General features: G+C 33.9%; 6 protein-coding genes, 1 long non-coding RNA gene, 2 other non-coding genes and 1 pseudogene across 11 annotated transcripts; 6 read left to right on the top strand and 4 right to left on the bottom strand.

Annotated features, from left to right (window-relative positions):
* Positions 1-966: 966 nt before the first annotated feature.
* Positions 967-16,569, top strand: LOC134238017 (lactadherin-like). 2 transcript variants are annotated; one of them, XM_062720146.1, is made up of 11 exons: positions 968-1,521; positions 6,007-6,212; positions 9,191-9,313; positions 9,719-9,857; positions 9,997-10,137; positions 11,163-11,335; positions 12,266-12,349; positions 13,495-13,639; positions 13,751-13,801; positions 13,919-14,176; positions 14,366-16,569. In XM_062720146.1, exons 1-11 carry the CDS (start codon positions 1,434-1,436, stop codon positions 14,635-14,637), a joined length of 1,680 nt encoding a protein of 559 aa, XP_062576130.1. In that variant the 5' UTR covers positions 968-1,433; the 3' UTR covers positions 14,638-16,569. The 2 variants fall into 2 exon arrangements, with proteins under 2 accessions (XP_062576131.1, XP_062576130.1); XM_062720147.1 differs by lacking the exon at positions 12,266-12,349 and having other exon boundaries at positions 967-1,521.
* A 27,525-nt stretch (positions 16,570-44,094) lies between these two features.
* On the top strand, positions 44,095-49,207 carry LOC134238015 (serine/threonine-protein phosphatase 6 regulatory ankyrin repeat subunit A-like; annotated as a pseudogene).
* An 8,069-nt stretch (positions 49,208-57,276) lies between these two features.
* Positions 57,277-61,703, top strand: LOC134238016 (ankyrin-3-like). Its single transcript, XM_062720144.1, has 9 exons — positions 57,277-57,389; positions 57,852-57,964; positions 58,095-58,296; positions 58,670-58,834; positions 59,258-59,439; positions 59,635-59,707; positions 59,858-60,022; positions 60,248-60,389; positions 60,818-61,703. The coding sequence occupies exons 1-9, from the start codon at positions 57,341-57,343 to the stop codon at positions 60,990-60,992; spliced, it is 1,266 nt and encodes a 421-aa protein (XP_062576128.1). The 5' UTR covers positions 57,277-57,340; the 3' UTR covers positions 60,993-61,703.
* Positions 61,704-63,536: 1,833 nt separating this feature from the next.
* LOC134238038 (short-chain collagen C4-like) lies at positions 63,537-64,837 on the top strand. The gene is made up of 3 exons (XM_062720173.1): positions 63,537-63,714; positions 63,892-63,966; positions 64,278-64,837. Exons 1-3 carry the CDS (start codon positions 63,537-63,539, stop codon positions 64,745-64,747), a joined length of 723 nt encoding a protein of 240 aa, XP_062576157.1. The 3' UTR covers positions 64,748-64,837.
* Positions 64,838-66,328: 1,491 nt separating this feature from the next.
* Positions 66,329-66,402, bottom strand: Trnat-agu (transfer RNA threonine (anticodon AGU)). The gene has a single exon. It is a non-coding gene; the product is annotated as a tRNA-Thr (tRNA).
* Positions 66,403-67,542: 1,140 nt separating this feature from the next.
* Positions 67,543-84,674, bottom strand: LOC134238014 (sodium- and chloride-dependent betaine transporter-like). 2 transcript variants are annotated; one of them, XM_062720142.1, is made up of 14 exons: positions 84,524-84,674; positions 74,815-75,027; positions 73,201-73,332; positions 72,595-72,907; positions 72,308-72,440; positions 71,634-71,768; positions 70,229-70,332; positions 69,854-69,978; positions 69,511-69,623; positions 69,077-69,205; positions 68,683-68,782; positions 68,461-68,561; positions 68,170-68,340; positions 67,543-67,842 (listed from the first exon to the last, which is right to left on the bottom strand). In XM_062720142.1, exons 2-14 carry the CDS (start codon positions 74,981-74,983, stop codon positions 67,696-67,698), a joined length of 1,872 nt encoding a protein of 623 aa, XP_062576126.1. In that variant the 5' UTR covers positions 74,984-75,027; positions 84,524-84,674; the 3' UTR covers positions 67,543-67,695. The 2 variants fall into 2 exon arrangements, with proteins under 2 accessions (XP_062576126.1, XP_062576127.1); XM_062720143.1 differs by lacking the exon at positions 84,524-84,674 and adding an exon at positions 75,361-75,425.
* A 3,536-nt stretch (positions 84,675-88,210) lies between these two features.
* On the top strand, positions 88,211-108,626 carry LOC134238020 (uncharacterized). Its single transcript, XM_062720150.1, is given in 14 exon segments — positions 88,211-88,737; positions 89,390-89,479; positions 90,514-90,597; positions 92,183-92,277; positions 92,689-97,006; positions 97,009-97,247; positions 97,534-97,655; positions 98,007-98,231; positions 98,614-98,660; positions 99,288-99,341; positions 99,919-100,016; positions 103,191-104,552; positions 105,004-105,111; positions 105,493-108,626. Coding segments are annotated over 14 exon segments (7,128 nt in total). The 5' UTR covers positions 88,211-88,694; the 3' UTR covers positions 105,736-108,626.
* Positions 108,627-109,616: 990 nt separating this feature from the next.
* Positions 109,617-110,763, bottom strand: LOC134238037 (uncharacterized). The gene is made up of 3 exons (XR_009985919.1): positions 110,467-110,763; positions 110,080-110,151; positions 109,617-109,721 (listed from the first exon to the last, which is right to left on the bottom strand). It is a non-coding gene; the product is annotated as an uncharacterized LOC134238037 (long non-coding RNA).
* Positions 110,764-121,933: 11,170 nt separating this feature from the next.
* On the top strand, positions 121,934-143,107 carry LOC134238012 (protein DDB_G0287365-like). The gene is made up of 24 exons (XM_062720141.1): positions 121,934-122,125; positions 126,125-126,353; positions 126,594-126,760; positions 127,091-127,277; positions 128,127-128,285; positions 129,568-129,792; positions 130,182-130,292; positions 130,556-130,689; positions 130,805-130,877; positions 130,985-131,124; positions 131,353-131,510; positions 131,739-131,814; positions 132,202-132,336; positions 133,999-134,128; positions 134,696-134,759; positions 134,904-134,939; positions 135,127-135,231; positions 135,921-136,098; positions 136,388-136,606; positions 136,834-137,027; positions 138,104-138,265; positions 139,431-139,602; positions 141,075-141,131; positions 142,985-143,107. Exons 1-24 carry the CDS (start codon positions 122,021-122,023, stop codon positions 143,021-143,023), a joined length of 3,255 nt encoding a protein of 1,084 aa, XP_062576125.1. The 5' UTR covers positions 121,934-122,020; the 3' UTR covers positions 143,024-143,107.
* Positions 141,982-142,054, bottom strand: Trnav-cac (transfer RNA valine (anticodon CAC)). Its single transcript has one exon. It is a non-coding gene; the product is annotated as a tRNA-Val (tRNA).
* Positions 143,108-144,179: the final 1,072 nt, after the last annotated feature.

Genomic DNA, 144,179 nt, shown 5'->3' with positions numbered 1-144,179 from the left:
TTTGCCTAATCATAGAGTGCTTATATGTACTTTACTTTAAAATCAATAAATTTATATATTCGTCTATAGAGAAAGAAACTAAAATAGAAAGAGCACGTGCTTATAGACGCAGATAAATAGAATTCATAATCTGCTTTTTAAATCTTTTCTTTGCAAGTACTTGTGTAATACTGTTCCACGTTGTATATACGTAGCATCTATAAGACTTAAAGACAAACAAACTTGAAAGTGTAATATTCATTTTTGGAAGCTAAAAAGACATTCATTTTTCATTTTGTAAACGATAAAAATAGAAATGACAGAAACTCAAACTAAAATTTCACCAGTAAAAATGTAATTCATATATATGTAACTTGTTCAGCTTTAATTCCTAACTGCTTGAAATTCGATGAGATTTATTTTTTATTATAATTGTTTATACATGGACGTTTAAATGAATCATTAAGTTAAACGTAAAACTTTTTCTTAATTACAAATAATATAGGTAAATGTACACATGGCATAAGATTAATTCGAGGTAGGTAAATGACACTCAAATTTCGGAAAGCTGGCCAAGAATAATTTTTTAACATGGCACGTAATTTATAGTAAAGTTTAATTTTTAATTAACGTTAATCACCTAACGATTAAAATTTAAGACTGTATTTAACAATGTAGTTTTATTTAGATATGAGAAAGCACTTCATACACTCCTAGGATAATTTATGAAAGTGATGATTTTTTTTTCAGCAATTTTTGTTCTCATGTGTTACAAATCACGCAGACAGTGGATTCCACATTCAATTTTACCTTTAAATCAGGAGACTTTTAAAATCCCGCCCCTTCTATTTGTTAAAAAAATAAGGTTGAAAAGAGGAGATAAGTAATTCAAACTATTTCAAACACGAAGTTTTTACTATAATAGCTATCTTCACAAACTCTCGGGGTGTCTCGCGAGATGTGAAGAGGGTTTTCCGTATAGTTCAAAATCAGCATTGCATAATCAAACAGCCGTGACGCTGCGTCTTTTCATAGAGCTCTAGTTTACCTGAGAGCGATCTTGCGCATAGTCGTGTTTTTCGAAAGAGTCACCTGTGATATTTTTACTCGACGTATACATAATTTATCTATCTTTGTGACAGAAAGTACACCGTTGACATACTACTGAAACTTGGAATAATACTTAAAAAATATTATTGAATTAAAAAAACAAAACAAATGTGAAATATTGGTGGTACTTTATGAATTTCAATGTTTTTCACCGGAAAACAATATCAAGAGGAAAGAGAAGTTTGCGACATAACATAACATAGAAGGATATATATCTATATTCATTCTTTCAGGAATTGTTAATGTGAGTCTGTATATTAATTCTAGATTGGGATGTGATAACCATACAGCTGGATATAGATTTATATTTTCAAAAAAAAAGGAGAAATCCGAATTTCTTTTTGATGTCGGTGAAAACTTTCGAACAGATGGCTGCAGCACGACTGACAACTCTTGCCTTGTTTTGTATCTTTGGATTTAGTTATGGAAATGGTAAGTATAGCGTAAAGGGGAATTTTTAAAAAGCTCAAGCTGAAAAGTAAATTATAATTTCTGGTAAAAGGTGAAATCTTAAATTGATATAGAATTCTTTTTCATACAAAATGCACATGGTGAGCATGATTGCTATTGTTTGAAGAATGGTATAGAAACAAACATCTGAATCGCAACATAACTGTTAATTAGTTTCAAACAGTTGTGGCATCTGACACTTTCAGTCTTCCTTTGTTTTTTAATTTTCTTGCATTTAAATCTGAAAAGTCTTGTGTTGCTACTGTGCATTTTTATGACACCCGAATTCAGATACGTTATGTTTTAGATATTAATGAATGCTTTTGATCATGAAAAGAAGTCGTAGGCGGTGATAAAACTCTTATCCTTGAGATAATTTCTGTAAATAAGGGAAAAGTCTTTTTTTAATATTTAAGGATTTGAATAAATAAAACAAAATTTGATTTTAGCACATATTTTTCAACATGAAATGGACTTATAAGGTATTAATATTAAAGATTTATTGAGTTTAATTTTTTAAACTGCCGCTGTACGGATACCTTCAAGACTTGGTGGTTTTAAGGTGATGAATGTAGATACTTACGTTTGATAAAATGACATTTTTTGTTGTTTGAAAGGAAGGAAAATGAATAAACCCAGGGGAAATATCAACTTCAAATGGATCTCCTTAAGTGAACTTTGCATAACTACACTACAATATCAGCTGAATTGGCTAATTAGAAAGTCAAATAGAAAAAAGAACTTGATAGTGTAAAAGGCATTGAATTTTATCTTAAAACGCAAAGAGCCACAACCCGCTAGACAAAAAACATCCGCACTGATCTACATATAGGTTTTTCTAAAATATATTAAGGTCAAGAGCTGACTCACGTCAATTATTGTTTATGTTTTTTATCCAATAAGTGTAGGCCGTTTTGTTAAGTTCAACAGCCAGACTTCTTCTTGCAGTACTCTTCTGAATATTCATCAGTTTTACAGAGCTGCTAAGAAAACACTTGATGAATGATATGTTAACTTCTTAGACATGCGAAAAGTGATTTCCAGTTGCCAAAATGAGTAATATCTGTATGTCTAATAATTGACTATTCGTATTGTTCAGTATTACCCATTGCAAAGCAAAATTTTATCCTAGCGAGGTTGTGGAAAAGTTTAAAAGTATGTCAAAGCACGTGTGTATATCTTGCCATAAAAAACAAGTACTCCAGACGTTAAGTTCAAATATGAAATAAAAAAAGCACATAAATAAAATCTAAGCAACTCTGAACTGTCACTTCCTAGGTGTAAATCACCAGTGTTATTGTTTTAGAGGATGAATTCATTGGTGATAACCTTATAACAAAAAAGGAACACAAAAAATGGAGGTAAAAAACGGCAAGGAAACGGTTTTTGTAAAACAGAAACTATAATGATGAAAAACACCAGAGCAATGTGGCACACAAGGTGATATTGTGAGGTAAAGATCCTACAATTCACCTGTTTGGGTTACCTGCGGAATGCGTTAAAGGGCCGGCGTGCGGACGACATGGAACGGCATTTTTCTCGTCACCTGTGGAGAAAATTTCTTCAATTTCCCCCAATTCTGATATAATGCTCTCCAATACGTTTACATTTGCGAGGGAAAAGGTGAAAATGATTTCTCTGTTGAACTTTAAAAAAGCGATAATTGAATTTCAACTGATTACGTGCATAACCATTTATTATCCCTCGTTCTGCGTTCATCTGCATTAGATATTGTACAAATTGATAAAGAATCGTAAAAAATGCCTTCCTGGGTCACATCTTCAATATTGCCCCTCTCCACCCCATCAGATGAAAGTTATTGACCCCCTTTTTAGTTCTATTTGGCTGCCTTCTTTTTTCAATGCGCATCTGGGTTGATTTTCATTTAACTACCAAAAAAATGTTTAAAAATTAATAACGTGACAAGTGAGCGTTACTAATTTTTCTGCTCTGTTTAGGCGATTAAAAACGGAGCATTGTTCGTTTTGAACACAACCCCCAATTTCTGCAGAGGGAAGATGATGAATTGTGCGTGTTGAAACAGAGTTCCAGAGTATTAAGTAGTTGACGGGAAAATTTGGCATCATCTCTGCTATGAAGTGCTCGCGTCTCAGAATTAACTGTTAGTCCCCTCACTTTTGATCTTTGTTATACAGTCGCACCTGCTGTTACGGCCACCCTTAATCAGCGGCCACTCCCCATGAGCGGCCAGTTTCAATCCCGCCCGATCATTTTTTCACTATATTTTAACTCAATTAAGCGGCCACCTGTCTAACGCGGCCAGTGGCCAGTGTTTTTAGGTCCCGTGCGCTCAACATGCCTGTTTTCAGCGGCCATTTTGTCTGTTTTGTCACATGACTTCCGTCTGACACGTGACCTCGTATCCTCATACGAAGCCAAACATGAGCAGCTGATAATGAGTTAATGACCAATAATTGCAGGTGTAATTTGAATTCTGTCAGGATTTAATGATTTAATTAATATGATTAAATGATTTATTCGTTAACAAATGATTTTTGGTGTTCTTAATATACGAAAGTAAGTTGTTGAATATTTTCATGAAATAATTTCAATAGGCTATATTAATTACAATTTTGCCTGAGGTTATCAAGTATCAGTCTCCCGTTTTAACCTTTTATGTTATATAAATAAATATGTATCTAGAAAAATAAAGAAAGCTTTACACAGCATCAGGGAAATTTTCCTGTGATGTACATTCTATGGCCGTATAATTAAATTGCCAACAAACACAGTCACACACAAAAAAACAATAACAGATTTCTTTCAAAAATTCATCTCTGTAAGAAAAGGGATTTCTGTGACTTAAAACTTCATAAGTTTTTTAATGTGTTGAAATTGGAATTGGATACGTGTGAAAATAGATATACAACTGTGGTTGCAATTTTTTATTCATTGGTTTGAAACGTGGAATAAGTGGCCACCTGTCTTATGTGGCCAATTTGTCATTCTCCCATGAGTGGCCTCTTAAAACAGGTTTGACTGTATATCTAAACACATCAGGAAATTACGTTTCTCATATTCTCTTCTTTCTAATTATACAAGATTTACTTCTGGTTTTGAAATTAATTTCGTCTACATCTAATTTGTACAATATTTTTGTCTATATGGAAATATCAAAATTCATTTACTTGTTATTTTTTCAGAGGAAGGATAAATAGAAGTAGAGAGTAAACCTCCCAAAACTAATTATTTTGCAGTTCAGCACTTCCTTCCCTTAGTTTATGAGCTGGTGGGCTTTTTAAGGCTTAGTTTGTGTTCTTGCCAAAGTTCTAATTAACTGTTACGATAAAGCCAATTGAAAGCTTTGTCGCTTAAACAAGAAAAGGAAACAAATGTCTTTAGCATTATATTTCGAGAAAAAGGGTTTCCTTAATTTTTCCTTCTGTATAGCATTAATAACAATTAGAATTACTCCATCGAAGACATTGTTGTACAAAGATGTCATTGCCTTGGCTTAAAGACCTAAAAATTTATTACCGTTGTTGCGTCAGGCACTTTTTAACGACATTTTAACATGTATTGAGAACTATTTAGCATTTAATAAAATTGCGTTAATGGATCCTTTTAGCGATTATAAAGCTTGGAATGAGTAAACTCCCGCAACCATTGTATTGGATATTTCAATTAGAAGGCGTTTTTTCGTTATGCAACCGTTAATAAAATTCTATTCTTGGGCAAAAGTTAATGACACACAATTGTCCAATGATACCCTGTTTTTATGACTGCTTCGCGGTTTGTCCAAATGCTGAATACTTCAATTTTCCTATTTCTTTTGAAAAAGGCGCTATTTTCGGGGGGTAATATTTGTGCCTAAAAGTGCTGATTTTTAGGGCGATGTCTCAATGTTTGTTGACACGAACGTTTTACACACATTTACAACAAAACACATGTAATAGCCAAGTGTCAAGCCTCTAATGGATGAAATAGAACATTTTTTTGCGAAGCGTTCTTGTGACACTGACAATATTGGCATCATTAATTCGTACTCATAAATCTCCTCAATAGATAACCGAGATTTATGCCTAATTGATTCAATATAAACTATGAGTTATAATATTATTCTTTTTTATGGAGAACAAAATAAGTAGGCGCTACATTTACATCACGGTAAATGAAATAATAAATCGCCAATATTGCGATTAGAGGGATATTCTGCACATATATTACTGCTTCAAATCTTTGAGCTACCAAGGAAAACAGCAGTTTGAAACTGCATGAACAAATATCATCCACAAAGTTCATAATAATAGGGCACTTTAGACAGAATTTCTGTCCGCAATACATAATTCATAATTCCCCTGCTGTTCAAAATTACACAAAATATCAATATAAATGGTTATTTTATTACCGAATTTTATCTTTCAATGTGTTTCTTTTTTTAATTTCAGACATATATATTCGATGAATTCTTTTTCGTTTTTTCTAATTAATTCTTATATTTTTTAGTTTGTGTGACGAATGGCCCGCTGGGAATGATCACGGGGTCTATCCAGGACTGGCAAATCACTGCTTCCTCGACGTATCCTTTGGAATGGGATAAAAAGTGTGCAGAAAAATACGCTCGAGTTTACCTTCCCAATAAATATGGCTGGTGCGCCAAATACAAGTCGTCTTCCGAATGGCTGAAAGTCGATCTTGGAGTAGCAGCTAGGGTGAGATTCCTTAATTAACAAAAGTTTAATGAGCTAAAAATTGAATAAATTAAACCATGATGTGCATTATTTTACATTGCTTTTGGCAATGTTTTCAAATTTTCAGTTTAACGCCCACATTATAAGCACAAAAATGTGACATACATTATGAACAGATGTAAACTAAACTGCAAAAAGATATGGTCGAAGTATTTTTGTTTCCGAATTTCGTCAGCCCCCCAAAATAAGATTTATTAATTGTTGTTCATGTGCTTTGTGAAGGAAAATATTTTTAATTAACCAAAAATTATTTTTTGTGAATTTCATTAAAAAAAAATTCTTTCTATTAAATAATTGTAAACAAATTAACGTAGTCGTTTAATGCAAAAATTCAGTATCTTCGTTAGGATCTGTCAGCAAATTACGGAACATGCATTAATTATAGCAGAGCGTGATATATCTGTCTACCGAGGTGCATGTGCCGCTTTAATACCATTTAGACCACTTAAATATTTATTTGCCATCTCTATACACATTATAGAAACTTATTTACGCATAAGTTTTTAATTAATCTTTTTTGCAACGACACAAACTGCCAAAACCCTCTTGAACCCAAATATTTCCTTTTTATTCTCACCCAAAAATTCTTTTCAAAGGAAGATTTTTTTTTGGTATTTACCATGAATTATTTTCTTTGTATAGCGCGAATTTCTGTCCTTAAAGCTAGCGCGAAGTATCACTGGTATGACATTGCACATCTGTTATTATAATATCGTCTCAAAAACGTAGGAGACCGTGAAATTCTGGGCATAAGGATGCCTCGTTAGAACTTGTCTAATTGTTAGAGCGAAACGTCATGGATGAATTAAGTTTCAGTTTTGAAAAGAGAAGAGGATTTTATTTTATCTGAAAAAACATATTTTGCATTCATTTCTTCAGCACCAATTCTACTGCATTCTTAAACCACTTTAATCCGAATTTTGGAAAAAGTGACTTTCCCTTTAATCGTTTTAACTAAACTATGTTTTTTAAGATTAAGTTAATAGCAAATAAGACGGCGTACAAATACGTGACAGATTAGGTTGCATTTGTGCAAAGTTTACCTAGCCGAAAGTCAAGAAAAACGAACACGCCCTGGTAATTAAAATACTCTTGACACCGAGCATTTTGATAATAATACAGTGAAAAGAGATATAGGGGTCAAATTGACCGATAGCCGGGACTATAGATGCACTTTGATGTTACAAGTCGATGAAGTTTATGAGATTTGTTCTTTGTTAGCATTTGATTAGAAGTCCGATTATCATTGCCTCTCTAATCTTGTCCAGTGTATTTGCTCTTGGATTTTCATAACATCCTACCAATTGTCCAGATAGCTAACGATAACAATGGTCGATAAAGTTAATCTCCCTGTTGCAGACCTAGAAATGTCTCAAAATAACTCAGTTGTAACGAACTCGTTTTAAGCATCGTAACACGTGTGATGTCCCCAGCCGTATTTGGCGTTTTATCTTGGGTACATCTTGTTTGTTTCACCTTGGCTACTACAGGGTGTGGGTACTTCCACTTATTCCGACTCTTTCCCCAAAAGCCCACCGGTGTTGACACTGATAATTGAATTATCATCCCGTATCAGCTGCCCGGTGTATGTAACTTTTGTTGACATTTTCAATAACAGAGATATGGTTCTTCAGTACTAGGCCGTACTGTAACACATTGTTTTAATAAGTTGTTTGGGAAAGTATGGCATTCTCTTTTCTTATTTTGAAGTCAGCTACGCTTGAAAACTTATTGTAGGTGGTATAGTCTCAAAACTGACCAATAAATCTTAGTTTCGTATTTGTCGTGTCTAATTGATTTAAAATATCTTTCATCATAAAGAGATTTGGGGACTTTTCTGATATGCATAATGTTAAGGTGGAAATAAGCCAGGTTAAAATTCGTCAGCGGCACTTTTGGTGATAACGATGTTCAATTCCAAAACCCACAAAGATCTCTGAGGAAACAAGGGAGATAATCAACAATTATCTGAAGTAAACACTTTGACTATTGCCCAATCATAAGTAATGGTGGCATTAATTTTCCCCCACCTGATATATAATCAATAGACTCACATGTAAGCATACTTTCATATTGCAATTATCACAACTTACTATCGTATACCCAGGGCGTAATCACCAGGCGGTGGTATGGCACCAGGCGTAAGAATATATCATGACAGGTGATCAAAACATTAGCTGTCTTAAAATATTTGAAGAAATATGACAGAATTGCGATGCACATTTGAATAAAGACTACACTTCACTTGTTAAAGAATTTATAACTTAAAGACATACTACATATGAATAAAATTCCTTCGCGACTAGTTGACTCTTTTGTAGAAAAGCAACACCTAAGTTTTTCTGGTGTTAAACTCGCTCATTATATCACAATTTAAAGATAAGTAAAATTGTAATAAAACTAAGATTTACATATGTACATGTAGTATACTTCAAGACATAATGGCGCCATGCAAAGAGCTTTATTAAGCCCAGATTTATTTTAAATTGGCACTTTACTATTTCCTAAAACCATACAATTTTTTCTGTCTACTGCAGTTAATACACTCGTTTGCCCGATTTTGACGGGCGTGTCCTCGTGTCACATCCGCGCTAACTCTCTCTACCTGATACACTTTGTGACCGTGATGCAGAGCTATAAATCGTGGCATCACATTTTAATCAGCTCGAACATTTAATCTAGTCAGGAATTGATTTTCAATGTCATGCTAACCTTGTGTACTTTGGAATGTCAAATACTGAGTACAACCTAATATAACGCAAAATACAAAAATCAAGTTATATTCAGCACAATAGAAAAATCAAACTCATACAAAGAAAGATCTTCTTAATATATCTACTCCCCAATTAAATGTTGTTCTAAATAACTGTTTAATTTACGATATCTTCAGATTCCATTGAATGTACAGTGCACTAACATTGACTATTTTTCGTCCGTAGGTAACTGGTGTGATGACGCAAGGAAGGGGTGACGGTAAAGAATGGGTGACGTCATTTAAGGTTTCCTACAGTATGGACGATTATAACGAGCTTTACGTCACGGATCAATACGGCAATCACAGGGTAAGCAAAACTGGAAGATTCCTCTAGTATCTGAAATGGAATAGTGATTTTCAAATAAAAAAAGCATGCCGGGAGATTTGTATACTTGAAATGTGATGAATTGGTTTCACGCTCAGATACAAATGAAAGTCGGAAAAGAACATGATTTTCAATGTTTAACCCGCAAGCGTCTGGACATGGGAGTATGATCAATGATATCTGGCAATTTCTACGTTCACAAACAAAAGGACGAATTAAAAGTCCACAAGTACCTCATTCAAGTCAGTTTATTCTAGCCATTTATTTTTTATTTATGACACTTTGTCCCTGTAGGCCTCTACCACATTATAGAGAAAATTAATTGAGTTGGAGCATTTGAGACGGAGTTTAATTCACCCTTTTTAATAGATGTCATTTTTGCTGTAGGTATTTGAAGGCAATACAGATGCGTACTCCGTGAAACACACCTATCTAGACCGACCAATCATCGCTCGCTACATCAAGTTCCACACAGTCCACTGGCACAGACATCCGAGCATGCGTGTCGAAATTTTAGGATGTCAATGTAAGAATCATCTCTTTGTCACGTTCACAAAATTTGGTTTTGTTTTGAAATACCTTAAAATATACAATTTACACACGAAACATATTTGTTTTGAAATACCTAAAATATGAAATTTACACACGAAATATATCTCATACAGTATGCAAAGAAAGCATTGGTCTGCCACCTTATGGTCGAATAACAACTTCAACCAATGGGAAGAACAAGAGGAAAGATTCCTGCCAGCCCGAAGATGGAAACATTCTAAGCAAGAAGGGATGGTGTGCCAAGAGGAACAATGGTGCTTATAAGTTTTCATGATAAATAATAATCTTTCTTACTGTCAGTTAAAATTGAAATTTAATAGCTTTCAAAAATCCGAATTTTCTTCTTTGCAGTTTGGTATCTTTATAGATCTTTTATATGAAAAAAATATATATCTGTGCATAGATATTATTATGTACATGTCTTTTTCGACCTCCATTGATAAAATGACAGAAACCTATCGATGGGAAGCCCCGACATCATTCTTAGATTTAAAAGGACCACTCGGTCAGAAATCAGAGGTTTTTTGATCCGTCTTCGATACATTTGTGACGGGGAGATTGTATTAGTGACTCGCCAGCCCTCGAATGTCGATTTTCTATTGTGTAAGGTGAAATGATCCTTCTCAGATCGGCTGATAGCCCTTAGAATGTCTGATGCTTAGTGAAGGATAAAATCATATTCCATGCAAGGTGGTGGTCCGACACGAGACGCATTAAAATACGAATGTCCCTCAAAAGAGGTCCTGTATTTTCTAGCACCCAGGGACTGATTTTTATGATAAATGTACCTCGTCGTTGACATGTATTATCATTGCTTTGTTCAGCGCTAATATATTTTAGCTTCTTTAAACATTTTTGAATATTTTGTCACCGAGAATATTTGTTTTCCGTGAGTCTGAAAAAGAAATATGTAGGAATCTGGGGGTAATATAATCTGGCATTTGAATGGAAGCCCAGTCTTAGTTTTACCAGTGTAACTGCTAGTTGAATATGGAATGTAATACCTTAATGTTATGGAAAGGTTTAGAAGTTCATTAAACTGGCTAAAGAAACCCAGCGGTCTGAATGGCAAGACCTTCACGTGAACTTTCAACAATGTGAATAAAAATACTTCCCCGACCCAAATATGTGGCCTTGTATTAGAACATTAAAAAATTAAAAATCAATTTCATTTCTCTTGATCAAAATATCACAGTAAACATGGTGAACATTAAATTAAAAAAAATTAAAATTAAAAAAAAAATCTTTATTTCATCCTAATGGTTTTTTTTTTCTGCAGTTAATCAGTGGTTACAAATTGACGTGGGACCACCAACTTTAATCACCGGTGTTCTAACCAAGGGGCGAGGTGACAGCAAAAAGAAACACTGGGTGACCAGATTTAAGATCTCCTACAGTAACGATACCCAGAGGTGGTATCAGTACAAGGATGCTCACAGCGTTGACCCCAGGGTAAGCCCACCCATCCTTTTTTCTCATCCGTGATTAGTGGTTTTGAAGTTAAATTAAAGTTTGGTGCTTCTTTAATGCCAAGAGTCATCATATCATTTCAATTTTGCTTTTCATAACTACTATGGTTTTCAAAAATATAACCTATGTAAAGTATAGAAAATATAAAAAGATCAAATCTTGATTAAATAAAAATAAAAGGAAGGGATACTGGAGCGAAAGGAATGAAATTAATTAACCATACCTATAACATATTTAAAGAATTCAATGCTTTCATGAAGTGGAATTCCATGCAATTAGTGAAAAGGAAAAGAAAAACTAGTTGACACACGCTTCTGATTTAAGTTTTGGATTTGTTTATTATTTTTTTGTTTATCACAGCTTTTGTAAATATATTACAACCTTTTGGTGTAAATATATGTCCTCCATTGCATACATGTACACCCTGGCCTTTGTGGAAAACTAATTTCCTAAATGTGTATGTTTTTATTTTAATGAAAACCCCTCTGGCTTTCAGAAATTCATACAGAATAGATCTGTGTGAAATTAACACGGAGTAACATCTCCTTTGTAAACTGCTTTGCTTCATTATCCAAATACAGTAAAGCGGAAGTGAGCAATGCGACATGCGCGTAACAAACTCAAAAGCAACTTCAGTCTATTTTCTTGAGAATATTAACTGCGACTTCTTCTTTCAATGGGTTTGTAAAAGAGGGAAACTGTTTTAGTTTCAGTTTAACACCTTTTAGATCTATACACACCGTGAAACTAAAATTGTAAAAAAAAAAATTAAAAATAATTAAAAAAAAAGAAATTAAATTAAATTATTTCAAAGATTCATTAGGATGAATTTCCGGTGTGTTTAGATTGTCTCTGTCTTTATTTTTGGTTGTATTATTTACTCATCATATCCTGACAACCTCTTTGTTGTAGCCTCAGAATCCATGGTTATGGAACCCACTGTTCAATAGAACCGTTGCGCAATTAATACCTGACATTTATACAGACGACGGCCTGGTAAGAACTAACCGAAAGGTGGCGTTGTTTCTTGTCTTCCTGTTTTAACTGTCCTAGCGAGCAACCAAGTCTAATCTAATAATCACTTTGTGCGAATTGCGACACAGAGCAAAATGCTGTGAATGGTTCTCTGCTCTTGATTGCGAGGCATATATTTTGCTAGGTCTTTCAGCGGCTGCGCAAAAATCGAGTGCAGAGAACCCAATTGCGGATTATTAGGTTAGCTCATTAATGGTTGTGACTTAGATTGCTAGATCTTCTTTGCATATAGCTGATTGTGCTAGCAAAATTGTTAGAAACGATCAAAGTTATCATTCAGCATGACTAAGTAAAGGGCTGGCATGAAATGGTCAAAGTTTATGCAACATGCGTTGTAAGAGCAACTTTGTCGGTTCTGCATTAGCGAAGTTCGCTGGCTAGCTAGCTTTTTGCAATTGCTACAGTATACATGGATATAGTGATTCCTCAATGCAAGTTTGTTTTCTAATAAGTTACTGCATGTAATGTTAATAAAGAACACCCGAAACTGCTGCATTTCATCATATTTGGACATTTAAAAATAATCTTGTGTTTGAGGAATCACGCATCATATTTTTCAATATAATTTGGGTAGAAGTGTGAATAATGTTTTATGTGTTTCAGCATGCGCATGCGCACACCATGCACTTGCACAATGAAATTTATTTGCAGGTTTTGTTTTTATTACTAACTTGCAACTTCACATGTAATAATTTTTTAAATCAATTTGATTTAACAGAAAGAAAATGCATTAACTATATCTAACATGTCCAATGATTAACCGCCAATATATAAAAAGAATGCTTTCATATATATTTAAGCAAAGAGAAATATATGATCTGCATGCAATTTTTATGCATAATTTCTTTTAACAATCTGATCTTTTTTTAAAACAATAATTTAATATTAGCAAGGTAAGCAGGTCTTACTATAATATTGCGCACTCTATATACTGTACAGCCTTGCATGGATATGGTTTTATTACAGTATGGTACAAATGGAAGTAGCTTGCACTGCAAAACACCAAATGATTGGATATACGAAACATCTTCTATATCTATGTTTTTTTTAGTTGTTCAGTATAATTATTTTGCAAGCATTTCATTGCTATCTTCTTGTGCTTGTAGCTTTTCGGTGGTAATAGTGACAAAGAAACTGCCCGAGTTCATTACATTAACTCGCCCTTTGTGGCGAGGTTCGTTCGATTCCATCCCTTGGAGTGGAACGGCAAAATCAGCATGCGGGCTGGTCTCCTAGGCTGTCCACATACAGGTGCAAATTTCACAGATCTTACATACTGCTGTTGTTAATAAAAATGTAAATTTCAGTACAAATATTTCCTGTTTTGCATATTTTACTTACCCGCTTTTTGATCTTATTCAGCTGGAAATTGCGGCGAGTCATTCATGCGAGTCAACGATGATACTCCTTGTGGTAAGTCAAAATGGAATAAAAACATTTTTGGAGGGCTTTAAAAAATTTACCACAAACTTTAATGATTTCAATCGTATATTATTTAGAAATCCTAACTTTTTTATTTATCAAATATAGTTGAAAACTTGGCTTACAAGAAAGAAGCCTGGATTAACGGCAAAAATCCTAAGAAAAGACATATTACACAGAAGATAGTAAGGGGTCATCCGGACCGAGCAGTAGACGGTAAAATCGACTTTGACCTCCATTCCTGTACCATTCTGGACAATCTATACGGAGACACACCGGTTTGGACCGTGGACCTAGGCTCTAAAACCTCAGTGTCCGGTGTAATAATATACACTTGGCAAGGGTCAGGGGACAAGAAGGTCAAAGGTCAGTGTAATTTTTTGAAATGAATTTTCAGAAAGTTGGATACGAGTAATAATTGACTTGTCTGTTTTTTCCAATATTAATAAGAATTCTTATCTGTAAACGTTTACACAAGTTCAGAATTTTTCCACAAAATGCTTTCTGAAATAAGTTTTATCAGTATTTTAAAAGAATATTTCTACCATTTTGCAGAGGGTTCAGCAATGAAGGATTATTTGAACAATCTGGACAGATTGGTGATATACGTAGACAATAAGTCAAAAGCAGTTGACGCCTCAAGTGTTTCTGGAAATATGTGTGGTTATGTTTCCAAAATAAATGGTGCTTTACATTCACAAAAAATCCATGTACAATGTGTGAGACCTCAGAGAGGCCGCTATGTTCTGGTGGAAGCGTGGGGAAGCCACAATAGTTGGAGCAGACTATTTAGCGCTGTTTTGTGTGAAGTTCTTGTGTATGCGTGATATTTATGTTTATCATCTTTTTACTGTTACATATTTATCACATTCCTCATATCTGATGTATAAGAGGAAACAAAACAAAACGGGTAAAAGTGCCAGGCAGTGTTAATCTTTTCGCCGCATTTTCGTATTTCGTGCATATTACGTATGAATATTGTGTGATGTCATCAAACGCTGCCAAGGATTCTTTATTCACATCCCACGTCGGATTATGATATTCTATAAATAGATATCTAGATCGACAAATTATTGACCAGAATAGTTTGCTGTGATGTGTTTTCAAATTGAAGACGACGACTTCAATAATTTGTCGTGAAATCCGTATTTAGTATTGTGTAAAACCCAGGAACGCTACACAAGACAATAATATGTCATGCAGACATACACTGAAGAGAAACTGAAAGATAGGACTTTCATAAATCACGTGGTACAATCACGTGACGCCAGAAAACGCAATGTGATATACGTTTTCTGTATAGGACTTCGTTCGAGAATGGCCAGTCATGACGTATTAGGTGTACGCAAAAATCGGACTGGACTTGGAACTCCGATTATCTTACTACCCTATGTATGTGTTGTGTTTGTGTTTTGTTGTCCCATACACATAAAGTACATGGGGCCTAAATATTGTTAAACATGTCATATATCTACATAATTAATAAACAGTTAATGGAATCAAAGCATGAATCTATGGAGACAAGAGTGTAATAATTAAATTATAACTTTGTAATGATTATACGATTTATAATTTGTTAACAGTATAGGAAAAAGTCTGTGTGAAGTACATGTAAAGTATTTATCATTTATCAAATTTTTAATTTCATAGAGCATTATTTCATTGAAGATGTTAGTATTTACTCTCCATGATTTGAAATTATGTGAAACTTGATAATCATCCGTATCAAAGACTCTACCACAATATAATGTAATAAATATGTACGGTGTTTCATAATAGAACTGAAAATGGGGAGTCCGAGATATTATGTTTTCAATGTATGTTCAGGGTATTGTTCGGCATAATATCCACCAAAGAAATACACAGAATATAGAGAAAACATCCTATTTTAGAAAGTGTTAACACAATAAACTCAAAATTTTCATTTTTAGATTACGAAACAGTGGCTACTTGACTTAAGTTGAAATAGGTGTGTAGTGCTGTGCTGTTTTAAAAGGATAAAGGATTACTTCAATCCTTAATTAAAACTTCTTTTTCAAACGCTTCCAACTAGACTCAGTTCCCACCGTTTCGTATCAGTACAGCAGGCGTTGGGTTGTCGCCCTTTCGATCACTCTTCTGTATAAGGAGACTCAAAATTTCGTAGCAGAAAAGTTGGATAGAGTTCAATATTGCATTCTGCCTACTAACATGCAGCATTTAGGGCGAGAATACAACTATTATATATAAAATCTACTGCCAACAGACATTTCTGACGATATATTGTATATTTTTATATGATATTAGTAACTATATTTGTTAATATAAACTAATATTTGATTGAATGTTGAGTGAATGTTTATACCTGAACAGAAAAACTTTATTCAATCTATTTACATGTATATTAATATTTTGGGATGTGATCATTAACTTGTAAAAAGGATACCAAATTAATTGTACTTCTAATGTATTTAATTCGTTTACAGGTACTGAACTGTAGTAAGATTCAATGTTACTGAAAACACTGTATTATTTGTAGGATTTGGAGATCGCAATCTCTATTACATTACAGGAACATTGCATTTGCCTTTATGTACTTAATACTAGTATTCTGTTGGAAAACTTGTGTAATTTTTTTCCCTTAAAGCTGTCCTTTTGAAAGTTTTCGACATCGTTGACCGATGCAAAATCAGACATATGTTACATTTCTGGCAAAAAAAGTCTTCATAATGTTATTATTTTTTTGTTATCTAAAATAAAATGTTAATAAACCATAAAAACAATGCTAATAGTGTTTTTTTTCTTTCTCTCTGATGCCCGAGTTTTTCTGACAAGCAACTCACGTTCTTGTCAAGTACTGTTAAATCTTAAATTTGTACCACTCCTGTGAAAAAAAATCAGTTAACTGTGTCAGACATTTCAAAACATGTCATAAAATAACGCATTTTGTTATGAGAATACAATGGTTCGCTGCGTCCGTATGTCGAGGCGTGGTACATCCTTGTTATTATAAAGTGCACACTGCACACTGCTCCTCTGTATAATATACACTTAAATATGTTTTTTATTGTCGGAAGATAAGCTGTTTATCCTATCAAACGTATGAAGAATTCGCCCCTGGTGCAGCCTTGTGCTTATATAATGTGCTGCAATGAGTTTAAACAATCTAAATCTTATTGGAAACACATTTCGATTTCTCTTCAAGTAAAACAGGGGGGTCTTGGCAGGCAGCGTGTAAACACTTGACGCGAAAACGTCGTACTTCTGTACATTCTGCTCTTATATTGTCTGTTTTCTATTGAATAACAATTAGTTATCACCGAAAAACGCGTGTTTAGCAGATTTAATACGAGGAGTTTTGAAGGTTAGGTATAAAATCTGAGTAAATATATATAGCGAAAACTAAACTTCAATGCTGCAGATCTCTGATGGTGGAACTCAATGACATTACATTAATTTGTATGTGCAAACATTTACACTTTAATCCCGCCGGTATAAAAGTACAGTTACTGCAGCATTAATTGGGTTCGAATGTTTTGGCACTGAAGAGAACAATTCTAAATGATTCCAGTGCGAAAGTTCATTGCACGAACCGTTGAGTACAACTGCAAATAAGGAAAAAGAAGGAACATCAGACTATATTTTGGTTGGCAGTATAATTAACTCCTCTTTCATCTTGTGGCTAGGCTGAAAAGTGCGCTTACATCTGAGTACTTCAAAATTAAAGTATTCACTTGTATAGCAGATAATGAACTGATTTGTGTATCTCCACTTTCAGAGTGTAGAGTATATTCTTAACTGTCGAACAATTGATACTTATTACATGTATATACATGGATGTAGGTTTTTTTGCGTATTAAAATATTTTGTTCCAATTCAGAATTAAGATACTGGCAATTTAAAACAGATGCACATTGTGCAACGACATTTACCAGATTACTACATAAGGGTGGGACAATCTTGTTCATAAAATAATTTTTGACCTTACACCGTTAGAAACAAAACGCTTGCGACCTTTCAAGTGCTATATGATATTTTACTAGGTCACAGACTGACTTCAGACTTCATGACCCATTATCTGCTGATTACACGGGATAAAGAAAATGGGCCTTGCCACAAAACATAATTTATTTTCTCTGATATTAACTGGTTTGAACCTTAGAAGGGCGAGGAAGGAAATGAAAATCAGAATCTCGTAAGGCGCGAGATTGATACGAGGTGACAGTCGATCGTCTTGCTGGCTTGTCAGTTGGGTTATTATAGATCTGTTTTTTAAGTTATCCAGTAACGACTCCTGTCTTTAATATTAAAAACACGTAGCATGTATCACAAATGGACCTATATCTTCACAGAGGCGCCTGTAAGAAGCATTTAATTTCAATTTTGGAAAGGGGGCATAACGAAAGATTTTGAATTAACACTGAAGACTCTTCTTTAAAAGAAGATTTTCTGTCATTGTATGAAATGATACAAGACGTTTGGCTCAGGTGAGCTAAGTATCAAGAACTTGTTGACTTGTTAGATAAAATTAACGCTTTTAGTGAAATTCCAGGCGAAATATTTCATTGTCAGTCACTGTAGCCCAGTGTTTCGTGATCGACAGGTCTGGGTTCGATTCTCGTTCGCCCCGTCTTGTAAACTAAGGTAGTGTCCCTTTACCAAGTGCCGAGCACTAAGACTGAAAGTCACGGGTGTTGCGTTTGACACCATAAAGAGCAAAGTCGCAAGGTTGCACGATTAAGAACTGCATCTGCATAATGACCTTGAGTGTCGCAAAAATGTCTAAATTTGAAGCCCTTCACCGGTATATATGGTTACGTCTCTATAAGAGTGACAAAGAACTTTATTCGGTAATAACCAATATTTGCCCCCCAAATCAAACTTTGATGGAGATATATTTAATTAAGTTCTTAAACAGGGGAGTATATGCTGACTTCAAAGCACTGAATATTGTCACAAGTAATGACGCCATATGTACGTAATGACGTCACAAACATGACGTAAATTTCATTTTTTTATGAATTTTACAGAAAATTGTACATATTTCGTATATTTTGAGTAAAAGTCACCGAGCGCATGTGTGTTCAGGATCAATATTTTGATATAATGTGTAGAATGATAATATCAATGAAATATGTCAATATTGTTCCTGAACAAACTTGCGCTCTATAAATTTTGAAGCTAAAATTGTTGAAATTTTATCCATTTTGTCCTCTTTCTGAAAAAGGATATAAAATCGGACTAGTTTGTGACGTCATAAAAACAAAAATTGTGAATACACTGCTTTGACACTATAATATTTTCTGTTAATTTATATTTCTCATACAATTTATTGAATTCAGCACATTTCAGAAAGTTTTCAAAATTTGACTTTTGTGGGGGCAAATATATGCAATATACCGCATATAGTTCTTTTCGAATGGGATGTAAAACAACATTCAATCAATCAAACATCCCCAGGCAAGCCATTGCCAAAGCTGCAATGTATGGCAGCTTTGCAAAACTGCAGGAACTAGTATAGACCGCTAATGGCGGGAAATTTTGGGGGAGATGATATGTATGTGTTGAGGAATCTTAAGTGACACCCAGCATTTCGTGTCAGACACCACTCGACACAACTTCTGAAAAATCGCGTATCGAATGTCGAAACACCAAATACTTTCCATCTCACGTTACTAAGGATGATAATTCACTTAGCTATATTTTACTGGCAAATTAAAATGACGAAGATATTCATCGATCGCATTACACTCCATTCTAAAGCATAATTATGTAAATGAAATTCTGATATATTAAATATCTTATGCGAAGAGATAACGTCGGTGAGTTCTCCATAAAAATATGTACGCTAAGTTTTTGCAATGTTTTCACAAAGAGGTTCTCAATGAGGACAATACGGGGTGGGGACCGCGAGCAATGGATTTCAAGGTACCGCAAACCCGTATAAGGTTATGTGATCCTGGAACTCATTTTTACTGATAAAAAATAACATGGGAAACCATTTTCAAAATTAAAGCTTTTACAACATCTAAATGCTTGTAGATGTACTTGAAGAGGTGAAGCAGACATGTAGGTGATAAATTTGACAATATTCACCACATGTTTAGTAAGCCTGATAAGCTTTTATAAATATTAATATTAAAAAAAAATTAATATTCAGTAAATTATTTAGGTCTTACCGAAACACATTTTCGAGCAGGTTAATATAATATCAGAACTCTTCATTCTTGGTTTATCTAGTAATTTCTGCTCATAATAAAACGAATTTAAGGCAATTTTCACGTTAAGTTCGTAGCAAATATCAAATTCGTACAATGTTTATAAAAACAGAACTTACAACAATATTTTCTTGGTTTGAGAAAGATTACAAAAATTTTTGTTTATACATACTTTTTTTGTATATGTAACCACAAGGTAAATGAAACAATAAAATGGTGTGGGGTGGGGATTGGTCGGGATGGCAAGGAGGATGGGGTTCTTTCCGAGTTATAAATAATTGCAGTCCTGTGCGGTTACAAGATTTCATGATTTCATATTCAGGTTGTAAGCAGGCCTATATGTATGTTATTGGAGAACGCAATGTGCAAACTTCATGCATTAATGTAAATATGGAAAGCAGGTAAATTAGAAGCAAGTGCATGTATAAGCATTTCTGTAAAAGTTGCAATCTACATTACATGTACTTTAGTTGTGATATTAAATTGTAAGAAAATTACAACTCGACAATAACGATGACTGTATGATTTCAGTAAATTGCAACAGACGGTTTCACGATGTAATACGATGTGTATTGCTCAAGGTGATATATATTTGCTAGCTTCTCACGAGTTACGCTTGAATTTCATAATCCATCATTAGCATAAATGATATATACACAGAAAAATTTGTTACCAGAATGTTAACTTTTCCGCACTGGTTTTGAAATATTGCTAAACAGCAGTTGTACATCATATGTACAAAATGTAGGTAGGTGAAAAACTTAATTAATATAAATAATGAACTAAATGAAGCCATTCCCTTCTTTTCTAATAACATGTACTTTAAATGTTTGGGATGTGTTTAATTTACAGTCAAATGACAGATTGCAGATATGGAAAAGTCGCTCAATATTTAATGCTTTAAATGCGAATTTTTATTTTCCAAACACAGCTTGCAGGAAGCTTAGTTTAAAAGATAGTTTTGTTAATTAAATGAGTTGTAAAAAAAAAAAATAAATAAAGAAATAAATAAAGAAAAGAAAAAATGGAAAAAATCAATTTAAGTCATCAGACATTTTTGAGGGGACACGGTTTTAAATAAGCTTATTTTAGTTTTCTGATGTATAGTTCCTGTACAGTATACAATAGGGAAACTATGTAGGGAACAAAATTGTTCATTAACTTTCTTCTAAAGTTAAATATATACCGGTGTACTTACATAATTATAGGGCACCCCACCCCCAACCCTCAACCCCAGGGGAAACTAACACGGATGAGTAAGCTTAAAATTTGTGGAAGTTTTTAAAGATCTACTATTAAGTCCACTTGTAAACTGAACTACCAAAATAACTAAGAAATATAATTCGTGAATTTTATTTTGCCTTCAATAACATGCAATTAGTTCTTCATTTTCAGAGCGTTACTTTTTATAGAATACATGCATAAAATCAAATTAATCACGGTCCGAGCTAATCAAATTGCTTAATCTTCGTATCATGTTCTTCTATTTCCGCGTGTGATCAAACTAAGGCCAGGTTATTAATAATAGAAAAAATGCAAAGAATTAAGACCAAAAAAGGTGCCAATTAATAATTATGGAGCCACAACGATGATCAGACAATCTGATTCAGTCAGACGCTTGATCGCTGTTATTTCCTAAATCGATAAATATAGAGATATTGGATCTGGGTCGGTACCGGGTATGACTTATTAAATCCACATTTATGACGACTTATTTGTTCTTGTTTATAAAGCATTGGTCCGTAATAACAGAAAAATAAGGATAAATTTGGAAAAGATTTCTATCGGATAGTGATAACAAAGTTTCGGCAATAAACAACAGGAATAGGAAATATAAGGAATACAAAAAGATTTTTAAAAATTACTCATATTGAATGATCTGAACATCCGATACATTTAAAAAAAAACATAATAAACAATTTAAGACAAAAAGAAACTAGATAAAAAATGTATGCCCCACCCTGAAGTTAAACTTCGAGTTCACGGTTTTGGTATGTTGTATTTGCACCATTTACTAGTAAAGGGTTTAATCTGAATTTTTTACTTATTTATTTATTGATTTTTTTGCTTATGAAAAAAAAAATAAATAAATCGATAGTGAAACTTATTTAAAATCATGTCATTTATCAGTAGCTCTTGTAATTGTACATGTAAGTGATTTGTTGCTGATGTCCTGAGGTACCGGAAGTTGTAATCATAACTCCTTACATGTAGCGATGTCTATGGTATATACAATTTGTCTAAATTGTGAATTGGTAGTAGGAATTGCTTAGTTGTACTTTGCAGAAATATACAGCATGTACTAATGTTATACAGAAATGACTGAAGAATAGGTTGAATTCAATCATATTTCGTCATTGAAAAAACGCACAAGCGTTTCTAGTATATCAAAGTAGGGGCCAGATTGGTAAAGAGCGTGAAAACTAAATTTATTTATTTATTTATTTGAATGAAGTTAGTACATAGACCGACAAAAAAGACGTCACAAATATAGCGCGCGGATTCGATTCAAATATGTTGGGTGTGTTCCTTCAGCTGTCGAGAATAAATTTTTTGTCATAAATTATTTAGAAATTAAATGCCACAATTCGTAGCAGGGTCATGCATTTTTAATGTCATCTATGATAAAAACCTTTTTTTCATATTATCATCTTATAAATATCATTTATTAATTAAAGAACATTGAACGCTGCAATCTACGCGGGAACGACAATCAATGCAAACTTTGATGAAGGTGGAATTCGCTTGACCAAACACGGATGTTTGGACATTTATAACCAATCATTTTTTTGAAAGTTTTCATCAAATGATTCTGATTTGCATAATATTCATTAAAGATGCAGAGCACTAAGACAGGGATTGATTTATTAATTAGAAATGTTAATTAGTATTATTTAATGATACTGTCCATAAAATTAAGTAAACATAAAGATTTTCGTAAAGAGAGCCACAGCGGAATTCTAATAGAACTTATAGTCAAAACAAAATACCATCAGGGCTGCTAAATGCTTTCAGAAGATTTTTAAAAGTGGTTTAGATGATATATGGTTTTTTTCCCGAATTGATACGAATTTTCAGTTTTGATATTTCCGGAAACTGTCATATTAGAAATTCAGTTTCATGTTATTATATATGTTAAACAAATCACCCCAATGAAAAAAGTCACAAAGGGCCACGAACTCTTTCAGATCAAAGAATACCATGCCTATATATCTTACAGAATGGGTCAGCCTAGACGATAAATTACACCAAAATATAAGAAAACAACTCTTTAAAAGCAGACTTAAAAAGTGTTTAAAAACAGAATAAATAATATCTACATATACATGTATATACTTTATTTACACCTTATCTAGAATTGAAGGTGCTCATATTAACTAAGCACATACATTGTATTTTGCTCCGAAAACTATTATTATGGTCTGAAGGAGACTAATTAAAATACTTCAGTCGAAGAGCACACACATGAACATTGAAAATAATACCATATATAGTTTTGTACCAACAAATCTATATTTGTAATAAGAAATAAAATGCAGATATAACAGTTTATACTTATCCTATCTCTCTAGTTACTAAAGCAACAACACTAAAGATGCAAAACGTTGGTCAGACCAAGGACCTATAAGTTAGTATACAGGACCCTGGTCAGACAGCACACGAACCTACAAACACCATGTACTGAAATTTGCGTAGACTGGCTTTGCCTGTCTGATATGCTCAATATGATAGAGACAGGCAATTTGCCTTGTCTGTAACTCGAGATATGCTCAAATATAATTTTAAGAACTTACTTAAAACTGAAATTGGTTTATCTATAAATAAAACACACGGACAGACACACAGACAGTCTATTCAACATACTTATAAAGACAAATACACGGACAGATAAAGAGAAAAAATACATTTTGATAAAGAAAACACACAGACATGTAGACAGGGATAATAATAATTTGATTATGATTTCTGGCCTAAAGATAAAATAAAAGTTTGGGAAAGAAAGTCTGCTAGAAAACTACGTTAAACGTAAGTGCAAATACAAGTCATATAGGGACCTTGTGCTTTTGGTACGAAGGACGAAGCTACACAAACTATAAAGCGAATATAATTTCGGAAATGGCAGCAACTATTCATTAACCACCACAGGTAGAGTGTGTCCTTCTCACAAGGTCATATCACCGAGGTCCTATTTGATGATTATTTTAAATTTTTCGTGGATATTTTACGTATCAAATTTTAAAGACACGTATACGTCATGCATATTTTTTTTCAATTTCTTCAAAAAAATTTAAAACAAGAAGTTTTATCAGGAATTAAACATCTAACAAGCTTCTTTTAAGTAAAAATAAATTTTATATAATTCCAGCAAAAATGAATTAAATTTTTGTTGTGATTTATCTATTTTTTTTTAATTTATCTTATTTGATGTATTTTGATTTATTTGATGTGGTCTTCTTCAAAAGACACAGATTCAAGAAATCAAGAAATAACACAATCTCTCTATTTTTTTTATTTTTATTTTTATTTATTTATTTATTTTTTTTTTGTAACAAGCGTTGATCATATCAATTATAAAGAATCGTTTGGTGTCAGGACACGTCAATGTAAATTATAACCTCAATATATCAGGGGTGGGTTTATATTAAATGTATATTATATGATGAACACTCCGTCCTCTATCAAGATCGAGATAATACAAAACCACAGGGGACCAGGTCCCACTTAGACGGAAAATTTCTATTCGGACAATAGCTTTCTGCTAAGTTGACCGCCGCTCGCGGACAGATTTTGAAATATATTAATCATGTGGGTTATTTTCGGGTAAATCTTAAACAAATTTCGCTATCTGATATCATTAGGTGGTTGGCAGGTTTTGGTTTGATTGAGTGGACGTCTGATGTATCCAATTCAAATAACTTAATGTCACACACGGCCATTTCTTTTTAATTTCTTTTGTGAAAAAAAAACACATTTATTACTTAAATGTAGTAATTTGAAATTATAAATTAATGCCTGGAAAATTATAGCAAAAATTATCCCTGTAAATTGTAAAGTCATATTACGTTTTTATTTAAAAAAAAACGATAACAATTAATGATTGATTTCAAATTATTATTAAAGTGCCCAAAACAATTCTAAAACTGAAAGCGTTTATTTGGCAAACTATTTACGCTTAGATGGAAGTAATATATTTATTTAATTTATTGATGCATAAATTTATACATTTTTTCCCCTATATGGCAGATAATTTCGTTCTGTATCAACTTTTTAAATACATGTCATTTTTGAAATGTTCAAAATACAAATATATAATTATAAAAGACTCTTTTCTGAACTTGTCCATTTTGTAACACATTCTATTCATGGGTGATTTATCCCCCAAACAAGGTTGGGATACAGACATTGATATACGGAATTCTCGGGATCGGATTTCAATGTCTGTAAGTTGTCAACAGCCCAGAGGAAAAATATTTTCACCATTGAACCCGAGCGTATTTAGATGAGCTTAAAAATAATATTTGTTCTGCGGTTAAGTACACAGTCTAAACGAGACCTATTATAGGAGGTCAGATTATAAAACCTTTTCAGTGCACTCCTATCATAATATTCATACAAAACAAAAAGTGAAATCACGTTTTATTGTACTGTTTTGAAAAAGGATCCTCCGACAGTAATGTGATCTATTTTGTCCGCGGTTTAATGCATTAAGGAAGCATCCAAATGTTACATTTATAATTAAATACATGCTTTATGTCCGCTGGCCTATAACTCTTTCTTCTTAGATAGAATTCGAATGTAATCCGAAACTAAAATGAGTTCATATAATTATGACCAGGGACCATTTTTAGCTATATTTTGCAGGTTTAGAAACGGTGTAGGTGGCAAATTGTATTTTTAGAGAAATTTCTAATGAAACCCTATAAATCAATTGATTTTACAGCTTTCATAAACTCGAATGAATCTCCTAAAATTACAAGAACAGGACAATTCATAATTATTTGTAGCTTTATCTTTACAAATTTTATTAAGTGACTATTATGTTCCAAAGTTAGATTGACCGATGAAGGAGATGGGGACCGCGTTGCCTCCCCTGGGTAATTATGAAAGTATTGCTAGATAAGTCTTACTATGCATTTTACCCTGAGCTCAAATTCTTACAGAAATTCTAAAAAACTGTCGATTCATACACCCCGTGGTCAGTAAACCACTTTAACTAAAAAGAAGACAAAACAAATGACCATAAAACGCTCAGATTTCATTCAAAACTTTTGACAATGGTGGGTCGTGCTTTAATTCTAATGCTCTTATGAGACCAGTTATCACAGTTTCTGACCGATGTTTAGTAGACGCGGATATGACAGTTAATTTTCTTCTTCATAAAATTTTCCTTAAGATAGCTTCAGAATAGATATATAAAGTTGTTAGTTCTTCTTTTATTGACATCACCTTTCCAAAAATATCTTCATTATTCATTAAAGATGGCGTCAGAAATAAAACTATTTTCCCTTTCTTTTCACACATTACTAAACAAATATGTTGATCATTGGCCAGTTAGGTATCGTTTCATATACATATGTAGTAGCATTTTGTTACTTAGACAATTTTACATTTATTCATAGCTTGGAGACATTTATTCGGTTTGTATGCTACATTACTCATGAAATAAAGCTCCTAATGAACGCAGAGGCTACTCACCTATGGGAATGACTACATATGATAAATACTGAGGGTGTCTGAAATTTTTTGAATCACCTGTCTAAGCAAATATAATACGACTTCCAATCCTTTGTCCCTTATAGTGACCAGGTACTGCTATGCAAGGTGAGGTGGTGGCATGTAATGCCTTTATCCCCATTACGTGTCAAAAATGACCGTCCTACACGGAACCAAGCAACTCTAGGCAAAACAAATCAATCATTGATCAAGCGGTTCCCAAGATTTTTAAAGTGTGAATTGCGCTCGAATTGGCCATCTTTTATTGTACTTACAAGATGCTAGAAATAAATGAATTCTACTTTTTCCTAATCTATGCACTTCCGCCACACTTGTACTAACACTTAATAAAGCAGTTATATTATGTGCAAAAATATCGTTCCATGAAGACTATTGTTCTTAAATGCGCACACGAAAGGAGGAAATGAAATAATAGTCATTAAGAACCCCTAATTTCTCCATCTAACGCGAGTACACAGGTGAAAGGAAACAATCCCTGTCTTTTATAAGAACACGTAAATGTGGTACCTCTTTTCTTTGTTCCACACAAATAGAAAAAGTAAAATGACACTTCAATTAATGATTTTGAAGGATGTATTGGCAAAAGAGTCATGTAAAACATATTTTGTACTTGCTTTCACACAATAAGAAGCTGGAGATCACATGGCAAATGAGATCTGTAGTCTTCTACAAAGTGGGCGAAAAAAAGAGTTCTAGTAACCTAAGTCTTTAGAGCGTTTGGCCCCGGTTTTATCCTTTAGTGACCTACATGTGTTTTCCTGTTGGTCTCTTGTCAGGTTGGTCTCTTCTGCGTTTTAAAATAAACCAATGAAGAGAATCTTCGAAATGAGTGTTATTAGTTAATGCTGTATATTTTGAAAGCTTGATCCTTTTAAAGTTTCGTTTTATTAATGAGTTGAATGTGTTATTTAATTCCCTCATTTTTCTGATACCTATATCTTGGTTCATTAAGTGATATTACAATTAATTTTTATTTCCGTGATTTTTTCAAAGTTGCATTTTTCTTCACAAGGAAATGATTGTTCCGTGTTTTGCACGATTGAAATCCATGTTAATTGAAAATTTAAGACTTTTACTTTACATGTATGGTTTTTACTTTGTCTCCTGTAAAAATAGGTACCGATGTTGAACATGATAATTTAAGTGGATAATTTCTTTCCCTCTTTCTCGTTAAAATATTTGCATAATAACTACAAAACAAAAGAATTAAAATGTTTAAGTCTGCATAATTGTTTAAGAAGCAAATGTATACGTGTAACATTTGTTTGGGTGTAGTGAGTGCCATCTGTTCGTAAAAAAGATGGCTGCCAACTCTACATTTTTACATTTAAAAATCTCAAGAAAACTACTTTTTTCTACACCTTTAGTTAAATTAAAATACGCTGTTCAAGATTTGCCAGGTAGAGACTTCAATTACTTTGTTTAATATCGTTCACGCACATTCTCAAATTATAATATGCATGTAATCTATGAACACCGCTTCTTTCGCTGTTTCTATTTGATGCTAGTACAATTTGGACTAATGCACCTCCTCGTGTTTACTTTCCATTTCGATAAAAGGTATACATGTCTTGCGTTTATTTTAAGTTCCCTGATGTCTCTTGCATACTGGGACTCTTCCAATAGCCGATGAGACCATGTTCTTGTTATTTAGAAATGGGAGATCCGTATAACTGCGATACGGGACCTCGTTTTACAGGGTCTCAACTAGTCTCCGTATGTCCTGCAGTGGAATTTGAACCTGCATTTATTGACAAAATTGTATATAGTGATTTTCAGGCAGTTACAGCCTTAAGATGACTTATCACACCTTGGGTTGGACTCTGGATAAGTTTATAATGTTGACTAGACTTTTGAAACCGCAAAGTAGTCTGCATTAAGAAAATTAAGAGCATATACCTCCCAGTTTACGGATTATGGAAAAAATGCAATGCAACCGACACAAGAAAAGTATTTGCCCTATAAGCTGGGATTATGATACGCACAAAAGATATGCAAAGTAAACTACGGCAAACACAACTTCTCTTACAAACAGGTATGCCATAGCCTATAGAAAAAAAGACATGTATATTCAGGATGATAGAAAAATAGACTACCTCTTGCTGTGCATGAAAAATAATCATAAATAGAAAAATACCTGTCCAATACACAGTTATACATTTTCTGTAAAAGGGGATTAGGATCCACTGTGTACAAATAAAAAAAATAACACCTGTAATCTAATCTGTGTTTATAAAGGATACAGGGGAAGATAGAAGCAAGCTTAATGGGGATTTTCTTTTAAGTTATGCATATTCAAGAATTTCCTTATTTTTTGTTACCCTGGTTTAATATACAAAGGATAACAAGCATATTTTGTACGTCAGGCGGATGAAGTTATCACTTCCAATTGGTGCAGAGTCCATTTGTTCATCTTGCCAGATATATAGATATTGCTCTCATCCAACGAACGATCACTCTGAGATGGAACTATATTATAAGGTCACAAACAGGCTTGAGCAAAGTGTTTAGACTTCTTGTTTGTTTGGGTTTTTTTTTTTTTGGTGGGTGGCTCTTTCTTCACGCGTTTTGCACCTTTTATCAAAAGAGTTGTAGCATTAAATCTCTGTCACTAAATAGTGTACATGTATATGGTGTGCAATTTCCAGGAATTTCATAATTAACACAAAACTGCATTTCTGCCGATTTCTTCACACATTCATTTACAATTGTGAAGATTCCCTTTAAATATTATGCAGGCAGCATGTAGTTTGATCCCTTTATTTGTGATATTTGTATGTTTAAGTCTGTAGGGATTTAGGTTTTTATTTTACATTCATCAAGAACACTTCAGTACTACTTTCACGCGGTGATAACCATTTTTCAGAAGATTGGAACTGCGACAAAAATGCTAAACATTTCTCAATAGTTTAGATTGAATTCATTGATAAATTTTGTACAAGTTTTAAATGTGATGAAAAAAGCACCAAAGTTCCCAGATCGTCGTTAATTATAGGGTACCCAGTGTTAAAGTTCAGAGATAAAAATTTCGTTCCTTCCATTTATGAACTACTACTACTGAAAATTACACTGTTGTAATACATAGACTGTGACAAAATGCATCAATTAAACAGCGCTTCAATACACAAAAAATCCCTGAAATATAGACCAAACTGAAGGATAAATAATCATAAATACATTTAAAGAAACACGGTAATTTATCTTTCTGGAGACAGAAAAAACAAGAGCTTGAAGGAGCCGCTTCTGTTTTCCGTTTTACTTTTAAAGTTATGATTTATAATTGCTGAGTCACTCTGACATAGCTGCATGTACATTTTTTCTCTGTTTCCAGTTCAGAATCTGGGTCCATTGAGAAAAAGTGAAATAGGATCTATTAAACGAGTATACATAACCGATGTATTATTATATGTGTTTCCACGCATTGTAAAAACAGGATTAAAATTCAAACAGCGGAGCTGAACAAAGAGATGCTTTTATTATCGTAGTACAATGATTTACTGAAGCTTTGAAATTAAATCACTTACATTCTTTTTTTATAAATTCTATTTATCGTTAACCCGATAACATATTTACATGATATATTTCACAACTGAAATCCAAAAATAACTTTTAATTGAAATTTTGTGGCATATGCATCCATTGAATGATCGGTTGGTTTTTCAAGCTTCTACATGTAAACTGGGACTAATTATTTGTTAAACTCATTAATTATTAGATAATGATTCTAGTGATCTGCTTTATCATCATGACACGAACTTCTATGAGCCACATGCAGCATCCTTTGGGGGAGCCATTTAAAAGAGATAAATTCTCATATTTAAGCCATTTACACCTGTGACCGAATAAATATATAGCAGTAAATCAAGTTATTTATTTACTCAAATAGATTTAAATCTTTAAGGCATATTTTAACCAACAATGTTATATAATACATTGATTAATAGAATTTAAATAAGCATTTATATGTTAAATGATTTTTTACAGAAATAAAAGTGCATTTTTGGCAGTGAATTTAATTTAAGAGTATCGTGATGCATTGTTTCAGTGGGAAAAAATCACAACAAAAACATTTTTTAAATAAATCAAGAAATATTTCAGTCGAATATACTGATAAATTTAAAATATCTTTTAGATATTCAATTGATGTGAACACCGAACACCAATTTTAAAGCTGACAGGCAATCTGAAAAAAAAACAATGGTCTTTTACTTAAGAATTCACAAGTGGTTCCTTCATACATTTAGAGCATTTGACCTTTTGGCATAATTTTGGAGTTTGGAAAAAAACCTCCCTTGTTTCCTAATTTCTTTGATCCCATGAGAAATTCTACTGCTTCAATCATATTGCTAAAATATTCAAATAACAAGAATTGGCTTTGAGTGAATTCCACAATGTTTGGCTTTTAGATTACATTAGGTTACATAATACACGGTATGTAAGGTGGATCTCGAGGGGCTTTTTAAGTGAACTCTTATTACAATGGCATGATTTTCAGAAAAACCGAAAATTGACTTTTAAAACAGCACTCTGTTCGACTTGAAAGCAAAGTTATTGCGTACAAGAGCTTTGTAGAAGAATACAAGCTATGTGCGAAGTCTGCAGTTTGAATTTTGAATACTCTTCATCCAACACTAGGAATGAATAGGTTTATTATTTTCGTAGTCGGGAATATTTTGATAAGCTGTGTTTGAACGAAATGTTTCACCTTTTTGCTCTCATTAGCGACCCGTCCATAAAAAAGACGTCTTTGATTGCATAAGTTACATCCTTTGATCCAATATTAAGACATCACTGCACTATGATGTCATGTTCTCTTATCAAAAGACTTTGCTTACAATTAAATGAGAGTGTATCATGCTTATTGCCAATAAATTTTATTTAATATGGTCCCTTTTATCTAATTGAATTGTTATTACATGTTTTTGCATGCATACTTTCGTCCATTTTTTGCGGAAATTATATGCTTTTTGTTAAGCATGGATGTTCTTCATGGATTTTTGCTAATGTCATTATATACAAATCATCCTTTAAACGTAAAATTCTAATTAAAGGTTGGATTATAAATGATTAGTCATTTTGACACTTCTATACGTATTTTTGGTCCCTTGGCTTACTACAACTTGATTTAATAACTAAGCGTAAGGAGCCAGTTGCGTATGAACAAACGCACCGGGTGTAGATGAGACCTGTTTTACTATCTGATTCTTTGCCGATAACCTCATCAACTTCCGAGCATGTCATCCAATTTACTACATAGTCCAAAGACATGTCACGCAATATCTTACAATACCCGGACCCGCCCCTCCGGATTCTTTGTTTTGAAACCAATATTATCAAAGTGACGCATCTCATTATAGACATAGCGTTGTTTTAAAGATCTTAATGTGCTGCATATAGAGATTTTTCTGAAGGCTTAAGATAAACGAAGAATCCCTTTTTCAGAGTGTACATAGAGTAAAAATATCTAAAACAAAACCTGCATTTAAGAGTAACTTTCAATACCAGCATATTAAATGACAATGGTCATTAAACGTAAAACACCAACCATTGAAGGGTTGTTCTTGTTAAAATATAATTCTATTTCTTTTTAAGCTGGGTTCTAATCGTTATAGTCTTTTTAATTAATATCATTTTTGTTTTTGTTTTAAAATTTGACAGCAACTTTTCTTCATTCTTCTACTTTGTTCAAAGACATATCAAGCTAGCACGAATGCTCTTATATTTTGTCTCCATATTAGAGGATATATCCTTTTTTGTTTCCTTAGAAAAGTTACTTCTGAGGCACATCTGTGAGATGACAAGTCATTTACAATCTTTGCAAAGAAACATTTACATATCCTTTTTAAATTGTTTCCTTATAATGTACATTAATGCTTCATTTGACGTTGACTACGGTAGCTGTCAAGCGCCGGATTGACAAGATGAAGTCAGATTGCGACGCCATGGTGGCCATTTTGTACCTTGGTGCTCTTTGCCATATCAGTCCTGACTTGGTGTCAAATTCCTATAACTTCGTGTGAAATTCATAAAAAAAAATGACCTACATTAAGGGAAAAAATTAACTTGGTAAAAAAAATTATTCGCGGTTGCGTTGATAGTGATAATGCCACATTGTATGGTGTTCTGAATTAAAATTCCTCACATATTAATTGTTGCGAAACGAATTCATTAATATGTTGCCCAATTTCAATTTTTTTTATTTGGGAAATTTTAGATAATAGGAGAAATAAGACATTTTGTAAAATCTACATGTACCCTGCCTTAAGAAGTAGGTAACATTCATAATATGTAGAATGCATCCTTTCCTTTCTACATTTTGTACGTATGGACGTATTTTAGCCAGGATTTACATGTACATGTAATTAAAATTTTCCTTAATTGGTTCAAATATTGGCACAATAATTGCATATATATAAAATCATATTTCAAAAGATGGAAGTCATTTTGGCCTTGCGGTTTCTTTATTTTTGTGAAATTAGTATCTGCACAGCCACTGAATGCAATGACATAAAAGTATATAATAATTTTTCAAACATTTCTGATTTTACACTGAATCGTTACAAAGTGTGTTATAAAAGTGCTTGGTCCAAGGTCACATTTTTTTAAATCGTGCAATGTCATTAATGCCTGTTGAGTTTTTCTCCAGTTGAAGCACCTAAAGGGAACCGTGACTTGTTACTTTCAAAGAAACTGTGTTCCTTCCACTTTAAAATGAAATGCTATTAAATTACGATGTATTTTTTTAATTATACTTCTCACATGTGCATTTTCTAAAAATTGCTTTAATTATTATATTTTTGTAAATTAAGTAATTTATTTTTATTTATTCATTGAATTTAAACATAAATCAGCCAAAGTATTTCATTAATTCTTCGTATCTTCTTGAAAATTGTTCAGCTCTCCCTTGATTTTTTATGGAATTTAAAAAAATTTAAAACAGATACATGTACATGTGTATGAGGCATCGTTTTGGTATTTATTGCTATTTAGTGATAATGGAAAAAAAATTGTGTGTGTGTGTGTGTGGGGGGGGGGGGGGGGGGGTGATATCATTGCCTATTCGTTTTGAATAGGTGATATGATTGCTGATGACAATTAAGTAAAACGCATTCTCACCTTAACTTTGATTTTTGAGAAAAAAAAAGACAACACATCATTTATTTATTTTGAAGTTAATTAAGGAGAACATTACGGGTTTGAACATTCAACAGGGAATGCTTACTCCTGCATGGCATATGATCCCATTCTGATGTTTTACAGGTCCATATGTTTGCACTCTTTCCAGTTTGTTCCATTGGATCTTTGAGTCTAGTTATCTCCATATTCTTTTTTAAGTTAATTTATGCTTCTGCACTATCAACTTACTGTGAACTGGCATAGTTTTTAACTCTTCAGGCGACGTCATCGGAGAAGCTGTACATAGCACTTGAGCTGCCGTCTTCGGGGAAACCGCCAGATTTCTGAGATAACTGTTATCTCTGTTCTCAATGACCACCGGAAGACAATTCGAAATAAAAGTAGCAGAAATAGAGAAAAGAAGTTTTTATTTGTTGCACATTAGTGAGAGAGTCCTTGAGAGCTATTTGTAGCATATGCTGAATTTCTAAATGTTAGACTGTAATGAGACAGCATGATTTTATCCGGTGTCTGTCGCGACCCATAGTGTGTCATTACAGATGTCACTAGAGCTCAGACAAAACTTGATGGCTCTCAAGTTTAAATTATTTCTTGTTTTTATTAAGAGTTTCGAGTACATCTCACTTTAATTCTATTTAGCACTTTTCATATTTCAGAGTCATTAGAAACTTTTTTAACACAGTTATTTTATCGATGTCATAGATCGTTTATAGACTACAAAGTTACAACCATTTAAGCCCTTGGTTGTCCTCAAGGTGACATCTTATTTCATCCTTTATTTTTATCTCCTTTGTATATAAGAGTGACACAGCAGAGCAGGGGGTTCCTTAAAGTACATGTCCCAAGTATTTGATATCGGACTTTCAAAGACTAATCAGAAATTTGTAAACAATTAGCGGAATTTTTGAAATGCTGAAAACATACGATATACCCTTGTATTTTCCGTCAACAATTCTCTACAAAATGGGTATCGTTTACTGGTATTTTTTTTAATTGAGCGCAACGTTAGAAACAACAGGTCTTAAATTACTTCAAATCGAGTAAAACCGTTTGATCTTTCACCGGAAGGAGTTATCCATTAATCACGTGTCCATGCGATAACCATCAACTGTTTTGGGGGTAAATACAAATATCATTAGTCACGTGAACAAATGGCAAAATATTCTTTGAATTTGTAAAATTGAAATTAAAGAGAACAGGCGTCTTTTGATGAAATTTTAAAGAAAGAGTCTCATTAACGTGTGTGGTTAAGAGAAATTTAATCTTTTAACTTAATTTAATAAACATATAATACTCGCAAAAATGAAGTAAAGTCATAGAGTTCATAGCAGAAAATAATTGATGTGTTTTTTTGTAATGTTCTTGTATTTGCCTTGAAATATTAGATCATTACAAGTTCTCAATTTCAGGAGGATGTTTGTCCTTAAAAATCGAAATGCCTGGACATATCAGAAACGACGTAAATTAAGGAATCGCATTAGCGAAAACGCTTCTTTAGTTAATTTTGGGTATATGTAAAGGGTACCAATAAAAAGCTTTCATTACGAACTTGATATAAATATCAAATATAAGTCAAAGTGGTGTTTTAAAATCATGAAATATGATACAAATTTTATTTCGTATTCAGGGTATTTTTGAAGGAATCAAGTTTTTATGACTCTCCTTTTCCCTCTAATATGGAAATTTGCAGAACTTGAACTAAGGAAACTGACCTCCTACCGCTACAGAATACGACAGCGAGTCTCTCTAATATGGGCCTTCGTCCTTCAATTGGATCTCGAGTTCATCTCCCAGAACAATCAAAACTTGACAAGATAGGATTAGAGAAATATTTAATATCTATTTAATTTTTGTCATCTGTCTCTTGGAGTGATCTATTGGAGACAATACGATCCCAGTAGATCGACAAGGGGGGTGACACGTGGGGAGGGTTCACACATGGGGGCCAACTCAACATTTCAAGGGGCAAATTTATCATCTGATTAGAAATAGTGACTTGGGAATATTAATTCATGCTAAGCGTTCTTAGTCTTTTTAAATATTGATTGATTGGGCATTGTTTTAACTTAACTGGCTGTCCTATAATCCAAAGTTTGCACCAATATATCAAGTATGTGTGGAATTTCTGGACTTTGACGTAATTTCAAACTGGTCCTAACTCATACCACAGATCAGCTGTTTTCCTAAGTTTTTAATCTTGATATTTCATCCATCTTCAAATAGTGCAAAATTGAGAACGCTTAATTAAAAAGTTAATTTTTATCATATTGACTTGAAAGTTTATGTGAATATCCTCTCTTGAGACGGATTCATTGTTTGATATTTGTTCTTTTACTCTTTGATATCATTTTACTGACGCAATTCATAGGCTATTGTTAAAAGGCTGCTGTTTCAATTTTAAGAAAACGACACCAGTTTTTCAATTTGTCGAGTTCGTCAGTCTTTAATGATTATTTCTGTGGATCAGCTTTCTTTTGGCAATTCATTCACTTATATATTTCTGTTTTTATTATTATATCCTTTGAAAGGAATATATGTTCAATGTCATGTAATTATTCGCAATGAAGAATTCAAAATATTAAATCGTAAAAAAAAATGCATATTAAAAGAATATCATTACACGTTTCTCTATAAAGAGAAAACATTTTCCAAGGGAATTATTTTTCATTTTCATTTTTTTTTTTAAATAAGTTTCCATAGAGTGTTTACTTGTCAAAATATATATACAAAAATGCTTCGAGCAAATTATTTAAACACAGCATGTAGTCTGTAGAACAAGAATCACAAATATACAATCAAGCATAAATCTTTAGAGGCACTCGTAGATAGTACATGGTACATATGTATATATAGATTTCCATTTTTAGAGCCTGCAGAAAAATTGATTTACCCATTTCTTCGACTCTTATCTTCTACTTTCTTTTTTAGCAGAAATAACACTGAGATTGATGTTCATAAGATGGATTTAAGAGACTTATGAAAATCACATTCCGACACTTTGTCAACTGTATATAATCATTTATGCAGATTTATTCTATAATATGGTTGAGAAACTGACCCTTTCCAAATAAACTTTTGTTGACTTCTTTTGGTTCTTTATGTCGTTCGTTGACTTCCTGGCCGAAAAAAAGATATGAATCAACAATATGATATGTAACCATCATACCTCGCCATCAAAGGTCACTGAGTAAAATCTTCAGCTTAAGTGTGAAATCAATTAAGTTTCTGACTGAAACAAATTAGGAATTCTTTAAATTAAGCTTCTATTATCCCTTTCAAGTTTACTGTCTTTGAGTTATACGACTTTGATAGCTCATTGATTCCCATTTTATGCAATGTGTAGGTTAAAATAGCACTCAAAGGTTTACAAAATATGCATATGGACCTTGTTTATTTCTGTTGTTTTGTAGACACCTGACTTTTGTGAGATTATTTCTTCTTAAAATGGCAAAGGTGAAACCCAGAAAAATGAAACATGGCGGATGAATAACCTCCGGTTTCTGACATCTTGTCAAATTTGATTGGTTTATAACCCAGCCTCCCACTAGAGGGGGCTATAGGGCATCCAAACATCGGGCACGTAATCCTGGGTGGTCATCACATGGGCGTGATAGGTGTCGCCACAGTCAGTTGATAATGGCGCTGGGCTAGGTTAGGTTATCGCGGTGTCGTACTAAAGCATCGTTTTTCCAGACATGCTGGGATCCTGAATCCATAAAGCTAATTCATAAAGCTATATTGTTACTTGGATGAGAAGATACAGTAGCAAGAACACGACATTAAGGTCAAACATCACTTACTTGTGTTACGAAGAAATGATACCAGGTTTAACACATGAAAGCTGTTCCTCTGAGTAAGACTTTTTTGAAATATGATGAAAATATAGGGCTCTGCTCCATATATTGAAGCTTTGGTCAGAAGACATTAGAATTCAAAAGTCTTGTGATGAAAAAATAGTGTCCTTAAATTGTTTGAAAGAAGATTTGATAAAATTTTAATACAATGTCATATCATATTGAACGAATATACTGTACTTTATATAACGATTTAATTTTTTACCCACATGATCGAGTAAAACAAGCTTATAAGTGCAATGCTCTTGAATTGTAAGAACAATCAAGTAGAATCACTGTGACATATTATGATACCTGGCTATTTGTCCGAAAGGAAAATTCAAAGTTCAACACCCACCAAAATGAATGTTTTATCTACGATCTTGGGAATGTATGTGCTTCTTGTTTAAAGCAACATATACACAACAAAGTAATGCAATTTCTATTTTTTTGTAATTCAAACTTCTCATGTAAGTGTGCGTATAAGGTATGCATGATAAACAACACTCGAGGCCTAAAGTTATTTAGTAAATGATATGCAAATAAAATTACAATATATTTTCCCTTTGATGTTTTTTTTCTGTTTTTGAAAAGAGACTAAGTGCTTCAAAAGTTCATTTGTGGAAACTCCCTTGAAAATGTATGCAGAAACTGTCAAAATCTGAAGGTCTTTTTTCAAATTTTAATGTAAGCAAGCATAACAATGTTTATCAAGCATAATTTGAGATCATGGCTATGAACGTCATGCATTATATAATCGTCAGACATTTTGTTTCGCAGCTCATAACTTTATAAGCTGTTGGCATACTAAAACCAGCATGTTTGCAATGAGAGTAACCGGCATAGAATTTGCTCGCACCTTTCTTGCGTTTTCAAACATTCTTGTTGATATAAATGAACAATATGTGCATACTTGAATAAAGATTAAGAGTTAAAGAGAAGGGAAAATCGAGAATGGTGGCTTTTCTTACCTGTATACCCTCCCCCTTCCTTCCCACAAGATGACCAACCTCAAAAAATGATAACTTGAAATGAAATACATTTTATACAGTGTATATACATGTAGTACCATGCATTAAAATAGATGGGGCAAATTCATCTTTCCTTGTAAGCAATTTTCAATTAGCACTCAGTATTTGAATACACCGTAATATATAATGTTCTCATTGTTAATTGGCTAAGATTCATTGACTGTATGTTGTTTTAAGTCCAATTCAAGAATTTTTCACGCGTACAGTGTACTATAGAAGACTGTGCTTCAAAGTTAGATCTTTTTCTGGTCGCTCAGGGCAAACGCCTACCGAGAAACAGGACCCGCAACTTTCACTTCAAAGTGCCTAGCGCTTGGCGAAGGAACAGTTGATCCCTACTTTTTATCGACTTAGGATCAGTCCCGGCCTGGATTTGAACCCGCGACCTCCCGATCCCGGATCAAGCAAAGATTGATAGAAAATGATACCATTATTGTGCATTATAACAAAAATAAACATCGATTTGAAGACTCTTTTTTTATATAAATAATATCAATCAAAACCTAGTCAGGCAGAGAAGAGATAGATAGTGAGTGGATTGTAAGATCAACTACCTGTAGACTAGCATCACGGGGTAGACCAGTGCATTAGTCTTTAAAAGTTCTATTGTTGATGAATTGCCGTGATAGATAAACCCTTGACCCTGAACAATCGAGTTTAATGTGCAAAATGTCAACCTTTAAACTTCCGAAGATATCTGTACAGATACATATATACGGTACGGAAATTTTTAACACTGACAACACAAATGAATTATCTATTTGTGAGGAAGCATCCCAAGAATTCTAAAAATGATTTGAGCATAATAGAAACAAAAAACAAACCGTGTTGATATTGTTTCTGCTCCGACGATGCTTCTGAGAGACAAGAAATACAGAGACTGTAGCAAGAATTCCACACAAAGCAAGCATGTTGCACTAAGTGGAAGGCAATTCATCAGCCATGAAAAATACATATATATGTCGGTTTTAATGAGTTATTTTGTTTTCGTTTTTAATGTACAGATTTTTGAGAATTTTAATGAATCTAGTGTGCATAGTCGTACATGTACATCTCAAAGTCGCAAAATTGTGCGCACTTATAGTCTGGAATCTTAAATGATGTTTTATAGGTTACGTTAAAATGGGGCAATATTTTCCAATAAATTATCTGAAAATCGATAAATCAATATTTAAAACATTAATTATTGGAGTTTATTTAGGAAAATTTACGATTTAGATTAAGAATTCATAATCATAATATTCGATGACTCGGCGATTGTGAAAGTGACAGGTTATACCTTAATCAAATTGGCGACTGAATGATTAAAAACTAAAAACTAAAAACACTAATTATATAAACTAACTAATACTTATTTGTAACATCGTGTCAGAATTTCGATCATTTTATATTGGAAGAATAAAGGTCAATTCCTGCAAATTGACCTCTGTTACGAAGCACATAAATAAGGCGAACTGAATGAAAAGAATGTTTTATGTCTTTTCAATTTTGTCACAATAAATATTGTTTGATAATTTTAAAAATGTTTCACAATACTGGTTTATATCTATAAAAGTCGACTGTCAATCAAATGTGCTCATAAATTTAACCATCGACAGACATTGATTTGTTTTTAAGTCAATTTTGTCTGAATATTAACTCCATTAGTTAAGGAGGTCGAGATCAAACGCATATTTTTGGATTTTTCGCATAAATTTGACGAAAAAAAATGTGATAAACTTTTAAAGTACACCAGAATGGTAAAGTGTAAAATACATAAAATGGTTTTCCATTATTAATCCATCTTATCAATTCTGTTGGCAATTTTAATGTGCCTTATGAATTCAGAATTTTTTTACGAAAAATTATACTTTTTTGTAGAAACCGAGACCTTTCCCGGGGTTGTCAGCAGATCGTTCGCAGAATTTCCTATATATGCCATGCTTATGATGCTTGAACCATTCATGGAATTAACTATCTATTCAAACATGAGTATGCTGAAAACTTGCACTCGAGCCATGACGTTCAACCACTATCATATTTCGAGAGTAGTGTAGAGGTTCAAGAGCAAATAACTGCAAAATACGGCATTTGTTTGATTGAAATGCGAAATCTCAGTATATAATCTAAGTTTTATAGATATATTGATTGGTTGATGAATTGTATGTTGTCTAACGTCCCTTTCGAGAATTTTTCACTCATATGGAGACGCCACCACTTGCCGGTGGAGAGCTGCAAATTGTGTCCCTAACTCGGTACTTACGGTCATTGAGCAGTGAGGGATCATTTTCGTGCCAGCATCTACTGCGACACGGGACTTCTTTTATGGTCTCATCCGAAGGACCGGTCTCCACGTCCCACAGTGGGATTCGAACCCGCGACGTAAGGATCAATTCGGATTAAAGCGATATAAAAAGTCAAGCTGAAATTTGCAGAAGTACTACTTAGAATCATTATCATTTGCCCGTAGGTCTGTTTGTTATCCCCTCGCAATAAATTCAAAGTTTGTGAGGATATAGTGAAGCGCTTGTGGGTCAGGGTGAGTGAGTACGTTGACTTGACCCCGGGAAAAGTACGTGCATGCGTAACAGAAGTTATGCAAAAAATATTTTATACAGTTATATGGAGAGGGGGATGGTGCCGGTGTGCTTTTTTGTGAAGGGTTAAGGTGGGGTTGCTCTGATTAAGCTCTGCTCTTGCTGCATTTTACTTTTTTAATTCTCATCTCTTTATATACTCGCGCATAGCTGCAATTATTTGGTCTTAGAAAACTTAGAAATAAAAAGTATTCTGTTGCAAAGAGAAATTCTGAGCATTGGTATTTTTATAAACTCAGATACACTTTGAATTGTCTTGAATTAGCTGAAATTGCACGCACGACGACATACTCTTACGTGAATTTGTAATGCGGATAAAGAATATGTCAAGGCTACGGTCTCAAGTAACGTTAAGTGTTTTAAAACACATTCTGCCTTCGAAATTATCGTCAAATTGAAGTGCAAACGACCACACACTAAACAAACGAGCATATTTATTCACAGAAAATAAAATAAAAACTGACTTTGATAAAAATCTGCTATCTGCATTTCTCGTCTGAAGTGCGGGCGCATTACATGTATCGCTTACACAGAATGGCAGAGAATTGGATAGAAAAGCTGTCTTATCAGAAATCGTAATGACACGCCGGGATTATCCAAGATTAAGAAAAATCAACTCCAAGCATGCCAAGAACTTGGAAATCTATTTATGTACTTGGGGAATTAAATAAGTACAATTAAAAGCCTTTGTCATATATAGAAGTTAGCGTATATAGTATTCGGTGGTATATCAATTTACATTTAATTGACTTTTGATCTCCATTTTAACTTTTACAATAGACTGAATTTCATGTTACGCCTTCAAAACCAGCGTTTGAAATCAATTAAATTCTTTTGAATATACCTGATACTTTCATCAGAGGATAAGCCTGAAATTGGATGAGTTTGTTTTTAGAAAATAATAGGGATATTAGATAATAACTTAATAAGGATTCTGTGGGTTTCAATTTCCGTGGATGATCCTAAGCCATCTAGTGTAATCTATACAACTGTGAAATAGTTACCCTTTACTTCTCACGAATTCTGATTTTTATTTTGTATATTTTGAAATAAGACATACTCTATATTACCCAACACTGCTTTGGTGCTAGAACCGAAGACCTGCAGATTGAACCAGCTCTGCTATTAGAATCTACATGACCACTTGATCTATCGGTATCTGACTCAAATAGTGGCAAAGCGAGATAGCGACAACTGAGAGACATATTCCATTTTTTCACTCCTAGTTCTTTGTTTTATTTCAGTTTCATGTGGCAGCCTAGTTCTAGAATGGAACATGTTCAATTTTTTAATCCCTAGTTCTTTGTTTTATCTCAGTTTCATGTGCCAGCCTAGATCTAGAATGGAAGAATCGGCAGGTTTCAAACTTAGAGCGAAACGTTGATGCTGCCATTTGAAGTAGACTCACTCTAGAAGTGCCCTATAGATCTTTTTCAAACATGCTAGGTTTACAAATTAAAATACAAAGCCTGCATGTAGATTCTATTACGAAAAGGTAATTTGAAAATGTTTGCTCTGATATATTTTTTGACTAGGTATCTGATATATTGAGGTTATCCCCGTTTTTGTCACCAATTGTTCATCGTTTTCAGATTAGAAAAAGGTTAAGTTCCAAAAAGTTCCACTTACGACAGCCAACTGCCATAATGTATTGCTATTGCAAACGGTTTATAGAAGGTATTATCAAAAGCATTATGAAGTCCGAATTGAGGAGTTCCATTTTTCCTTTCCAAGGTATGTCATTTTTTCTGGACAAGAAAATATTGAATTCGTCATTTAACCTGAATGCCGTTGTATATGTTGTAAGCAGTGGCCTTTGAGACTCGTTTATGAAATTCCATGTCTAATTTTGTATGCAGAAGACAGGGGAAGGGGTGTTTCGTTTGGAAACTAATATGTTTTTTTCAGACAAGCAATTAGAAGCTGTTTTGTTATACAGGGTTAATCCTGAAACCATAATAATATGACGGTAAACTATAAAGGTATCTCGAAGTTGGAGGGTTACAATGTAGGGCGAGGATGAGGCTGAACAAATAGTATATTCTATGGAGGGTCCTAAGTAACAATACAAGATTATTCCTTTTAAATTACTCTAGATAGGAGAAATTCTTTTGAGTCCAGTTTGGTTTTCATTTTATATAGTGCACGAAATTAGATAGCTAAAATAAAACAAACCATTTGAACATGTATTGTTGTTCTTATTCTAATCAAGTTTTCAATAAAGATAACTAAACAATTAAATTAACAAGGTATATCTGGAGGAAAAAGTACTTCTGCTATGCCTATCCGATGAAAAAATGAAGGCTGTCGTGTATGTCATGTCGACGTTGCAAAATTCAATTTTCCCCATTTGTATTTTTTTTGTCCAATACATGTAATATTGAATATTTCTCAATTAGTATTGTATTTATTCTAATTGTTTATTTGTAGTATATTATAATTCTGTTTGTGTTGCCATGCATTTTCCCATTTGTCTACCACCCCCTCGCCCTTCCAATTTCTCATATAATGGCAATGAAAAGAAAGATAACTCTAATTTTTTCATGGAAATTGGAAAAGCATACGACTGTCACTCGCTCACGCTTTTTTTTTTTTTTGTAAGTATGATCTTTTTAGACAGGAAAAAAATACAAACTAATCAAAGTAATTTATTTAAATGATCGGCTAAGTGAGAATATTATATTTTCAAAATGATTCACCAGTAGACAATAATATCCGGAATTACATTTTCTACTCGTTGCGTTTTTTTCATCTATAATTTTTTTTACGACTTGCCGAAAATGAAACTGCTTGGATGTAAACAACTAAGGTTGTAAAGCTTCAAATCCTCAAAATATATCATAGATGGACGGGACAAGTGAAAGCAGGTTGTCTTTACGCAGTGCTAAGTCAGGTGATTTGGATTCTACATTATTTACTATTTTCTTTGTCTTTAAAATATGTGAAATCTGCGTGATCGTGCACCTGTAGGTGTACTGCATAACAACCACATAAACAGGTCCAGTCCAAAGACTATTTCTACCTACGTAGCTATTAATAGCTACCTAGGTATTTAAAGCTACCAAAAGTAGCTATTTTTACCTACTTTATATAATTTCTGCATTTTGCGACCAAAAGACCAAACGGCGCAACATGGTGAATACCATATTTTTTGATACGGTCACACTAATGATGAATACGACAAAATTTTGGCGAAAAAATGATTACTTCCTGAATCGGCAATTTTACATTAGTTTCTATGCAAAATTGATGAAATACGAAGTTTTCATTTTTTGGCCAAATTTTTGTCATATTCATCATCAGTGTGACTGTATCAAGAAATTGTGTGCTCACCATGTTGCACCGTTCATGCATTTGGCCACAAAATGCAAGTAAAGCAGAAAGTAGGTAAAAATAGCTACTTTGGGTAGCTTTAAATACCTAGGTAGCTATTAATACCTACATAGGTAAAAATAGTCTTTGGACTGGACCTGATAAAATAGTAAAATTTCACGAAAATCGAAATCATATATAACAGATATTTAGTCTAGGTAATCACAGTAGAATATTTGTTTCAAGTCAGTATGACTATATTTTGTTTATTTTCTGTTGGTTTATTCAACTAGGGCATAGGCAAAGATAGACTTTATAGTCTACCCTGTATAGACTTCAACAGATACTTTATTAGGGAGAAATTGAATAAGACAAAAATGATGACTACATACTCTTAACAAAAGCAAAGCACGTGTAAATCACTGCCTTACAATCTTTATAGTTATGAAAGTCTTATTTGCAATTGATTTTATTTTATATTAAATAGGTAAAGAAAATGAAGAGTTGCCATCAGAAAAAGATGTGGATTCGTTTGGTAAAACCCCTCTGCACATTGCCTGCACATATGGCCAGATCTCCATGGTAGAAAAGTTATTAAAGGTACTAAAGTGATATTTTTGCAATATTTAATTGTGATTAATTTCTTAGTAGTACTTAATTTCAAATATTATAGTGTCTAATTCACAAACTGTCTTTGTAATAATTGTAAAAAAAAATCATGTAGTCCATGAAAGCTCTCCCAGGTGGTTGATGCACTCAATTGTTACTTCATAAATGGGTGTTCCTTTGCTCTTTTTGCCACTGACTTGATTATCATGTTTATGCATTTCTGCTGAGAACAGGATAACTGATATGATTCATCCTGTTGACTGTACCAACTTCAAGGTCTAATTGTCATGATGTTGTGAAAGACTCTACTGTAAACCTCAGCTTGAGATGGTCAAAGTAGTCTTTTAAAATTGTCTTTGTCATCTCTGTTACATGGTGTCTTTTAAGTGTCAACTCAACATCTGAAATGTTTCCAGTTTTTCTTCTTTGGCAATAAGAAAAACCTAATGCTCTGTACCATCATCTCCAAATTGTCTTCTTCTCTCCAAGCAACTATCATTAGTCCCGAAGATGTGTCAACCTGTGACAGTTCTTGTGAACTTTTTTTAAGGCACTCCATTTGGTCTCAATGCTGATCCTGTTCTGCCTTTGTTGTTTACAAAAGTTTAGTTGTGATCTTCAGAGAGTTAATTCAACTCTTCTTGTTGAATAAGCTGCTCCACCCCCCTTAGTTCTTTTCCCTATATGGATCACAGTGCATTTCCAAATATTTCTTGAATTCATTTTTGTAACACATGGGGGCTGTTGTCAATTAGGGGTTTTGTCTTGCACTTCATGACTTCCTCCTCCATATTTCACCAGATTGTCCCCCCCCTGTTGTGGGTGGTGTGTTAAGTACTGATCTGACTTGCGTCCTATCTCCCCCATTTGGATGTTTGGATGCCCTGTTGATTCTTACGTACTTTTTCACAACTGAATCAATACAAAATCAATGAGACATATATTGTTCTGAACCCCTTTGTATATGTAATATTTATTAATCTAGAAGAACTTTTGTAGCAAAATCACAGCCCAATATCCAAAACAAAGACAGGGCGTACACCCCTCCATGAGGTTTGTGTAGGAGGACACAAGGAATGCCTCCGCCTGTTGCTACAGAATACCCCGGAGGTCAATATAAGGGACAGGGATGGTCAGACCCCCGCCCACGTGGCCGCCTTCAATGGGGAGCTGGGCTGCATCAAAATACTCCAGGATAAAGGTATCTGTAGTATTTTGTAGATAATAGTTATCTCTAACAAATTCATGATATTCCAATGCTTAGGTGTGACTCAGAAATGAAACAGAATTATTATAGACATTGAAGAAAAGAAAAAAGTATTAACATTCAATGTTGTGTACGTAGGTGTTCAATTTTTTTGAAATTATACAGTTTGATAAAAGTTGCAAAAAAATGTTAAAAATTGATAACTTGCGAATTCAAGTCCTCTTACACCAGCTGAATGCAATGTAAAATATCTGTTACTCAGGTGCAATGGGAAAATTTTAAGTAGATTGAGGACGTTACTATTTGTTTGGAAAACTTCCATTTCTGCATTTAAATGTGCATCTTATTATAGTGATATAATTTTAGGAGCAAATCTAATAGCTGAGGACCACAGAGGTAGACAGGTGGCCCATTTTGCAGCCATGAGGAACCACAAAAAGATCCTACAGTTTCTGTTTGACCAGGGAATAGACTTGGACTGTCGCTGTGAGATGGGGAAAACACCTGTACATTACGCTGCACAATATGGAGGTAAGTTTGAATCACTGATCATGAAAGAAAAAAAAATATGATAGACTTTCAGGATTTCACTGCATTTGCCATGAATTATTCAAAGTGAAGAAAAGCTGATTTATACAGATAACTATGTAGGTATTATTCTTAAGGGAAAAAGTTTATGGTTTTACATTGGATATAATAAGAGTACCGGGGGTAATGATAACTGTATTGATACTTTGATTTTCTCTATATTACCCTCTCTACTTGTACAGCCCTGGAGTCTGTGATTCTGTTGGTACAGAGGGACTGTGATACTGTATCACACTGACTGACAACAATGGCTACCTGGCCTCACACCACGCCGCCAGGCACGACAAACTGGATTGTTTACGCTTCCTGGTCAAGCAGGGCTCCAACATAGAGGCCACTCAGGCTGATGGAAAATCTCCATCCCATGTGGTAGGTCAAGGTCATGTACTGACATTGTCACTATGGCTTCTGATTAGTACATTGTGTAATTGAGTATGAGGGAAGCAAGAGGATGATCTTTACAACAGCTAAATATCTTAATTATCTTTCTTTTAGAAGTCATTTGAACATGATGATTATATTGCTCAACATTCTAAAAATAATTTTTTTCAGGCAGCACTCCATGGAGCCATCAATGTGTTGCACTGGCTCTTTGAGAAAGGAGCAGATCCAAACAAACAAGATTGTGAGATTTCTTGATTTTACTTGTTTATTTTTTATCAATACTAAGAATATTTTTATAAAATACATGTAGTCTATTGATCGTGTCTTAAAGACTTTTGGACATTGAATTACTAGTTCTTGGAAGGGTAAATGACAGATGCGAGTTTCAGATGACTATGATAAAAGTGTAATTCTTTAATTGTTGACTATTTTCAGATTTTGGGAACACCCCTGGACATTACGCCTCTGAGGGAGGATTTCCTGAATGTCTCAGTTGTTATCTCTATCATGAAGGGGACATTGAAAATCAGAACATTAAGGGGGATACTCCACTAGACTCAGCCAAAAGGGCGGGCCATCCAATACTGATGCAGAAAGCATGTAGGTGATCAAACTTCTTAAGAACTAAAAAGAATTTGTTTTTTTTATGCTTAATATTGATTTGCAACAAGTTAATATTATGCATATCTTATGATTTTGTATAATAACATTTACATTTAAAAATAGAGTGTCACCACAAATTATTATAACTTTAATTTTGCTTCTTTAAGTTTTTTATGTTGAAAAAATATCCATGACCATGAACTTCTTTAATTTTTCTATTAATTTTTGCCTGTAGTAAACAATGAGGTGCCCTGTAAAACATGTTTCCAAAAACACAAGAAAGCGGAATGGGAGCGACTACATCCACCCGCTAATGTAGAGAGACAGATCACCACAGCTAAATCTGTAGCCTACAAAAATCCACTGCCTAAAACTGAGTATGTACTGACTCTATTATGTCTCCTACAAAAATCCACTGCCTAAAACTGAGTATGTACTGACTCTATTATGTCTCCTACAAAAATCCACTGCCTAAAACTGAATATGTACTGACTCTATTATGTCTCCTACAAAAATCCACTGCCTAAAACCAAGTATGTACTGACTCTATTATGTCTCCTACAAAAATCCACTGCCTAAAACCGAGTACAATGTATGTACTGAATCTATTATAGAAACTATAAATCTGTAGCCTACAAAAACCCATTGCCTAAAACTGAGTATGTAATAATTCTTATAGAAATTTATTAAAATATAGGCCTAAAAACGCATTCAACAAATAGCATTTTCCAGCACTAGTATTAAATACATACAATTCTTATAACTTTCCGATTAAATTCAAATATTTTTTAACTTCACAGGAAAGTACCAACACAGCTGGAAATTAATATGATGAAGAGAGAAAAGAGATTAGAGAAACTAATGCCAAAACCCACAGGCCCCAAGCGAAATGTCTCAGCTCAGTATTACGGACATTATCTTGATCCCAACGAAGTCTTTAAATTCAAGGCCTCAGAGGAAGCCATCAGATTCTGACCAGAAACAATTCAATAATTAACACTGATTTGTTTTGAGAAGTGTATATAATAGCATTTTTAGGTCACCAAAGTGACTCGTGTGACTTTATTGCTATCTGTTGCTGTTGCCATCTGTTGCTCTTTGTTGTCTGTAAAATTTTGAACATGTTTAGCTTCTTGCCAAAAATGATTAAACCGATTTTGAAGCATCTCTGGCTGAGGGGGAACTAGTAATCGCAAAATCCATGGTCCCAGTCTTTTAGAACATGTCAGAGACAGATTGAAAGCATACAGATTTTATATACTTCTTGACATCTACAGACTTTTTTGTTGTTAATCTGTAGCAAAAACAATGAAGTTCATGACCCCTAAATTCAAGGAAATTGGACAAGAAATAGCTACATGTACATGTTAGTTGTCCATATCTGGAAAGTACTCGACAAGGGGGGTGACACGTGGGGAGGGTTCACACATGGGGGCCAACTCAACATTTCAAGGGGCAAATTTATCATCTGATTAGAAATAGTGACTTGGGAATATTAATTCATGCTAAGCGTTCTTAGTCTTTTTAAATATTGATTGATTGGGCATTGTTTTAACTTAACTGGCTGTCCTATAATCCAAAGTTTGCACCAATATATCAAGTATGTGTGGAATTTCTGGACTTTGACGTAATTTCAAACTGGTCCTAACTCATACCACAGATCAGCTGTTTTCCTAAGTTTTTAATCTTGATATTTCATCCATCTTCAAATAGTGCAAAATTGAGAACGCTTAATTAAAAAGTTAATTTTTATCATATTGAATTGAAAGTTTATGTGAGTATCCTCTCTTGAGACGGATTCATTGTTTGATATTTGTTCTTTTACTCTTTGATATCATTTTACTGACGCAATTCATGGGCTATTGTTAAACGGCTGCTGTTTCAATTTTAAGAAAATGACACCAGTTTTTCAATTTGTCGAGTTCGTCAGTCTTTAATGATTATTACTGTGGATCAGCTTTCTTTTGGCAATTCATTCACTTATATATTTCTGTTTTTATTATTATATCCTTTGAAAGGAATATATGTTCAATGTCATGTAATTATTCGCATTGAAGAATTCAAAATATTAAATCGTAAAAAAAAAAATGCATATTAAAAGAATATCATTGTACGTTTCTTTATAAAGAGTAAACATTTTCCAAGGGAATTATTTTTCATCTTCATTTTTTTTTTTAAATAAGTTTCCATAGAGTGTTTACTTGTCAAAATATATATACAAAAATGCTTCGAGCAAATTATTTAAACACAACATGTAGTTTGTATAACAAGAATCACAAATATACAATCAAGCATAAATCTTTAGAGGCACTCGTAGATAGTACATGGTACATATATATATATAGATTTCCATTTTTAGAGCCTGCAGAATAATTGATTTACCCATTTCTTCGACTCTTATCTTCTACTTTCTTTTTTAGCAGAAATAACATTGAGATTGATGTTCATAAGATGGATTTAAGAGACTTATGAAAAACACATTCCGACACTTTGTCAACTGTATAATCATTTATGCAGATTTATTCTATAATATGGTTGAGAAACTGACCCTTTCCAAATAAACTTTTGTTGACTTCTTTTGGTTCTTCATGTCGTTCGTTGACTTCCTGGCCGAAAAAAGATATGAATCAACAATATGATATGTAACCATCATACCTCGCCATCAAAGGTCACTGAGTAAAATCTTCAGCTTAAGCGTGAAATCAATTAAGTTTCTGACACTGAAACAAATTAGGAATTCTTTAAATTAAGCTTTCTATTATCCCTTTCAAGTTTACTGTCTTTGAGTTATACGACTTTGATAGCTCATTGATTCCCATTTTATGCAATGTGTAGGTTAAAATAGCACTCAAAGGTTTACAAAATATGCATATGGACCTTGTTTATTTCTGTTGTTTTGTAGACACCTTGACTTTTGTGAGATTATTTCTTCTTAAAATGGCAAAGGTGAAACCCAGAAAAATGAAACATGGCGGATGAATAACCTCCGGTTTCTGACACCTTGTCAAATTTGATTGGTTTATAACCCAGCCTCCCACTAGAGGGGGCTATAGGGCATCCAAACATCGGGCACGTAATCCTGGGTGGTCATCACATGGGCGTGATAGGTGTCGCCACAGTCAGTTGATAATGGCGCTGGGCTAGGTTAGGTTATCGCGGTGTCGTACTAAAGCATCGTTTTTCCAGACATGCTGGGATCCTGAATCCATAAAGCTAATTCATAAAGCTATATTGTTACTTGGATGAGAAGATACAGTAGCAAGAACACGACATTAAGGTCAAACATCACTTACTTGTGTTACGAAGAAATGATACCAGGTTTAACACATGAAAGCTGTTCCTCTGAGTAAGACTTTTTTGAAATATGATGAAAATATAGGGCTCTGCTCCATATATTGAAGCTTTGGTCAGAAGACATTAGAATTCAAAAGTCTTGTGATGAAAAAATAGTGTCCTTAAATTGTTTGAAAGAAGATTTGATAAAATGTTTTATACAATGTCATATCATACTGTACTTTATATAACGATTTAATTTTTTACCCACATGATCGAGTAAAACAAGCTTGTAAGTGCAATGCTCTTGAATTGTAAGAACAATCAAGTAGAATCACTGTGACATATTTTGATACCCGGTTTTTTGTCCGAAAGGAAAATTCAAAGTTCAACACCCACCAAAATGAATGTTTTATCTACTATCTTGGGAATGTATGTGCTTCTTGTTTAAAGCAACATATACACAACAAAGTAATGCAATTTCTTTTTTTTTTTGTAATTCAAACTTCTCATGTAAGTGTGCGTATAAGGTATGCATAATAAACAACACTCGAGGCCTAAAGTTATTTAGTAAATGATATGCAAATAAAATTACAATATATTTTCCCTTTGATGTTTTTTTTCTGTTTTCGAAAAGAGACTAAGTGCTTCAAAAGTTCGTTTGTGGAAACTCCCTTGAAAATGTATGCAGAAACTGTCAAAATCTGAAGGTCTTTTTTTTCAAATTTTAATGTAAGCAAGCATAACAATGTTTATCAAACATAATTTGAGATCATGGCTATGAACGTCATGCATTATATAATCGTCAGACATTTTGTTTCGCAGCTCATAACTTTATAAGCTGTTGGCATACTAAAATCAGCATGTTTGCAATGAGAGTAACCGGCGTAGAATTTGCTCGCACCTTTCTTGCGTTTTCAAACATTCTTGTTGATATAAATGAACAATATGTGCATACTTGAATAAAGATTAAGAGTTAAAGTTAAAGAGAAGGGAAAATCGAGAATGGTGGCTTTTCTTACCTGTATACCCTCCCCCTTCCTTCCCACAAGATGACCAACCTCAAAAAATGATAATTTGAAATAAAATACATTTTATACAGAGTACATAGTACCATGCATTAAAATAGATGGGGGCAAATTCATCTTTCCTTTTAAGCAATTTCAATTAGCACTCGGTATTTGAATACACCGTAATATATAATGTTCTCATTGTTAATTGGCTAAGATTCATTGACTGTATGTTGTTTTACGTCCAATTCAAGAATTTTTCACGCGTACAGAGACGCCATCATGTACAGTGTACTATAGAAGATTGTGCTTCAAAGTTAGATCTTTTTCTGGTCGCTCAGGGCAAACGCCTACCGAGAAACAGGACCCGCAACTTTCACTTCAAAGTTGCTCCCTACTTTTTATTGCCTTAGGATCAGTCCCGGCCTGGATTTGAACCCGCGACCTCCCGATCCCGGATCAAGCAAAGATTGATAGAAAATGATACCATTATTGTGCATTATAGCAAAAATAAACATCGAATTGAAGACTCTTTTTTTATATAAATAATATCAATCAAAACCTATTCAGGCAGAGAAGAGATAGATGGTGAGTGGATTGTAATATCAACTACCTGTAGACTAGCATCACGGGGTAGACCAATGCATTAGTCTTTAAAAGTTCTATTGTTGATGAATTGCCGTGATAGATAAACCCTTGACCCTGAACAATCGAGTCAAATGTGTAAAATGTCAACCTTTAAACTTCCGAAGATATCTGTACAGATACATGTATACGGTACGGAAATTTTTAACACTGACAACACAAATGAATTATCTATTTGTGAGGAAGCATCCCAACAATTCTAAAAATGATTTGAGCATAATAGAAACAAAAAACAAACCGTGTTGATATTGTTTCTGCTCCGACGATGCTTTTGAGAGACAAGAAATACAGAGACTGTAGCAAGAATTCCACACAAAGCGAGCATGTTGCACTAAGTGGAAGGCAATTCATCAGGCATGAAAAATACATATATATGTCGGTTTTAAGGAGTTATTTTGTTTTCGTTTTTAATGTACAGATTTTTGAGAATTTTAATGAATCTAGTGCATAGTCGTACATGTATATCTCAAAGTCGCAAAATTGTGTGCACTTATGTCTGGAATCTTCAATGATGTTTTATAGGTTACGTTAAAATGGGGCAATATTTTCCAATAAATTATCTGAAAATCGATAAATCAATATTTAAAACATTAATTATTGGAGTTTATTTAGGAAAATTTATGATTTAGATTAAGAATTCATATCATGATATTCGATGACTCGGCGATTGTGAAAATGACAGGTCTACGTACCTTGATCAAATTGGCGACCGAATGCTTAAAAACTAAAAACACTAATAATATAAACTAACAAATACTAATTTGTAATATCGTGTCAGACTTTCGATCATTCTATATCAGAAGAATAAAGGCCAATTCCTGCAAATTGACCTCTGTTACGAAGCACATAAATAAGGCGAACTGAATGCAAAGAATGTTTTTTGTCTTATCAGTTTTGTCACAAAAATATTGTTTGATAATTTTAAATATGTTTCACAATACTGGTTTATATCTATAAAAGTCGACTGTCAATCAAATGTTCTCATAAATTTAACCATCGACAGACATTGATTTGTTTCTAAGTCAATTTTGTCTGAATATTGACTCTATTAGTCAAGGAGGTCGAGATCAAACGCATATTTTTGGATTTTTTGCATAAATTGGGGGGGGAAATGTAACAAACTTTTAGAGTACATTAGCATGGTAAAGTGTAAAATACATCAAGTGGTTTTCCATTATTAATCCATCTTATCAATTCAAATGGCAATTTTAATGGCTTTACGAATTCAGATTTTTTCACGAAAAATTATATTTTTGTGGAAACCGAGAAGACCTTTCCTCGGGTTGCCAGCAGATCATTCGCAGAATTTCCTTAAAATGTCCTGCTTATAACCATTGAACCCTTCTAGGAATTTATCTATTCAAACATGGGTATGCTGAAAACTTGCACTAGAGTCATGACGTTCAATCAATATCATATTTTGAAAGTAGTGTAAAGAGTCAAGGGCAAATAACTTCAAAATTGTGCATTTGTTTTAGTGAAGTGCGAAAACCTAATATATAATCTAATTTTTATAGATATATTGATTGATCGATTGTACATGTATGTTGTTTAACGTCCCTCTAGGATTTATCCCTCATATGGAGACGCCACTAGTTTCTGGTAGAGAAACTGTAAATTGTGTCCTAACTCGACACTTACGGTCTTTGAGCAGTGAGGGATCCTTTTCGTGCCAGCATCACCAGCATCGCTGCAACACAGGGCTTCTTTTATAATATGGTATCTTCTGAAAGACAGGTTTCCTCGCCCCACAGTAGGATTCGAACCCGCGACGTAAGGACCAAGTCGGATTAAAGCGATATATAAAAGTCAAGCTGAGATATGCAGAAGCACTACTTAGAATAATTATCATTTGCCTTTAGGTCTGTTCGTTATCTTCTCGCAATAAATTCAAAGTTTGTGAGGATATAATAGCGACGCGCTTTTGGGTGTGGGTGAATGAGTACGCTAACTTGATTCCGGGAAGGGTACGTGCGTGCGTAACAGTAGTTATGCAAAAAATATTTTGTACAGTTACATGAGAAAGGGGGGGGGGGGGGTCGAAGTGCTATTTTTTGAGGGATTAAGGTAGGGGTTGCTCTGATTACGCTCTGCTCTTGCTGTATTTTATTTTTTTAATTCTCATGTCTTTATATGCTCGCACATAGCTGCAACCATTCGATCTTAGAGAACTTGGAAATGAAAAGTATTCTGTTGCAAAGAGAGATTCTTAGGATGCATTGGTATTTTTATAAACTCAGATACACTTTGAGTTGTCTTGAATTAGCTGAAATTGCACGCACGACGACAGACTCTTACGTGAATTTGTAATGCGGATAAAGAATATGTCAAGGCTACGGTCTCAAGTAACGTTAAGTGTTTTAAAACACATTCTGCCTTCGAAATTATCGTCAAATTGAAGTGCAAACGACCACACACTAAACAAACGAGCATATTTATTCACAGAAAAGAAAATAAAAACTGACTTTGATAAAAATCTGCTATCTGCATTTCTCGTCTGAAGTGAGGGCGCATTACATGTATCGCTTACACGGAATGGCAGAGAATTGGATAGAAAAGCTGTCTTATCAGAAATCGTAATGACACGCCGGGATTATCCAAGATTAAGAAAAATCAACTCCAAGCAAGCCAAGAACTTGGAAATCTATTTATGTACTTGGGGAATTAAATAAGTACAATTAAAAGCCTTTGTCATATACAGACGTTAGCGTATATAGTATTCGGTGGTATATCAATTTACATTTAATTGACTTTTGATCTCCATTTTAACTTTTACAATAGACTGAATTTCATGTTACGCCTTCAAAACCAGCGTTTGAAATCAATTAACTTCTTTTAAATATACCTGATACCTTCATCAGAGGATAAGTCTGAAATCGGATGAGTTTGTTTTTAGAAAATAATAGGGATGTTAGATAATAACTTAATAAGGATTCTAAAGGTTTCAATTTCCGTGGATGATCCTAACCCAACAATTGTAATCTATACAACTGTGAAATAGTTTCCATTTACTTCTCACGAATTCTGATTTTTATTTTGTATGTTTTGAAATAAGACATACTCTATATTATCCAACATGCTTTGGTGCTAGAACCGAAGACCTGCAATTTGAACTAGGTCTGCTATAAGAATCCACAAGACCTCTTGATCTATCGGTATCTTGACTCAAATAGTGACAAAGCGAGAAAGCGACAACTCGAGAGATACATTCCATTTTTTCACCCCTAGTTCTTCGTTTTATTTCAGTTTCATATGCCAGTCTAGTTCTAGAATGGAACATGTTCAATTTTTAACCCCTAATTCTTTGTTTTATCTCAGTTTCATGTGCCAGCCACAGGTACTTGGGGTATGGACCCCCCTTTCTATTTTTTTTTTTTAATCTGGGTTTGAGTCACCTTTTTCCTATTTTTTCTATTCTAATATGCACTATATGTTATCAATAAAGTAGCTGTAACTCTTTTATCGCTATAAGCTGTTTTTAAATATGTCGTTTTCGACTGATACATAATAAGAGAGGCGAGGATGGGGCTGAACCAATGGTAAATTCTGTGTAGGGTCCTAATTAACAATATAAAATTATTCCTTTTAAAATACTCTAGGAGAAATTCTTTGGATTCCAATTTTGTTTTCATCGACGGGAAATACCAATATATATGCAGTGTAGTGTACGAAATTAAAAAGCTAAAATAAAACAAAGCATTTGCACATGAATTGTTTTTCGTATTTAAATAAAGTTTCAATAAAAATAACTAAACAAATAAATAAACAAAATTAATTCGCGAGGAAAGATACTTAAACTGCTATGCCTATCCATAGACCTAAAACGAACCCTTCGTTTTAGGTCTATGGCCTATCCGATGAAAAATGAAGATTGTATAGTGTAGATTTGGCATGTCGGTGTTGTATGTGTGTTTTTTGTTCATTAATATTGTATATTTCTCAATTTGTATTGTATTTATTCTAATTTCTCATTTGTAGTATATTATAATTCTGTTTGTGTTACCATGCATTTTTCTATTAGTCTAGCCCCCCCCCACCCTTTTCCATGGCAGTGAAAAGAAAGATAACTCTAATCATATGTCTATGCTCTAATCTTTTCATGGTAAACCATGCGACTCGCTCGCGTTTTTTTTTTTAAAGTATGGTCTTTTGAGACAGGCAAAATATGAAATAATCAAAGTGATTTATATTTAAATGATCAACTAGCAGGGCTAAGAGAGAACATAATATTTTTCAAATTCATTGAAAAGGAGGCAACATTATCCGGAATTACTTCTTCTACTGGATGCGTTTTTTCCACTACAATAATTTCACGACTTGCCGAAAATGAAACTGCTTGGATGTAAACAACTAAGTTTGTAAAGCTTCAAATCGTCAAAATATATCATAGATGGACGGGACAAGTGAAAGCAGGTTGTCGTTACGCAGTGCTAAGTCAGGTGGTTTGGACTATACATTATTTACTATTTTCTCTTTCTTTAGAATATGTGAAATCTGCGTGATCGTGCACCTGTAGGTGTACTGCATAACAACCAGACAACCACAATGAAATAGTAAAATTTCACGAAAATCGTAATCATATATAACAGATATTTCATGTAATAATTTAAGTCTAGGTAATCACAGTAGAATATTTGTTTCAAGTCAGTATGACTATATTTTGTTGATTTTTTATTGGTTTATTTATGTTTGGTAGGATAGCTAGGGCATATAGGCAAAAATAGACTTTATAGTCTACACTGTATAGACTTCAACAGATATTTTATTAGGGAGAAATTGAATAAGACAAAAATGATGACTGCACACTCTTAACAAAAGCAAAGCACATGTAAATCACTACCTTACAATCTTTATAGGTATGAAAGTCTTACCTGCAATTGATTTTATTTTATACGAAATAGGTAAAGAAAATGAAGAGTTGCCATCAGAAAAAGATGTGGACTCATTTGGAAAAACTCCTCTGCACATTGCCTGTACATATGGCCAGATCTCCATGGTAGAGAAATTATTAAAGGTACTAAAGAGTTATTATTGTAATATTTAATTGTGTTTAGTTTTATACAAATATTTTTAATTTTAAATATTATAGTGTCTAATTGAACATCTTTAAAATTAAATTTATCTAGTGGCATACTTTTTTATAGCGAAATCACAGCCCAATATCTAAGACAAAGACAGGGCGCACACCCCTACATGAGGTGTGTGTAGGGGGACACAAGGAATGCCTGCGACTGCTGCTACAGAATACCCCGGAGGTCAATATAAGAGACAGGGACGGTCAGACCCCCGCCCACGTGGCCGCCTTCAATGGGGAGCTGGGCTGCATCAAAATACTCCAGGATAAAGGTATCTGTAGTATTTTGTAAATAACCGTTGTCTCCTACAAACATCATGATATTTCAATGCTTAGGTGTGACTCAGAAATGAAACAGATTGATTATAAACCTTGAAGAAAAGTAAAAAGTATTAACAATATTGTGTCTGTAGGTGTTCATTTTTTTTTTTTTTTTTTGAAAGAGATGTTAAAATTGATAACTTGCTAATTCAAGTCCTTTTACACCAGCTGAATGTACTTTAAAATATCCGTTAGACTGTTACTGAGGTGATAAAGGGAAAAAATTAAGTAGACTGAAGACGTTACCATTTGTCTGGAATAACTTCCATTTCACAGGACTCAGTTATACATTTGTATCTGCATCTAATTATTATGTCATTTTAGGAGCAAATCTAATAGCTGAGGACCACAGAGGTAGACAGGTGGCCCATTTTGCAGCCATGAGAAACCATAAAAAGATTCTACAGTTTCTGTTTGACCAGGGAATAGACTTGGACTGTCGCTGTGAGATGGGGAAAACACCTGTACATTACGCTGCACAATATGGAGGTAAGTTTGAATCTCTGATCATGAAAGAAAAAAAAATATGATAGACTTTCAAGATTTTCCTGCATTTGCCATAGATTATTCAAAGTGAAGAAAAGCTGATTTACAGATACTCTTGATGTACTTTTTTCCACGGGGTCATAATTCCGCGGAATCTCAATTTCTGTTTAATCCATGGGTAGAAAATTACACGTATTTCTTAGACTGTCATTATTTGCCGAACATTTATATTAAGTACGCTTGGACAAATTTCTGCGGAAAATTTGTGACCGCATACATAGCGTAAATTAATACCAGGTAGAAAAAAGTACTTCTACAGTAACTATATAGTTATTATTCTTAAGGTTTTATACTGGATATAATAAGAGTAATGTTAACTGTATTGATACTTTGATTTTCTCTATATTACCCTCTCTACTTGTACAGCCCTGGAGTCTGTGATCCTGCTGGTACAGAGGGACTGTGACATCACACTGACTGACAATAATGGCTACCTGGCCTCCCATCACGCCGCCAGGCATGACAAACTGGATTGTTTACGCTTCCTGGTCAAGCAGGGCTCCAACATAGAGGCCACTCAGGCTGATGGAAAATCCCCATCACATGTGGTAGGTCAAGGTCGTGTATTGACATTGACCCCATCTAAGTCAACCAATCAGATACATTGTATAAAAGAATATCAAGGAAGTAAGAGGATTGTATTTAAAACAACTACTTATTCTTAATTATCTTTCTTTAAAAGCAAAAGCCAGTTGTACATGATACTTATTGCTCAACAATTTTTCTAAATATAATTTTTGCAGGCTGCACTCCATGGAGCCATCAATGTGTTACACTGGCTGTTTGAAAAAGGAGCAGATCCCAACAAACAAGATTGTGAGTATTCTTTGATTTATTTGCTTATTTTTATCAATGTTGAGAATATTTATATGAAACAATCAATTCTTCTTTAGATATTGAATTATTTGGAAAGTGAACAACAAATATAAGGTTCCAAAAAAATGATTTTTGTAACTTTTTTTTCAGATTTTGGGAACACCCCTGGACATTATGCCTCTGAGGGAGGATTTCCAGAATGTCTCAGTTGTTATCTCTATCATGAAGGGGACATTGAAAATCAGAACATTAAGGGGGATACTCCACTAGACTCAGCCAAAAGGGCGGGCCATCCAATACTGATGCAGAAAGCATGTAAGTGGTCAAACTTTAAGAGAATTTTTTTGAAATAATGCTTAACCCTGATTTGCAACAAGCTTTTATTATTCATTTCTTATAGTTTGTATAATAACATTTGCATAAAGAAAATAAAGGGTCATCACTAATTATTATAACCTTTATTTTGCTTCTTTGACTTTATGATGAAAAAATATCATAACCATAGACTTCTTGAATTTTTCTGTTGATTTTTGACTGTAGTGAACAATGAGGTACCCTGTAAAACATGTTTCCAAAAACACAAGAAAGCGGAGTGGGAGCGACTACATCCACCAGCTAATGTAGAGAGACAGATCACCACGGCTAAATCTGTAGCCTACAAAAATCCTCTGCCTAAAACTGAGTATGTATTGAATTTATTATAGAAACTATAAATCTGTAGCCTACAAAAATCCACTGCCTAAAACTGAGTACGTACTGACTCTGACATGTAGCCTAGAAAAATCCACTACCTAAAACTGAGTATGTATTGCCTCTATTATATAAGCTAAAAGTCTGTAGCCTACAAAAATCCACTGCCTAAAACAAAGTATGTACTGACTCTATCATGTAGCCTACAAAAATCCACTGCCTAAACGTAAGTATGTATTAATTGACTCTATTATGTCACCTACAAAAATGCTGCCTAAAACTAACTCTATTATAGAAACTTGTTAAAATATGGAATTAAAAATGCACACAAAAAAGATTCTTCACCTCCCTATTATATATATACTATTCTTATAACTTTTCCATTAAATTTAATTAAATATATATTTTTTTAATTCACAGGAAAGTTCCAACACAGCTGGAAATAAATATGATGAAGAGAGAAAAGAGATTAGAGAAACTAATGCCAAAACCCACAGGCCCCAAGCGAAATGTCTCGGCTCAGTATTATGGACATTATCTCGATCCCAACGAAGTCTTTAAATTCAAGGCCTCTGAGGAAGCCATCAGATTCTAACCAGAAACAATTCAATAATTTTTGTACAGATTTGCTTTGTGAAGTGCATGTAAGAGACCAGCATTTTCAAGTCACCAAAGTGACTTGTGTGACTTTATTGCTTTCTGTTTCTGTTGCCATCTGTTGCTGTATGTTGTCTGTAAAATTTTGAAAATGTTTAGGTTCTTCTCAAAAATGGCTCAACTGATTTTGGCTGAGGGAGAACTATAATTGCAAAATCCATATGTTCCTAGTCTTTTAGAACATGTGAGAGACAGATTGAAGGCATAAAAATTTCATATACTACTTGACATCTACAGACTTTTTTGTTGTTAATCTGTAGCAAACATAATGAAGTTCTTGGCCCCTGAGTTCAAGGAATGGGAATTAAGATAGTGCTACATGTTAGTTGTCCATCTCTGGAAAATATCTTTGAAAAGTTCGGTCATATATGAAAAAAAAACATTATACAGTTCAACTTTATAATTTTTCTGTGATATTAAGCAGGGGAACTGTTTGCTTGATGGAAGTACTAGTAAGTTATGCCCTTTGTCAAATTTTGAAATGTGCGCCAGGAAAGCTCAGGCCCTGTGTTTCTCTAAGCTTATCATATATTTAAAATGTATTACCATATTATAAGTGGAAATTTTAGCGAGACGCAAATTTAGCAATTTGTCCTTAAAAATTGGTATATTCTATTTTTAGCGCGATGTAATTTTAGAGATTTAAATTAAAAAGTTCACTAAAGAAGCTTTTACAAATAAAGTGAAATTTATTTTTAGCCATATTCAATTTTAGCGATTTCATCACCCTAATAATGGCTAATGGCTAATAATACCAAAATTAAATCCTCGCTAAAAATTCTGCTTATACGGTAGATCTGTACCAAAATCTTGTTTTCTCCTGAACAAACTGTGTAAATTGTGAAAATGAAAGTAAGGCCCCTCCAAATTTATGCCACACAAGTCAAGAATAATTCATATTTGGGTCAAGTTGGTCATAAGCTAGACAATATGACACTCATGTGACATTCAAGGTCTATATAGGCATATTGTTATGAGAATAATGGCATATTTATTTCATATACATGTACATTTGTATATATATTTGTCTGTGATTTTACTGAAGACTTCTCAAAAACCTATATTACCGTATTTACTGTCAGTAAATTTTACAGCCTTCTATATGTATTGAAAGTTTTCTGTGATATAAATGTTTGTAATAAAATTTCTATTGGGATTTCTGTGATTTGAAATTTTATTGGTTGTCACGAGTCTTGGGTTATATTAAATATAGCGCCTTTATATTAAAGATGAATATGAGGCGGAAGTGCTTAGAATTTAAATTACCAATCATTTTATGCCTGAATTATCATAAAATGCTTTCATATTATTTACAAATTTAAAATCAATGTCAATGCCAGATTGGATCGCTATATTCTTCTATGTTTATTTTAATCACCGAATTTGACAAACTTATTTTCAAGATTTTGTCATGTTTAATACTGAAAGTGAAGCTCACACACATTTTAAATTTTAGAAATGGCAGATATTAGTACTTGTAGTAGTACTTCTGCTTTGTTCATAATTGTACCATGAAATTTCATCATTTATAAAATGCCATATTGGATAAGGCCATCTTTAAAATAATGTTTGCTTCCCTTCTCCCGACTCAGATTAAAATTATTAGGCCCGTCTATGAAAATCTTTGTACCAGAAAATGTTAACATATTTGATGACGGGATAAGAGGAATAAAATGAAAAAAAAATTGTGTTCTGGAAGGTAAGAAAAGTTTAGAGTCTGACCAATTTATCCATGTAGTCGGCCGGGAGAGGGCAACGAAACAATTTTTAAAAGATGTCCTTATCAATGTATGTAAACGTTTTAGGATTTTTTGGTTAAAAAAATTTCCATATGTAAATTGTTAATTCATGTACAACGAATACTAGTAGTAATCAATCTCTCATATTCGATATACAAAACGAATCGTAAATGGGGTAAAAACATATACACCCTGGAAGTAACAGGGGTGGAAATTGGTGCCTAGGAGCAAAAAGGATTCCTTGCTTATATATATTTACATCCGCTGAATATTTTCTCCTTTATTTCTTAAGAAAACCCATTGCGTTAATCACTGCATGAACTACAGTCGGCATGTCGCCTGTACAGATTTCTTATTCAGTGACTCTTCCATCAATGAAACATATAAAGACTTTTGCATCATTAATACAATAATTAATCTTTTTAATCCTACTTTAAATGATTATTTAAACAGATAAAATTAAAACAATAAAATGTCTTTCTTTGTTTGTTATTACTGGAATTAACGGTCGCAGCTATTGCAAAAAAAATTTACATAACCCGCGTAAAAGTATTTTTTCTGCAACAGCTGCTTCCGTTAATTCCAGTAATAACAAACAAAGAAAGCATTTTATTGTTTAAGTAAACTCTAATTATGAAAGATATGTTATCAGCGGTACTCGTAATGTAACACTTCATAACACAATAACATTGAGACATATTACCTAGCAATAAGCAGAGGGAATCTTATCTCTGGTTTGAAAAATGACCTTTCCTGTGTGGGTTTTATTTCTGAGTATTCCTTGTCTGTGCTCAAAATCAGAGGACAAACGTTTGTTAGTAAATGATCAAACTGTGTTACAAGAAACGGTTCAGAAATTACAAACGGAATTACAGCAGTTAAAGTCGGAGGTGACTCAGCTGAAACAACAAGGGGCATCTGGTTAGTATATTCGAAATCAATTCTTAATCAAATATTTTCAGTACATGTACAGTATAATCATGAAACGCTTTGCATCAGAACGATATATATTGGAAAACGTCATTGAAAAAACGAGCCCAGATGCTAGAAAAATTAGGAATGTCATATCTTGTAAATTGTTTAAATATATTTGTGTAGTGTCCACTCCTTTGTCATCTTACACGCGATGGGGACGACATAGCTGTCCAGCGGGCTCTACGCTGATTTATCGAGGTAAGGATGCAATAGAACTATAATACACGTAGCTTGGGGATGCTCACTCCTCCTAGGCACCTGATCCCATCACTGGAATTTCCAGGGGCCCATATTTCATTCCTTTTTGCAGATTTATAGTGCTTATAGATTTTTTTTATCTATCACTGTCCCTTTTCATCCATTTGTTAGAATCTGGGCATTCATTTCCAATTTCTGAGAACTTTGATGTATAAAAGTTATGTTATTCATTTTTTTTTTGCTATTTTGATATCAATGATTTGATGATAATCGTTTTCAAAAAATACAGCAACCAATGCTTATTATTATAGGTTTTGCCGGTGGCCATCCATACAATGAGACAGGATCTGGTGTAAACTTTCTCTGCCTGCCGGATGATCCGTTGTGGGGCATACATCATGACTCAGTGAATTCTTACTCTGGCTGGATAATGGGGGTAGAATATGAAGGAGGGTACTTTTTTAACACCGATACACACGACTCGGATGTACCCTGTGCCGTCTGCCTGACCCCCCACTCTACCTCCCTCGTGATCCCCGCCAGGAACGTTTGCTACGATGACTGGCATCTGGAGTATTCCGGGTATCTGATGTCTAATGCTCACCGCCATCCAGGAGAATCGGAATATATCTGTGTTGATGCACATCCAGATGTTATTCCAAATAGTTCCAGCAACACCAATGGGGCTGTCCTATACATGGTAGAAACCGTCTGTCGATCCCTGCCTTGTCCCCCTTATGTGGCTGGTAGAGAATTGACTTGTGCTGTTTGTAGTAAATAAAAAAAATGTTGTTTTTACAAACATGACAAAACCTGTCAATCAGAAAAAAAACAACATAATTACCAGATGCTGTGTTTCACCAAAATGAATTGGAGCCTCGCTTTTTTTTTATTTGGCATATGCTCATTAGGTCAATTTGATACAAAAAAATCAGATGAAAATTATCTTTCGTATTAGGTTTCCTCTGCGACTCTCCATCCCTCTGTCTGTCTATCAGTCTGTTCCGATGGGTTTTCCGGATCAGGGTAGTACAATTCTCAGTCAAGCTTGGACTTCCAGTAAGGCGTGGTATTCTCGACGTTACCTTATTTGCGTCTGAAATTTACACAACCTTTCATTCACAGTTGAAATATACATTCCGGCGAATGTCATAAAGTGTATAAATGATCCAATGATAGTGTTTCGTATGACAAACAGGTGGACCTTAAGTCGTCTCATCATTTTTCAACAACAAATTAAAGTTGCTATTGTTATTAACTTCTTAACCAATGAGAATCTATTCGACGTTTGAGAGACGTATTGTCGAGAGTCACGCCCCTCTGAATATCCAAGGTTAACTGAGAATTGGAGAATTGTACTAATTCTATCTAGTTCCCTGGAACTAAAAATTCGGACAGAGATATATGGAAAACAAACAAGGCGGCTACAGAAATACATGTATGTTAATGCGATCCAATGCCTTAAACATGGTATCAGTTAATTTACAATTATATTTCCATTTCAATAAAGTTTGTTTTCTCTTTGATAACTCTTTGAAAGTTACTTGAATTGATTTTTTGATATTACCATTTCGATTTGTTTTCTCTCTGATAAGTTTATAACTCTTTGAAAGTGAATTCATTTGACTTCTTGATCATTTTTCTGGCATGTAAACAGAAGTTAATTATGTAACGTCGAGAATGCCACGCCTTACTGAAAGTCTAAACTAAACTGGAAATTGTCCTAAACATAGTTTTTCTAGTCTTTCTGAATTATCTCCCTTTTCAACGGTTTGAATAGACCTTAATTCCCTTGAATTCTTATTACCCAGGGACGCTTTATGCCATTGAGTTTAGTTGTAATTGACCAAGTACTGGACAGAGAGGCGAAATGTGATAAGTTCACAGAAAAGAATACTTAGACAACAACATATGATCAGAAAAGCTGAACCTTGATTCGGCTCAGGTAAGCTAATCAAAAATAAATTTATATCAGAAAGAAAAGGACACTTATGATTTTTTTCTTTTGAGGGAGTCGACATTTGTAAGTTGACAAGGGTAAAATAACAGATATTCACACCCCTTTGTAAAAAAGAAGCACAAGATTTGAATATTACGAAGTGATGCTGCTTATGCATTTTTTGAAACTTACACTTAAAAATACTTCATTGAAGTAAAAGGAATTAAAAAAAAAAAATAGTGTTAATTTCAATTTTATTCAATTATTGATGATTTATTTTTATCGTTTTCTTTTTTTTGGGGGGGGGTTAAATTGTGCTAAGTGTTAAGATATAAATTAACGCATCTAGTTAAATTAAAAATATAACTGATATATCGAATTTTAGAATAATTTCCTTGGATAAAAAAAAAAAACACAAAAAAAAGGCTCCAGGGGGAGTCGAACCCTCGACCTCCTGTTTACTAGACAGGCGCTCTAACCAACTGAGCTATGGAGCCACTTAACTACTGTATGGGACACAGATAAAATTGTAGAATTAATATCATGCAAAATAATCTATAAATCCGATTGCTTGAGGATATTAAACTACACATAGGTTATCTGGTAAAAGAAAATACTTCCTTTTTTTACAATTAATGAAACCTGAGGAATTTACCTGGAAGAGAATAAGAATGTCGCTTTTTCAAAAAAGAGAGAAAGAAGAGATATAAAGATTAGAATTAAACGATTTCTTTTTAAATGATCATTGACAATAAAGTAAATAAAACTAGCTGGTATTTCATATTTTTAGATATTTTTCCATGGATAAAATGAGAAAAACAAAAACTTAAATATTTTTTTAATCGGTAAGACACTATTATTAATATAGTGCTTAATTTCAACAACAAAGACCTGATTGAAAATCTATCGCAAACTTCATTCTTAAATTGATTTGTTGGGAACAGATGGTGATAAATACATGTGCCTGTACAAACAATTTCACTATGGAGAGCCTCAACAACACAAAATGAAGATATCTTTGATTAATTGAAGAAATGTTCATTTGTTAGTGTTTTATTCGCACAATACAATTAAAGATCTTTTCAAATGACGAATTCATATATTTAAAAATAATAAATTTATCTTTAATTCGAAAATAGAACGGGTATAAATGCAGAAGATGATATCACGGATTAATAATTTGCTCAATTGATGTGTATATACAGTCATGTAACAATTGAATTCTCTTTAATACGAATAATTTACATGTACATATCAGTAAACGCATAAATGTGTGCAAAAGTTAGTTATAATTTTAACTTTTGCACGCATTAATGCGTTAACTGATATATGCGCGCAATAATTGTATTCTTTTATTATCCCCCCCCCCCTCTAAAAAAGTGGGAGAGTGTATATAGATATATAGTGATCGGGATGTCCGTCCGTCTGTTATGCTTCCTTCCTTAATTGAACAAATGATCGTGCAGGCGTGGATCAATCACATGAATGAACACTTCTCGAATGAGAAAGATTATTGCCGTAGCAGTAATAGGCAATGGGTTGCAGTATACCATTTGGACTGGGATAAGATCATACGGATGTTTTTGTATACCAAGACAATGTCCATCCCAAATTCACAATGAATTGAATACAAACTGTTCTTAAAATACACATAAAAAATCATTTTATTTCCGTAAAAAATGCGATACAGACTCAAATAATGCAAATATGTATCGGTATATTTCTTAGAAAAAAAGTTACTGGTTATCACAGTTTTAAGATATTTTTAAGGTCGTATGTTACATGTCTAATCATACTAATTCCCTGCCAGTCAGATTAAGTATCACTTTTTGTAGAAATGATCCTTTGAGTTTTCGTATCTCTGACTTGTATCTTTTATTCTCTTCCGTATGATTAGGACCCCACTGTTCGTTTGGCTGCAGCGATTTTCTTAACTTCTGGAAATTTAAATATGAGAGTTAAAAAAAAAACAAAAGCATAATAATTATGTTGCCACAAAATAAACTAAAAACTAGCTAGCTCATTTGTCTTGTAATATTTTAATACTAAAACCAAAAAAAAAATCACATCCATGCATTTTAGAGGCACACAAATACTGATTCTGAGTGTTTTTAAAATTCCGATTTCAGCACGGGCACGTATCATTACGTATATATAGATCTAAGAGTAAATGAAGATACATGTACATACACCTATAGAAGTGCAAACTACCAAATGTTGCAATTAATGTACAATCACATAAGAAAATTAAAAACATGACCAACCTCCCAAAACGTGCTTCCAGATGCGAGTCTAATTTCTCTGTAGGCTAAGAGGGGGATAGGTAGAAGAGGGATCACAGCCACAAACCAGCCGAACCCCTGAGCCCAGTCGGGGTACTTATATGTACCGTACTCGGGAGGGACATACGAGTTAAGGGTCACTATCATGGTTATCTAATAATAAAAATGTGTAATCAATTTATTGAATTTTATTCCAAATTATGTACGGCTTTTATTAAGGATATAAATTGTGTGTTTGCTTTCTGTTTATGAATATAGTCAATATACACATACCAATAGAATCAGAGGAGTGATAAAACACCAAGAAATTCTGATAATTGTCGGAATTCCATGTCCAGTCATTAAAGCAACATCTCTCGAGAACATTTCAGCTCCTGTAAATCGGTAACATAATTTTAAACACATATCAAAATGACTTTGTATTAATAATACATTTTATCGATTGATAGATTTTCCATAAAAATATTTTTGAAGGCTACCAAAGCTTATAATTACCATAAATCCAACCAAATACTATGCATTCAAAAAATCCGAAGAGTGGCACTGCAATGGCTGCCGAATACCAGTCAATGAGCTGGAACACGTACATACCTCCCTATAAACAAGACACGCACAATTTATTATATAGCACCATCAATGTGTAAAATGCAATTAAAAAAAAATTATTCAAATAAAATCATAATCTCGATAAAAAGGTTGGACGTATTTGGTAACACAGTGACCCTTAAACCAACTTCCGCCTCTTGCCTAACTTCTGCATTTTACGTAATTGGAAAAAAAAATCGCATCACCAGTCTTGTAATTTTCTTTTTAACAATCGTATTTTATGCTCTTTTTTAAATCATCTTTTCATATTCAAAGTACAGTGGGAACACGTTTCCGTTATTACCTCAGTACACATGATTAATCCGACAAGGAAACACACCCCGGAGAAAATTGCAGTCAGTAGCGCTCGGCGTTTTCTCCAAATGCGGAAGGAATCGCACAGTGCTGTGTAAACAGGCTCAATAGTTCCGAACTACAATATCAAGCGGATAAGAATACTTCTAAGGTTAGTTAAAAGAAATGAATGAAGGTTCAAAAGAAGATTTAATTTGTGATATTATTGTAATTAGGAATATTTTAATTGCTTTACATAGGGGACTCGAGTCTGTATTTATGAGGAAAAATGCTGAACAAAATGTTTTCAAGGTTGTCTCTCTTTTATGAATTCTGAGGTCAATCATTACAGAGCGAATGGCTGTTTCTAGAAGACATATTTTTTTTACAAGTGATGGTATAATGTTTCAGCTTATGTGCTTATGAATTCAAACATTTCATTACCGTGCTATCCAGTCCTACAGTCAGTAGCATAATAAAGAAAACAACAGCCCAGAGATTGGAAAGAGGAAGCTTAGCCAGAGCTTCTGGGTAGGCTATGAAGCCCAATCCTGGTCCTGTGGATGAAACAAAGCCAAAAAATACACTAATTAAATTTTTAGCTGCAGAACTGTAGCTCTTCGAAAAAAAAATAAATTTAAAGACCAGATCTCCGGTCTATCAATATTTTTTTCGGAGAGCTACAGTTCTGCAGCTATTAAATTCTGAGCTTACGTGTTTTACGTATCGTTGTTATTGCGAAGGTTAATAACAAGTACAGTGTATAGTTAATATCCGAAATATCAACCTGATTTGACGACTTTCTCAATCGGGACACCGTTTTCATGTACCATGTATCCTAAGATTGAGAAAACAACGAATCCTCCAAATATACTGGTTCCCTCTCCCGCCAGTGCCAGAGCATAACAGTCTCTACAAGAAAGAAAAAGAAAAAAAGGGCTAAGAAAACGGAGTTTTCATTTGAAATACTTTTGTAATCTATTCATTTGGTTCTTACTTTTCCGAAAGCTCCCCCCTAAAAAAAATAAAAGCATTTTTCTTTCCCAAAAATTAATTCAATATTGAAATGACTAGACTTTTTAACGAAATGTATCAGCCAAAATGTTCTAAGAATCAAAACTTCATTTTTAAGTCTGATAAATTATAAGCTTATTAACAGTACCTGAGGCAGTTGTTATGGAATTTGTTGTAGCTAGCCATAGTTATCAGTGCTCCCCATACAATACCACTGGAGTAGAAAATCTGAATGGCCGCCTCTGCCCAAACCTAGTACAAGATACAAGGGCTATATTCATGAAACAGAAAGGTAGAATGTGACCATGGACAATGAATCGTTGACCTTGACCCATAATTATGCCAAATATGAAGACTTGTGTACTTTTACACATGAGCCCCCCCTCCCCGCAGGAATATTTCATAATATCAATGGAATACTATTTCGAACTTGCATTTGGATATAATTGGACATTTTCATCGCTATTATATTTTTTTTTGAAAGCATAACATGTCACTCTTTTTTGTCGAAAACAGAAAAATTGGACCTTTTTATTCATTTTAAAAAATCGCATTATATTTCAGGATTAACACGCGAATTGATGGAACTTACATCCCATACGGCTCAAGGACAGAATATGCGGTGGGTAAAAAATGAACACGTTTTTGTCGTAAATCCTTTGACCTCCGTATGAACAGGGCTCATGTTTATTTTTAAAGACACTACTTAAGTACATTGAGAATCATTTTTAGCCGGGCTTATTGCTCAAAGAGCAGTTGCCGGCTTATGTGATCCTGTTCAAGGCAGGATGTTGACCCATAGTCGCCATTTTAAAGTTACGTGCAAAAATATAGTTCTTACTCTCAACCGCTTTTGAGATAAAACAAACGCTAAATAAAGCAACAAAAATAAAACGAAGTTTTATCTATATAAAATAAACAATAGTAGTAATGACTTTGAAAACTTCATAAGTCAAAGAACATAGTTTATTAGCGTAAGGATTTTTGATAATCAGTGTTACCGTAGTTCTCTACACATACATGTACGAGGTAAAGCAGGAGAGGGAACCAGACTGGCCTGTTTGTTTACATTCAGCTGCGGTACCAGATTAATTCTGATTCTGACAAAATCGGACCGTGGTATTAGGATTGAAAAACTCACTGTCAGTGTCTTATCATTTATATTGATAGTTTTAAAATAATTTTTTCATCAGAATATAAACGTGATTCATGTAAGAAATCCATTCTACTCTGTAAATGAGCCCGGCTCTCTGTACTTCTGAATACTTTGATTTTTATACCGTATATTAATTGTGACCTTTGCCTTTTCAGCTCTTGGCTTCAAAACCTATTCCTAGACCGTCTGACCTCAAAGTGGTGTCCTCTCCTAGTCAGATGGTTTGAAATTATATTTTCATTGCAAAACATTGGAACAAATTGGAACCTTTAATGAAATACTATATTTTTTATGTAAATTGATACATTGAGAACTTTGCAAAACATGGAAGAACTCAAATGACAGAAATGGTGGATGATTAAACAGAAGAAAAAAAACCCAGAAATAGATCGTGTACCTTTCCATCCTTCAAACGCTCAAAATCTGGCGTAATGTAAAACAGAATTCCGTCAACGGACCCAGGCAATGTAAGGCCACGAATCAGTATAACAATCAAAAGAAGATATGGAAGAGTCGCGGTCACATAAACTACCTACAAAGAAAGAAATCTTTCACATAATAACAATCAGAAAATTATCTAGCCATATGCATTAAAGATATTGACCAAATCTTTGAATTTGTAACACTTTGGAACAAATAATAGAAGGTTATAAGAAAACGTAAAGTTCGTCGCTATGCGAACATGGGCAAATTGGGTAAGACACGTGCAGCCTGTAAAACAATTGTTACTGTGAAAGTAATTTCCTGTATTCCTACAAATATCAAACGTTGTACATTTCTCATGACCTGTTTGAGGTTATACACATTCTTTATTGTTCTCAGAACATTGCGCTTATATAACAATAATACTATAGTACATGTAACTGACAGTTTTTTTAACATTTTTTTTTCGAAGTTACTGTTTTAATATTTAATTTTTAAAAATATACATTGTATACGTGGTAAATAAAACTTCCAAGAGAAATAAGGGTTTTTGATGGTGTAAGTTTAAAAATAAACTCTTTTCATGGGGCTTTGTAACTAAATAGCTTTATTTTGGAGTTATTAATTAAATACATGAAGAGATGTTACCTTTCCGACCGTTTTTACACCTTTGACAATACATAAGTACACAAGCACCCAGGCCCCAAGAAAACACAAAGCTAAATGCCACTGGATCTTCCCTATTTCTTCCAGTCCTGATGACAAATGAAGAACACTTCCTCTGTTAAAAAGTTCAGTGATAATTAAAATGACCTCTCAATCAAATTTGAAAAATAAACACAAGACGAGATTCAGAATATAATATTTATAATTTTTCTTAAATTGTTAAAATTTGGTATGATAAATCTCAATGAATTTTAATTTTTACTACTCACTGCCAAAATTCCTCTTCCGGTGTTGCAATCAGAGCACTTTGATTTTTGTATATGACATGCTGACTCATGTTTTGGTACACATCAAACGTAGATAGGTTCCCGTGTTGTGAAGTAAAGTTATTAATGGTGTCATTTACCCTGGACCCCCGATGTCCAGTCAGTACACACAGGGGCGTGTTCCACTCCTGTCCACACAGAGTCCAGGGTAGAGGCGACTTGAAGGAGTTTATAAGGTAGTAAATTGTCCAACAAATAATAACGATATAATATGTGCACGAGATCGTAGATAGAATCGAGATTCCAACCCCCACTCCTGAAAAAGAAAAGGTATCTCAGTGAAACATATAACAGAAAACGTCCTTTATAACATTAAGACAGTATACTGGTGTAATAGTATTATTTAAATCTGGTTACGAAAAAAGTTGGACCCCAACCTCGATCACCACATAAAATTTTGGAATTCAGACAATTTCCCTTTTCAATGTCAAATTTTTGCCTGGTAAGTTGTCAAATATTCCCCACCTATTTTTTCCAAAAACTATACTACCTATCTGAAGAAAATCTCTTTTCAATTGAAGAAATAATTCAAAGATTTACGACACTTACCTCTGAAGAGGGGGCACACGTCCCAGACTTTGACTATCCCCTTGCCTGAGAACTGACCCATGGTCACTTCTAGCGTGAACAGAGGAAGGCCACAGAAAAAGAGGAAGAATAGGAATGGTAATAAAAAGGCCCCTGTCAACAGAAGTTCAAAAACATTAAATATCCCGTAAAATGCTGTAAAATTTTCATTTTTTATAAATATCTGTGTAGTGCTATAAAAATATCCATAAAAACACTGTAAAAATATCCCAACACAATATTGGTGCCACGCAATATTTTTTTTAAGTTGGTAATTCCAACTTTAATCTTGGTAATTCCAACTTTAGAGTTGATAATTCCAACTTCCAACTTTAATCTTGGCTTTTCCAACTTTAAAGTTGGTAATTCCAACTTTAATCTTGGCTTTTTCAACTTTAAAGTTGGAAATTCCAACTTTAACCTTGGCTTTTCCAACTTTAAAGTTGGTAATTCCAACTTTAATCTTGGTAATACAAACTTTAAAGTTGGTAATTCCAACTTTAATCTTGGCTTTTCCAATTTTAAAGTTGGTAATTCCTACTTTGATTTGAGATCTCCCTCCCCTTTTTTTTTTTAGTTTTTCCCTTTTATTTTAAACCATTACAAACTTTATTAATGTTAATGTAATACACTGGAATAGACTGGTTATCAATAAATTTTCGCAACTTAGATTGGAGGGGGGGGGGGATGTTGCAGAAGATAGACCCTTTAAGAAGGGCGGACGGTTCCATAGGGAGTTATGGTATAAAACTTGAATTATGCTTAATAAAGTTAATATAATTATACAAGTACATTGAAATAAATCGGTGAATACTTTTTATCTGTGTCAGTTTATTTTTACCCTGACCTGCTATGACCTTACACATAACTTCCAACTTTTAATTAGAAATCCGTATGTTTCTTCTGGTCCTATATATTAAATAATAAAATGCTTTCTTTGGTTGATAGTACGGGAATTAATGTCGCAGCTGTTTCAGGAAAAAAGTACATAACCCTCGTATAAATATAAATAGACTTTCAGTCAACTCCGTGACAGGATTTCAACCTAACACATTAAGAGATCGGACATTTATTAAGCTTTAAAAAACATAATATTTTCAGTATCACTATCAACAACCAACTACCAATATTATATGTCTGCATCTTATTGTATTATTGATGAGGGGGTCGGCACGCCCCCATGCACCTCCTCCGGCTCCTACGGCCATGCACAATAAAATGATTCCTTCTAAAATCATCATTTCATAATAAAATTGTATATTTCCATTTCAATTACATGTATAAAACGGTAACACGATTAGCTGCAAAGTATCTCAGACAATATAATACATAAAACCGAAAAAAGTTGGAAAAGCCAAGTTGGAATTACCAACTTTAAAGTTGGAATTACCAAGATTAAAGTTGGAATTTCCAAGATTAAAGTTGGAATTACCAAGATTAAAGTTGGAATTTCCAACTTTAAAGTTGGAATACCGACTTTTAAAAAAAATATTGCGTGGCACTAATACGCTTCCGTACATATCTATTCATAAACGTTATTTTTGTTAAATACTACTTGCCAGAAAAATGGACACTGTTAATGCATTTTCAACTCACCGCCGCCATTTCTCATACAGAGATAAGGAAAACGCCAAATATTTCCCAGACCCACACAGAAACCCAGCATAGAGAGAATGGATTCCGCCTTCTTGTCCCATTTTTCTCTCTCCTCGGACTCCTGGGTTTGATTATCATCACTAATTGTAAATTTATCATTAAGGTCCATCTTGTCTTGTTGATTGTGTTGATGCAACAATGCTGTATCTTGTTCTAGATTTTTTTTAAAAAGTAGAAACTAGAATGAATTAAAATTATCCAAACATTTCATTAGAAACCGTATAAGACGAGGAAGATTTGGTCAACTACTAGGCATTTGTTAGCTAAGATATAAAAAATGGCATTAATATCATCTAAGGTCATCTGAAATATACCTTAATCCATAATGTAACGTCACGAATTAACGTTGTTTTTAAAAAGGTAAAATGCAAAATTACTGTAAATTGAAAATATTTTTTAATGAAAGATACTGTATTATTTGAAATTATTGATTCCGTATTTAAAAAAAACAACAACAACAACAAAAAAAAAAAACCCATCACCTACCCTTTTAACCGAATTTTAAGTTATACCATCCCGGAAAAAATACAATAATGTAGTAGACGTCGGACCTGTCTAAAAAATGTGTACAGGCCTCACAATATTCAAAAACAGGTTCCCATTAATGTATTCAAAGGCAGAGAATAAGAACAATTTGCAATTTTAAATGCACCCATCAAGCCATCCTCTTAATATATATATAATTTAACATAACTGATTATCCCGTGTGTGTGATGTTTTTTCTTTTTTTGTGTTTTGTTTGTTTGTTTGTTTGTTTTTTGAGTTATTGATAACAAAAACAAGATTTTCCCGGATGTTAACGATAATTAACAAAAAGTACATGTACTTGTATCTGACAATGCTGTAGCTCTACTGGTTTATACTAATAGTTAAAGAGGAGAAAAATACTAGGTACTTTGACTTAAACATTAGTATCTTTGGTAACACCGATTAACAGAATTATGATGTTTGGAATCAGGGGGAAACAGATGGAGGGGTAGATTTTGGAAAGATTTCCTATACGAGTTAATTCTAGTATAAACCTACCAACACCGCGTTCGCTTTGATCAAAACCATCATACAGGACTACGAGGGCTGTTCAATAAATAATGTCCTAAACTGTATGACATACAAAACAGACATCATAATTATGACATTAAACTTGACTTTCTCTCATTATTGAATCTTTAATGAATTTATAACAGTTTATGTGACCACTTTTCATCACATAGTTTCATCGTAAGAAGCTGGGAAACAAGGGCTATTCGGGACACTGCATTATAAATGAATGGTAAAGAATCAGTAAAATAGAGTGAAAAAAAGCTTCATTAAAGCTGTCGTAAAACTTGTTTAAAATCCAAAAGAAATATTTACTGAAATATGTGACATTTACAGTAACCAATGCCTGTTTTATAGACAAATGAGCAAGTGGATTTCAAAGATAAAAAATTATATAATGGGCATCAAAAATGGGTACCGCCTTTGCCAACAAAAATTGTAACAACGTATGTAAATTTCAACAAATAATATTTGATGATATATGATTGACTTTAAGACACATAGCAAATTTGATAGACATCATATCGGGAGTAGTTTACACTGTTTTTAAGAAACGGTTGACGGTAAAAAAAAGCTTGGTACTCAAAGGTCACCCTATATTTTGAAAAATGAGTGAAAACGGCAGCGTGTACGAAAGTCTTAACAATTATTTTAAAATATCAGTAATTGTAGTTATCCACGTTTGTTTTATATTCAAACAGATATTGGAACATAAATCTATTGCTTAAAACCCTCAAGACAAAATTTACCATAAGATTTACTCGATAAAAACGGCGAAGGTCTGACAAGAGCAAAGGTATGCAAGGGCACAAAGACAGATTTATATGCAATTTTCTTAAATATTAGTGTATTGTTGTTCAAATTCGTATACGGGGAGATATGGCACGCCGATTGGTTCAAAAATATTTTCTGCACGACCTTAAACAAAAATTACACGAGCAAGTCAAAACTTACACAAAGTGGGAAAAATACACACAAAGTTATTGAAATTTACACAAACTATACAAAAACTACACAATCAAAAAAATATTAACACGATCTAATGAGAAAATTACACAAACGTAAAAACGAAAACTGCACAAGTGAGAATACAACATCGACACAATATACAGCGCATCCTCACTGCGCACATTTCATTAATATTCATTAGAGAACAGCTCAGTGTGGCTTGAAATGTTATAAAAAGAGGATGAGTAATGTGTTTACAATATTTATTCAATCTTTTAAAAAAGATTGTCTTTCAAAATTACGCTAGACTCTCAAGAATATGCACATTGTGTTTTATACATTTAAAAATTGACAGGTACACAATATGCATATAAATTAGTTCACCCCTCTATTAAAAACATTCTACACAGTCAGGTATAGAAACGTAAAAAGGGGGGTGCATATATATTATCAGTTACGTGTTTAATTGTTAGATTTTTTATGTCATTCCTCTAAATAGCAATAAAAACAATGATAATATCATAGTAAAGGTAGATAAATAAAAACAGCGTGAGGTAATATACAGGAGAGTTAACAACAAATGAAACTCTTTTCCTCCACCACCCACTGTGTGTACTTTCGTAATAATTAAGGTTGTGGATGCGTGACCTTTTCATATCGAGAGATTCCTGGCTCCCTGCTGGTGCTGGAATGAAAGACACCTGTACGCTAATCGTTTATAGTTATTCGACACATCAATAATACCTTTTGTTTGAAGGTTACTAGCAATTCATTCAGAGATTTTTAAGCAATGTTGCTGCCATCTGGGTTGTGGAATTTGCCCGATACATTTTTAGAAGTAAACAGAAAAAAAAAAACGAGCAAATAATTGCGCAACTTTAATTTTAATATTAAACGAATACATCATTTTTTTTTAAAAATAACTCGTAGTAAAATTATACAGTGTTTTACTTATGTGAATTTCTGTTTTTCTACTGTAGATTATTTTGAATAGGTAAGATGCATATAAAGGAGTTAAACAATTTAAAATTATATTATGCTGATACACATTTAGTATCGCTTTTTAAAGTGAGGAGGGGGGGGGGGCAAATTATACCTAAACATTCTAATTAACAAGCAGAAAAAAGGTAAAGCGTCCAATCTCGAAAATCCTATTTCGTTGAGGTAGTTATCGAGGCACCTTCAATTCCAATCCAGCAAGAAAAAAGGGGGCTTTTCAGTTGAAATTTTACAATGGAAGTAGATTCTGTTTGCACAAAAATAACAACAATAACTACAAAAAAAAATGAAGGGGGTGGGGGGGGGGGCAGGTCCCTTCTGATGCTACGTGCCGGAAATATATTTTTAAGAATTTAAGGGTACATGTACGATATCCTGGGATTTGCCTGCGCTCGACCTAACAACAGTTAAAAATGGGGGTTGGGGTCAACCAGCATGTAAAGGAAAATTTACTATAGCAAAATCTATACTCGAAAATGAGGGGGGGGGGGTCTACAGGCCTGATTGACGATTAATTTCGTTTCATAATAATACAAGTACATGTGTATAATCCTGTTCTTTTTTTCCACAGGCCTTTGGATCGCTTAAAAAAAATTGTGTGTGTAAAAAAAAATATATTTTTTTTTCAACACCTCAATTTTTTTTCTAAGCGATCTAAAGGCCTGTGTTTTTTTCATAATGGCCATTTACATGTATTTCATGGGTAAAAAAAAAAAGTAATCTTACAAGAAACTTAGTGTTTGGAAAATAATTTCAAAAATCATGAAGTCAAATTTGAAATGTAACAGAATTTGTTGTCTTGGAAAATAGTTGCCACACATCGAGCTCCATGCATAATGAACATAAATTATTAGCATTTTTCAAGAGTGATAAAACACGTTCTATTTAATTGCTGTATCCATTCTAATTTTTTTATTGCTTCCTATTTGTAACATTGTAAGCATAGATGTACTTAGTAAATCACAATGTTTTAAAAGTTACAAAACACAAAAGCGCATGTACATAAAGCTCATAGAGTATATATATTCTCCTTTCATCTGGTCCTTTTTATTAAATTGAAAACATTTATCATGTAATCGTCATTACGAATGAGGGTAACGCTTACAATAAATGTTTTGTTTTTATTAAGTAGCTTATAACTGAAAATATGAGATTTCATGGAAGGAATTCATAACAAAGTATGCTGAAGATTTCCAACCAAAACTGACATCCTGATATTTTATAAGTATGAATACATGTGTTATTAGAATAAAATATTTTTTATGTTTGACGTTAGATCTAAATACATGCTGTGTACATCTAAGGTAATACCAAGTTTTTTTAAGTTAAAAAATATATATCGAATAAAATGAATAAAGGTATATATAATTTCCTATTCCGAGTGGTAATAAGGGCGAAACGATTACACGTGTAAACGGCAACGTTTCGATTATATGCTCTAAACGTTTACAGTTTGAGTAAACGTTTACACGAAGGTCATTATCAATGTCTATCAGAAATAAAGTTTAACACAAACAAATTGTTTTATTTCATAATTTACAAAAGAAACACCGTCTTTGACCATTTGATCACATTCTAAACCGGAAACAAATTGAATGAAAATATCTAAAACCCGATACGGGCTAACATAATTAATTCCGATTTCCGAGTTGCTAATACTAGCGATGTTTTACGACACTTGAAATATTATTTTGATTAAATAAATATAATACATTTTTCACAAGTCTTTGAAAAGTTTCGATATCGTCAGCAGGTTCTTGTTTTATTTTTTTCGAGATTAAAAGAAAAGACCCATCTTTACAATTATTTTTTCTACGTCCGGTAGCCAAACAAACCAAGCAGTTGGGTGACGAGGTAGAAAGTGAATGAGTTTAATGCGCCTCAAATTCTTACGTTTAAATCATAATGGCCAACAATAAATTTGTAATAACAACTCTTACTTATATTAAAGTGAAAGAATTGATTATTAAATTCGAGTTTCATGAGTAAGTAGCCATAAAAATCTAGTATAGAATATCTCCCGTTTAAACGGTACCGTTTCGTTTACTGCTATCCGTTTAAACGTTTACAAAATTCAGTAAACGTTTCACCCTAGTTACCACGAAAATAAAATAGGTACAAATGAAGAGTACCAAAATTAATTCTACAGCTTAATGATTATAATCAGCAATAATTCTGCCAATATCATGAATAATCAACTTTATTAATCGTTTGATTATGCAAGTGTTAATTTTATATTTATACAAGTAATTTCCGTTAAAATTGTATCAATAAATTAGAATTTTTCAAAAGCTATAGAGAGTTTATTTAAATAAAAAAAAATAAGAAAAAAATAATTCTAACAATTTTTTTTTGGAAAATCAAGATTCTATTCAGCCGCACTGTTTATCGTTTGGTACTTTTAGTTCGGAGTCGAGAGCATCATGTGCAATGTTGTTGTTTTTTACCTCGCATTATACGATTCCTTCTTGTCACAATTTTTGTCATCAAATAATACTACCATATATTAGTTAGGATCTCGGTCAACATGGTCAATACAAGAAAAACATAATATTTTGAAAAACTTTGAAGTATTCTCACATATATAGAACACATGAAAACACTTCATTTGTTTGGTTGACATTAGCTAGAAATCGGATCGAGGTTTAGCAAAGAAATAAAAAAGCAAAGTAAAGCACATGCCACGGTCAACGCCATTTAATTTCCATTCTCGATTACATCCAGCTAAGTACATGTGAAGTATACATGATTGAAGAGATAAAGAGTACAGAAAACCAAGAACACGATGAATATTCTATGTGCATAATAATGATATGCGCAGCTGTATGCGCAGTAAAATTGTTTGTGTAATTTTTAGTTTCCTCTGCTCGTGCAATTTTAGATTTTTTGTTTGTGCATATTATACCACTAAATCGTGTAAAAAATTTCGGATTCGTGTATTTTTCGTTATGTTTGTGTTAAAATCTTTCAAACTATGTGCAATTTTTACCTATACGTGCATTTTTATTTTACTCGTGTATATTTTTCATCTAGCTCGTGTATAAAATCTTGATCGTTGTGCAGAAAATAATTTTGAACCAATCGGCGTGCCATAGGGAGACAGTTTAATTTCTGAAGGAGTCTAGAAAGCAATTTTTTTGCAAAAAAATCGAAAGGTTTATTAGAGGAAGGACCCAGAAACAGGAATCCACTACATTGAATTTCTTCATGACAGCGTCCAAACCCGCATGCCCTGAAGAGTAAAGAGGTTTTCGGGATAAACAGAAAGTTAATGTTTTTTTCACATTGACAATAATCGCCAGATCTTTGACCCGTTGACTTGTTTCTATTTCCAAACTTGAAAAAAAACACCTTTCAGAAGGAAGAAACAAGTCCAGGATATCATTGGATCTGCCATTTTCCAGTATTCTAAGGGTCATACCCAAAAATGAGTTCTAAAAACAATCAGAAATTGGATAAAAAATGTTACGGACGTGTGTTTTAATTAAAAGAGATTAATAAGTAAAATCACGAAGACTAAATCATTGAAAAGCGTCTTTTGCTTCTTTTTGAGCACCGAGGACATTATTCATTGAACAGCCCTCGTATGACAATAGCAAATTATACAAAATTTCATTGGAATCGGGCTATAAATGAAGGAGAAGTGGCATTTTCACAGTTTATTCATATCGTTAAAAAGCTGATTATTAAACTTGTATACAGAATTACCAAAAATTGATGAATATAACTGTATTTCTTAAATTGCAGTACTTTAATATAACATAAGTACTGTACCTACCGAAAATATTCTCTTTCAAATTACAGATTGTAGTTATGAAATTATAGTGCCCCTATTTACAATCATTAGCACGACTTATAATAACTGAATTTGGGTGTCCAGACAAATTTCTTTGTAATGTCTTTCACAATTAATCGTAACTGATGATGGTCATGGGATAAATATACATGTACAGTTAAAGTAAGGGAATTAGCGAGATTCCAGTTCCCCGTGGCCAGGACTATCCCCCGAGGTCAAATCTTGAAGGACTGGAATCTTACTAATCCCCACAACGATATACTTTAATAAACTGTATACTAAGGGTCTAATTTTACAAATGAAAAAAAAAATCAGTACAGGTAGTATTTTTAAAAAAAAATAATAACAGAACGTAATCTAAATACTTTATGTTTTCGTATGCATACATTTCCTATGTTTTCGTACATATATTTCCTATATACTATTCTACTATTGTAAATTTAATCCCTTAAAGAAGTTCTTGGTAAATGTAAATATAAATTGAGCATGTTTCAACTAAAGCGTTTGATTTTGGGAGAATACTCTACAAGACAAAAAATGGCGTAGTTCAAAAGTCATTGAACCTAGACCAAAATGCTACGCCCGCAAAGAAAGCCCTGCCAAGTAATACAATCAGCTGTACACGATGTTGCTAATTATTTATTACACGTTTATCTCATGTATCTATATGACATTCCTGAAAACCTAAAGAGAATGGGTGATTCTCCTTCATGCTTAGGAATGGGGTCATACAGTGGGCTAGTTTTCTTCCTACTGTGTAAAAGAATCGAGGTCAACTGCGAAAATATGTATAGTATTGATCATTTACCAATGTTTTGGAAGGAGAAAAAATATTTTTGTATAATTATATTTCTTTTATTATTTATATATCTAAAAAAAATTAACGAGTACTAGACGAATTACTTTGTTGATCCCTAATCATCTTACATGTATCTCTCTTTTTCTTTTTTTCCGGGGGGGGGGGGGGCATAACTTCATTTTTTTTTAAACTTTAAAATCTAATGGATCTTTTAAATGTGACCCCCTAATTACCCTACATGTATCTCTTTTTCTTTTTTAGGGGGTGGGGGAGGGGCATAACTTCTTCCTTTTATTTTATCAAACTTTAAAATCTAACGAATCTTTTAAATGTGATCCCTAATTATCCTACATGTATCTCGCTTTTTCTTTTGTTTAGGGGGGTTTTATTTCATCATATTTTAAAATCTAATGTATCTTTTACCATGGTGTATTATTCTCAGGCTACAATTAAGGCCATTGCAGTCGGACCTTTTGTTATACAGTATTTGGTGTCATGTTATGCCGTGTCACGCCCTGGATCGAAGTAACAGCAGGGTGAAAGACCTACCACACAGAACTTGGATCGATGTCTTCAGAAACAAAGACCTTAGTAAGCAGAGCGGGATGTGGCTGAAGAGGAATGGGTTCGCATCCTGGTCTAGTGGGTCGCATTTTCTCCTTTCCGCTTACAAGTCATTTTCATTTATTTTGTTAACAAAAACATTTTAAATTTCACATTTTACATTTCAGAATTTTAAAATAAAGTTAAATTTTGATTCTGATGCACCGAGATCAAAAGCAATTCTTTCAATCCACTAATTTTTTTAACGTTTGCAGATATTTTCTTTTATTAGCTTTGTTGTTAGGCTACCATTAACGTCTTGTTTCAGTAAAATACCAAAAATGAAATGAAAATATTCAATACGTTCTCGCCATTTTGTGACGAGATATCTCAATGTAATGTATCTTTTTTTTTTTTCAAGGCCAGTAAGATAGTTTTCGTTTAGTCTCTGTGGCAGTGATAGGTTTACGAAATAGTCTACTTGACTTGGAAATTTGAATTAATGATTCATATGTACACGATCACTGCATGCAGTTTACGAAAATATGTATTGCGTATTTTTATAAACTTCGGTAAAGTTAATAGGTACGCGAACTCCTGTGAACAAATCTAAAGAAAATTCGTCCTGTATGCTTTCAGATACATTTATATTCACTATAAATGAAGTTTGTACACGTCATGTTGAATACAGTTTGCGATCGATTATCCTGTACATGCACATCTTAGAATACGCAAATTGTACGTGATAATTTCCCACACGCTTAGTTTTGTCATGTCCAATTACAATCCGCTCTTCTGCTCACATATCACTTCATATCAGCACGTATAACCCAATAAATACGGCAATATTTATCTACGGAAAGCAAGTGTATTCATAACACCACGTGTTCAGTCAGTTATATCTAGGTTACTAGTACACGTACTCTCTGTTTAGTTTTATTTATCAATAAAGAATCTTTTTTACCTACTGTAAATCAGTAAAAAAAAAATCATCCACTAAAGGCTTCCTCATGATACATAGATGAAGATATAAAAACTTGAATATTTGATACGTATACATGCACTATAATGAGTTCCTGACATATTTTACTCTCAGATTCTTTATCCCAACATTTTGCTTTCAACTGATATTTAATAATCTCCTTGTAAGGACATCACTAAAAAATTGTTTGGTTGTCCTCTCTCGATAAAAATGGCCCGACTCAGAACTTTTTTAACTTCCAGGAAACAATTAATTTTATATGTAGTCTGGATTTTTTTTTTTAAATTTAGCATTGAAATTGAAATTTTCTGAGAAAAAAAATTTCACCTACCTACCAACCTAAATTTTTTATCTCGATTTGGGACAGGACAAACAAAAAATATTTTAAACCTGGTCTAATAAGTTTTCTTTGACGAATCTTTTATATTCTATAAGTCCGACAAACGTTTTGCTGTAAATCACATTTTTCATATTCATTATTTTGTTTATAAGCACCTTTAATAAAGTTTCCACATAAATAAAGTAAAAAAAAAAATCCACCTACCTCTATTAACAAACGTTTTCCATGCACCCTTAGTTGTACACTAACTAGCAGTCGGATTGGTTAACCTAGAAATACCCCCCTCAATTACTGCGAGGAAACACGGGGTCAGATGCCTGCATCTAATGAAAGTCCTTATTGACAAACACAATGAATGGAATTGACTTTAGTGCTTGTAAGAAGAATATCTTTACAGAGAATACTACTAAGAAGATATAAAACTGGCTTTGAAGTCAATATGAATACGTGCCAATGTCTTTGAATTTGAAGCCACTTCGTGCCAGCAATGTTTTTGTAGAATGAAAAATTTTAATTAAAGATGTGAACAGTGTCTCATCAGCCACGTAGAATCGTTTTTGAACGTGGGGGGCAGCCAGAGAAAAATTTTTTCTACTTACTTGAAAAAGTTTACAAGCAAAAAAAAAAAAAAACTCGAAAAGGAAAATTCTCCAAATTTTTTCAAAATTTCCCTTAAATCACTTTCCTGGGGTATAAAGTGGGGAGGGTAACCAACCTTCTCTCATTTCCAATTTTTTGGGGATATCCCCCCCCCCCCCCCCCGTTGCTACGTGCCTGCTCATTGAAACAAGATGTGTTTGTGAAACACTGATGCCCCCGTATGGTAACAAAGCGAATATTTAACTTTTCTTTAATGCAAAATAAATTATGTTGGTACCCAAGGTAAGGCCTTCTCTCAAGAAATACGATTGTGAAATACGAAAGTCCTAGCACCATATGTTCAAAAGCTATGGCCAAGGATAAGTTTTGGAAAGGTAGGTCAAACTCCAGGGTCAGGGTCAAAGGTTCAAAGTTGTTGATTTCTAAAGAAGGGTCTTGTCACAAGGATAATGTTTATGAAGTTTGAACGCCATAGTTCTAACCGTTCAACAGTTATGATCAAGGTTTGTTTTTTAAAAGTAGGTCAAACTCCAAGGTCAAGGTGAAAGGGTCAAAGTTCTTGGTATTCAGTGAAAGGTCTTGTCATATGGATTAAATATGTGAAGTGTGAAAGCCCTAGGCCTAACTCTTCAAAAGTTGTTTGTTTTTAAAAAGTAGGTCAAACTCCATAGTCAATGTCAAAAAGGTCAAAGATGTTGGTATCCCATGAAAGGTCTTCTCACAAGGAATACATATGTGAAGTATGAAAGCCCTAGCCCTTACTGTTCAAAAGTTATGGCCAAAGTTCAAGTTTTTTTTAAGAACATTAATCGTCAAGGTCAAAAGGTAAAAGAGGTTGGAATCCAATGGAAGGTCTTGTCACAAAAAATACAAATGTGAAATATGAAAGTCTTAGTATCTACTATTAAAAAAAAGTTATGGCGAAAGTTAAAGTTTGGAATTTTTGTGTAAAATTGTTGTCAAACTCCAAGGTCAAAAGGTCAAATTTGGTGGTGCCCAAAGAAAGGGCACAAGGAATACACGTGTGAAATATGAAAGTCATACATGGAGCTCTACTAAATCAAAAGTTATAAGCAAGGTTAGAGTTTTTGCTGACAAACAGACAAAACACAGATAGACAGACAGATGGACGCGATAAAAACTATATAACCTCGAATCTTCGATTACGGGGGCATAAGACGGACAAGATTTGTCACATTATTTTTACGGATATATTTAAGAAATAAGGTATCGTTTTTTTCAGTTTTATTGGGATGTAAAACGGGTTGGTCACGTGATCAAAGATTTGATCATGTGCCAACCCGTTTTACATCCCAGTAAAACTCAAAAAATGATACCTTATTACTTATATTTACATTTGTGACTTATTCATACTTTAAATTTGCCTGATTGTGACTTTTAACGTGTGAAATGCATTATTTTTCAAACCCAACGGCATGTATGTAATCCAAACGTGTCTATGACACCTGTATTTATACAGGCTTGCTTTCAGTAGTGCTATATAAAGGAAAACATTTTGCAAATGTAAATATAACTGTGTAAATACAGGTAAAGAGGTCATTGTCATGGATAAACACGTTATCGACGCGCGTTCAGTGGATTACATACATGCCGTTGGGTTTGAAAAATAATGCATTTCACACGTTAAAATTCACAATAAGGCAAATATAAAGTATGAAAAGTCACAAATGTAAATATAAGTAATAAGGTATCATTTTTTTGAGTTTATATTCTGGGATGTAAAACAAGCCCTTCGGGCTTTATGGGATTTGATCACGTGACCAACCCGTTTTACATCCCAATAAAACTCAAAAAACGATACCTTATTTCTTAAATAAATACGCTTGCTTTCAGTAGTGCTGTATAAAGGAAAACATTTGCAAATGTAAATATCGATAAATAAATTTTGGAAAAAAAGTTTCCAAGTGTGACAAGGTACAACAGAGAAGTAATTTCAACAACGTTATCATAGGAGTTTAAATATTTCAAAATATAAACGGGGATGGGGGTCTTTTGTTTACTTTTATATTCTGATAGCTTAAACAAGGTGTATGGCACGCCAAATTCACAAAAATGAGATAAACCTAGTTTCACAATTGATAAACTAGGTTTATCGACTGTAAACTATAGTTTACAAACCGTAAACTATAGTTAACGATTCGTTAAGTATAGTTTACGATTCGTTAAGTATAGTTTTCATCTGTAAAACTATATTTAACGGTCGTTAACTATAGTTTACGAATGCTAATCTAAGTTTATCTGTCTGAATAAAGCGTTAACAATAGATTTTGTTGATAAACATAGATTCACGTTTGTAAACTATAGTTTACAATCGTAAACTATAGTTAAGAGTTGTTAATCATAGTTTCACAAATCGTGAAACTATATTTATCAGATCGTTAACAGTTAACGGTTTGTAAACTATAGTTTACAAATCGTGAAACTGTATTTATCAGATAATCTAGGTTTTGCAATCGCAAATGATTGTTTTCGGTGTTAAGTATAGTTTACGGTTGTGAAACATAGATTATCGCGTTAACTATGGTTTACAGATTTGAAATATAGATTAACGTATAGTTAACTATAGTTTACAGTCCGTAAACTATAGTTTACAACCGATAAACCTAGTTTATCGATTGAGAAACTATGATTATCTCATTTTTGTGAATTTGGCGTGCCATAAAGTTGAGTATGCTTAAATAATAATTCTATAAATTGGTAACATCAGTAAAAGAAGATTTTCATACATGATCTATATAATTATTTTCCTTGTTCTGCCTAATTTAAATTATACCATTTTTTGTTTAACGACATTTATTCATTACCTCAACGGAAATTGAAAATCTTATATAGTCAGGCAAAGGATTAATAGTTAGAAATTTTGGTTCAACAATATTTTCTTCCTCAAGATGTTTTTGGAATTGATTTTATAAAAGACTTTGAATTTGATTGTACAGACATGCTGAACAAAATTTGAATCAAAACACAAAATAATTTGAAACATGGATCATAGTGCCTCTCTTTCTCTCCGAATAAATCTGTTTTTTTTCTTTTCTTTTCTTTTTGAAAATGATGTGTACGCACTTGCGTACTTGCGTATATATGGTATAGGCAGCTACGCGCCTGATATTGTTAAAATTATTAAAAAAAAAATTAAAATGGAACATTTTTAAAATACATGTATGTACCAAAATTACTACGACAATATAATAAATTTCACAATACTGTACATCTATATACCTGTATATACTAATTTTTAATTTTTATTCCAATAGTTTCCACGACTGATTTTGACCAAATCGACTGTGCAGAAGAACATCATGGCGAAACGACTCCCATACAGAGTTGTCGCTCTTTCCTCATTCATGATGCGTAGTGAGAGAGTCACTGTATGAAATTATTTTATTAAAATCAATGATATATGACCTGCTAAACTCTATGCTTTTGTCAAAAAGATAAAATAAAGTTATAAACCCCAAGCTTACAATGAAATATGTTATCTAATAAAATGTTTTATCTGGGAATACCATGTAGCCTCGCTATCGATCGACGAGCATGTCACGAGAGTGACGTCATTCGTTTTGCTATGGAGTGAGAAAATCCCACAGGAAAATTGAGGTTGTTCGATAAATTTTGATGTGTTTTCTCTTTGTACGACTAAGTATGCAATGTTAGCATATTATAGAATGTATTTCCTTCAATTTCCTTTCGGTTTCTAATCGAAAAATACGAAATGCAAGAAGGACGCTAGGAGATCTCGGAGGACACTTTCGGGATGCCACGTAGAAAATCGCTTGGTGTTGAAACATTGATAGACCGTATGTATGCAGTTAATTAATGAATATTTGGATCATGATATGCTTTTATTTATGTTGCTTATTGTAAACTTTATTGGTGTATATTATTTCTAAATTCAAAACATTTTATTGGGGAAACACCTTCGGTTATCAGGGGTTCCCCAGGCATGTCACGTGATGTGCAGAATTTCACAGGATTTTCCATTTCATTATTTACTGAACATTCTATATGTATTCTATGCTTCTGTGTGTTTCTGAGTAGAACACATAGATTTTATTAGTATTTATTATTCATTTCAATATTCATCTATAGATTAACCCAGTATCAACAGAGAATTAAACATTTTATTTTTATGTCTGGTTTAGACTGAAGCTTATTTTAGTATTTTTACTGAATTTAATAAGCAGTTAAAATTAAGAAGCAATAGAAGTTATGTGTACAAGTACTTTTAAAATTTACATACCCTGTCTAGATATAGCTAGTATATTTGAAAACAAATTGTTTAATATAAAGAAATATATTCTATAATTTGATTCAAGAATTAATTAGACCTAATTTTGAATAAATTATAATCACTTCTCATAAGGTTTAACATTTCCATAGGCATAAATATTCATTAAATGTTGTATATGTCTCTGATATTTTATAATTGTGGTGATTTTTAATGTGCAGATGGTGAGACAGAAGGGGGACAACCAACAGAAAGTCTATCAGTGGGAGAAAAGGGAGACAATTTAGCAGATCAGGAGAGTAATGAAAAAGGTATTGATGCCAAAATGTATCAGATAGATTGTTCATTGTTAATTTTATAAAAAATACCATGTGCTCCATGCTATTTATATATACTAAATGCATTGGAGGAATTATGCCTGTTAGGTAGTCTAAAGATTTTCTTAGTAAATAAAAACCTTATAACTTTTAAGTTCTTGCTTGAATTTATTGGCCAACAAAATCTCGAGACTGAGTGGCATATTCTCCAACTATTCCGATGACAAGGGAATTATTTAATTAAGGAATCACTGTCTAGGTAGTAGAGTATGCCAGGGCATCAAGGATATATGACTGGAAACGTGGGATAATTTGCATAAAGGGTAAAATCCCGTTATGCATAAATTATCCCACGGTTCCAACTATCGTTGATGTCCCTGGTATACTCTACTAACTAGACAGTGATTCCTTACATTTCTATTTCATTATGAAATAAAATTGTATTTGAGAAACCGAAATATGTAGATATACTAAAGTTTTAAATTACACAGGGCCTCCCATGTCAATTTTAATAGTCCGGCCCTGCATGCTGATGTCAAACACAAAGACAGACGCATGAGATTTACATGAATATTAGGCCTCCTTAGCATCAGATTCTAAGACAGATGCATGGTCAAAATTTACATGCATAGAATTAGGCCTACTTAGCTCCTGATCTAGATTGCTTGGAGAAATTTATACATTCAGGTAGAAATATCGAGAAATCAACTCCATTAACTTTCAAAGAGTTATCACAGAGAAAGCAAATAGAAATGGAAATATATACAGAATGATGTACATGTATGCACAGAAAATACAAAACATACTAATTCCAAAGTCTATCATCAGTTGAACTGTTATTGATTACTTTTAAAAATGGCTGTAATCAGCTTGTAATTGATTACATTTAAAATCCAAATTTAATCGATTACTAATTTACTTTTGAAAGTAATCGACCCCATCCCTGATCAGTTCTTTTAAAACAATAATTATCATGTTTATATTTGACTTGCCTGTTTCATTCTAATCATTAATCTTTTAATTTCTAGATGAAGATGAGGAAGAAGATGATGATGGGACACCCGAGACCAAAAAACTCAAACTTCACTCTGAAGACCAGGGCGATGATACAGGTATGTATTTCCTTAGAGCTAGGGTACAGTTCCTGTTATCATGCTAAAGATCTAGACCAAGTGGTTAGTAAAAAAATTGTGCATGTAAAGAATTTTTTTTTCTTGACATTTTTTTTGTATCCCTGTGATCTAGACCAAATGGTGAATAAATGAAATTCTTGACATGTCTATTTAATCCTTTTTTCTGACAATCTATCTATTAGCATTTTGTTAATAGAACAAGAATTCATGTACTCTTCAGTTCAGTACACATGAACAAACTTCATATTCACATCATAGCTGGTGCAGACAGGAAGCTTCAGTTGTTTTTTGAAAATTTATAATAAAAATCTGTTTGAAAAGAAAAATAATTATTGCATAAATTTTTGCTGAGGATCCTGGATGTGAGAAGAGTTTGTATCAAAACACTGTTATTATGAAATGTGTAATGATAGATGTTGGATCAAATATGCTTTTTAGCACATCATAGCTGATCACATTTTGTGTCGTCCGTCTGTATGTCTAGCTGTCTGTCCGTCTGTAAACTTTTCACATTTTCGACTTCTTCTCAAGAACCACTGGTCCAATTTTGACCAAACCTGGTACAAAGCATCATTGGGTGATGGGAAATATAAATTATTAAAATAAAGGGTCAATTCCCCTCACAAGGGGAGATAATCAAGAAAAGACAAAAAATAGGGTGGGGTCATTAAAAAATTCTTCTCAAGAACCACTGGGCCAGAAAAGTTGAAACTTACATTGAAGCATCCTGGGGTAGGGTAGATTCTAAATTATTCAATTCATGACCCCCGGGGGCAGGGCGGGGCCACAATAGGGAATCAAAGTTTTACATAGAAATACTTCTCAAGTACCACAGTGCCAGAAAAGCTGAAACTTATGTGGAAGCATCCTAGGGAAGTGTAGATTCTGAATTGTTCAAATCATGACCCTGGGGGGTTGGGCAGGGACATAATAGGGAATCAAAGTTTTACATAGAAATATATAGGAAAATTCTTTGAAAATCTTCTTCTCAAAAACCACAGGGCCAGAAAAGCTTAAACTCTTGTGGAAGCAATCTTGGGTAGTGTAGATTCTTAATTGTTCAAATCATGACCCCCAGGGGTAGGGAGGGACCACAATAGAGAATCAAAGTTTTACATAGAAATATATAGGAAAAATCTTTGAAAATCTTCTTCTCAAACAGGGCCAGAAAAGCTGCTCATCTAGGGAAGTGCAAATTCTAAATTGTTCAAAACATGACCCTGGGGGTAGGATGGGACCACAATAGGAATCCAAGTTTTACATAGAAGTATATAGGAAAAATCTTTACAGTAACAATCTTCTTCTCAATAACCACTTTGCCAGAAAAGCTGAAACTTATGTGGAAGCATCCTGGGATAATGTAGATTTTAATTATGACCCGTGGGGTAGGATGGGGTCACAGTAGGTATTACAAAGGGGAAATCTGGTAAAGAACAGCATGGTCAAAGCTTCTCAGGTGAGCGATGTTGCCCATGGGCCTCTTGTATAATAGCAAACTATGGCATTCTTATTTACCATCAGAAAAATGATTTCAAGATAACTTATAAAATGCTGTCTGTTTCAGTATTTGAACAGACACAGGAGGAATTGTCCAGTGACACAGCATCCCCTGTACCAGGGAGTGGCAAGGGGGATAACTTCTCTACTGCTGGTACCAAAGTAAGTCAGGAACAGGCATTGAGCAGCAGCAGTAGAATTCATGAACTGGAATTTTTATTTATTTTTTTAAACATTTTATCCAAATTACAGCCTAAGCAAGGGAATTTAACGTACATTTATTTATTAAGCATATAACATTTTTTTTTGGTCACACTTGACACATGTTCAGTTTTCCAAATGAATTAATTGAGAAAGACAAAGTCAGATTCCAGAAGTTTACAGTTAATGTGGAAATAAATGAAATTCTTTCATTTGTCTTATTTAGGTTTAATACATAAAAATTATGTCAGCAAGAAAGTAAGAAACATGTTGTTAAATGTACATTGAGGTCTGCATTTTACTGCACAATGTTGTAAAATATTTGATTTAGTTTTGCAGACCTCTTTCACGTGTATATTTTTTGTATTGTAGATAGTGGAAACCCCACCAGTGGTTCCTGCAGTAGAGACAATCTCACAGTTGGAGAAGCGTAACTTGTCACTGGAGGCTTTATGTGAGGTTGGATCATCTGAACTTCAGAACATTCAGCGACAAGGATCCCCCGGCACACCCCAGACACACGAATCAGCATCAACCCCACCCCCCTCCACCAGTTCACAGGAAAGTAACTCCGAAGCAGGCTCCTCAAAGATCAAGGTGGTAAACCCAGAGGATATCCGAAAGCGTAAGCACCCTGCCAAACCTGGTAAACACATTTGCTCTTTCTGTGGAAGGGGATGTGCTAAACCCAGCGTGCTTCAGAAACATCTCCGAGCTCACACAGGGGAACGGCCATTCCCTTGTCTGGATTGTGGATTCGCTTTCAAAACCAAAAGTAACTTGTACAAGCACTGCAAGTCAAGGTCACATGCACTAAAAGCCAAACTTGGCAGAAAAAGTCTACCAAAGTGGCCTAGTCAAGAGGAAATGGAGGCAGAAGATATAGATGAATCAGAGGAGGATGAAGAAGGACTGAATGAAAGCCAGTCTAGCACAGACACAGCAGAGAGAGATGAAAGTTCCCTGACTCCAAATGAAGCGGAACAGATTTCTTTGCTGAATGACATGTCAAAGTTTCTAAAGAAAGCTGACTCGGATCCAACTGAATCTCATACTGTACAGAGAGAGGATAGCTTTGAAAACCGTGAACAAGCTCCTGTGCATGTTTTACAGGAGGTAGCAAAGTATCTGGAGAAACCTAAGGCAGAGCGACCAAGGATAGAGGTTCCATCCTGGAAAAGCGATGCCAGACCTAGATTTGAAACGAGAATGCGGAATTTGAATTTAGACTTTGAACCTGCAAAAAACACTGGACCAGTCGGAAAAAGACCAGGAGTTGTGGATGAACAGAAATTAAATTCAGCACAAAGTCAGTTTATAACTATTGCTCCCAAGAAAGATCTGCTGTCTGTTAAAGGATCAGAGAGCACGGATCAACTCACCACAGTTCACAGAATGGGAAGTGGAGGGTCAGTAACAGTTCACAGACTCCTTCTGCCATTGGCTTTCCAAAATGTTGAGGCTTCCACTGCACCATCCATCAATACATCCATAAGCAACATAGAAGCAGAAAAGATGATCGCCATTGATAATGGAGCGGGGGCTGTGGAAGTGATCAGATTACCTCATCCTAACACTGACCCAGGAATGGCTAACAAGGTACTGAGAGAGCTGGAGGAGTTAAGTGACAGAGTCCAGCAGTCCAGTGCCTCAGACGTCCAGCTGGTCCCAGCAGTTATGGAACTCCAGGACGGAACGTGTCAAGTGTCGGTCAAGGCCATCCCCGCCCGTGAGGCCCATGGACCCCTGGTCAGGTCGTTCTCACAGCCGGCCGGTGACCTACAGACAAAGAGCCAGAGTGAATCAAAGGTAGATATGGAGAAAGTCAAAGAGAGAATTCAGAATCTGATATCCAGCAATGCGGCTATTGTGAAAAGTCCCTTGTTTGAATATAAGCGATTGTATAGACAGAGTAGTGAATCTAAGGGTACCATTACGAAGCCTAGTACAGTGCTACTTCAGAAGTTTGAAAACAACAGCATTGAGAATTCTGTTTCCTCAACAGAGACTGGTGTTACAACAAGAACTGTGTCAAAGGCAGAGAGTTTAGATAAAGTGGTTTCAACATCTGTTCCCTCATTAGTTAACAATGAAATGAGAAGAACATCTTCAGAGGGTAAATCAGAAGCTAGTGCTACCAGACGTCTTGTTAGACAGTCTGCCCTCTCCTCAAGTGTAGATTTAGATTCAAAGACTCAGGTCAGCCTAGGAAATCAGTTACCAGTGCTGACGATTTCTAATGAAGTCCTGAAGCAGATAGCTGAAGCCAATAAATCTGGGACTCCAAAACCGGATTCCAAGGGGGCAATCAGAACTCAAGAAATTGCTTCCAAAACAGTGACTGCCTTAGACAAAGAAATTACCATCAAGCTACAGTTGGAGAACCCTGCTCCACCTAAAACCGTGAAGCAAGAAAACGAAGCAGCTGACGGCCAGTCTAAAGCAATTAAGGATAAAATTCGGGAAGTTATTAAGGCTCGTGATATTCCACCTGTCCAAAAGTCTAAGTCAGAAACACAAATCAACATCTGTGAGAAAGAGGAACTTGGAAATACTACTCCAATAACATTAACAGAGTCCTCAAAATCTTCCACTTTGAAAAAAGAGCAGTTCATATGCAGTTTCTGCAAGACTGCATTCTACAAGAAAGAGACATTAGATTTACATATGGCTTACTATTGTAAATTTATAAAAGCTCATGATTCCATAGACAGATCCAAGGTACTGCAAATTTTTCAAAAACAGGAGAGTGAAAAGAAACCAGTAGAAGGTTTAGTAAAAAGACAAATATCTCTGCCTGTTATACAGTTCCCTAAACAGTCGTCTGCTCCGGCAACCACTAAGACCAGTATAATCATCAGGTCTGAGGGTGTGGGTGTAATTAAATCTCCAGACACTGGAATATCAAAACAGCTCAGTATCCCAGCTCAGTTTTCTAGAGGTGTCTTGAATGTTCCAGCTAATGGAAGCCTTCCCTCTTCAGTGGAAAATCTTAATAAAAAGGGAAGACCCAGACTTAATGAAAGACAACCAAGAAATTCTGTGCCATCTGCTCAGACACCCCAGAGTCCAATACCAATCAGCATTTATCCTTTAAGTCAACTGCCTGGTATTTTGCCTACACAGTCAGTGCCACAGCTACAGATAGCACTAGGTGGAGGCCCACAGGTAAAAACAGTCCAGACAGTTCCTCAGGTGTCAGTTATAACGAGTCAGAAGAGCATCTCATCCCTTACAAAGGCCCCACCACCTGTGTCATATTCAGTGATGACCTTAAGTTCAGCATCAACACCCAAGGTTGCAGATGCTCAGCCAGTAGCCATTCAGAATGTGATGTCTGTGAAAAGTTTAAACCCCACTGAAAGCAGGAAAGGACAGCAAGAAGTCATTGTTAAAAAACAACCATCATCTTCTGCTACAGCCAGTGATCTTCACAGTATGATTCAGGTACAGATAGTGGGACCAGTGGGAAGTGATTTATACTGGAAAGAATTGCCAGGAAAGACAGCCATGGTGCATCCTGCTGGGAGAGTAAAAGTTGGTGAACCTTTACAACCAAACATTAATGTTGCTCAAAAACAATTGGATACTAAACTCAAAGACAAACATTTGATTCATTCATCATCAGACTCATCAGAGCATTCCTCGCCTCATGTTCTAAATGAAGATCTCAAAGAAAAACTGAAAGGAAAATTACTCATGAAAAGATCACTTAGTTTAGACCCCAAAGTATTGCAGTCATCAATATCCCCAATGTTGTTTAGAGAAGATCCTGAAGGTCCAGCAAGCAAGAAGATCAAACTGGTTTCCATCCAGACACCACTGAAGCATGAGGACTTGATTCCATCCACACAGTCGGCTTCATCGGATGTGATCCTTGAGCCGGATAGTAAAGCCTGGAGAATCAAGACTCTCTCCATACCAGTGGTGAGGGCTCAGCCCATGTATCACTTGTCTCAAATGGTCAGCCATCTCATGTTCAGAGAGAAAAGTAGTCAGTCAAGCGAGACCTCAGACTTTCCACCTGAACAGAATTTAGCAATGATGGACAGCAACAAATGCATCTCAGCTACTGCTAGTGGCTCACAAGTTCCAGAGAAAAGTCCTACTGTGTCAGTCCCACTGATATTGTATGGTCATAACTACCCCTCTCTCAGGATGTCAACACAAGTGTCATTCTGTTGTATTTCTAGGCCCCAGCCTATGTATGTTCCATTCAGATCCACCAAAAAGATTTCCATGTATTCAAACTGGAAGGTATCAGGTCACAATACAAATCCCATAGGGCTCACTCCAAAGATGCTGTTGTCTCTGTACAAATCTGATACTAACAAAGACCCAGGTTATGTAATGTCATCAAATCAGGCTTCCAAAGGTGGGATGTTAACACACAGTAGTTACTGGACCTACAAAGAGAAGAAGGCCATGCCTATTGAAAAGAAACTGGAAATAAAGAAAGAAACAGATACAACCAAACCCATATCAAGCACCAAGATCTCTACCCCAAAGAAAGTGACAGGGGGCGTGAAATCCTTGGATCCCTATGTATATGTCAGAGGAAGAGGCAGAGGGAAGTATATTTGCAATGAGTGTGGAATTCGCTGTAAGAAACCCAGCATGTTGAAGAAGCACATACGATCCCACACCAATCTTCGGCCATACGTCTGCTGTCACTGCCACTTCTCCTTCAAAACAAAGGCAACCTGACCAAGCACATGAAGTCCAAGTCTCACCACAAGAGGTGTATAGAGCTGGGGATACTGCCTGTGCCGACCCAGGTGGACGAGTGTCAGATTGATCAGGAGATGCTGAAGGCTCAGTGTGACCTGTCCAGGAAGGCGCGAATCGTGCTGAAGGACGGAGCCTCTATGTCGCTAGACCTAGACGAGATCGACTCAGAGAGTGATGATGAAGAGGAGGAAGAATCTATGGTCAGTGTAGTTTATTGGCATAATCCCGTGTAAAAACTTCCAAAGATGTTAAATAAAATTTCATTTTTCTGTGGAAAAATTGCTTTAGGATTAAAAAAAATAGTTTTAAAAAAGCATATGAGTAGCCATATTCTGAACACATGACACAGAGTGGTAATTTTTATCTGTTTTCCACCAGTGTGATTTACAATCCTGTATACGTTGAAAATTGTGAAACAGTTATGGTATTTGAATTCACATTTATTTAATAATACATGTAATTTCTGATTTTGGCCTTTTAATGCAGGACCAAGATAGCATGGACATCAGTGACAGTCAGCAGGAAGCCCCAGAGGTTGTCACGGAGATGGAGGTCACTACGGAGGACAGGGTCACCTCAGAGAAAGAGGTCATACAGGAAGTCAATAGGTATATACAGTTATACACGCTTATAGACAAGTGTGAAAAAAATTGTTGTCAAAATTCAATCTCCAACTTAACAAAGTTGAGATTTTTAAAAAATCCATATACAGATGCACTTTGGTATCTCTTACACTGATATCTTGAGTACAATTGCTATATATCAAAATGATCTGAAAGTTCAAGTCTGTTTTTCCTTTTGGTATTTTACCCTTAATATATGGAATACTCAGTTATCTTGAAGTTTCTTCTTGGTCTCATTGAGTTTGTGATAACGAGGTTTGTGTGTAGCCCACCTTCAGCCTGATCCATGTATCAGATGTACTCTCTCATTTAATGTTATTTGATGCTAACTTTCAGTCCTGGCTCCAGTTTAGGGAGCTTAGAAAGAGGCCTCCTTGGATCCACCCCTGTGATTTGTTCTCTAGTACAGCCACACCAGAGTATACCACAGTCACTGAGAAACCCTGGCCAACCAATAGTAGCCATTGTACATCAGAAGGAGGAGGGGACATCAGAACATCCAGCCAGTACCGGTCAGCAGGTCATCCATATTGTGGAGGACACCAGCAGTGAACCAGCAAGGTAAATATGAGGAAATAACTTGAAATTTTTTTTTTAGCCTTGTGAATTCTTATTTATTATGAGGGTACATGTAGATATGGTTGAAGAAGATACATATTTGCATTTTGCTGGAACAACCTTCATAAATTTTAAGATTTACCAAGTGATGCCTTAGACTTTAATGTGTAGCACAATAATTTTAGTGCTTTTGTAATCTGATACTTTATAACGTTAAAAAGAAGATCAACAAAAAGGAGTCATTATTCCGCTTTCATTGTAATGTGAATATTGTTGGTCCCTGAGTGATTCCTCATTTCCTGGCGTCTTTCAGATATTATTTCTATGTGTTGTTCCATTTACTAAACAATTCAATGTAGATTTATAACTTCTTGTTTCTTTTCAGTCTGGGAACAATATATGGGTTTCCTGCAGGAGTGTCATCTGTTGAAGGTAATGTGTGAAATTTATATTTACACTATTTACACTCATTAAGTCCAGAATAGACATTAGTTCCAACTTAGATTTAACCATAAATTGTACATCAGGATATTTTAGCCCTTTCACACTTTCATTATTTCTTCCTGTTTTAAATTGATCAGTTTTTTTTTAAAGGAGATGATACTATGAACTTTAAATTTGCCCCATTTTATATACTTTATACTGTCTTGAGGGTGAAAGGGGCAAAAACAAAAGGGGAGAGAAATTTCCTTGTACAGTCATAACAGTGTTTGTGTAAAGTTGTGTTTTCTAAGAAAAGTTAATAAGTACCGTATAAGTAGAATTTAGTAAGGATTTAATTTTGGCATTATTAGCAAGGGTGCTGACATTGCTAAAATTGAATATCGCTAAAAACTAATTGCGTATTATTTGTAATAGCTTCTTCAGTTAGCATTTTAAAATCACTTAAATTACCTCTCGCTAAAAATAAAACACCACATTTTAGGTAGAAATCGCTAAATTTGCATCTCGCTAAAATTTCCACTTATACAGTAATTCTTATTAACTTTTTTCACACATCTTCCTTAAAATTTTTTATATTATTTATCAAAAAAGTAAAACTTTTTTCATTAATTGCAGAAAGCCCATCATCCAGTGTAGTGGAAATCACAGAGGTGTACATTTCAGAAGGAGGTAAAATATGGTGTTTATTTGTAATGTCCGTGTACTGCCGGTGCTGTTAATATATTATGCAGCACCAACAGTGATAAAAAAATCTAGCTATAAGTAGCACAGTGATTACACTTACTACATGTGTAGATATAGCATCTGTAGAAAGTATTTGTTTATGTAAATCATTTATTAGCATTAAAATATTTGAAAAATATAGCACTATTCATTCATCCCGTTCATGTTTATCAAAATACTGTAAACCAACTACTATCCGCGTGCAAGAAGTTTAGTGACCAACTTTAACTCACGAATATTAATAGCCGTGAACAATTAATTTGGCATTTTTGTAGAGAATGTTTCTTAGATGTGGAAATTAATTGTCGAATACAAATCGTGAATAAGAGATGACATGAATAATAGTTGGTATAGAGTACATTGTCTATGGGATAAATAGATAAGGCAAAAACTTTCTCTTTTCTAATTTTTAAAAAAAAATTTGCAAACACACTAAGGGTGGTTTTGTTTGAAAATAACGTGTACTGCATAGATGATTATACAAAATTTAAAGTTTACATTCGTAAAATTACTCTGATTTCAGATCCAAAGTTAGGCTTCTTACTAGAGGAACTACGTAAGCATGAAGCAGTGTTAAAAGAAGGAAATCAGGACTCGGTACCTCCTGAGGATTCTTGTGAGGTAATGTATAGAAAAACCGGATCTAATCTGTATCACATGAGGTGTACTAGGAACACATTTTATACATGTAATATTTTGATTAGTTAGTCACTTGAAAATAAAAATTCTATATGTTTATTAGCTTGATTGCAATCAGAGTTAATTCTGCCAGTGACATTTGGCAAATGGATTTGAACCATTTTTGCACACACTTAATGTACGAGGGCCATTCAAAAATTACGCGGACTGTGCTATTATTTACTCTTACAGACGTCATATACATGTAGTTATGAAATTTTACAGAAATATGTATTTTAAAGATTCCAATTAATTTTGGGCAAAATTTCCGTATTTAAAAAAAAATTCTACTAAAATTATAGGTATGATGATATCGCTGATGGAGAGGTACGGAGCACGACAAAAAATTTGAAGCAAAAGCATGTGGAATCCAAAATTTAACTCATTAATTTTCAATAATTTGCGATATTTTTTGACAATTTTCTCAAATGTATCTTTGAATTGTTCTATTATTATGCATTTAAATTTCTGACGTGATATTTAAAGTACTAACAGAAATATAGTGATTTTTCTCTGATGCGACTGTGAAAATGACATCTCCTGAATTGACGGCGCACCACACTTTTGTTAAATTATGTGTAATGCTCGAGATATCGCCAACATAGATCCAAAATATACATAATAAAACATGTAGTAAACTAGGGTATTCGTGACATTCGTCCACAAATAGCAAATTGAAATTTTAGACCGTTAGACCTCTGTTAAAAAGGCTATAAGGGAGAACAAGAAAAAGAGTATCGACGAAAACTTTATCCGGACTGTAAAGAACGTGATTGAGAGTCACCAATATCACATTATATCTGATAAATACCTGCAGTGTTTAGTTTTAAGATAAAAAGAATATTCTTTACTTATTTAATAGATTTTAAGCTTGACAAGTAATGGTGTTTGGATGTTGAGTAGATAACGTAACTCAAACTGTACAGGTACTCTTGGGAAAATGTTGAGAAAATGAAAGCTCAATAACATTTTTAACTCACCTGAGCCGAAGGCTCAAGTGAGCTTTTCTGATCACATTTTGTCCGTCGTCTGTCCGTCCGTCTGTCTAGCTGTCTGTCTGTCTGTCCGTCTGTAAACTTTTCACATTTTCGACTTCTTCTCAAGAACCACTGGGCCAATTTTGACCAAACTTGGTACAAAGCATCCTTGGGTGAAGGGGAATTTAAATTGTTAAAATGAAGGGCCAAATCCCCTCACAAGGGGAGATAATCAAGAAAATTCAAAAATAGGGTGGGGTCATTAAAAAATCTTCTTCTCAAGAACCACTGGGCCAGAAGAGCTGAAACTTATGTGGAAGCATCCTGGGGTAGTGTAGATTCTAAATTGTACAAATCATGACCCCCGGGGGTAGGGCGGGGCCACAATGGGGAATCAAAGTTTTACATAGAAATATATAGGAAAATTCTTTGAAAATCTTCTTCTCAAGAACCACTGGGCCAGAAAAGCTGAAATTTATGTGCACATCGAAACATCCTGGGGTATTGTAGATTTCAAAATGTCTAAATCATGATCAGTGGGGTAGGGTTAGGTCGCAATATGTATTAAAAGGGGGAAATCTGGTAAAGAACAGAATGGTCAAAGCTTCTCAGGTGAGCGATGTGGCCCATGGGCCTCTTGTTTATAATGACTGTGACGTCGAAGATTTTGCTGCTCCGTGACTTAATGATATGTCCAGATAAATCACTCAAAATTCATACCAATTTACAACATTTTGAAATGTAAGTAAGGATTCTTTTATATTATGTGTGACATTTTGCCCGATTATGTCGTCAAATATTTTTTCTGTGCAACAAGTCCGCGTAATTTTTGAACGGCCCTTGTAACAGAATAATTTGTTTATTACGGATTGGAAATCTAGCTGCTGCAAAATTTCTGGTAATTTTAAAGGGTACATATATTATGATGCATATTTTTCCAAGTGCACAAAATTTTTCTTAACTTCTTAGAAGTAGGCTAACGGTATATCTTTTTTTCCAGTACAACAAAAAACGTTATATTAATTGTCTCATTTACTGATAGTTGAGTAAAACCAGTGGTGCCCCATTGCACTTTTAGTGTTATGGGGAAAGTTATTTCCTCAGGAAATTATGGTCTGTTCTGTAATTGCAATGTCATTTTTAGCTCTACTGGTCAGAGACCAGAAGAGCTTATGCGATAGTAATGCGTCCGGCGTCCGTCCGTCTGTCTGTAAACAATTTTTCAAAACGCTACTCCTCCTACAATTTTAGTCTGATTTCAGTATTACTTGGCACACAAGTAGACTACACTAAGATACATAGAATAGTGCATCGGTTTTTAATTTCTATGAACGGTGTTGCCATAGTGACTAAAAATAGAATTTTCTGTGAAATTCCTGAAAAACGCTACTCCTTCTACAGTTTTGGTCTGATTTCAATATAACTTGGCACACAAGTAGACTACACTAAGATACAAAGAATAGTGCATCGGTTTTTGATTTCGATGAACGGTGTTGCCATGGTTACTAAAAAAAGAACTTTCTGTGAAATTCCTGAAAAATGCTACTCTTTCTACAGTTTTGGTCTGATTTCAATATAACATGGCACACAAGTAGACTACACTAAGATACATAGAATAGTGCATCGGTTTTTGATTTTGATGAACGGTGTTGCCTTGGTTATTAAGAATAGAATTTTCTGTGAAATTCTTTTAAAACGCTACTCCTTCTACAGTTTTGGTCTGATTACAATATAACTTGGCACACATGTAGACTACACTAAGATACATAGAATAGTGCATCGGTTTTTGATTTCGATGAACGGTGTTGCCTTGGTTATTAAGAATAGAATTTTCTGTGAAATTCTTTTAAAACGCTACTCCTTCTATAGTTTTAGTTTGATTTCAAAATAATGGCACACAAGTAGACTACACAAAGATACATAAAATAGTGCAATGGTTTTTGGTAAGTACAAACCAGTAGAGCTACAGTCTCGACAGAGACTTCTGGTTTCCATTTGGAAATGGTACCTGTAGCTTATCTGACTAAAACATTTTTCTTTTTTTAAATGAAAGACTTGTTAAACTAGATGGGCAACACTTTAAGGGATGTGTTTTAATCCATTGATGTGCATTTATTGTGATATTTTCCGTCTCTTTCAGAAGAAGCCAATTGAAAATGGAACAACTTCTGAGAAAAACAATATTAAGAAACCTTATAAAAATATTGACATGACTGAAAGAACAAATCTTGATTCTGAAGTTTGTGATGCAGAAAAACCTGTGGAATCCATGAATCCAGAGATTACAACTAATGCTAAAGAGATTAATATCACTAAAACACCAGGATCAGGTGTTAGCAGAGAGGAAAAGAAGAACAAAGTGGAGTCACCTAAACAACTGGAATTTTCTATTCCACTGGGTGGTTTCATGCCCCCATTGGCTTATTTCAAACAACCCAAACAGACCACGAATTCTGGCCCAATCATTGGTCAGCTCATCAGGCAACGGCCCATGACGTTACAGTTGAGTAGCACGGTCAAGACCCCCACTGGTCAGCCCACTCCCCTGAGTCAGGCCACTCCTGTTTTTGCTCCATTCCAATTTCAACATCCATTCATGGAAAAACATGACTCCCAGGAAGTTTTCACTGTGCATAGCACTGAAAGTGGTGTGAAAACAGAAGACTCCTTTGCGCAAAGCAAGATCTCTTCAATTCAAGATGGAGAGGAGAAATTAAAAGTTTTGAACATTGATGATCAAAATGAGGATAACTACCCCAGTTACATAATCATTGAGAATTCAGATGAAGACAGTGTGATACATGTGACTTCTGCAGAGGGGGCAAATGAACAAGTGTTGTATCAGTGTCAGTTTTGTGATGGGTTATTAGAACCCGAACACATTCTGGATCATCTCAAAACCCACAAAATGGAACATCTCTTCAGCTGTGAAACATGTGGGGTGGACTTTCCTTCCAGGGAGAAATTAGAGAACCATAGCCATGAGAAATGTGAAAGTGTGAAGAGTTACTCGGTGAAGTGTGACTTGTGTCTGTTGACCTTTGACTCCAGGGAGGAATTGTCAGAACACTTTAAAACAAAGACGCATATAGATAAACTAGAAGGACTGGGAGTGGTCCCCAAAGGGACCTTCTCAAACCTTGAAAGAAATATTGAATCTTTAACAACTTCAGACCACAGTGAGTTCATTCAACTTCTCAAAAACAAGATTGAAAACCACAGGAAGGCTTCTTCACCAGTGGAAATGACAGTGGATGTCAAGGAAATGACCTCAGAAAGGTCACAGAGTCCTGCACAGTTTCAGGGACCGTCTCAATATGAGAAAAGTCGAGCAGCCTCCAATGATAAGGTGACAGTAGAGATTAAGCATGAGAGCAGTGACTTCTGTCAGATTAGAAGCTCCAGCCCGGGGGACTACCCCCCAGAGCGGGGGACGTCCCCTAACATGCCACATCTCTGTGAGATATGTAGAAGGGGATTCATCAATCTAGACCATCTCAAGGTGAGGATTTACTGTGTGCAAGATTTGAATAGAAAATGATAAATAAAAAATTTTTTTTTACAAGGCATTGGAAGTTTTACAGTTATTCTCAAATATGCAAGTATAAGATAAGATAAGATAATTTTATTTTCCAATTTTGGGCCCAGAAGGCATAAAGGTTTTTTTACAATGACAAGATAGAAAGATCTGAAAGCAACGTCACATACACAAACATAAATACACACACATGTATACATGTATTTATCTGATATAATCCATACAAGTAACTGTAGATGTAAGGACCTTAATTCTTAATGTGTTTAGATTGAAGTTTGCTAAAATATCACTCTGAGTGTTGTGTGTTAAACCACATGAAATATGACAATGGCCATACAATGAAAACCTTAAGAATTCCCAGTATGACTTTATGTACACTGAAGTTAATGGAATAATTTCCTTTTCTTAATTGTAGGCCCACCTTGTCAGCCATGCGGAGATCAGACCCTATGTGTGTGAATACTGTGATGCTGGATTTACCAACAGTCAGTCCCTCAAGACGCACCTATTGTCCCATGCACAGGTAGACACTGATAATCTCATATAAAGTAGTTCATCTGTATAATGCATCTAATTACATCATACTAAAACAAGTTTCACATATTCAAACATTCATATAACCTACAGTGTAAACTCTCTGGGATTTAAACTCATTTAAAAAAAAAAATTCTTTTAAAAGATATAGTTGTAATTTTAGTTTTAGGCATTGAAAAGTCTGTTGAGAATAGCCATCTAGAATCTTGGAACTTAACACATTTTAAGTGTTGTTAAATATGAATTACAGGTATTACATACTACATCATGTATTTACTGCCAGAATGGTATCCAGTTTAATCAACAGTATGACCATGCAAAGTTTCCCGACTGTTTAATTAGCATTAATCCTTGACTTGATATTTTTCAGGAGCGACCCTATGTGTGTGGTTATTGTGGTCAAACATTCCCTATATCCTCGGACCTGAAAAAGCACACAGAAGTTTTTCACAAGACATCTATCTCTTTCTCCAGAGAAATGACAACAGAGGCGGAATCTACTGACATTAAAAGCAGTATGCCAACCAGCAGTAGTGTAGTTTCAATTTCATTGACTACAAGCCAAGCTGGGGATCAATCTAGGTCACCCAAAGCCAAGGGAAATAACTCTTAAACAGACTAAATTACCCGGAGAGAAGGATTTTGGGGTATTGTACATGTTGGAAAATAGCTTGTTTATGTCTTTCAAGAAGGAATCTAGAAGATTGTAGTTATAAATTAATTTTGGTATTGCATCCCAAGTGTATACGGTTGCAATATTATTTTAGTTCAACAGTAAAACCAAGCTTAGGGCAAAACATTTCTGTTCTTATATAAAATTAAACAAAAATTGTGCATTCAACATTTTATGCGCAGTTTTTAAGAATGTGCCATATATGTGATGAATATTTTAAAAAAATCTAAAGTGCTTATTTTGTTAGTTACCTGGGACACTCAGGTGACCTATTGCTATTTGTTTTTGTCACTTCAGTTTGAAATGATTCAATAGTTCATGTGCGATTATTTGGAAACTTTTAAACGTGTGTTTTAGGTTCTTTTCTGAAACTAGTCAACATTTTTAATCAAGAAATAAGTTTGTGCATTTAAAATTATAGAGAAAAAAGCATATGTTAAAGCTCCCTCTAGTTGAATCTGTAAATTTTTTTGCAATTTTTTTAGGGGGGGGGGGTTGAAAAATGCATAAATGCATTACCTAACTTAAATTGTTCTTACCAGATATTCAGCAATTTTTGCATTTTCATATTCATCATTGGGCTTTTTGCTTACTAGGTGTCATTTGTGTTAGAAATAAAGGTGAAGATAGTATGTGAAAATAAGATATAGGTATATGTAACACTATTTGCTTGATACTCAGGTGACTGTCAAGGCTCATAGGCATCTTGTTTATTTATTACAAAAAATCAATAATATGGTGTCAAAAGTTGGTAGTACAACATGTACAGATGAAAGTAAGAAAAAACTAATTTTTTTGTATTTTGCAGAAATCCTATTGTTATAAATTATGTTATATTTGTATAAATGGTTGATTTTAACATTTTTTAGCTCACCTCAACGAAGTTGGGGGAGCTTATGTAATACCCTCGGCGTCGGTGTCGGTGTCGGCGTTGGCGTCCCAGGTTAAGTTTTTTGGAGCAGTTTTCTTTTTAAGTACTTCTATGTCCTATATTGATTAGACATGCATGGAAGATGGTTCTAGTGTGTTTCATTGTACCAGTCAAAGTTTCAGATGCTGCAATTTCAGCAAAGAAATGACCAGGTTAATGTTTTTGGAGCAGGTTAACATTTTTGGTGCAGTTTTTGGTGTGGGTTTCATTTCCAAGTAACTATAAGCCCTATGTTGACCAAACTTGCATGGATGGTACATCTAAGGATGCATACTACCGGGCTTGCTTCGGATGCTGAATCTGACCTACATTTTCCGGTTGAGTGAACAGGTTAAAGTTTTTGGTGTAGGTTTCATTTCCAAGTAACTATAAGCCCTTTGTTGACCAAACTTGCATGGATGATACATCTAAGGATGCATACTACCAGGCTTGCTTCGGATGCTGAATCTGACCTACATTTTCCGGTTGAGTGAACAGGTTAAAGTTTTTGGTGCAGGTTTTATTTCCAAGTAACTATAAGCCCTATGTTGACCAAACTTGCATGGATGATACATCTAAGGATGCATACTACCAGGCTTGCTTCGGATGCTGAATCTGACCTACATTTTCCGGTTGAGTGAACAGGTTGAAGTTTTTGGTGTAGGTTTCATTTCCAAGTAACTATAAGCCCTATGTTGACCAAACTTGCATGGATGATACATCTAAGGATGCATACTACCAGGCTTGCTTCGGATGCTGAATCTGACCTACATTTTCTGGTTGAGTGAATGGGTTAAAGTTTTTCATGAGTGATTCATTTCCAAGTAACTATGAGTTCTTTAATGACCAAACTTGCACGGATGATACATCTTAGGATGCACACTAATGGACTTGCTTCGGATGCTGAATTCGACGTACATTTTTCAGATAATAGACCAGGTAAAAGTTATGGGTGCAGGTCTATTACCAAAAAACTATAAGGCTTATATAACATTGTATAAACCAAACTTGCACAAATGTTGCATCAAGAGATGAAAAATCTCAAATTTGCTTCAGATGCTGGATTTTGATTACATTTTCATGAAGAAGAACTAGTTTAAATTTTTTATGTAGGTCTATTTCAAAGTATCAGATTAAAATTGCTTAAATATTTTCATTTTTGGAATGTGCACTTTTTGTTGGTTAATTGTGTGACTTTGCCTTACTTAAAGACAACATTCGTTGAGGTGAGCTCTGTAATCTCTGATTACCTATGTTTTTTTTTTGGATCTTATATTTCATAAATATAAGGATTATGTTTTATTATTACATGTAACATTTCCATGCTTTGCCATGTATATTACTGCCAGGAAAGGTGTTTTTTGATTCCCCTCCAACATCACCCGCCCCCACCTCCAACCCCAAACCAGTCAGTCCATCCCATTCTATGTTTTACTCTCTCTCAAAGAAACCATTTAAAGTAATTGCGTGATTTACTTCAAACTGATTGTTGATACCGTTGATACTGTTTATAGCATCCCAACACTGAACAGCGTCCAGAATTTTACCATTTTAATCATCATACATCTTTTTTTTTTTCTAATTCAAAATTTATTTTAGATTCCTTGAATTCATTCAAATAACTTCACAAACAGATATAAGCAGCCAGAGATTACTGACACTAATTTCTCCTTTGACCTTAAAGTAACACAATGTAATTTATAGTTTAGTTTTAAAAAATCAACCTTTCATAGAAAACTGCCACTCAGCTATTTCTAATTATTTTTTTTAAGATTAACTTTTTTTTTTACATTACCCAAGAAACAACAGGTCTTCATTTTTCATATAATATTGTATTATTTATATATACCATGGCATAAAATTACATGTACAATGTACAATAGTTTATACAGTATATGGCATCATTGCTTTATTGCATATTTGTTCTTTTTCTTTAAGAATGTAAATGATTCAGTCAGTGTTGTATTTTACATCTTAAGATATTGTTTTGTTATTATGAAATATTATTAAAGTGATGATAAATACATGAGAATGTTGTCTATTATTTGTGATTAGTGCTCCAGGAATTTGTTGATCAATTACTTTTGTACTCTCTGCATGAAGTCCTTCTAGGTTAAAAGAAAAAGTTGTCCCGTCTTTCATTGCTGACTTGTAAAAGTACATTTTTAGTTTTTAATTGGATTTCACCATCTATAAGGTACTTCAAGCAGATAGGGTGCAGAATTTCTAAGTATGAAATATACAGAAACACAGGCACCTGACGTTACTTATTTTTCTTTAAATAAAAAAAATATACCCTTACCTAATTAGGTAAGGGTATATTTTATTATTTAAAGAAAAATAAGTAACGTCAGGTGCCTGTGTACAGAAAGTATATACAATCAAGTATGACGGAGATCAAACATGGTTATTGCCCTTTAGTGAAAATGGAGAAGCTTTAAGTTTTTTAATTAATGATATAAACTGTTTTGGAAACTTATTCTAAATATTAATCAATTGCCACTGTAATGAAATTCAAAAGTGTTTATTTGTTTTGACAGATTTAAAGTTTGAACATAATGTTTGCATTAGCAGCTGTGTAAATGAAAAGGTGTGCAAAATATTTTAATTTTGAAATGTCATTAACATTGAATACATTTGCTGATGTGTGTAGGTGATAGTTTGCATTGATTGAGTTGCCACTGAATTATCTTGACGTAATTTTACTTTGTACAGTAAGCTTTGACCCCTTTAGCTTCACACCATAGAAAAAATAATCCTTAGACTGTCCCTTGTGGCAGGACTGTTTATTGTCCCCTGCTGAAAGTGGGGATATTAGTTTTGGTCTCTCTGTCCGTCTTTCTAGCTGTCTGTCTGTCTGTCAGTTCTGTCTGCCTGTAACTCTTTAATTTCCACGCGATATCTCTGAAACCGGGTGGAAATACACAACAAAACACATTCCATCTGGTTAAATACGTGGGTTTATTGTGATGGTGCAATCTTGCCCATTATAGATGTATGGTAAAGATAGATGACCCTGTAATTACGTATTAAAATTATAAATACAAGAACAATAACTCTGCATGCAAATTTTCACAAGCAAAGCAGTTTTAACATAAAATAAAACCAAAATTTCCAATGTAAACTATTATCCTTTTTAACAACAATGTTTGTCATAAACTCATTATTAATAAGCTTAGAATATTTGTAGTTTCTGATGAACACAAACTAGGTAAATTTCAAATAACAGATAACCTCATGCAAAACTCTCAAATTACATGAATTGAACAAATAAAGAAAAATGAGTTTAAATACTTTCAAAAATTGCTTATGATTCATCAATATTTAAAAATGATGCTGTGTTCATTTTTATATCAACACACAGTTAACCTTACCTCCCATGAGGTGCAAAGGTCTGCTACAGTATATATACAAAACTCAGCTGTCTCAATAATATGGTACGTGTTCTAAATGTAAGAAAATGATATACTGCTCAATGTAGGGAATTATTTAGAAAAATGAATACTTTAGGAATTTGTTTACTTCAAAACTTTATAACTTAAAAACACTCATTTTCTCCATTCTAATTTTAGCAAATTATTTAGAAATAAAATAAACTCTATTTAATGCTGTTATATTTACATAATTTATTTACAGCTTTCACACAAATCTCACACAAGACATTCACTCCCTAGCATACTCAGTCTAACATTCAAACATTCACACAAAGTAGATAAAGTAGGGAAAATAAAGAAATGTGAAAACCTAAACTAAACACTAACCTGGTAATGGAATAATCTCAGTCCATACTTATTTCAAACTAGGAATATCAAGTACTGATCAAACCAAAACTTTTAAAAATGTCTCAGAACATACACACCCATCAGAACGCTTGGGCATGAAAAACAAGAAAAGAATTCCCTCCTAAAATCACCTGACCAATCCAGAATGACCACTATCTAACCAGATCTATAAATAACTACAAATCTACAGGTAAACCCAAAAGATAACTAAATACTTTACCTGTAAGACTTCATAAATGATAAAATAACAAAACACATATTTTAATTTATAGTTTGAATGAAATAAATCTTTATTTAAATATTTCAATTTAAACTCTGAAAATGATCATAAAATCAAAGAAAATACCTGAAAAATAAATTCATTAAAAACATGTAAAATTTCACTCTATTACATACTCCCCCGCGTTGGAAAATGACGTCTCAGCATTTCACATCTCATCTGTTTCTGAAAACAAGATATTCATTTACTTAGATGATAAAATCTCAAGAATAGTTCTGCCAGCTTCTTCCTGCAAATTAGAAAACAAAGAAGAATTAGAAACTAAAGAAGTAATGCATGAAACTTTCTTTTCCCAATCTTCTTTTTGAGTAGGCTTTACATGCACTGCAGATTTATTCAGAATCACGGCCAGGAACACGTTAAGTTCCAAGACAGTACCGTTGTCAGAAACCTTTAAAGTTAAGCATTGAAATCGGCTCGTTGTCATGAAAATACAGGTAAGGTTATGACAAAAACTGTCCGGTGTCATTACTTGAGAAGACAGGTCGTGGGTAGTTTTTCAATTTTTAAGTTAAATAATTTCCACCAATGTCTGAAATTGCAATGGGGAACAGGACTGACACCCCTTTTGGTGTTGTATGAATTTCAGCCGTTAACATGAAGTAATATAAGAGGAGTTTGCGTTGGCAATCACATGCCCATGTGTAAAGTCATGATCGTCAGCCTGAAAATTTAATATTGCTTACGTGAAATTTATCAATTTGGTCCTTTTATTTTGAAATATGAAGAAAAACTTCATTTTACATTTGTTAGGCAACTGACAGCCTATTCTTGAGAGCGGGCTTTAAGAAATCGCAATTTATAAGCAAAACGTCCGTTGTCGGTACATGTTAAGTTTTTCTAGTCCGTTGTCTGTTTCTTAACATATGAGATTATCAATAAAACAGTCTGACTTAAGCCATTCCCTACTATTTCACTTTGTTAGAAGTGAAATAGTAAGGGCTGATCAGTAAATACGCATGTAACAAAAATGATCTAATGTATATGCACTCTTCAGAAAGAGAAAGCATATTGCAGAAAATGTTGAATCTTTTGGGGGGTCGTCTTAGGAATAGTGTATATATACACCAACGTGCTAACCATTCTATAATGTTTTTTAGTCAATTCTTTCTCATAGTTTACTAGAGTGCAATCGTATTGCAAACAATTCCTGAAATATTATCAGTAAAACAAAAATAAAATGTTGGATCTACACCTACTTCAAAATACAGAAGTTTTTAATACGTATTAAATTATTGACAAACAAGTTGCTGAAACAAGAATATCAAAAGTCTTGTCAGCAAATACAATTTATTATGGAGTCAAATGCTGACTGACTTTTTTCATAGTAATTGTTTGGCCATTTTTTACACATCGATGGATTTTTCCCGGTATATTTCCCGTTCAAGACAAGGAGCACACAGTGGGTGTAAAAGGTAGACAGAGGAAGCTCACTCCTATAAGAATTTTCTGTATAGGCAAAGAAATTAATTCAAAATGAAGAGAAATATGAACCAATGACTGGAATCTTTTACGTTGAGATATAGCTCTTAAATTAACGTTTGCATAATATTTAATATTATAATATAATCTCTGAATATTTGATCAAAGATTAATATAATATATAATAATAGAATAATATAATACAATATTTGAATACATATCGTTCTTCTGCCTACCGCAAAGTTAATTTTCAAAAGTTAACATATTCGAAGGATTTTTATACCCCCCGCAAACGAAGTTTGGGGGGTATATAGGAATCACCTTGTCCGTCTGTCTGTCTGTCCTTCTGTCCGTCTGTCTGTCTGTCCGTCTGTCCGTCTGTCTGTCTGTCCGTCTGTCCGTCTGTCCGTCTGTCTGTGCAATCGTGTCCGGTCCATATTTTTCTTACAGAGGGACATTAGAATCTACTACTCCACACTAAGATTGCCCATGACCCAAGGGTGTGTCATGACCTTGACCCAAGGTCATTTGGGGAAGTTCAAGGTCACTGGAAGAAAAATTTCATAATTCGTGTCCGGTCCATATTTTTCTTATCGATAAACTTGGTAGGTTCTCATTTCACACAAAGATTGCCCATGACCCAAGGGTGTGTCATGATCTAAACCCAAGGTCATTTGGGGAAGTTCAAGGTCACTGGAAGAAAAATTTCAAAATTCATGTTTGGTACATATTTTTTATGGATAAACTTGGTAGGTTATCATTTCACACCAAGATTACCCATGATGCAAGGGTGTCTCGTGACCTTGACCCAAGGTCATTTGGGGAAGTTCAAGGTCACTGTGAAAAATTTCATAATTTTTGTTTGATACATATCTTTATTATGGAAAAACGTACCTCTGAAAAACCCAGCGGGGGGTATTTTGTCCCGTTTGGACAGTTCTAGTTTAAATGTTTATTTTTAGCTCTACTGGTCAGAAACCAGAAAAGCTTATGCGATAGTAATGCGTCCGTCCGTCTGTCTGTCTGTCTGTCCGTCTGTCTGTAAACAATTTTTCAAAACGCTACTCCTCCTACAATTTTAATCTGATTTCAATATTACTTGGCACACAAGTAGACTACACTAAGATACATAGAATAGTGCATCCGTTCTTAATTTTGATGAACGGTGTTGCCATGGTTGATAAAAATAGAATTTTCTGTGAAATTCCTTTAAAACGCTACTCCTTCTACAGTTTTGGTCTGATTTCAAAATAACTTGGCACACAGGTAGATTACACTAAAATACAAAGAATAGTGCATCGGTTTTTAATTTCGATCAACGGTGTAGCCCTGGTTACTAAGAATAGAATTTTCTGTGAAATTCCTTTAAAACACTACTCCTTCTACAGTTTTGGTCTGATTTCAATATAACTTGGCACACAAGTAGACTACACTAAGATACATAAAATAGTGCATCCGTTTTTAATTTCGATGAACGGTGTTGCCCTGGTTACTAAAAATAGAATTTTATGTGAAATTCTTTCAAAACGCTACTCCTTCTACAGTTTTGGTCTGATTTCAATATAACTTGGCACACAAGTAGACTACACTAAGATGCATAGAATAGTGCATGGGTTTTTGATTTCAATCAACGGTGTTGCCCTGGTTATTCAAAATAGAATTTTCTGTGAAATTTCTTTAAAACACTACTCCTTCTATGGTTTTGCTCTGATTTCAATATAACTCAGCACACAAGTAGACTACACTAAGATACATAGAATAGTGCATCGGTTTTTGATTTCGATGAACGGTGTTACCATGGTTACTAAAAATAGAATTTTCTGTGAAATTCCTTTAAAACGCTACTCCTTCTACAGTTTTAGTTTGATTCAAAATAAGTTGGCCAACAAGTATACTACACAAAGAAACATAAAATAGTGCAATGGTTTTTGATAAGTACAAACCAGTAGAGCTACAGTCTCGACAGAGACTTCTGGTTCTAGATAATTATATAAATTTTCATAAAACATTACTTATTTGGGAAAACAAAGAGAGATTACTATAGAAATTTGGTAAAACTTTTGTTTTTCAGAATAGAAATCAACGAAAAACGGAAAATACTTTTACACCCCCCCCCCCCCCCCCGTGAAACAAAAAATCTTTTTAACAGGTAATATGGACGGTTTTTTTTTTTTTAAAAAATTCAAACCAAAGATTTTTGTGTTTCAAAGGGTGGGGGGGGGGGGGTTATGTTTAAACGAGGGTTGATCCAATAGTAATGTCACTACTTCCATAAATTTGCTACTGTTCGACGTAAATCAACAAAATTATACATGATTGAAGCTATATTTATTACAAATCAGTCCTGAAAAATTCAAATCAAAATGATTCATACTTTTTAAAATATGGAATTATATACAAAGTGTAATTACGGTAGTCGCCGCACCTAACTAACGTCATATGACGGATACGCACCGTCATACACTTGAACGCTTCCCCTTCGTTTCATTAATAAATATTTGAGATTTACGAACACAATCAAATATATTTGTCTTTTTATAAGAATTATTGGCACCTATTATACACTCTCACTACATATAATTTAGTCCTCTGTCAAAATTCTTTTAATAGTACCATAAGACAAACTCAAAGTTTCTTATATCGCTGTAACTGTCTAACAGTTTCTCTTTTTGGACAACATTAGACACCATTGAACGTTTCCGACCGACCTCCCTTTTTCGGTATTTCTGTCCTTTGCTGATCATCCAGCTAGTGACCCATGACTCGCTAAAAATTGCTGAAACCATCTGTAAACAAGTCTCTCTTCTTTAATTTATGTCTGATTAATCATCGTAACTGTTTCTACGGGCGATTTCCCCATTTTGTAGCAAAAATGCAAAACAGCTCGTTTCAGCGGTTATCCTCCATTTCGACATTTCCTTTATTCAATACAGCAGATTAAAACAGCAATGCTTATGATCAAAAAGCAATGACGTAATTTTATTTTCAACTTAAGACTAGAAAATGTCGAAAAATTTTGTCTTTTAAAATATTGGGTGATTAGAAGCTTTTTAAGTTGCTTTTTAATGTGTTTGTCTTTTCTCATTTTAACAATTTACACTTAAAACGTGACGTTAATTGAGTTGTGACGCGGCGACACCCTTATGTTTAATATTTTAAACGTCTATAAAATTGATTTAATTAAACATTATTCAATGAAAATTTCTATTTTGATCTAATTTATTTTTATGCATCTTTTGGTATATTATATTTGATAAAATGACGCCAAATATTAAAGATATTGACACAGTGACATTACTTTTGGATCAACCCTCGTACTTTATAGACAAAAATTAACAAAATACAATATAATCAAAGATATGTTTATATAGACACAAAACGAAAAAAAAAATAAATAAACAAACAAACAATAATATCACAGATAATTTAATTTATGCCGCTATGAGAAATCTATTAAATCTTACACCGTTGAATAGTTACATGGTTACGGATTTTTTAATCGAAAAAAAAAAATCTTTGTTTTTGTTGCGCCATTTCTGTTATCCTGTGCTAGTGCGATGGGAAAAAACCTCCACCCACCCTTTTCATGGGTTCATTTTTGTATTATTTTCATTCTGGTCAAAATTTTGTATTTTTCATATACTAGTAACTTGTCATATGGGATTGGTGCAAAGGATTAACTCATTTATGTTATATTTTATGCATATTTACATGTAATCTGATATTTTTTTTCTGTTTACTGTATATAATTTTCTAGTCAGTCTCAGGGGGGATCACACTTGTACCTTTCATGCACCTATGTTCATTTTTTTTTATCTTGTTTTGTTTAATATCAGGTGATCAACCTTAATGATTTGTTATACATTTTACTTTATGTCATTCAAGTAAATGACATAATCAACAAAACTGCATATTTGTATTTGTTTTTTTTTTTACTGCACTACCAGGCTGATATTTCTCATAGGAAGCATACATGCATATTTTTCACAAATTTTTATTGATATATTTATTTTTTTTTTTTATAATTTCTTTGCCGAAAACATAAGAAAAGGTACGAGGAACATTTAATCATATCCAAGACTATTTAGTTTAGTTTATGTATAAAGCCCTGGCACTTAGAAATGATTTAATCATGTAAAGGTGTGTCATTTGCTGATTTGTTACTTTTATATTGTTGATATGACTATACTTATTATATTACAGTTAGACATGTGTAAGAGTGATGATTTATTAATTAATTTTTAATTAATTAATAAATATCAAATTATTTTGTATTCTATTTGTATATATTTTTCATTTCAGCTTATTAGATAAGTGTATGGTCATTCAGGTGTAACAGACAGTGCTACCCTGTTATTTGCCTTTAGGGTTATAATTAAGGTCCTGGCCATAAGTTCTATAAGTCATTTGTTTCTATTGGGTTTTAGTTTTGTGTTCTTGTGTTTTATTGGTTTGTCAAATTCCCTCCAAAGTGTTCTAGGTCTTTCTGGTCATTCTTTGTCCAGATTGTTGATAGAGAGGTTCCATTTTGTTGTGACAGAATTTGACTAATTGACTATTGACTTAGACTCTCTTCATCTTCTGGTAAGTTAATATTTATTTACTAACTTTAACATATCTTTAATACATGTATATAGTTCATTAAATGTGAAATCTATAATTCTTGCAATATTAATTTCCATAGCATTTTTGCACAGTAAGAGAGATTTTGGAAGTCAGATTTTTACTTAGTTATTAGCAGTAAAGCTAGGGTATTTTATGATCCAGATAATATGTACATAATTATGTGTTTTATGATCAGAGAATTATGTAAGGTTTATGATAATTTATAGTTATCATCTGGACTCCCAGCCATATACTGTAGTTGTGTGATAAACCATATGGGAGCTTGCCTATTCCCTCAGAATGGTATGCTATTGTTTTTATGATTTATTGTTTATAAGAAAAAGGTACATAATGTCTATGAAGATATTATAGCTTTAATAGTAATATATATTTTGTTGTAAAGTATTTTAATTATATGCACAAAGTGTAAATTCTAACGGAGTATTATATTATATGTCAAGATAAGTAAGAGTTACCTCCCTTTATGCAGCATTGTGTATAATATTGAATTGTGCATTAATGATTTTATGATTTTACTCAATATTGTCATTATTTATTTCAGGGCAATAATGAATATATTTATATCTACAACCATTAATAAACAGTGTGTCGAACCCTGACAGGTGTTTTCGTTATTACGATTCCTTAACCCTGTTACACATGTACGTTGAATTAATCTCATGTCATTCTCCATATGAACTGTAGACTGTTAATACGAGTTTGTATGTATATATGTGCATGTTCCATAAGGATTTACAAGGACTGACCGGCCATTTTCGATTATTTCCTCTGTTTATATATTGTATTTTAAATGCTATAAGACGTAAGTCTTTTGCAATAAAGAAATTGAATTGAATATTTCAAAATATGGCGATCTTTCAATGGAGAGTATCGTCTAAACCCCCCCTCCCCCGGCCCCTTTTTCAAGAGCTGGAAATAGGGTTAATTCACTATTTAGCGCTGGTATTAAAACAATTCATCAATTACCATTGAACTGTTCTTTGCATTTAAACGATTTTGTGGCCAAATTGCCATTAATATTGAATAAAATGAGTGCAAAACGTAGGCGGGAATCGAGAGTTAGCGTGCACATTTCTTCCTTCACGTGAAAAGGGAGAAGCCCTTATGTATGACAAACATTATATGAAATATAGGAAATGCCATACGTTTAGTTCCTTACGACTAATCAGTTCACCCATTTATTGAAGACATGCTTGAAATTTATCAAAGCATAAAAAAAACTAAAATCGACCTCCTTCATAGTGTATATACGTACAGTAGAGTAGCGACAACGGACCGATGACAACGGACTGAATTTTCGTATCTTGGTATGACAACGGACATTAATTATAATAAATCAAAATTTTCAGTTTGAAGTTGTTCAATTTTTTTCTGTAAAGGCTTATAACATGTCTTCATACTGACTGCATCAATTGGTATATATATAATATTCTACTTACAAAAAATATAACATCCCAAAAGGAAAATGAATGAAATCCACGTTTGATTTCACCAAGGTTTAATATCGCCAACGCAAACTCCTCTTTTATTACTTCATTTTAACGGCTGAAATTCATACAACACCAAAAGGGGTGTCAGTCCTGTTCCCCATTGCAATTTCAGACATTGGTGGAAATTATTTAACTTAAAAAATGAAAAACTGCTCAAGACCTGTCTTCTCAAGTAATGACACCGGATAGTTTTTGTCATAACCTCACCTGTAAATTCATGACAACGAGCCATTTTCAGTGCTTAACTTTAAAGGTTTCTGACAACGGTACTGTCTTGGAACTTAACGTGTTCCTGGCCGTGAGAATGAACTCTCCTGCTTGATATCGAACAGGTAGTTTCTTTTGTCTTGTCGATCTTCTCAGAGGAACTTCTATTTCCTGAGATGGTGCTGCCTCTGGAATTTGCTCCTGAGCAATCTCTCCTTCTCCACTAGCGCTAGTTGTCACAATATTTGGTAAATTAGTCTCCTGAACCACATCAGATTCCTCAGCAATCACTGGACTGCTGTCCTCAGGCTCTTCTTGACTAATTTCTACTCTCCATTCAGTCTCATCCTCAGAATCACTATCATTGGTTTGATCATGAATGGTAATAGTTTGTTCCTCATCAACTCTTTGTACTGCAGGCTTAGTCTTAACCTTTCTTGGAGCTGGTTTTGGTGCTGCTGGTGCATCATTTAGGAAACCGACTGGAAGTAAGAGATTACGGTGCAGTGTTCGAGTCCGGCCTTCACCATTTTCCCTCTTGACTGTGAAAACAGGAATGTCTCCATTTGGTTGACCAATAACTGTGTACGGTTCCTGCTCCCATCTGTCAGAAAGCTTGTGTTTACCATCAAAAGCTACTATTTTGACCAGAACTCGATCTCCTACCTTCACTGTTCCGCCTCTTACCTTTGTGTTGTAGGTATCCCTCTGCTTAGTCCGTGCTTTCTCAGATGCTGCTGCTGCTAACTCATATGCCTGTTGTATTCTGCATCGCAGGTCAGCTACATACTGAGTCGTTGGTTCCTTCTCATTCTCTCTAAGGCCAAAAGTCATGTCCACTGGCAATCTAGGATTTCTACCAAACATTAGTAGATAAGGTGTCTCCAGAAGCCTTTCAGTTTTTGTTGTGAAATTTTACACAACTCCTTAATGACTAAGGAAGGTTCCTTTTGATTTTTAGGTCAAAAGGTCAAGGTCATAAATTCAAATATACCAAACATTTGTTTTACCATAACTCCTTTTGGCGTAAGGAAGACCCCTATTTATTTTTAGGTTAAAAGGTAAAGGTCAAGGTCATAAAATCATACATTCTGTGTGTGAAGTTTTCATTTCCGGCCGATGTCTTAAGAAGCTTTTGAGTTTTTGTAATTAAATTTTATACCATAGCTCATATGGCCCACCTGCTTTACTTAAACTGCCCCCTATAGACCCCCCCCCCCCCATTAGATCCGCGCATGCTCTATTTTTTCCTTTAATTTTATTTTATTTAAGTGCTAGTGTTGCAGTCGTAATATAATAGCAACTTATCTGTTCTATCATTGAGATAAGGCGTATCAGTTAGAGATGGTACATATGCATGTTACATGTATGTGTAAGCAAAAAAATCATTGCACGCTATTCTAATCTTATGAATGTGGTTTGACAAAAGCATCAATTTATTTTACAAACTAGATTTCTGATGTTGGTCTTGCATGCCTGACAATGGTTGTTTTCAGATTATATTCGATTTTATGTTAAAGATCAAGTAAATGAAAGGAGAAATAATACAGATTTTTTAAACCTTGCTTCTGAATACATTATTGTTCCCTTCATTACCCGATTAACATCAGAAAGAGTTGGGGGCTAACGTAAGAAATTCACTACAGAACAATAAGTTTCTTTTCAGTACTGAAATATTTAATTAAACAACTTGTCTTTGTGAAACATTGATGCCCCGGTATGGTAGCTCTCCAAGGGAAGTCAAAATCCATGATCAAGGGGTCAAAAATGGTTATGCTGCTACCCAAAGAAACTGAATAAACCATTTAAATATAGATAACATAAATCGTTCAGTACAGACTAAAGTTTATTGTATCCAAAGAAAGACCTTGTTACGAGAAATAAAACTACTGAAATATAAAATACGTAGTACTAACCGTTCAAAAATTATGGCAGTGGTTAAAGTTTTTCAGTAGAAAAATGGATAAAATTTCAAGGTCAAGGACGAAAGGTCAAAACAATTTGAATGAAAGGAAATGTGAAATATGAAAGTCATAGCACTAATTGCTGAAAAGATATGGCAAGTGTGAATTAAAGCTTATTATAAAGTGGGCCAACCTCTAAGGTCGTGCACGACGTAAACAAAAACTAGAGGTACTGTGAGCAGTAAGTTCAATGAATGATAACACCCCCCCTCCCATGTGGTTATAATGGCAAATACCATGTCTTGCTCTGAGAGGCCCGAAATAAGCGTCAGATCAAAAAGTAAAATAGGGGGTGCACAATGACCTGTGACGCAGTGGGGTTATACTAGTACTCGTCGTGTTAAAAATCTATGTACAAATAAAAGATTAGTGAAAGGTATTCGATTACTATAAAATTATTTACGAAATAGAAATCAGTGATGTCATCCATTTGAATAAGTGAAATTAAATATCTCCTTTTTAAATTTGAAGATATTAAATGGCAAAGAAAACCCCCAAATTGCTTTATTGATATGTAGTTACCCATTTCAGACCTCTTTATTCACGCAACAATATCATATTCGGTCCTAGTCAGGCACGTAGTATCATTTTTGAAAGTGTGGGGGAGGGCGGCAGAAAAAATATTGTCAACTTATCTAAAACAAAATTCCTCAGTTTAAAAAATAATCTATTAATATATATAAATTTACATGGAAGATCTGACTACAGCGCATCAAAATGTGAAAGAGACCACTTTTTAAATGTTTGAGTGTGTGTGTGTGGATGGGGGCGGGGGTGGGAGCAAGGCTGACACTGTGACGAGGTCATTTTTTATGAAAAAAAATTATGACTGCATATTAGACTTAAACTAAAGCATGGTTCTAAAATACAATGGTGCTATTTTTGTACATGTCTAAGTAAGAAACAATTTAATAGTCAATATTGTCTTTTTCATAAATTAATTTTCAGTCTGAAGTTGAAAATGCCTACATGACATACTCTAATAAATTTGTCATGTAATCATTTTTAACTTTAGATTGAAAATAAATAAAAGACAGTATGTATATCATGATTTTAGAAAAATAAGCTAAGCAAGCTTACATTGTAAATACTATTTATCAAGTTAGTTTGTAAATACTATTTATCAAGTTTCTAAGTTAGAAATAAAATTACACTTTTTAAAATTTAAGTAAAGAAAAGATCCTTGTTCGTTCCTCTTAGAAGCTCTGACGCAAATATTTTTTTTATTGTGTACATTTAAATAACATCAAATCAGCACTTTTTCTTTCTCCGGATAATAAAAGTTATGTGTTCTCGTGTCAATCAACAATAAAGTTCAGTCAATAAATTAATCTTAAAAACACTTTAAAATTTCTTTTGTATAAACTTAAGAAGAAATAAATATAACTCTTGTGGTACTTAAAATCAAGGAGGCTGATTCCTTAATCATATTCGATTGTCACCTTGTATTTGTGACCGAATCAATCTACGTCACTGAAATCAGCATGGTGTGACGTTTCTGGGATATAAATATCGTCGGTAGATGTGTGACTGCTACATATACTATGGAACTGATGAGGGTAGTGTTCGGGGTGTTGATTTCCTGTGGTGTAGCCCTAGCGGCCTGTCCGGACGATGCTACAGATTTAATTTCATGGACGGCCACTTATGTAAGTAGATCAGTATTATCATCAACGTTGGTTTTATTTATTGTCAAAATCTGCTGCAGATGCGTTTTGTAAAGTCAATCTTAATTAATTTACTTTTAAAGCAAAGTTCTTTTAAACAAGTTAAAGCTTTGCCTCAATGTTGAACACAATCAGGTCTGCCATCTTAAGTACCCCCCCCCCCCCCTTTTTCGTGTGATTCTTGAAAAAAAATCTTTTACTAATTTAAGTTCATGCCTTAAAATATATTTTGTAAAAGTTTATTCTAAATAGGCGAAATTTTAAATTTTTTAAAACCAGAAATGGAAAAAGGTATATTTATTGTCACCAATTATTTTTTTCTTTTTGAAAAATAAATAAATTAATAAAGGCCAATCTCTTGGAACTAAAGTCTGTTTGATGGGTGATTTTAATTCTCATACTGGAGATTTACCTGATTTTATTAACATTGATGCACAGATTTGTGAGTCTTTGTTTTTGAACCCTGATATATTGAATATTGATACTTGTAGCAATGTAGAAATTATAACAAGATGTAATATGGATAAGTCTGTCAATAATTATGGTAAACGTTTAGTTAACTTGCGTAAAAGTTTAGACATGCTTATAGTAAATGGTAGAGTGGGTAAGGACGGAGGATTGGGTCATACCACTTGCAAAGATACAACAATTGTTGACTATTGTATAGCTTCAACTACTATTTTTAAAAAAATTATTGAATTTGAAGTACTACCTTTTGATCCTATGATAAGTGATGTTCACAGTGTATTGCATTTTGTGTATTCTTGTAAGGAGAAACAAAAGATTCGTTCCCTAATCACAGAGAATGATGATATATGCATTAAATCTAAGTGGATAAAAGAGAATACTACTGATTTTGTGCATCATCTGAATGATGAAGAAATTTATATTTCAAACCATAGAATTGAAACCTTGGATTTTAATGCAATTAACCAGGAGATAGTTGATGATATAATTAATGATTGTAATACAATAATTAAAGTTGCTGCTTCGTCAAGTGGTATGGTCAAACCCTACAAACTTAATCATCATGAACATAAGAAATCTAAATCTAATAAACCTTGGTTTAATGCTGATTGTAATGTAAAGCGCAAAAATTATCACAAATCTAAGAAATATCACTGGCGTATGAAAACTACAGAGTCTAGAAATAATTTACTACGATGTAGTAAAGAATACAAAAAAATTGTCAATAAATGTTACAATGAATACAAGAAAAAAATTATTTGCAAAGTAAGAAACTTGCAAAACAATGACCCTAAGTCATTGTGGACTTTGATTAACAAATCAGTTGGGGTCTTTGGCTTAAATAAAAACTTGAAACTTGAGACTTTGAACTTTCACCACTGATGCATTTTTTCAGTGATTTTGATATTTTCTGTTATGTTGCAAATTGACCGCTTCTCGACTGACACAAATGATACGCCATTCGCCTCACTGATTATAATTAGAAGGCAAATATAATTTTTCGGGAGGTATTTAAAAAATTGAAGGTTACAGGTCAGTATTAATGCATTGATCAAAACGTGATATACACAAAATAAATGAATTCTTATAAATGTATCTGAAGTAAGACGGAACGCCTGTTCAATAAGGATTTTGGATTCGTCTGGTAAAAATTATGATATTGTATAATTGATATTATATAAATACATGAATACAGTCTTATTAGTGCGCAGAGAAAAGTGAAGGTCAAAAGATTAATATTGTTACATAAAACGCATTAAAATTAAATGTACTTCGGAAATGAAAGCAATTTTATTTATTGTCGTCATTCAGCATGATGTATATCAATTTTTTAATCAGTTAAAAACCAAGAAAAGCTTAACGTTCTTATGCTTGATCAACTTATAAAAAGTAAAGTCTATTGATAGAATCCTTTCGTGAGATTTTATGAGGTTTTTGATTTTTAAATCTTCACGTACACTTTTTCTTCTTAACAGTAATTAAATTCATGTAAACATCCATCTAGAGTTTAGCAATTAGTGTTAAATAACCTCAATTAAAAAGAACATAATGGAAAATTCTTTACATCTGAGAACTTATATAATGTTACATGTAATGCACGAACACGTGAGCCGAGATTTAATTAAGTCAGGAGTACTCTAAATAATAGTAGAATGTGCCCGAAATCGATGTGTTCCCCCTTAAGCGCCCTTTTCTGGCTTGGATTTACCTAGAAAAACCTTATTTCACCCGTGTATTTAAAAAGAATAAGTAAAAAGTGATTGTTTAAGATTTTTCTGAATAAATACCCGTACTTGGTGATTATTTCCAAATAATTTCCAGGTTTAGTTTCACCACACATTTTTAGATTTATGAATCAATTGAAAATCTCATCTTCAATCAGGCAACGAAAATCTGTACAATAAACGTATCTTCAAAAAATGAAATTCTGAAAAAAAATAAGGTCAATGTTACGAAAATATATTGGTCTCATTTTCGTATGTTAAAAAATAATTTTTCGCGTAACGCGAAATTATATGCATATAGAAATGTTTTTCAGGAACCTTGATCTTCACTTACAGATAAGAACATGAACGCGTTACACCGATGAGTCTATCTGATGAGCAAATGCATTAAAATCTCTATTTACTTACAAAAAAAAAAAAAAAAAAAAAAAAAAAAAAAAAAAAAAAAAAAAAAAAGAACATGAACGCTGACAGGAATCTTTTAATAAAGTATCATTTCCTCAGAAGATGTCCTGGAGAAATGATGCGAGAATAGGATGGATTTTTCATCAGAATGTGTTTTATTTCAAAACCCTAACAATTAATAAAATGCATTTTACTATATTGTACATGTTTTTCAGTTGTTAAATTCACGAAATTCTTTTTACTGGTTTTATTTTAGGAAAATCTCACTCGACACTTTTCTCAATCTGTTTTTTTATCAGTAACATTCACTACAACTGTACCACTAGTAAATTAAGCAATCCATCATTTTGGACTAAAAATTGTACCCTGTAGAAACAAAGACTATAAGTGTGTGAACAATGTATCATTTCATGAGTTAACGTGCCATATGATACTTTTAAAGTAATAAATATAAATGGATGTTGTTTATAACAAATTTATTGAGGAGGAGGGGTCTACTTTTCTTAATTTTTCGCCAATATTTATATAGGCAAGGGGTTGTTGAAAAGTTCGTGGACTAGGGCCATCAGTGAAAACTATTAAGGAATACAGCAAAGAGTTTTTACACTTTGAATTAATTGTCAATGTTTTGGTAAGCAATGGAATGACCTTGTAGCGCAACCTCAAAATATGACGTCGTATCTCTACAGTGAATCTAATGGAGACGAATGAAAATTTGCCATCTTCTAATTTTGACCCATCATGTGGTGGGACACAATTGACAAATTTACCTTTTTTATCTGAGATCTTATTCTGAACAATTTTATTTCAAATTCTCTTTAGAGTGTATAAAAGATGTCTGAAAGGGTTGATTTTTCTCCCCAATTCATTTTCATGCAGTTAAGAAAACTTAAAATTATAGCTTGAGAGGGTCCAAGATCAAAATAGCATTTTGTTTTTCATTGAAATGAATGAACTATATTACAAAATCAAAAGAAAGTTAAGACTTGTGCAAATGTCTTGGTTAAACAGCAAAAGTTCAGCGAAAGTTACGCGTTTATTTGCGAAAGTTTCGCGTTATAACGCGAAAGTTACGCGTTTATTCGCAAAAGTTTCGCGTTATAACGCGAAAAAATTATTTTTTTTAACCTACGAAAATGAGCTCGATCATTGGGCTTTCGTACAATGTACTCTGTTTTGTAAAAAATAAAAACAGCAGCAAAAAAAAAAAAAAAAAAACAAACAAACAAACAAAAAAAAAACCAAACAAACAAAAAAAACAAAAACAAAACCCTAAGAAGTTAGAAACAACCAATTTTTTTTTTCAGGTGTTGACTTGTCAAAAACGCTTCTGTTTCTGAAACATATATAGCATGCATGACTACAATAGAATTTATTGTTTAAGGGAGCAACCCCTGGGCCCAGTGCTAATATAACCTTGACCCAACCAATGCTCTTGGACACTTCTGTTGAACTTTTCGGACTGACCATCGCTTCTGGAGGTCGTTTGGTATGGAGCCGACAAGGAAATTATCGCCTTCGGACACATTTTATCAGAATTCAAAATGGAGGCGAACTTCACATTGGAAGTCAATTCTGTAGATTCAATAAGAAGGCACATATCACGCTTTTAGGTAATATTTCATGACTGGAAAAATCAGTTTAAAAGAAAGCAATTTGTTTTTTTACAGCCTCTCTCTCTCTCTCTCTCTCTCTCTCTCTCTCTGTTACCTCTAGTACGGACAAGTTAATATTTTGAAGGGAAAAGTCTATCATCCATCAATACACATTTATGAAAACCAAGTAATGGTAAAACAAGACCAAAGCTCTGAATCTTGACATGCAATTTTTCTTCCTTATTATTTGACTATAAGGTGAACCAGAAGAGAAGTTGAACATTCCTGGCTTTGGGGAGAAGTTTATCGGCGTGGAAGCTGGCGGTGTTCTGAATCTGTACGGGAAAGAGAAATTGTCGTGGACAAAGCTGACCAAACACGTTAAAAAATTTGACAAAACAAGAGCCGAGATTTTCAACCACAGGGTGAGGATAGATGTAAAATTAGAATTTTATCCCCCCACGTTTTCCTAAAAATTATCCCCTCAGTCCTGAGAATTTCTGTTTTTTTTTAAATCAATTATGTAGGATAAGAAAAAAAAAACTATTTGCAAATTACACAGGATGAAACCCTGTCATTCAGTTAACTGACTAAAACAGTCTACTGAAAAGTGACTGAATGGCTAAACTCCACCATTCAGTGACCTTTCAGTGATCATTCAGTTAATTGATGACGTAAGTTTTCCTGTGTACGTAATGCATGAACTAATTTTCAAAAAAGGACAATTTAATAAACCTATTTTTGTTTCAATGTAGGAGGAGCCCAATCTCTTTAGAAATCAGGGTCTCTATGTATACCACTTCAAGGAGGAATATCCGTCAAACTTTGACATTGAAAACGACCGTGGATTTATTAAAGTCGATAGTATTTATAGAAAAATAGCATTCGGTGACCAGAATAAAATTAACACAGCCATGCAGGACCTCGTAAACTTCATCAACAGTAAGACTTTTTTAGATCTATATTAAATTATAAAATATATTAATGAATTTTGCCGCAAAAAAAATTATTCTCCATGCACGCCTCATGCCTCAATACACACAGCTGTGAAAATTTTAGGTTCATAAATAATCATAAACCTTCTGCTCATGTATGTGAATTGCATCTTTAATTAATTCTTACGATTTTCCAAAGGAAATGTTAAGTAAAAATACAAAAAATCATTAGCATACTTTTAGCTTGCGGGGCAAAATTAAGTAATTGCAAGGCATACTTTTACATCTTTCTAATTTATATGGAAATTTGATATTTCTTTTCAAAAATAACTATTTCAAAAAATATATCTATTCTTTATCAGCACATATTACATGCATACCGCTCGGCGGTCAATATTTTACACATTTAACAGGCACGTAGCAACAGGGGGGAGGGGGGCTGCCCCCCACTTTTTTCCCAACACTACTTTTACTATTGTAAATGTTCATTGAAAGGCTGGTTGGCCCCCTCACTGTTTACCACAGTAAAGTAATGGGAAGGAAATGTAGTAATGCATGTAGAAGAAAAATTGGTATGGAAAGGAATTGGCATTGAATTTTTTTCCCTCTACACCCCCCACCCCTACCCACGAAATATGATTTTCGAGTTTGGACAATTGCCTTTTTTTACTTGTCAACTTTTTCAGGTAAGTAAAAAAAATCTCTGGCTGCCCCCCCCCTTTTTCAAAATTGATGCTACATGTACGTGCCTGCATTAGAATCATACATGTATAAAACATACACGTACACAAATCTGTGAAGAGGGCACAAACGCGGAACCTTGAAAAATTTAAACACAATAAATGACTTTTACCAGATATTCCTGATGGCGACATATATGCCCTTGCTACACAGAGGCACTTTCTGCGCGATTTTAAGGATTACACTATGCTATATGATGCTATCGATGGACTTGGAACAAACTCTCTCAGGACAGTGGAAGCTGACGATGCCTATGTCGCTGTAGGCAAGAAAGGTATGATATATGGCTAACTTTAAACATTAATAGTAAATTTCTCTTTACTAACTACGATTCGAATTATATGTACATACATGACTGTTGAAATATGTATATAACTGTGTTCATGTATGTAATTTGACTAATTTCATTTAAAAAAAATATAACAAACTTTTATTATAAAGTCCGCGTTTTCGTGAATGTTGCAGAATAACCTCCGAGGTCGAGAAATGTTGTTTGAAAGATAAAAGCCGAGGCGTTAGCCGAGGCTTTTATACTTCTAACAACATTTCGAGACCGAGGAGGTTATTCTGCATCATTCACAACAACAAGGACTTTATTTCTATTCTACCATGTATACTACAATCGCTAAATTATGGATAATCGTTTCCTCTATAGAGAAACGAATTAGGTCACCATGTCTCGATTACGCTGTTCCATTCAACACCAGAGGTAAAATTTGTTTGCTTACCTGTGTATAGAATGCAGACGATTTGAGCTTTCGATACATTAAAAATAGCCTTTTTGAATTACAAATTTGTTCGTAATATGTATTGATCAGTTAAAATGAATACTGTAAATGTATTATATTTGGCGTGTACGATATTTGGCGGAAATAGAATTTTCTACAAGTTGGCGTATATTTGATTTAGCGCTTTTTGAATGTGCGTAACATAAACCTTTATACACAAAGCATTTAGGGAGGTACTTGATTTAGCGGAGGCTGCTTTCCGCGAAAGGCGCTAAAAAGAATACACAGCCAAATGTAATACGTTTACAGTATACAATAACAAAATCATGTTCGTTTTACTGCTAAAATCACGTTGTTTAATGTGTAGGGAGGTCCGTGGAATAGCCCCGCTTAGCTATAAAAACCGACATTCATCAGCAACTTGATGCAATTTACAGTGGACGACACATCGATGCGGTCTAAACAAGTATTTCATTCTACAGCCAAACATGCATTTGAATTGTTTAGATTTGATACGTGTTTCTGATCTGATAATTTTTTGATGACGTTCGTGATTTATTGGAGAATACTGTCCGCCGGTTTCCTTTGATCTTTATAATAATCGTGGTAGAATACAATATAAATTGAATGTTCACAGAAAATGCAGATGTAAGACCTATCTTTCTATTACGAAATAGTTTTAAAAAATGCAGACCATCTTTCTGAAATATCGCTACAAAACCATGCATTTTTTTCAAAACATTCTAGTAATTTGTTCATGATTTCAAATTTATGAATATAAGTTTTAATGCCAATGCGTATTTTAAATCTGCAAACCTCGGATGATAGGTGACAGGAAGTCCTATTCTGAGGACCTGGAGTCGGAGTTTGGTCCGGACGGTTCCGTCGAGGCCCTGGTCGTGTATTATAACGAGGCCCGCGAGAGGGAGCTGATCGTCAGTTCTGTCAACTACCCAGACCCTTACAGAGGAAGGACACAGTTCCTGGTCGTCAACACTCTACTGGTCAGACCCATTATCTCAGTCGTAGATGATACTTGGTCTTGGAAAACGGGTAAGTCGCTGATTCCTCTTTTGAAAAATTTGTGACGTTATTTTCTATTACTCTTATATTGTCGGCTATTATACTCACATTACTTTATCTAAAAGAGGCAATTAAAAAAAATACATTTTACAGTTGTCTTAAAATAATCTATGTTATATTTGCTTGATCTTTGAAATTGTCTTCGCAATATTCTCAGGTCAGCTTCTCCAAAAATATTTTTATATACCCCAAGGTAATTATGCGAATTCCATTAAAAAGCGATGACTTTTTAAAGAAGTTTTCCCAAAAGTATTAGATATTAGCTGTGTGTAATGGTTTTGTACATATATCTTTCAATACCTTGCGCATTCATTATATTTATTCCGTATGCATGCAAGGAAATACGTGTTTGTTTACAGGTGATAGGATATTTATAACTTCTACTGACTATGACTGGAAACAAGTGGAGGAATTCACTGTCGTCCCCTGTAACAGTCCCCTGTGTTCCTCTACCACCGTCAGACTCGACCGTAAGTCATATACATATACAGTGAAACCTCTCTAATCCGACATGCGCTCCGGAATTGACAGTGTTTCGGATTGCACAGGTGTCGAATTAGACAGTATGATAAAACCATAAAACAGTAGGTTTTAAAAAAAATCGTAAGCTACATTTTTTTCAACCTCAAACGATCTTTATGAGCGGGTAACCCTTTAGGTTCCCTCACGTAACCTACAAGTACCCCCACCACACCTAAAAGAAGCAAAACTGACATACGATTTTTTTATATAGATCCTGCCCAGTATGACCATTATGGAGAAATCTATAAAAGGGTAGATATGAGAGCGGAGGTGGGACTAATGACCAGAAACATTCTTATTGATGCTGTAGTCTCAGAGGGGAATAATAATGGTGGACACATCAAGGTGAATTTTGCTCAAATTTTCTCAAGAAGATTCATACTAGTAGTTTTTGAGACCACGAAATAATGCGATTTTTTACAGATCTGATTTTAATTTCTGTCATTTCATATCCTTTTAGTTCTTGTACGGATTTAAGGACGTACAAGTGCAAGGAACAGAAATCACGAATATGGGTCATCCGCTGATTTTAGGTCAGTTAAAATATAAACATTACGTTTCGATACAGTCAGATGATATCATATAAACCTCACTGGTGATTTCTTTGCTGTTTTCCGATGTCTTCTTTTGTCATTTGTAGGCAGGTACCCCCTGCATTACCACATGTGTGAAGACCTAGCCAATAGGACATTATACGCCAGGAACTCTGTCATTCGCAAAAATTCCATTCACCACACCCAGTTCCGATGTGTGACAATCCACGGGACACATAGCGCCAGGGTAATACATAATGTACCTTTGTACAGTGTATATTAAATTAGTATATACATTCGAAAATAAATAAACTTTGATGATTTTTTAAAAATTTTTTACGATGTTAACACAAAAATGATACCATAGCAAGCAAAAACATTATTTATTGCAAATTTATATTATATTATTATAACATATCTTCTCAAAGGTTTAAAAACGAAGCATTTACTGCATTTAATTGATTGTCTTTTTCAGCTTCTCGATAATGTTTGCTATGATACCGTGGGTCATGGATTTTTCATGGAGGACGGTGGAGAGAAACATACTTACTTCCGGGGCAATCTTGGTTTGGGGCAACAAGATTTTGTGGGGACACCGGTGCTGGGACAGACAGGAGCCATTCCGACCGACCAGTGTGTATTTTGATTATGAGTCCTTTAATGGATCAGATACCGAGTGATTACTAGTAATTGCAAACAGTTGCAGATTTGACTTGAACTTGGTTGTTCAGCCGTCTTCCAACTCTTCAAAATGGCTGCCAGTCCCTTTTTTCACATTTTCTTAAATTTATTTACAATTTTTTTTATACATTTCTCATTTCTTTCTTTCTCTCACGTATTTTAACTTATTTACCATTTAAGGGGGAAGGGACCCGCCACTTTTTGGATCACCAATCCCATTACTACAGTTATAAACAACGTGGCAGCAGGTAGCCAGGTAACTTTAAATAATACGTCATGTAGATCAAAGACTAGATGCAATACGATGATTTATTTAATGCACCTGATGATTACAATTTTCACCAAGCCAAAAGGCGAGGGGAATGTGGCTAAATAATCGTATTGACCTCGAGCTCAAAACCAGCAATATTTGTTTCATTAATGATTCAATGATAAAATGACCTAAACGCATTAAGCAATGCAGGCCATCATACTTATTTACGTTTACAAGAAGTTCTAGCCACATTAACATTGATTCTATATGTTTTGGGATATTACGAGTAATTCAAGAAATATTTTTAAAAATCATTTTATTTTAAATTTGCATTTATGATTAATATGTATATTTACCGCATATCCAGAATTAATTCACTTTTCACTTCAGGGTGTTGGAATGTGGTTTGTCTACCCCGATATACCAACTGGACCATCAAGAACTAAGAATTTCATGCAAGAAATGGAAGCTCGACGAACCAAAATAAAGCTACTTAAAAATAATGTTTTCCATTCAAATGCAAACGTACGTTTCTATTTGGTATTATCTCAATGTTAGATCTAACATTGTTTAATCAAAATGTCCTTGGATATTATATACAGTAATTTTAATCAGGATTTTGCCTCATTTTATTATACCCCACGCAACTAGTTGCGTGAGGTATAATGTTTTTGACCCGTCCGTCAGAGTGTCAATCAGTCAGTCAGTCAGTCAGTCAGTCCTGTTTTTATTTGTCAGCGCAACTCCTCATAAACTACTGCACAGAATTTCGTCAAACTTTGCAGGTATTTAGGACACAATGTGTAGATGTGCATATTACCAGGAAATTCCGATTCCATTATTTTTTCCGGGAATTTCCGCACTTTTTAAGTTAGGCATTTGGCCATACCTTGAATATAGAGATGAACAGTTTGTCAGCGCAACTCCTCATAAACCGCTGCACAGAATTTCGTCAAACTTTGCAGATAATTTTTACACAATATGTAGATGTGCATATTACCATTCCGATTCCTTAATTTTTTCCGGCCACTAAAAACTTAGGTTTTTGGCCATACCTTTTATATAGAGATGAACAGTTTGTCATCGCAACTCCTCATAAACCGCTGCACAGAATTTCGTCATACTTTGCAGATATTAAGGACACAATATGTACTCGTAGATGTGCATATTACCAGGAAATTCCGATTCCTTTATTTTTTCCGGGAATTTCCGCACTAAAAACTTAGGTTTTTGGCCATATCTTTTATATAGAGATGAACAGTTTGTCAGCGCAACTCCTCATAAACCGCTGCACAGAATTTCGTATTTATACACAATGTGTGCAGATATTTTCAACTTAGATTTTCGGCCATACCTTGAATATAGAGATGAACATTTTGTCAGTGCAACTCCTCATAAACCGCTGCACAGATTTTCGTCAAACTTTGCATATTATTACCAGGAAATTCCGATTCCTTAATTTTTCTGGGAATTTTTGCACTTTTCAAATTAGATTTTTGGCCATACCTTGAATATACAGATGAACATGTTGTCAGCGCGACCCCTCATAAGCCGCTGCACAGAATTTCGTCAGACTTTGCAGATATTTAGGACACAATGTATAGATGTGCATTTTACCAGGAAATTCTGAATCCTTTATTTTTCTGGGAATTTCGGCACTTTACAACTTAGATTTTTGGGGATATCTTGAATATAGTGATTAACAGTTTGTCATCGCAACTCCTCATAAACCGCTGCACAGAATTCCATCAAACTTTGCAGATATTTAGGACACAATTTGTAGATGTGCATATTACCAGGAAATTCCGATTCTTTCATTTTTTTCGGGATTTTCAGCACTGAGTTTTGGGGGAGCGTGGGGTATGTGAGCTAGCTCACTTTTTCTTTCATATTTTCAGTCAAGGTTTTGATGGTTTCAAACTTACTATCTTTTATTTTTTTCATCGTATTGGTTTTAAAGTAATTTAGAATGTTACAAGTTAAAAGAATAAAAGTTCATCATAGAGGCGTCTTTTGACGCATTGTAGATCTAACGTCTGTTACAGTGTAGATGCGTCTTGTTAGTATCAGTAATGTACATTTAGCGTTTGTTACAATATAAACGTATTTTGTGACGCATGTACATCGTTTGTTACAATGTAGACGCGTCTTGTGACGCATGTACATTTAACGTCTCTTACACTACAGAGCGGGCTATTTATTGATAACATCGAATTCGATAATCTGACGGTTAGTGGTTACAACATGTACAACCCACTAGAGAATCCAAAGGACCTCTCCTCCAAACCTGTCCCGGCAGTGATCGAAAGAATTACTGGTAAAAAATATATATTTTACTTGCATATACTGCTATCATTCATGTCTTAACAACAGCATTCAATATGATAAAAAACGGTAGCAACTGTTACTTAGAACCATTTCAAGGTTAGTTTGATCAGTAAGGCGAGGTATTCTCGACGTTACATAAATAGCTTTTGAAATTTACACAGCTTTCCTTCACTTTGAAATATACCTGGGAAAGAAATTCGGACAAATGCCAATTAGTGTATAGAATAACCAATAACGTTGTTTCGTCCAGCAAAGAGGTGGAGCTTAAGTCGTCTCGTCGTATTCGTCATCAATTTAAAGTTCCTGATGTTACAAATTTCTTAACCAATGAGAATCTATTTGTCAGTTGACAGAAGCTAATTACGTAGCACCGAGAACGCCACACCTTACTGAAAGTCCAAACTAATCTGGAAATGGTTCTAGCCATGCGCTCGGCTCTTTGAAGTGAAAGTTGCAGAATACTTTTACACATTTTCTTGTCATATCTTTCCTGACAAACAAAATAACTTTTACTTTTATGATTTCAATTAATAAGATATATACGTGTATCCTCCAGCATACAAGAATAGGGTACAGAACGCATGGGTTCGAGGGACACCGATGATTGTCAGGGATTCATCGTAAGAACATTTCATATTCTTGATTCGTTTTCTAAACTTTAAACAAATGCTTAATATCAAATGTAATTGAATATTCACATACATATCGCAATAATTACATTTTCAAAGTAGGTTTTTAAAAAAGCCATTTTTTTCATATTTCAGGTTTGCGGACAGCTTATTGGGGGCAATTGTCATCAAGTAAAGGAATATATTTGATTTTTTTCCCCTTTTTTCCAAAATAAAGTATTAGTTCCTAAAAAGAAATAACACAATATGTAAGATTTGTCCAAAAGAAAAAAAAACAACAGACAAAAAAAAACAAAAAAAACAAGGAATTAAATAAAAAATTAAAAATAAAATGAAGTGCATAATGTTTGTTTTGTAGGGAGAGTGATATATGGGTGGAGTTCAGTAACAATATCGTGCTGGGGTACACTGATAATCTGGGGAACCCCAAGTCGGGGGAGACCAGATCCTTCCCTAACGAGCCGTAAGTATGCTTTAATTAGATGTAGCGAAGACTCTACGATTTTTTTTTGGGGGCGGGGGGAGTGTTTTTCTTTTCTCTTATTCCAGATATTTAATTTCTTAATGAACAATATATATTAAATACGAACAGATATATTTTTATTTGATGTTACGGATTCTGATTGGTCGGCATTGTACAGCGTCTTTTCTTCCCTAACAACCCCAACATAACAATACCAGTAATTATACTTTACAACACCGTTCCAAACTGGTCCATATTCAGACATTTAGATGTGATACACATCTTTTCCTTAGTTAATTTTTGTACATGTAACAGCAAAGCCACTAAATTTGATTAAAATCTAATGGATGAATTTTAATTTGATAGAAGCACATCATTCAACAATGGGCAGGCAGTATTTTTTTCGAGGGTGTCTCATATAAACTTTGCAATAAAAAAACCCTGATCAAACGTAAAAAAAAATGTTGCAGAGAGGAGTTGGATGTAGAATGGGTATGCAACTCTTTCTTTTTGCAGCAAATGTTTTTTTTTCGGGGATGGGGGTGAGGGACAAGGGATTACTACGTGCCGTTCAAACAGATGCAGTCGTTAGTGATGTATGATTTGCGATACACTAATAATTGTTTGATTTTATACAAATATTATTCATTCTCGTGTTGATCAATATTGTCTATTTGTGTCGATTCCAGGTCGAAGGATGTTACAGGGTTCCAGTTTGAAAAAGGGCCTGTATTTGTGACGAACACTTGGTTTGATGATTTCATTTCCACCTCCACATATCAGGCAACAGCTCTGACCAACAAGCTTTGTTTCATAAACATGAATGCACAAAATCAAGTTGAAAACTTGTCATTCGGATACAACGATGTGAGCCTTCTCTCTTTACTCAATATACTATTGTGTATATTTCTGAAATATATTGCTTAAAGAACTATTTCGTATGTGAAAAAATTCAAGAAAAAGAAAAACGCAAGAAGACCATTGCTGCTAGTAATTTTTTATGTACATATAACTCCCTTTGGTTTCACTTTATTCTCGCACATAAAGAATGTGAATTTTTTTAAATACCCCCCTTTTCACAACTTCAAGGGGTCCTTTCGCTTGTGATCGTGGGACCCTTGACACGTTGTGAGGGTGGGTTTTTTACTTATTGTAGGGACCCAATAACAGGATCAAATTTCGCCAACTCGACACATGTGAAACTTCAGAGGACATAGATGCCATGTTCTCCGTGAAAGACGTTGGTAACGGTTTGACCGAAAGTACCGGACCAAATGACGTCACATTGGTTGTAAATATTCCTTTCCACGTCACGAGTCAATGTAAAGTCAGGGAGTCTTGGAATATGGCTTACTGCCCTTATAATTTTGGAGAGGTTAGTTTTATCTCATCATAAAATCATGGCGATGCAATAAAATATTGGTATTAACTTAATGATTATGTTGCTTGGTTTTTTTTAAAATTAATATCTTATAATCTACAACACAGGATTATCATTATCATGAGACGCAAACCAAAAATCTGAAGTGTATACATCATTCAAACTGTGATCACTTTAAAATCCTATTATACGGCAGTGAATTTTTCGGTGAACTATTTTAGATACAGGCTATTTATCGAACTAAAGAGTTACTGAGCGTTTACCGAGTGGATGGCAACTCTCCACAGAAGAGAGACTTGTTCAAGAAAAAATTTCTCGCCATTCTCGGCCCAAATGGCAACAACTTCCTTTATTTGATGGTGTTCAAAAATGGCATGCCAGCTGTCGTTCATTTTGGAGGAGAATCTGTTACAAAGTATATGAATTTTACTAAGTTTATGTTTCTGTGATTTTTATCCATAGCCTAAGGGTTATTTTTACGGAAATGAAGAATTTTCAAAATTATTGGGGTGTTAAGAAAGTCCATTCCATAATAAAATATTGTCAAAAATTTCAAAGTAGTGTTTAACTAAAGAGATGAATTTTCAAGTCTGACAAAATCGCAAAAATTTGCTTTAGATTTATAGCAAATCATTTCAAGCAGGAAGTTATAGGATTTTTCTTCCATATATGAAAATATATGTGACATTTTTAAAGCACTCTAATGATAGAAATGCTGGTCATTTTGAGTGAAAATAAAGGATAATTTACTTTCGTTTCTTCATATTTTATCTTGCATCAGACAAGCTGATGAGCATACAATGTAGGTATAAGAACGATAGATCACTTTTTAAAAGAATAGGTTTGTCATGTTGAAATTTTTTTTACCGATTTCATAATTTTTGCATAGTATTTAAAAGGATGTTTTGACCTGTCTGCTTAATATATGTCACAAATATACGTCATGCCTATTTTTTTCTGAACAGACATCGTCTGTTTAAATACTTGACCTCCCCTTATTGATTCAACAAGACAGTTAAAACTTTATCAGTGGCAAGAATGAAGTCTGTACTGATGAAATATCACAAATTTTGAACACATTCTCATCGTATTTCTTTTCGAAAATAAAAAGAAAATGTGGAATGAACTTTCTTAACACCCTTTAATTGCATTACTTTATCTCTTTTTCAAAACTTGTTGGTTGCATGGAAATAAATTTTGCAAATTTGCGAAATTATTTTAGCGCAGTTTACTTGCTGTGTCACATACACGTATCAATTCTGAATTTTAAATGAAATCTTGTTAATATTCATTCAAAGATCTTAGGATAAGACTTCTTAAGTAGTTCATCAACCTTTGGGAAAAGAGAAAGGAGGGACTGATAACCGGGTACTGCGGTTGTCCAATGTTTGCGACGTACGATAATCGAATTCACCTAGAAGAACCATTGATTTTATAAAGCACCCAAAATGTTCTCTGTGAAGCTATAAAGATTGTCTTTCTTTGTATCAGGTCAGACACCGCAGTGATGGCTTACTGTATACCCAGGGACAGTGTCCTATCAGTGGCTTACAAACTGGACGAAGATAGGAGGCCGACTGAGATGGTCAACTCGCTGGACGAGGTTCTCGGTGATACCGAGGGAGGAAAATTCTTCATCGACAGACAAGTGGGGTCAGTGTATTTTGTCATGTAACTATACAAGTGGGGTAAGTGTATTTTGTCATGTAACTATACAAGTGGGGTAAGTGTATTTTGTCAGGTAACTATACAAGTGGGGTAAGTGTATTTTGTCATGTAACTATCAGACAAGTGGGATAAACTATCAGACAAGTGGGGTAAGTGTATTTTGTCATGTAACTATCAGACAAGTGGGGCAAGTGTATTTTGTCGTGTAACTATCAGACAAGTGGGGCAAGTGTATTTTGTCATGTAACTATCAGACAAGTGGGATAAGTGTATTTTGTCATGTAACTATCAGACAAGTGGGATAAGTGTATTTTGTCATGTAACTATCAGACAAGTGGGGCAAGTGTATTTTGTCATGTAACTATCAGACAAGTGGGGCAAGTGTATTTTGTCATGTAACTATCAGACAAGTGGGATAAGTGTATTTTGTCATGTAATTATCAGACAAGTGGGATAAGTGTATTTTGTCATGTAATTATCAGACAAGTGGGATACGTGTATTTTGTCATGTAACTATCAGACAAGTGGGGCAAGTGTATTTTGTCATGTAACTATCAGACAAGTGGGATAAGTGTATTTTGTCATGTAACTATCAGACAAGTGGGGCAAGTGTATTTTGTCATGTAACTATCAGACAAGTGGGGCAAGTGTATTTTGTCGTGTAACTATCAGACAAGTGGGATAAGTGTATTTTGTCATGTATCTATCAGACAAGTGGGGCAAGTGTATTTTGTCATGTAACTATCAGACAAGTGGGGCAAGTGTATTTTGTCATGTAACTATCAGACAAGTGGGGCAAGTGTATTTTGTCATGTAACTATCAGACAAGTGGGGTAATTGTATTTTGTCATGTAATTATCAGACAAGTGGGGTATATTGTAAGTGCATTTCCTGCTGCAATTATTTCAGTCCCAAAAGGAAGGCATCTTAGAATTATATTTCTATTATTCTGAGTATTATATACTATATCATTATAGTAAAAAACTATGTTTCTTTTGATACCGTTACATTTTCTGTGTATTTTATCGAACCGACTCTACCGACCAAAATAATTTTCTGGGAAGCCCAATGTTCGTCTAGAGATTCATACCGTTCCCTTTCTTTTTCACAACCAGCAAACATTGCATTGTTATTAATATTAAAATTTCAGAGTTATCTTCTTTAAAATGATACATGTCGCTGATTATGAGCCAGGAGAGAAAGCGTCCTGCCCCACCGGAATTTGTCACAGAATACTCGTCCGCATCGTCAGCGGCAATATGGAGGACACGGACTGTTCCGGCAGGTTCTTTGCTGAGTCCTCTTATCAACGTCCCGGACAGGTAACTTATAGAAGTATATTTATGTATCATAGTATGAATTTCTGTAAATATGACAATTTATGCTAAGGAGTATAATTTTCGTTACTTATTCGCTATAAGAAATCTTTCATGCAAATACTGGTATTAATTCCTCCGCGTTCATTTTATTCAGTACATGTATTCTGATACATATGCTGTAGAAGAACATGTAAAATCCATGTTATTGTTTCATATTATCTAAAACATATGTGTAAATATGTTTACGGCATATTTGCTAACGTTTAGCAAGGGTCTACAATTTGAAAAATCAATTATTTTAATAATAGAATCATGTCATATCATTCAGTGTACTGTTTTGGGTTATACGAGGGTTGTTCGAAAAGTTCGTGGACAACTGTCATATCTTTTTTATTTGACGTCATATGTTTACCAAATTTGGTAGAAATATTTTAACAATAAATCCAAATGATATGTATGAATTTTGACAAAATATTACGATTGATTAAAAACTTGTCCAGATTTTAAAAATGCAAAAATCGGATCGCGGAGCAGGTCAAAATTTAGTCAGTTACAGACAATACAATAAATTATGTCTATAGTCATATTCTCTGTAAAATGGATAAAAACTACCTAGAAATTTTTCAAAATTGTAACATTGATACGTGTACTAAATTATGCTTTTATATTTTGCTTTGTTGAAAAGAAATCAACTAGAGAAGGAAGTTTTCCTCATTGAAAACGACAAAAATGATGACGTTTTAGTCGTCACGGACAGCAGGTATAAGCAATTTTGTGTTTTTCTCAGGAAAAATTCTGTATAAACTCTGTCAAAAATGTATAAGGAATCAAGAAAATGTGTCACAAGCGAATTGTGCATGTGTGTACAATTAGTACAGGCAATATTTGAGTGACAGGGACTCTGTATTGGATGAGGATGACCTGTGAACAAACGGTTTTACTGTAAACATCTGAACAAAACTTTAAAATTTGAAACGTAAAAGAAAGACAAAGGCGCTTCAGAGTTGCTTATCCTGAGAAAGCAGAGTAAAGTTAGTATTGTAAAAGAAATTAAAACCTTAACAAAGGAAATTATACAATGAGATCAATTCTTAAAACAATAAATGTCAAGTATTAGAGAAATAATTTAATGAATGGGCATTGGAATATCCTGTGTGAAATGTATAGGTATAGTATCTATTATAAATTCCCGACGGTATGTGTTGACGTTACATTGCCGTTTTGTGTGCTCCGCGGGTACAAAACATGTTGATTTCAAAATGAAGTAAATTTATTTGTGTTAAATCGAATGGAATGAAACTTCACACATCAACAAAACAAATATTTTTACATATTAATGATGTGCTTGTTTTGAATTTCCAGTGAGTAATATAACGAAGATGGACATCGTCCACGAACTTTTCGAACAACCCTCGTATATTGGACAATATTTGATATTATGCAGTCGACTCCAACTGTAAACTTGTTATTTTTAGGGCAGTCCAACAGTTGATAATAGTATTCTACAAGCTACAGTTACGGAACCGCCAGAGGTATAGTATTTATACAGAGTTTCTTTTTTTGTAGAGTTGGTTCACTAAAAAAATATATTAATAATCTAACAAGTAATTTTTAAAGTCCAAATGTTGCTGAAATGTGAATTTTTGTTCACTTTACTAATTAAAGAGGGATTTTTTGCTACGTGTAGGTAAAAGCGTGTCTCCGTACTAACCAGGTATAATAATATGATTCGGGATATTGCGTATACTCTGTCATTGGTTACTGAGTATTTGTTTTTAAATAGCAAAAACAGTTTTTAATGTATATTATTAATGAGATTTATTGTTTGCGAGCATCTTATTATGGTATGGGGATCCTTGTGTCTATCATATGGTCATGTGATATAAATGGTAAGTCTGTTCGAATTTATCACGCTAAACTCAAGTTTATTTCATTATCTAAATGTCGTTTGATTTATTGCTAGAGGTATAGGTTGTAATGACCATTTTCTATCGATCATAAATCAATTAATAATTAAGGACAGATGATACAAACAAAAAAATGAATGCCTGGATTGGTTTATATTTTTTGGCCTAATTTCATTGCAAATGATGCAAATAATAAATTTCTAGAATATGAAGAAATTGTAAAACCTTCTGTGATGTTCAAAAGTCTGCCCTTCTGAAACCATCCTTGTTAATCTATACAAATATTTTTCACTTCAAATTCCATTTTTGTAAAAAAAAAATTGAATAAAAAATCAAAAACTACGCGGTGAAAGTTATTCATTTTACTCATTTAAACATGACCCAAGTTGTTGTTTTCAATTTTTTTGACAAAAGTTTGTATCATCTGTCCTTAATATTCTTACAAACGAAATTCCAGCTTACTGCAAAAAAGTGAAGGTTTCAGCGAGGCTCGAACTCGCGACCTTCTGCGTGTGAAGCAGACGTGATAACCACTACACCATGAAACCACTGTAAATATGCTGGAGATTAAATCCCACCTACTTTTTATATTTTTTGGAATATAGCAAGTGTTCATTGAAATGTTTAAATAATAAAATTCAAGGTAAAATATCTGAGTGGTGAAAGAGCAACTCAAGTTCATGATTCTGTCAAAACTTACAAACAAAGGGTTATTGATCGTAAATATCCATCCATCTTTAAATTGAGCTTTCTTGACAAATAGGGGGTTTTTTTTTCAAAGATGTATATTTTTGTAAAAAAAATTGTGAAATAACAGAATTAACAACTGATTGATTATTTAACATTTTTATTTAGCTTCATGGATTATCATTATTCTATGTTTAAAACAATGCATGCGTACTGAAGTATTCCTAAGAACATTTCGCCACTGATATTAATATAGTTTAGCTTCATATGACTTTCAAGATACAGTACGGGGAAGTTACCAGGGTCTAATTCACGATAAACCAAACAATACAGGCTCACTGGAGAATATCAGTTTGATTAAAACAAGATGCTTTCCAAATTTATAACTTATCAGAATCGAAAGACAGACATACAATTCACATGATTCATATGTTTAAGAAATACCTGTCAATTTTTTGGTTTCATTATGGTATCAATCGAGTGGCTTCCGTAAAAATTTTCATAAACGCTGAAGGCGTTTACGCTGAAAATTAATACACAACGTAATTGATCATCGTCATGAAAAATAAAAATCTGACAGTAACTTCTTTATAGTAACATGCTCTTGATTCCGAAATCCACGTGCTACAGGCGATGAACCAGTAGAATTATGTAGAAATAAAGTACATTTACTATTTGTAATTTTATCTCAGACAAAGGCATTGTAAATTAAATATTAAACTTTAAAATATACAAGTATTAAAGCGAAAACAATAAACTACTTAATATTTTGTTGTTATTTTTTTTTACAGAACTTGGGTGCTGGATCAACATACCCACAGCCATTTTGACATCGGAATACTTAAATATGATGGAAACTTTCTGAGGCAATGAACTGAAAAAGACGATAATAAAACAGCTTGATTTATACTAAACATTTTCTTTTTTATTTTTTCATCACAAGAATTACATATATAACAATTCACTTGGGCTGGGGCTGCCTTGGGAAAAAATGCAGGACACAAATTTTGAAGTGGAATCGAATGTTAATTAAAAAGAACATTATGGGAATCTAGTAGATAATCTTTGATTGATTTTAAGAAGCAGTGAACCATAACTAATATACTTAACTACATAAAGCTTAACAAAAAAAAACTTGATGATTTAAACTTTTTCTCGTCAGCTTCCGTTATTTGAGGAATCTAGTTTGTTGAGTATGCCAGGGCATCAACCATAGTTGGAAACGTAAGATATTTTTGCATACCGGGCTTCGCCAAATTGTCAGGGTTTCCTGGCATATCCAACAAACTAGATAATGATTCCTTAACAAGTTGCTGTCCTTTAAAAACAGGACTGCAATGTGTGGACCAATATCCATACGCAAGTGTTTCTAATAATTATACATGTACATACATCTCTAAATTCAATTATAAGAAAATTTCTAGGTGTAGTGAATATGAATTCATGAACGTATTTTCTACAATGATCTGCCTACTTTGACTGTGAGTACTTCCATAGCAAAATTGTTAATTTTTTTTCTCCGATTAGCCTTTAGTTCTGTCATTTAAAAAAAAATCGGGTTATTTTGATACATGTAACCCATAACGGCGCTGACTTGATGTCTGTTCTGGATTTATACAGAAGAAAAATATCATTGGAAAATGGACCCTACGATGGTACACGTGTAGCACAGCTCTGTACTATTGCACATATTTTTTTCGGAGGTCCCCCTCCCCCACATGGAAAACCATTATTACAGGCCTCTATCAATCTGTATCTGGATATCTGAATAACAAATTATTTTGCGAGCCTTGATGCACAAAACTAAAGCCGATGAAGACTCGCGTTATCTGTAGATATACTGCAAGTTCCTTCTACTTTTTAAAATGCTTGTGTCATAGAATCAATGTTTAGTGTGTATATAAAAGTATATGTATAAGAGAGAATATTCGGATACGCCAATGAATATATAAATAGTGATTAAATACGATTTAAAAGCGACATTTG

The sequence above is a fragment of the Saccostrea cucullata genome, unplaced genomic scaffold (genome assembly GCF_032062105.1).
Source record: "Saccostrea cucullata isolate Sc308-1 unplaced genomic scaffold, CSIRO_AGI_Scuc_v1 ctg40, whole genome shotgun sequence".
NCBI classification, from domain to species: domain Eukaryota; kingdom Metazoa; phylum Mollusca; class Bivalvia; order Ostreida; family Ostreidae; genus Saccostrea; species Saccostrea cuccullata.
This window is presented reverse-complemented; position numbering and strand designations above follow the sequence as displayed.

Coding starts and splice junctions, on each gene's coding strand:
- LOC134238014 (XM_062720142.1), bottom strand. CDS start 74,983: ATGGACCTTAATGATAAATTTACAATTAGTGATGATAATCAAACCCAG. Junction 69,206..69,510: donor CTGTAGGACTGGATAGCACG/GTAATGAAATGT, acceptor TTGATATTGTAG/TTCGGAACTATTGAGCCTGT. Junction 67,843..68,169: donor CTGGAAGCACGTTTTGGGAG/GTTGGTCATGTT, acceptor TTAAATTTCCAG/AAGTTAAGAAAATCGCTGCA.
- LOC134238038 (XM_062720173.1), top strand. CDS start 63,537: ATGACCTTTCCTGTGTGGGTTTTATTTCTGAGTATTCCTTGTCTGTGC. Junction 63,715..63,891: donor GAAACAACAAGGGGCATCTG/GTTAGTATATTC, acceptor ATATTTGTGTAG/TGTCCACTCCTTTGTCATCT. Junction 63,967..64,277: donor CTCTACGCTGATTTATCGAG/GTAAGGATGCAA, acceptor TTATTATTATAG/GTTTTGCCGGTGGCCATCCA.
- LOC134238012 (XM_062720141.1), top strand. CDS start 122,021: ATGGAACTGATGAGGGTAGTGTTCGGGGTGTTGATTTCCTGTGGTGTA. Junction 130,293..130,555: donor TACCACCGTCAGACTCGACC/GTAAGTCATATA, acceptor TTTTTTATATAG/ATCCTGCCCAGTATGACCAT. Junction 136,099..136,387: donor TGTCATTCGGATACAACGAT/GTGAGCCTTCTC, acceptor TACTTATTGTAG/GGACCCAATAACAGGATCAA.
- LOC134238017 (XM_062720146.1), top strand. CDS start 1,434: ATGTCGGTGAAAACTTTCGAACAGATGGCTGCAGCACGACTGACAACT. Junction 9,314..9,718: donor ATCAATACGGCAATCACAGG/GTAAGCAAAACT, acceptor TTTTTGCTGTAG/GTATTTGAAGGCAATACAGA. Junction 13,802..13,918: donor CAACGATGATACTCCTTGTG/GTAAGTCAAAAT, acceptor TATCAAATATAG/TTGAAAACTTGGCTTACAAG.
- LOC134238016 (XM_062720144.1), top strand. CDS start 57,341: ATGGACGGGACAAGTGAAAGCAGGTTGTCGTTACGCAGTGCTAAGTCA. Junction 57,390..57,851: donor GTTACGCAGTGCTAAGTCAG/GTGGTTTGGACT, acceptor TATACGAAATAG/GTAAAGAAAATGAAGAGTTG. Junction 58,835..59,257: donor TTACGCTGCACAATATGGAG/GTAAGTTTGAAT, acceptor CTACTTGTACAG/CCCTGGAGTCTGTGATCCTG.